Source organism: Manihot esculenta, chromosome 15 (assembly GCF_001659605.2).
Source record: "Manihot esculenta cultivar AM560-2 chromosome 15, M.esculenta_v8, whole genome shotgun sequence".
Classification (NCBI taxonomy): Eukaryota; Viridiplantae; Streptophyta; class Magnoliopsida; order Malpighiales; family Euphorbiaceae; genus Manihot; species Manihot esculenta.
Genome location: NC_035175.2, coordinates 10,023,869 through 10,129,710, shown reverse-complemented (window position 1 = coordinate 10,129,710; position 105,842 = coordinate 10,023,869). Strand labels below are relative to the sequence as shown.

The 105,842-nt window shown below is 33.7% G+C and overlaps 15 protein-coding genes across 21 annotated transcripts; 4 read left to right on the top strand and 11 right to left on the bottom strand.

Moving 5' to 3' along the window:
- Positions 1-4,355: 4,355 nt before the first annotated feature.
- On the top strand, positions 4,356-13,564 carry LOC110600739 (putative 1-phosphatidylinositol-3-phosphate 5-kinase FAB1C). The gene is made up of 11 exons (XM_021737600.2): positions 4,356-5,850; positions 6,016-6,813; positions 6,923-7,076; positions 7,163-7,507; positions 8,888-9,637; positions 9,723-10,054; positions 10,140-10,266; positions 10,396-10,560; positions 10,708-12,234; positions 12,356-12,622; positions 13,035-13,564. The coding sequence occupies exons 1-11, from the start codon at positions 5,333-5,335 to the stop codon at positions 13,287-13,289; spliced, it is 5,238 nt and encodes a 1,745-aa protein (XP_021593292.1). The 5' UTR covers positions 4,356-5,332; the 3' UTR covers positions 13,290-13,564.
- An 808-nt stretch (positions 13,565-14,372) lies between these two features.
- Positions 14,373-16,132, bottom strand: LOC110600741 (uncharacterized protein At1g66480). The gene is made up of 2 exons (XM_021737602.2): positions 15,419-16,132; positions 14,373-14,698 (listed from the first exon to the last, which is right to left on the bottom strand). Exons 1-2 carry the CDS (start codon positions 16,010-16,012, stop codon positions 14,636-14,638), a joined length of 657 nt encoding a protein of 218 aa, XP_021593294.1. The 5' UTR covers positions 16,013-16,132; the 3' UTR covers positions 14,373-14,635.
- A 2,448-nt stretch (positions 16,133-18,580) lies between these two features.
- LOC110600740 (U-box domain-containing protein 11) lies at positions 18,581-21,980 on the bottom strand. 2 transcript variants are annotated; one of them, XM_021737601.2, is made up of 4 exons: positions 21,384-21,980; positions 20,532-20,648; positions 20,056-20,460; positions 18,581-19,924 (listed from the first exon to the last, which is right to left on the bottom strand). In XM_021737601.2, exons 1-4 carry the CDS (start codon positions 21,717-21,719, stop codon positions 18,854-18,856), a joined length of 1,929 nt encoding a protein of 642 aa, XP_021593293.1. In that variant the 5' UTR covers positions 21,720-21,980; the 3' UTR covers positions 18,581-18,853. The 2 variants fall into 2 exon arrangements, with proteins under 2 accessions (XP_021593293.1, XP_043807089.1); XM_043951154.1 differs by having other exon boundaries at positions 20,532-20,683; positions 21,384-21,520.
- Positions 21,981-31,036: 9,056 nt separating this feature from the next.
- On the bottom strand, positions 31,037-34,250 carry LOC110600809 (multicopper oxidase LPR1). The gene is made up of 4 exons (XM_021737695.2): positions 33,968-34,250; positions 31,569-33,026; positions 31,324-31,421; positions 31,037-31,216 (listed from the first exon to the last, which is right to left on the bottom strand). Exons 1-3 carry the CDS (start codon positions 34,166-34,168, stop codon positions 31,368-31,370), a joined length of 1,713 nt encoding a protein of 570 aa, XP_021593387.1. The 5' UTR covers positions 34,169-34,250; the 3' UTR covers positions 31,037-31,216; positions 31,324-31,367.
- Positions 34,251-36,674: 2,424 nt separating this feature from the next.
- LOC110601293 (actin-interacting protein 1-2) lies at positions 36,675-40,923 on the top strand. Its single transcript, XM_021738376.2, has 6 exons — positions 36,675-37,155; positions 37,516-37,677; positions 37,862-38,048; positions 38,613-39,035; positions 39,435-39,842; positions 40,576-40,923. Exons 1-6 carry the CDS (start codon positions 36,764-36,766, stop codon positions 40,831-40,833), a joined length of 1,830 nt encoding a protein of 609 aa, XP_021594068.1. The 5' UTR covers positions 36,675-36,763; the 3' UTR covers positions 40,834-40,923.
- A 28-nt stretch (positions 40,924-40,951) lies between these two features.
- Positions 40,952-43,329, bottom strand: LOC110601294 (heavy metal-associated isoprenylated plant protein 37). The gene is made up of 3 exons (XM_021738377.2): positions 43,045-43,329; positions 42,792-42,867; positions 40,952-42,274 (listed from the first exon to the last, which is right to left on the bottom strand). The coding sequence occupies exons 1-3, from the start codon at positions 43,081-43,083 to the stop codon at positions 41,202-41,204; spliced, it is 1,188 nt and encodes a 395-aa protein (XP_021594069.1). The 5' UTR covers positions 43,084-43,329; the 3' UTR covers positions 40,952-41,201.
- Positions 43,330-47,380: 4,051 nt separating this feature from the next.
- Positions 47,381-49,060, bottom strand: LOC110601268 (heavy metal-associated isoprenylated plant protein 20). The gene is made up of 3 exons (XM_021738342.2): positions 48,888-49,060; positions 48,742-48,817; positions 47,381-47,865 (listed from the first exon to the last, which is right to left on the bottom strand). The coding sequence occupies exons 1-3, from the start codon at positions 48,969-48,971 to the stop codon at positions 47,573-47,575; spliced, it is 453 nt and encodes a 150-aa protein (XP_021594034.1). The 5' UTR covers positions 48,972-49,060; the 3' UTR covers positions 47,381-47,572.
- A 3,040-nt stretch (positions 49,061-52,100) lies between these two features.
- On the bottom strand, positions 52,101-54,332 carry LOC110601199 (pentatricopeptide repeat-containing protein At1g71060, mitochondrial). Its single transcript, XM_021738249.2, has one exon. The coding sequence runs from the start codon at positions 54,142-54,144 to the stop codon at positions 52,525-52,527; it is 1,620 nt and encodes a 539-aa protein (XP_021593941.1). The 5' UTR covers positions 54,145-54,332; the 3' UTR covers positions 52,101-52,524.
- Positions 54,333-61,987: 7,655 nt separating this feature from the next.
- LOC122721946 (uncharacterized protein K02A2.6-like) lies at positions 61,988-64,730 on the bottom strand. Its single transcript, XM_043951360.1, has one exon. The coding sequence runs from the start codon at positions 64,373-64,375 to the stop codon at positions 61,988-61,990; it is 2,388 nt and encodes a 795-aa protein (XP_043807295.1). The 5' UTR covers positions 64,376-64,730.
- Positions 64,731-64,954: 224 nt separating this feature from the next.
- Positions 64,955-69,975, bottom strand: LOC110602319 (beta-glucuronosyltransferase GlcAT14A). Its single transcript, XM_021739808.2, has 4 exons — positions 68,949-69,975; positions 66,197-66,272; positions 65,991-66,106; positions 64,955-65,877 (listed from the first exon to the last, which is right to left on the bottom strand). The coding sequence occupies exons 1-4, from the start codon at positions 69,475-69,477 to the stop codon at positions 65,375-65,377; spliced, it is 1,224 nt and encodes a 407-aa protein (XP_021595500.1). The 5' UTR covers positions 69,478-69,975; the 3' UTR covers positions 64,955-65,374.
- Positions 69,976-71,326: 1,351 nt separating this feature from the next.
- LOC110601963 (ELL-associated factor 1) lies at positions 71,327-75,811 on the bottom strand. The gene is made up of 4 exons (XM_021739380.2): positions 75,453-75,811; positions 75,006-75,355; positions 73,881-73,923; positions 71,327-72,287 (listed from the first exon to the last, which is right to left on the bottom strand). The coding sequence occupies exons 1-4, from the start codon at positions 75,571-75,573 to the stop codon at positions 71,854-71,856; spliced, it is 948 nt and encodes a 315-aa protein (XP_021595072.1). The 5' UTR covers positions 75,574-75,811; the 3' UTR covers positions 71,327-71,853.
- A 2,759-nt stretch (positions 75,812-78,570) lies between these two features.
- LOC110600827 lies at positions 78,571-80,210 on the top strand. Its single transcript, XM_021737719.2, has 2 exons — positions 78,571-78,912; positions 79,058-80,210. The coding sequence occupies exons 1-2, from the start codon at positions 78,816-78,818 to the stop codon at positions 79,900-79,902; spliced, it is 942 nt and encodes a 313-aa protein (XP_021593411.1). The 5' UTR covers positions 78,571-78,815; the 3' UTR covers positions 79,903-80,210.
- Positions 80,211-80,627: 417 nt separating this feature from the next.
- On the bottom strand, positions 80,628-83,034 carry LOC110600826 (pentatricopeptide repeat-containing protein At4g21065). Its single transcript, XM_021737717.2, has one exon. It carries the CDS (start codon positions 82,940-82,942, stop codon positions 81,083-81,085), a length of 1,860 nt encoding a protein of 619 aa, XP_021593409.1. The 5' UTR covers positions 82,943-83,034; the 3' UTR covers positions 80,628-81,082.
- A 2,728-nt stretch (positions 83,035-85,762) lies between these two features.
- LOC110601126 (probable mediator of RNA polymerase II transcription subunit 19b) lies at positions 85,763-92,058 on the top strand. 5 transcript variants are annotated; one of them, XM_021738143.2, is made up of 7 exons: positions 85,763-85,918; positions 86,038-86,201; positions 86,544-86,604; positions 87,646-87,935; positions 89,059-89,250; positions 91,239-91,297; positions 91,443-92,058. In XM_021738143.2, the coding sequence occupies exons 3-6, from the start codon at positions 86,544-86,546 to the stop codon at positions 91,260-91,262; spliced, it is 567 nt and encodes a 188-aa protein (XP_021593835.1). In that variant the 5' UTR covers positions 85,763-85,918; positions 86,038-86,201; the 3' UTR covers positions 91,263-91,297; positions 91,443-92,058. The 5 variants fall into 5 exon arrangements, with proteins under 5 accessions (XP_021593835.1, XP_021593837.1, XP_021593836.1 ...); XM_043950847.1 differs by having other exon boundaries at positions 85,839-85,918; positions 86,048-86,201; XM_021738145.2 differs by lacking the exon at positions 86,544-86,604 and having other exon boundaries at positions 87,626-87,935.
- A 5,189-nt stretch (positions 92,059-97,247) lies between these two features.
- Positions 97,248-103,225, bottom strand: LOC110601787 (hydroxyproline O-galactosyltransferase GALT2). 2 transcript variants are annotated; one of them, XM_021739098.2, is made up of 7 exons: positions 101,646-103,219; positions 100,903-101,135; positions 100,114-100,404; positions 99,355-99,483; positions 99,065-99,238; positions 97,945-98,052; positions 97,248-97,820 (listed from the first exon to the last, which is right to left on the bottom strand). In XM_021739098.2, the coding sequence occupies exons 1-7, from the start codon at positions 102,550-102,552 to the stop codon at positions 97,614-97,616; spliced, it is 2,049 nt and encodes a 682-aa protein (XP_021594790.1). In that variant the 5' UTR covers positions 102,553-103,219; the 3' UTR covers positions 97,248-97,613. The 2 variants fall into 2 exon arrangements, with proteins under 2 accessions (XP_021594790.1, XP_043807219.1); XM_043951284.1 differs by lacking the exon at positions 100,114-100,404 and having other exon boundaries at positions 101,646-103,225.
- Positions 103,226-105,842: the final 2,617 nt, after the last annotated feature.

Sequence of the window (105,842 nt, the reverse complement as noted above, 5' to 3'; positions counted from 1 at the left end):
TTTCAACGAAAATGAAAAAAAAATAGTGGTGTTAATCAAACCTTAATTATTGTTATTTTAACCTTATAGTAACTATTAATCCCATAATTAATATTCCTTCTCTGTTGTGATGTGTCATTAGGAAGTAAAAGCCTACAAAACACAAGGCCTTATCTAATAACTTTTGCTTTAGCAAAATTCATCAACTTGATGGAGATATTTACCAACTGATTAGTGCTAAAATCAACAAGATGATTAGACAATTAAGCTAAGTGGGAGGAGAGAGTTTATCCCCTGTCACCATCATCATCAAGAATAATACAGCAGAGAAGTACTTGCACAAATATGCTATATACATGAAATTAAAACTCCTTTGTTCCTTGATTTTCTTGTGAAAGAATGATTAAGATAAGAACTCAGCGACCATTTCTTCAACTTTAGCATTCATCAATACCATTAATTAAGAGATAACTTCAAAGGAACCAATCAGTGACAAAATTCTATTCTATTGTAAGTTGGCTTAATGGGTTTTTTTAATTTATAATTTAAAAAATTGAGATGATGACACTATAACATCATGTTCAAGCAATTTTGCACTTCATTATGATCAAGAATCCCAATTGGGTCATGGTGTACATGCCCTACTTGAGTGAATTTTTCAACATTACCCTAAATCATGACAAATTGACTATGGGAATTACTAAGATTCTCAAGGGAAAATTTTGGGGTTTTTAACGGAATTTATAAAAAATATTAAATGGGTTTTGTGGAGATGGTGGTAATATAGTAATAGAAATGGGGCCTGTACCCTAAATTTGACAATAATTAATTAATTTTAGAAAATTATTATTTATTAATGAAAAAATTTGTTAGTAAATCTCTTAATTTTAAAAAATATATTAATATTTTTAAAAATTTTTTATAAATTTATTAATTAATCTTAAATTTTATAAAAAAAATTTAAAATACTTTTGATATAGAAAAATTAAATAGTATATTTTTTATAAAATTGAGAGATTAATAATAAATTTTTTTAATAAAATAATTAATAGTTAAAATTAATTAATAATTTTTTTAAAATATTAGAGATATTTTAATATATTTTTTAAAATTAAAAAATTAACTAATAATATTTTTTTTATAATTTAATTATATTATTAAGAAGAAAAGAAAAAGAGAAAGAGAGGCAATGGCCATGGATTCTTGGAAAAAAAAAAAAATCTAAAAAGTAATTGAACAAAAAAACACCTCATCACATCACATGGAGATGAGTCATGGATGATAATGTTGATGATGGAAATTTTTGTATAGGGCGGCTCACTCTACTTCTCTTATCCCCTTTGTGACTATGCTTTGGTAGCAATGATGTTACCTTTTTCAGCAATATTTGGTGTCTTCCTCTCTCTTATGCTCCATAATATCACAAATTCTTAGATTTCAACCGGCTCACCAATCTAATTTTTTTTTATTTAAACAATACACAAATATTGTATATAATTTTTTTTCACTATAAATATAAATATTTTAAAATAAATAAATAAATAATTTCGAATTAAATATCTTATCAAAGAAAAATTAACTAAACTGTGTGATTAAAAAAATAGTTAGTAGCAAGAAATAATGATTTTTATGCAGCTCCAAGAAAACGTCAATGAGAAAAAGGATGTAAAAGAGAAGAAAAATGAGGAAAAATACCCCACTTAGTGGTCCTTCATTGGCCGCACAGACACTTTGCCTTGTAGATGTTGTCTTCTCACCACACCAAATTCCTAACAAATGCTACCAAACCTCCTTTCTTGTTATTTCTATGCTTCATCATACTTTTTTTTAAAATCTTTTTTCTAAAAGCTTAATTATTTGGATATTATATTTAATATATATCACTCCAATTATTAATTCAACTTTTTTAGAATGATATATGGGAACCAAATCTCATTATTCAATAATTAATTCAATTAATAACTTAATTTATCTAATTATATTTTAGTCTTTTAATTAATTACATTCAAAACTAAATTAAAATAAAAAAAATTTAATATCGAATGAGAAATTATAATATTATATTAAATTTGAATTAATTTAATTCATTTTAAAATTATTTTAAAAAAATATATCGATATAAAATTTAATATTATTAAATTAAAATTAAAATTATGATATCATTACATTATACTATATATTCATACATTTATGAAATTGTTTAATTAGAAAAAAAAAATGTGAGGGTCGAAATTGTGCTGCTCTTGAATATTTAATTTCGAGGGAAGATGACCTAAATAGACATTGTTTTATGTGTGTTTATTTTGTATGGACATGATGTACATGAGATCCATTGATATGTATATTATATAAATTGCCATGCATGTCTCTTGACATTAAAATAAATTTATCATACTTGTCATTTTGTTTATCAGTTAAATTACTAAAAAATAATATTAATTTTATTTATTAAATATTTTAAATTAATAATTAAATAAAAATAAAAGTTAAAATTTATTTTAATTAATTCAATTAACTGAATATTTTAATGCAACAACTAAATGACTTTTAAAAGGTAATTAATATCAAACAGCAGAGGATTTAAAAGATAACTCGGAAAATCGAGTTTGAGATACTCATATTAAAGAGGACAATAATATTATCATTTATTTTAATTTTAATAATTTATTCCTTTCGCTAAAAAAATATTTTTTTCCCTGTAAGTATATTCTGCAGAGGGGAAAAAAAAAAAAAGGTGAAGAGCATGGAATGCTGATTTTGACTAAAAGCCCGGGTCACCAGACCCACTAATTGGTGGAAAATTTTAGACGTTGTCAACTGTGCGTGAATTACACGCTCGTGAGAATAATGCTTGCTAATGGTAATTAATAATTATTAATTAAGGTAATCATATTTATTAACAATTAGGATCTAATTAACACATTTTAATTCAATAGTATTATAATATTTTTCTTAAAAAACGGATTTTTTTCCTGACAACATGAAAGCCAAGTGATATCTTAATTCGATCATTAATTACTGTAATTATAAGTTTTTTTAATTTATTTTTCGTTTTTAATTTATAAATTGATTTTTTAAGCAAAATTGAGGTTATTTCCCAGTGGATAAAAGAAACTTTATATTTTCATTAAATGTATTTTTATTATTTTATTAAATCATTTATTTAAAATATAAAAAATATTAATAACAAAACCCATTCGAAAATTACATAATAGATTTTCAATTATATCAAAATAAAACTAGAAAAATAATAAAAACGTGTTATAAAATGTATGATAAAACATGGCTAACATTTTCTGAAAAGCTAAATTTAAAATCATAGCTTTTAAGAAAAGATAATATTTTATTAAATTTAAAAATTAGAAGATTGAAATTCAGTTCATAATTTATAAAATTAAAATAATAAATATAAGTTTTAATTTTATTACTATTATTTTATTTAATTTTAAGTGCATGAAAATTTAAGATTTCATAATTATATATTAAATTAAAATGTATTAATATTTAATTTTCATACAAATTAGATAATTCATAAACTTCTTTAAACAAGATAATTACTAAACTTATTCTTGGGTTTAATTGTGATCAAGAGATTTCTAAAAATCAATACAAGAGGGCAAGGGCATGTTTGCTTATCCATTTTTCATAAGAAAAGTATAAATGTTGATTCTCATAAAAAATAAAGAAAAAAGAATATTATATAAAGAAATTCTAAATTGAAAATTCTAAAGTTAAATTTTTGTAATTAAAAAATTAAAATTATTTTTCTAAAATACGCTTAATAATATTACTTAATTATTTTAACTAGATAATAATGTATGTAAAATTTTATGATATAATTTTATTTAAGTTATATATTTATTCAAATAAAAAAATTAATTAAATTAAATATAAATATTTTTTATATTTTATGAAATTAATATTTTTGAAAAAATTAACTTCCTAAAAAAATAGATAATTTTAAACTAATTGAGGCCTTAATTCCGATTCTCATTTAAAAAAAAAAATTACTTATTACTAATCAATTCAGTTGACAAAATATATTTAAAATATATTATTGATTTTTCATCTCTATTTCTCTAAATATATATCTATAAAAAATACAAATTTCATTTTTTTCCCAAAATTAAAATTTAAAATTTATCAGCCTACAGGTTGAAAACAAAATCAGTCTACTTTAAAAAATTAAGCCTGCGATTTATTTTATGATTATTATTTTTTAGTCGATGATAATTGATTAATTGCCTAATCCAAAAAAAAAAAAAGAAAATAAGCATTTACTACTCATATGGCTGAGTAATGAACAGTGGAAGCTTACACAACTAACATAATTAAAGAAAGAAAAATAAAAAACTTATAATTAATAAAGCAGCCAAAGCAAATGAATGAAGAGAGAGAACATATAATAAAACCCTAATCCAAATGGGAAGGTGAGAACAACTGAGAGAAGAAGAGGGAAATTGAAGGGAAGAGAATCTTGAAATATTAATATAAAAACACAGAAAGAGAAAGAGAGTGTGTGCTTCCTTTGCTTTCATTTGAGGAAAGAAAAAAGAAATTGGAAAAAAAAAAAAAGGAAGGAAGATTGAGAAATCAGTAATTAAAATGAAAGTAGGCAACCGGGGAAAGATGGTTGCAATAGTAGAAGAAGATGAAGTGCAGAAGAAGAACAGAAGAGACTTAGAGATGCGTGCAAAGTCCGGAAGAAAGGGAACCTTCTCCGTACTCCTCCTTTTCCTCCTTTTGATCCTCATTTTGCCCCGTATTTAATCCCCTTTTAACTCTTTTCTTCACTTCTTTACTATTTTCTTTCTGCGTGGTATGCTTCAATCGATCTGCGGATGCATTCTTGATGAATCTGGGATTGGCTAGATTTTAGGGGTTTCTTGTAATTTTCTTTTGTTTTTCAACTCCGTTTCTGTGTTGACTGTTGTTGTTCTTGTCATTGGATAATCTTGTTGTTTTATTGTTATAGATTTTGGTGTATATAGTGCTAGATTTGTGTTGTCATTTGAATCTATTTTTAGTTGTGGGGGTTTCTTCCTTGAATATATTTTGCGATTCTTGGAGGATTTTCTTTCCCTTTCTTACATCAAATCTCATCGATACACTAAACCCAAAAAGAAAAAAAAAAATACAGCACAGCCTCTGATCGCCCACCACCATTTTTATTGTGGTTTCCCATTTTACCAATCTTTTTTTCCCTTTTCGCTATACCGGATTATCTGATCATTTTGTCAACTCTTGTTGTTGGATTTTGCTGTTTCTATTCTGTCCTTCTGTACTCAATTTACAAGAAGAAGAAGTTGGTGCTTATATTGGGTTCCAATTCTTGTTGGGCTTTTTGCATTATATGGGAATACCTGATACTTCACTAACAGATCTACTACACAAGGTTAAGTCTTGGATTTCGTGGGGGGCAAGTGATCTATCATCATCTTCTTTATCTGGTAAATTTCAGATGCACAATAATAACAGTCTCAATATGTGTTGCGAGTGTAATACAAACTTCACTGGGCTTTACAATGGATACCAGTGTCAAAGTTGCGGTAGGTGGTTGTGTGTTAAATGTGCTGGGGGATATGGCGATTACAAGGACAGTATCAAGTCCTGCAAGCTATGTGTTGGGTTTCGGGTGAAACCTCAAGGTGGGAGGAAGAAAAGTGAAAAAGTGCATCCATCAGAGTTTTCCCAAGGGAGCCCCGAGCAGTCATCTCCTTCTTCTACTGGTGAATCGATCCGACGTGATCACCTTGCCCACTATCTAGAATCCCGGGATTGTGGATATTCTCCCCTTGCAGTAACCAGCAGGGGTATGATCTCATTTAGTGTTCAATCATCTCTGATGTCTGATCGTCACTCTCCAAGCAGGTGAACATTTTTATCTAGGTTGAGTGCCAGTAGCTAAACATAACTGTTGATATAACTTGTCATATCTTTTCCAGATATCCTGTATGTTCCATTAGCTTTTGCATAATTTGTTTTCCCTTTTATGTTGTCTATTTATGCCTTTTCTGTGTACATTTACTAATGTAGGAGTGATGAAGAAGAGGCAGAGGATTCAGGGAAGGACTTTTACATCCCATCAAGTGAATATTATCATTATGTTTCGGATAATGATTCAAGTAGTGTTAGTGCTAGACTTGAGTTTTACAATTGTAAATCAGTGGGATCAAGCCCTTTAGACAGCCCTTCTAGGATTGATTTTACTTCCTGTAGAGTCGGGCAACCTGTACAGCGGGAACAAGAGGGAAGCTCATTATCTCAAGGTGATGGTCCCTTTGATCAAGAATCTGTGGCTATTTTAAGCAGGCCTGACAAAGGGACTGGGGATCCAGAAAATAATGATGATTGCTCAGATGATGTGTCAGTGTTGCAGAAATTGGACAAGTCTCAAAAACCATTGGATTTTGAAAGTAATGGTGGTTGTATCTGGTTTCCTCCACCTCCCGAAAATGAAGATGAAGAGGCAGATAGTAATTTCTTTACATATGATGATGATGATGATGATATTGGGGACTCAGGTGCATTGTTCTCATCTACTGGTAGTCTCTCAAGTATGTTTCCATCAAAGGAGAAACAGAATGAGGGTAACAAGGAGCCTCTCAGAGCTGTGATACAGGGGCATTTTCGGGCTCTTGTATCCCAGCTTCTACATGGGGGGGGTATCAAAGTCAGCAAAGAAGATGGTAGTAAAGACTGGCTTGACATAGTTACAACAATAGCATGGCAAGCCGCAAGTTTTGTGAAACCAGATACTAGCAGAGGAGGCAGTATGGATCCTGTTAATTATGTAAAGATTAAATGTATAGCTTCAGGAAGTCCAAGTGATAGGTATAATTTGCACAACCTCTGGCATGTGCCCCAGCCTTTGTGTTCTAAATGTTTTTCCTTTTCATTTTTTTGTTATATCTTTACGTTTGAATTTCTTTTGCACTTGCAGCACCCTTGTGAAGGGAGTAGTTTGTACAAAAAATATAAAGCATAAGCGCATGACTACACAATACAAAAATCCCAGATTACTTCTTTTAGGAGGAGCACTCGAATATCAGAGTGTTGTGAATCAATTGGCATCCTTTAATACATTAGTGCAACAGGTACCTTCATTAATGCACTGCTGAGCTCATTCTTGGGTAGATGAAAGTGTTATATAAATGAATTTCTGGACTTGTCTTTTGCATAGGAAAATGATCATCTTAAGATGATTATGTCAAAGATAGAGGCTCTTCGCCCAAATGTTCTGCTAGTAGAGAAGAGTGTATCTCCATATGCCCAAGAATACCTACTGGCAAAGGAAATTTCTTTGGTGCTCAATGTGAAAAGGCCACTACTGGAGAGGATAGCTCGGTGCACAGGTGCTTTTATTAATCTGTCAATTGACAATATTTCTACAGCACGATTGGGGCACTGCGAACTGTTCCGACTAGAGAGGGTATCTGAAGAACATGAGACTGCAAATCAGTTCAACAAAAAGCCTTCTAAAACATTGATGTTTTTTGAAGGATGTCCAAGGCGTCTAGGATGCACGGTAGTGTATAATACTCTAGTTATTATTGGTTCTGTCTCAACTTGAATTTAGAGGGATGAGGTTTTAAAACATAATTACGGCATAGCTTTCATTTATGTTCTTATAGTGATAAAAACATTGTTTGTTAGAGTTTTACTCCTTCACTCTGTAATGCATCCATTTGCATAGTCAATATTATCCATGATGTTAATTTTATTTTATCTCAGTGCTCATTGATTATTTTTGTGGCTGTGTTTCAAATAGCAAGTGGATTGAAATGTATTTTTAAAAATAAATCTCAGTTCTTTTTTGTTGAAGATATTCTGATATGCACTCTTAATTAAGCCATTTACATGTAATTAGAAGGAACTTGTTTCTTTTGGTTTTATTTCATTTAGGTGCCAGTCTACTTGCATGTATGGTGGTCTTATGAACCATAGTTATGCTAAAAAGGTGTCAACAGCATCATTGTGCTGTCCTACTATTGATGGAAGTCTTTTAGCATTTTTCTTCCTGGGATATGTTTTAGTATTTAACTAATAGAATACAATAGGATAGGAAGTACTTGCAGTCCTTCAGTTGTTTATAATCTGGTTAATCTTGAATGGTTTGATTATAGTTAGCTAACTTGTCTCCAGTGTCATACTAACACTTTACTTCGATCATACTTCCATTAGTAATTTGCTTAAAAGGTGTTTTTTAAGACTATGGCAACTTTGTGGTGTGGGTTAATTGGGTAGTAGATTGTAAATATAGTATTATAGTTGTCTGTTAGATCATATTGTGTATTAGTAGGTGGAAATATTTACTGTTAACATGATATACAACTTGATGATTTTGCATATGTCAAAGATAAATGGAGGGGATCTTGAATGATGCATTAGGACCTTTTTTTCCATGAAGCGTTACATGTCAGTATGTTGTAAAATTTTGCTTGTTGATTCTCTCAATTATCATCCTGCTGTAGGGTGTTAATCTCACGAGCATTTCTATATATGAATTTGTGTATGATGTGATGTAGATCCAGAACATTCAAAAAATGAAAAGAATAAAATTCCTTTAACTGTTATTAACTCTCAATTATCAAAAATAAGCCGCATAAGCTGTCTACCAAAATATCTAGATGACATGGATAGCATATATACTAACTATTCCTAATAGTACTGGGATTAGGCATCCCAAAATAAGAAAATACTAAAGCAATCTAACCAGGAAAATACTAAGCCTAATAACTCTTTTCCAATAACCCCTATATAATAGAAAATACTACTCTTTGTTTTTAAATTTTCACCCCTAAAATTCTTATTATACAATCATAACTCCTAAATATAATTTCCCTTTATTTCAACTGCATCATCAGGATTTGGTTCTCTCTGTGCTCAAGTCATTGTCTATTTGTAGGTCCTGCTGAGAGGTGCATGTCGTGAAGAACTAAAGAAGGTTAAGGATGTTGTTCAATTTGCAGTTTTTGCAGCCTATCATTTGTCCCTTGAGACTTCCTTCCTTGCTGACGAGGGTGCATCTCTTCCTAAGATGACACTTAAACACTCGGTTGCTATACCAGAGAGGACAGCAGCTGATAATGCCATTTCACTTATCCCTCTGACTGATTGCCATGCCAGTGCTGGTACCTCTGCCCAAGATGAGGGACCTCTGGGTCTCATGCCAGAACGTGTAGAATCAGAATCATTAATACACCTTGATAGTAGCAATATTCCTTCTTTGTTTCTTGGTTCTGAGGATTGTAGGTTTGAGAATGCACTCTCTGGTGCATGCAATGATAATCCAGAGTCTAATGTGGGATTGGACTCATTTGCCATAAGTGAATTTGAGGATCAGAAGACACTTATGGTGCCTTCTTCAGGTATTAAAAACCTTTCTCAGCCAGAGTTGAAAGATATCATTGCTCAAGAGGAAGTGCAGCCTATGGAGACTCATGAATCAGCAAAACCCGAGAAGATTGATGAAGGTGGAGTCTCCAGTGAATACTTCTCAGCCACTGACACAAACCAGAGCATACTAGTGTCTTTTTCAAGCCGCTGTGTACTGAAAGGAACTGTATGTGAGCGTTCTCGACTCTTGCGCATAAAGTTCTATGGTTCTTTTGATAAGCCACTTGGAAGATATCTGCGTGATGACCTGTTTGATCAGGTGATTCATTATGAGTTTCTTTTGCCACTTGTGTGCTGTTCCTTGCTATGCATTTGAAGTTTAATATTAATAGACTTGTTATCAGACATCCTACTGTAGATCTTGTAAGGAGCTAGCTGAAGCCCATGTGCTATGCTACACGCACCAGCAGGGAAATCTTACAATCAATGTTAGATCCCTTTCCTCTGTCAAGCTACCTGGGGAAAGGGATGGTAAGATATGGATGTGGCACCGGTGCCTAAAATGTGCTCATATAGATGGAGTCCCACCAGCAACTCGTAGGGTGGTTATGTCAGATGCTGCTTGGGGACTTTCTTTTGGGAAGTTTCTGGAATTGAGCTTTTCAAACCATGCAACTGCTAATCGTGTGGCTCCCTGTGGTCATTCATTGCAGAGAGACTGCCTTCGGTTCTATGGGTATTTTCTACTGGTTTGGAATTATTTGAACTTTTTAGCTATTGAGTGTAATTATCAGTAATCAATGGAAAGTCTCATCTGGCAGGTTTGGAAGCATGGTTGCATTCTTCCGCTATTCCCCCATTGATATTCTTAATGTTCATTTGCCCCCATCAGTGCTTGAATTCAGTGGCCATGTTCAGCAAGAGTGGATAAGAAAAGAGGCAGCTGAGGTGCTTTTAAGAATATCTGTTTGCTATTTCATCCCATTTGGCAGATTCTTGAAATGGCAGAAATTCTGTAGTTTTTGTGTGTCTTCAACTTGATTGTCACAGTTTTCTGAAACTTTTTGTCTTATGCAGCTTTTGGGTGTCGTGGAGGCCTTCTATGCAGAGATATCTGATGCACTTGACACAATGGAAAATAAGAGTAAGAATTTTGGGAGTAAGCTGTCAGATACAAATGAGTTAAGGAATCACATCATGGAGCTGAAAGATCAACTCAGAAAGGAAAGAAATGATTACACTGTAAGTGCACGTCTTGATTTTATGTACCCTTGGTATAAAATATTTCTTGCATGATATCTCGTAAAGTGCCTATGGTGTAGATCTATTTTATCCTTGGTAAATATGTTTTAATTTATAAATATTCTAATTAAAATTCTCTGTGAATAGGCGATGCTACAAGTGATTGTCATGGAGGACTCACAACTGGGTCAGACAAGTTTAGACATTCTAGAACTTAATCGCTTGAGACGTGCTCTTCTAATTGGTTCACATGTTTGGGATCGTCAGCTTTATTCACTAGATTCTCTCCTAAAGACAAATTCTGTTGTCAAGGCTATACATGGGGAAAAATCCAATACACAGCTGAAAGAATCAAGGGATGATATATCTTGCGAGGATTGTAACGATGGTCATCTAGAAAATGTCTCCAGCTATTCAAAACCACTAGATTCTGTTGGGAATGACCTACTGTCCGAGCAGAATAAGAATACACTATCCTTTCAATCTTCTCTTGATGAAGATTCTATGTTGCCTTTATATCATCATAATAACAGAGAGGAGGAAGTACATTCAGATGGGGAAATTAACACATTCTTTCATGATGACCCATCTGACGCTTCCAATCTGTCTGACAGAATTGATTCTGCATGGACAGGTACTGATCAACTCCTGACAAAAGTTCAAGCTCCGCATGTGCCTCAGACAGATGGATTTCAAGTTGGGTCTGTTAAACAGATAACTATTTGTGATAAACCTCCTTTCAGAAGGATGCTGGCACCAGTAAGATTTAATTCTTTTGACTCTGCATTAAGAGTCCAAGAAAGAATCCGGAAAGGATTGCCTCCTTCTTCATTGTATTTGTCAACTCTTAAATCATTCCATGCATCTGGAGATTACAGGAGTATGGTGAGAGATCCCGTTTCAAATGCAATGAGGACTTGCTCCCAAACATTGCCATTGGAGGCACAGAAATTGAATTTAATGCCCAGTTCTGCACCCACATTTATCTCCACTGCATCTCATATGGCTGCAGGAGCTCGGTTGTTGCTTCCTCAGCGGAGCCACAATGACATTGTTATAGGTGTCTATGATGACGATCCTGCCAGCATAGTGTCACATGCCCTTATTTCCAAAGAATATGAGGATTGGGTTGCTGATAAGTCAAATGAAAATGAAAGAAGCTGGAGTATGAATGATCATTGCAAGGAAGATTCTGCGACTTCCACATTTTCAGCCTGGCAGTCTTTTGGCTCTGTGGACTTGGATTATATGCGTCGTGGAAGTTACGGGTCTGAAGATCCTTCATCATCTATTGGCACACTCTTTGCGGATTCCAAAAAATCTCCACATTTAACAATATCTTATGGTGATGATTCTTCAACTGCTGGAGGGAAAGTTAAATTTTCTGTGACTTGTTATTTTGCTAAGCAGTTTGACTCTCTCCGGAAGAAATGCTGCCCTAGTGAAGTTGATTTTGTACGTTCCTTGAGTCGCTGCCAGAGATGGAGCGCTCAAGGTGGAAAAAGCAATGTATATTTTGCCAAGTCGCTGGATGAGAGATTCATTATAAAACAGGTTAAAAAGACTGAGCTGGACTCTTTTGAGGAATTTGCATCAGAATACTTCAAATACTTGACTGATTCTCTGACCTCAGGAAGTCCAACTTGCCTTGCAAAAATTCTTGGTATTTATCAGGTTAGGCTTCATTAGTTGCTCATATGTCCACACTCGAGATGCATGGGTTGGTGAAGGGGAATGGGTCTGAACAGTTAACTTTTCTTGTTATTCTTATTGGTTTTTTTTTTTATTTGGGCAGGTTACTGTAAGGCACTTGAAAGGTGGCAAGGAAATGAAAATGGATCTAATGGTGATGGAAAATCTATTTTTCAGGAGAAGTATTTCAAGGGTCTATGATCTTAAGGGTTCTGCTCGATCACGCTATATTCCAGATACCTCTGGGAAGAACAAAGTATTGTTAGACATGAATCTGGTAGAAAAACTGCATACGGAACCTATATTTCTTGGAAGCAAGGCGAAGAGAAGCCTGGAGAGAGCAATATGGAATGATACATCTTTTTTGGCAGTAAGTTTTCTGGAGAGAGCCTTTATTTTTTGGAACAATACCATCTTATGAATTTTAGACATCAGGATTGCATCCTTGATTTTGGTTTAGTTTTTCTTTTCTTCACTGCATAAAGAGAACAGATTTTTAGCATTTGGTAATTGCAAAATGCTATGAACGTCTCTCAGTTTCTGAAATTAAACTCTTAAAATGTTCTCCCTTGCACTTCTAAGAATACTCATAATTAACTAAATTATGATATAACAAGAAACCGAAATGAATGTTTGGGGTTATGCGCTGTACATGTGTTTTTGGTTGAACCAGGGGATGCTGTACAAATTACTTTGGTTCACTTTCTTGCTATTTGGTGCTTTTATCATAAAAGAATGTTTTCTGTTTGTTGTTCACATTTTGGTTTGTTGTTGTCCTCCAGTCTGTTGATGTTATGGATTACTCTTTGCTGGTTGGAGTGGACAATGAGAGAAAGGAGCTGGTTTTAGGTATCATTGATTTCATGAGACAATATACTTGGGACAAGCACTTAGAGACATGGGTTAAGGCCTCTGGAATTCTTGGTGGTCCAAAAAATGCTTCCCCAACGGTTATTTCTCCAAAACAATACAAGAAAAGATTCCGAAAAGCAATGACTTCGTATTTTCTCACAGTTCCTGATCAATGGTCTTCATGAACCAAATCATTGTAATTCTTTCCATTCAAAAATGATTTGATCATTAATAAGGCAATAGTGTTGATAGCTATAGAGATAAAAGTGGGAAGGAATGCCAGTCCATCTCTGTAAAAATTCCCTCCATTTTGGTGAAATATGGTGTGTGGGCAAAATAGCCTGAACAGGAAGGGATTATGGAGGAGGGAATGGAAAAATTCCTTGTTGAGGCCTTTGTACATCTTTTTTGATGCATGTGCAAGAGTCACCTCAATGAAAGCTTCTTTAATTTTATGTTATTTGCAATGCATTCTATTGTGGGTGAAAACTAGAGTGTGCATCAAGAAAGAGAAGAGGAATATCTCTTAGTTCTCATCCTTCAACTCTTGATCCTTAGAATGTTGATTTCAAATACTGTTAATATGAACATGATGCTGCATTTTAACATTTTTAGATGTTAATTGCATATATTAAAGACTTACAATGATAATTTTATAACCATGTGATGAAAATAAATCCTTAAATTTTTTAATAGATTAGTTATAGAAGAGATCACAACAATGACATTGAAAGAACTATGTTGAACTAGATGTTCCCTTTTATAATCTTGTAATATAAAAATTTTTCTAAAAGAGTGAAAGGGAAAATTTTATGAATATAAGAGGCCAATAATCAATGGTTTTTTTTTGTTTTTTTATTTTACATAAATAATTTTATAAAAATAAATTTAAATAAATTTTTGTAAAATTATTGATGCTTTTTTTGTATAAAAATAATTTTAATTTTTTTATTATAATTAAAAATTTTATAAGAATAAAAATTTAATTAAATTGAATTTTTATAAGATTTTTTATTCTAAACAGATGAGATGTTTATATTTTATTGTTAAAATAATTTTTTTAAGAGGTTGGTAAAAGAATTTGGAATATTTCTATAAAATTATTAATAAATTCCAAAACATTTTAAAAATACTTAAGGGTTCAATGTCTATTTAATAGGATTAATTAAAATATTAATTTTCATAAAATTACGTTTTTTTTTTAATATCTACTTTTATAACCTTAGAAATTTTAAAATTTTCATAGCAACCCATTGCCCCCGCGACCCTAACCAAGGTAACCTTTCAAAAAGGGGAGAGCTTTTTAATATAATAAAAAGCCATTAACAATGGATAATAAACAATAATAAAGTAATAATAAAAAGAAATGATAAGAGTCATTGTGAAAGGTCAAATAAAGGTTACTTCTCTCACTTCAAAGCTCTTTCATAATCCTTAATCAGAGTCTCAAAGTCCTTTGTTCTATGTACAATGGTGGAGACATGGTATTTGAGAATTTGAAGGCAGAAGCTTAGAGAAATTATTTCTTTTTTCAATAAGAAGCCACCGCTATTTGCATCTCTCCTTCACTGATTGGATGGAAGCTCACTCTTTTCTGCAATAAATAAGTAAATAAAAGAAGTAATTATTTAATGAAATTAATTGGTTCAATAATGGATCATTCAATTAATTAAAAGATTAGGGGAAATCGATTATTTAAAAGGGTGTTGGAATTTTAAATGTATACTTAAAGTTGATTATATCATTAATCTATGGTTTAATCACATTGTTAAGTAAAAGGACAAGCAGAAGCTTGTTAGGCTCTAACCACATGGGAAAGGTCTCCAAGTGTGACTATGATTCACTTTTAATGAATATAACTTTGCCTTATAATTAATATTAAGGTCAAATAACACCAACTAAAGCTTTGTTGAATTGGCCTCTTCTTAAGGAAGAGAAACTCTACTCCCACATGCTTTCCTTTCTCATCCTCACCTTCTTTAACTGAAGCTTTCGTTGAATTTTATTCATTTCTAGCACAGTCAAACCTTTACTACTTTTAATGGTGTCATTAATTATTATTAATTTCAAGTTCAAACTCACATGTGATTTTTAATGAGCTACTAGTATATATATAAAACTTATTAATATTTTATTTTTAAAAAAAATTAATAAAAATAGCATGTGATATAATAAGTTAATAGGGCATGAGAAGAAGAATAATCCTCCATGGATCTATATTTCAGAGCTCATAACAAATAAATAAATTAATTGAAATGAAATGAAACCCAGTAAACATGGCATGAGAAGAGGGTTAATGTTCAGAAAAACTTACACGAGCCTTGACACTTTCGCTTTCTGCGCTGCCATGGCCACTCTTCCAATGCATTTGCTGCTGTGAAGCAATTTCATTTGACCTTTTGCCTTGTTTGTTACCCATGCAAAGTTCCATAATCTTAGCAGCTGCTTCTGCCTCGTCCTTGCTTTCTTGCATCAATTTCTCTACTTCTGCCTTGGGTAATCTCATCTTCACCCTCATTGCACCGTTCTCCTCGGGCACAATGCTACTGCTTGAAGAACTAGGGTTTATTATCGAAAGATCGGACGCCGATCTTCGAGCCAGCATTAAGCTTTCAAGCCTGTCTTTAGCGCTCATGTTAATCCCCGACCGAACCCTTCTCGTAGCTTTCTCTGTTGAAGCTTTTGGCAGCTCTACTAGAAAATAGAGCCTCTTTGGAACCAAGTCCTGGTGTGGTTCCAGAGGCTTTGCTCTAGTCCCATAATGCTTCACTGCCTCTGATTCCAACAGAACAAGACCAGGATAATCTTTAATCACATCTCCGGCCTTCACCGGCGTCTTTAACTTGAACGTTTCGCCGGTTATCTTCATGATCTTGACAGTCTTCTTTCCTCCTAAACTGTTACCCATGGTTGGCTGTTGTTGTTTTAGTTTTCAAGTACGAGGCTTTGCTGCTCTTGTGGGCATTCTTAATAAAGGGCATGGAGTCTTGGATTCATATGGGTAGTTGTTGTGTTGAGAGTCATTAGTCAATAATGAAGGCAAAGTACTTGAAAATTGGAGAATATTTGAAAATTTTGAATTAGTTACGTACCCTTTCGCTTTCAGTATAAATTTAATTATCTAAAATAAAACAGCTTTGATTATATTAATTCTCAAAGTGGGGACTATGGAGGAAAAGTTCTAAGTCTTAAGAGGCTCCCAGAAACCCGTGATGGGTGGAGAAATATATATTAAATTAATTAATTAATTTATTAAAATATATAACTGATTAACAAATATAAAAGATTAATTAACGGTAATCACGGCGCTGTTGATTCAAACCTTTCGTTGAGTTTCAACTCATTTACATGTGATATTTGACTCAATTTCATCATCGTGGAAAAAGTTTTTTTTTTTTTTTTTTTTTTTCATGAAAAGTAGCTATCTCTTGCTGCATGGAGACGAAACTTTATTATTTCTTTGTTGTTTATGTATACTCTTCAAAAAAATAAATAATAATATGTTCACATTAATGGGTTCTGATAATTGAGATCTAAAGACTTTATATGAAAGGAAGGTAAATTATTTTATAATTTCCATAAGTATATCAGTTTTACATATATTTCCAGAAATTCAATTTTTTTTTATTAATAATATATTTGGAGAAGTTGTCGTCGTGCCTAAATTAATTTTGAATGGTAATTAACGTGCATGCGTTTACTAATCAATAATCAAATTCAAAGCATGCATCCTTATCACATAGGAAAATGTAAAAACATGGGCTAAGTCAGACACGGTCTGCTCGTCGACGTCGAGCAAGTCGCTAATTCTGCCTAGGTTTTCTTTCTTCTTTTATTTTTAAAACTTCAACAAGAATTGATCATCTATGACAAGGAAATTAAGATATTTACGTAGATGGGTTTTTTTTTTTTGTTAATTAATTTAACGAGAACCCAAATTTGAACGTCCCAGAAATTGTTGAATTACACGATCAAATGCAAATATATATATGAATATAATTATTTAATCATTAAAAATATTAGAATGGTCTAAAAAATACAAATACCAATCTAAAATCCCAGTTAAAATGTAGTTAATTTTGCTCACTTATAAAATAGGAATTAGGAAGAGCAATTATTATGAAAAATAAGTACAAACTTGTTGGTTGGTTCTCACTAGACTCTTATCATTTACAAATTTCGTTAATATTTATCCAATCGATCATAAGATTAGCACGCAAATTATAATTTTATGAAGAAAGAATAACTATAATTGCAATATATAAAGAGAGAAACGAGAGTGTGAACCATCGGAAAACTATGAGAAAATGACAAAATAAGCAATTATTTTCTAAACAAACCGAAAGAAAGGGAAAATGTAAACAGTCGGACAGCACTTGTACTAATCCATCCAACAACTGTGATCAAATTCCTATCTCAACAATTATTGTCGTGGGACTCGTGCCTTATTTTTTGTCAATAAATACCTAATAAGAATAATTTATTTATTTATTTTTTTTTTTAAAAAAGCTCCGTATTCCTTTCCTTCAACATCTGGATGGCTCTTATCCTGTTTTTATTCAAATATTAATTTAATGCACGTTTCCAAACCCCTTCATGGATCTTATTCTTGTCTGTTTCTTTTATCCCACTTGCTATTCGTAATTGAACCGCTGTTGTTAAAGAAGATTTTGCAGGCTATTTAGACAGGGGAAGGAACAGAGAAATAGTCTCATCATCTCTCGTGAGTTTTTTAAGCGGCAGCAAAACGTAAGGTGCTATGTTAGGCCTTAAAAGTTTTGTTGGACAACTTGGACTGCTATGTACCCTATGGCTAACGTTCAGTGTCTACAATTTAAGACACTTTTCATGGTCAATCCACGTGCTGGATGCATGTCTGCTTTGCTAAAAAGACGGCCCTGTTTGTGTGCGACTTTTTGGTATGAGAAACATAGAAAGCCAGTTTGAATACTGTAGTAAAACTGGTTGCGGCTCTGCCACTTCTTTTCAAGTTGTTTTAATATAATCGTCGGGTTAGGCCCTTGAATTGGTATTCTAAAAGATCAGCAATTATAACCAAAGTAGCTCTTTCTTGATATCAAACTTTTGTGTGCATGAACTTGTGTTTTTGTTTAGTTTTATCACTTCTTTCAATTACGCAGAGCTCATATATGATATACCCACATGAAATTTTCAACTATCGATAAAAGGAAATGAGTTCATTTATCTGTTTATGAAGTTCTTTGGTTCATCAACCACTGATCAAAGTTAGATCCTCATCCTACTGATTAGGAGAATTAACGCTTCTAATATTTGCAGCTAAGCCATCTTCAATCTGTATGATGCTTGCAATTTAGTGTAAATCATTGGATATTTACCTCTGTATGGGATTTTATCACTTAGGAGAACCTTATTGTATACAGTTTCAATCCCCGTTCTGTAATGATTCACTCACTGGCAGTATGAAAAGCTATAAGCATATCAGGAGCTTCCGTTCTTCATAAAATCAAAGATCAGATGGGAAAGTGAATTTCAATGAAAATGATCGTGACAAACAGAATATCAATTGTTTTTTTCTTTTAACACACTCGTAAAAAGAAGAAAATACATACAAAGAGAGCAACAAGAAAGACTTTGTCTCCCTTGCTTATGTTCTCAGTTTTCACACTGTAATAGAATGGTGAGGCAATCATTGTCAAATAATTGGAATGAAAGAAACAAAAAATTTTAAAAAATGAAAAATAAAGGTATTTTGGTACAACTACCTTGGCTACAATTGCTGTAGCTTTCGAAACTGCTCCAACAATGAAGTAGCCTTCCGCTTGGCCCTTTCAGTACCACTTTTAGCAAGCTCCATCAGAGGTATGACAGCGCCAAGCCTACTCATGCAGGCAAGATTCTCAGGATCTCTTTTGCACAAAGAAAGCAAAATGGCCACTGCATTCTCTTTGTTGCGGGGCTGACCTGTTCTCAACAGATCAATGAGAACCGGTATGGTGCTAGCCTTTACTATAGCGACCTTAGCGTCCTGGTTACTAGCTAAAACTGAAAGAATGGTTAGGGCCTCATCAGCCATAGAATTTCTTGAATCTGTGAGCATCTTTAATAATGCTGGTACAATTCCAGCCCTCACTGCCCTGCCCTTGTTCCCTTGATAAATGCACAGATTGAACAAGGCTGTTGCAGCATCTTTCTTCCCCCTAGGGCTTCCATTTTCCAGCAATTCTACCAAAGCAGGTATTGCCCCTGAAGCACCAATTATTATTTTGTTCTCATCCCCAAGTGACAAGCTAAAAAGTGTTGCCGCCGCATTCTCTCTTGCTTCAACACTCCCAGCTCTGAGAATTTGCACAATAGAAGGAATAGCACCAGCAAGCATTATCAGTCCCTTGTTATTTTCATATATAGAGAGGTTAAGAATGGCAGTCACTGCATTTTCTTGTATTGACACATCTTCAGCAGCTAAAAGGTTCACCAGAACAGGAATTGCTCCTGCTTCTGCTATTAGTATCCTGTTATCTGTGCTTCTTTTGGATAATGATCGGATTTCAGATACAGCAGTTCTGCGTTCCTCAAGAGATCGGCTAGAGAGTTTGCGGACAAGTGCCTGGATGGCTGCTATATCACCACTTACATCACGAAAAGATCCATCACTCTTTTTGATCCTCCCATTTGCTAATCCTGTCGGTTGCTCAATATTGTGCTTTGCACACCACTGACTTATTAGACTTCTCAAAACATAATTTGGAGTCAGAGTCAAATGTTCAAGCTTCTGCTGAGTTTTAGGACATGTTACATTTCCCGTGTCAATCCATCTTTGGATATAAGACCTCTCATAAGTCTGCAAAATATGGGAGATAAATCAGAACACAAGCAGAATTAGGAGGAATGAGTTTTGAGATGTTAAAGAAAATTTTACTGAAAGCATATAGATCCACATTAAAAAGTGGGGGTTGCGACTGCAAATTTTACCTGTCCTGTGGCCACAATAACAGGATCCCTCATTAGTTCTAAGGATATAGGGCACAGAAAATCGTCAGGAATTGTGGGTGCATCAGGCTTTTTCATGTCTTCAGATTTCTTGCTAGCCAAAATATTCTTCTTGCTACCATCAACTTCATTTGGTTCGCTTGTGACCTGATCTGTAGAATGGCTTTTTGACCCATTACTTCCTGAAACTGTTTCAAGCCCTTCTGTAACCTCATGGTTGATAATGGCACTTTTCTCAGTATGTCCCATTTTAGTTAACCTGTTCCCTCTCTGTACGTGATCAACTTCTTTGTCCACTGACTCAGCTAAGGAAAAAGAAATCATTCTTGAATTCATTGACCCGTATCTTTCTGTGGCTCTTCGCAATTGTGATCTCACCAATGCAACCTGGGAAAAGAAAGAATGTTAAGGTTGAACTTCATCAATACCGCAGATCTACAAAATTTTTCAACATTTACCTGTTCATGTACTTCCTCTGAGATGTCAAACTGATCATACGGTATGCTAGCCAAAGCCTTTTCCAGTTTCCATGTCACACAATGGAATTGGAAGGCGATTTTCTTGGTGGCTTCATCCTTAAATCAATAGATAGCAAAATTCAGAGAGGTACCTATACATTTTTAAGAGAATGTGCATGATCACAACAGTACTTTAGCCATAGAAGGAAAGGCAGCCCCAATGAATAGAACATTCCTCTCCAAATGATCACCATCAACAAATGAAAGATGATTTGTTATGTCCACAGCAGTGACATCAAATTAACAAATATAAAACAACATTTTCCTCATTTCTATAATCCCGTTCAAAGAAAATAGCAAATTTAGTATCTCATCAATATAAATGAGAAGACCTGTAGATCAAATAATGATAGATTGTGCTTCGAAAAAACTGATCCAGTCATTTGATTGTCAAAGTAGTTTGATATGATATGCATAAGCAAAAATTCAATAAAAATTCCTTTACCCCCACCAACAGTTGATATTGAACAATGTCAATTAATATTCTTTGATTGAATCAGCTAGATAGTTGGATCAAACTTAAAAATTTTAGGTTTACTACATGATCGCATAACAAGATAAGTTTACAAAAGAATAACAATAAACAGACAAATGTACATTGAACATCAGAGAGTAAACAGCAAGAAAACACATCAGAAAACTAAAATCCAAGTTAAGCAAAAACTAGAAAATTGAAACTAAAGCAACTCCTATAACACCAAATTATAATTTCATACGCAAAAAAGCAGCTAAATTTCTAGAATTGCAACTTAATTTCCAACAAAATTCACAAGATTGCTACACTACACTTACAGAATCATTAATTGGTTTAAAAGTGGCAGCAGCCAACAGCAGGCGCTTAGCAGCCTGGAGAGCCCCCACAAGATCGGAGCACCAATCTCCAGAAGACGAAGAAGAATAATTAGAAGCTTCCAAATGTCCAGAATGAGATTCTCCTTTATAATCCCTAATCTCCTCGAGGAAATGGGTCAAAAGCGAAATCCTCCGCAGCAGATCCGTGCAATCCTTTCTAACCACGAAATTACGGTCGTTGATAGTGGTGGCGGTGGACATTCCGACAATTTCCCCTACGAGATTGAGGAGAAATGCGGCGGGAGAAAGGTCACCCAGAGCGGGACGGCCTTCCATCGGGAGGTGAAGGGCCGGCGATGGCGGTTGACAGGGAGGAGTATTAACGCTGTGTGAATGATCCTCCTGAGAGTTTCTCTGTGTGTGGTTAGTACAAAGATCGGCGTTGGGGGTTTTAACCCTCTCTCTCCTAGAAGGGTGACATGTCCGAAGCTGGACAGAGAAGCCAGATGGGAGAGAGAGGGGCCGAGATTCGCGGGATGAAGTTGTGTTGTGTAAGAGAGAGATAGAGAGATACAGTTGTCATTGGAATATTGTGAATTGTAAATGAGCTGAAAGAAAGAACCGACTAAAGTTGGAGATTTCATGTAGAACTTGCCGCGGTCCGGTCGGACCGTGAACCGGACTGAGAACGATTCGAATCCACAATTCAATTCAATTTTTAATTTTTAAAATAAAATTTTATTTTATATCATTTAAGATTAATATATAAATAAAATAAATTATCAAATAATTAAATTCAACTTTTTTACTTATAAAAAAATTATTTATACTTATATGTAATATTATTTTGTTTTTATATTATATATGATATTATTTTATTTCTTATATTATGTAAATGATGCAATTTATACCTTTCATTTATATATATATATATATATATATATATATATATTCAATAAATATTTAAGATTTTTATTTATTTTTTTGCATTTTATTTAATTTTATTATTTATTATTTTTAATTTTTTTAAATCAAAAATAAATTTATAATTTATAATTTAAATTTAATTTAAATTAAAATGTAATCACTATAAACTAGACCAAAATCATTAAAAAATGAAATTATTTTTAAGTGGTTATAAATCAAATCGATTTTGATTTGATTCATAAATTAAATTGAATAGCCTGTTTCGAACTAGAAACCGTTACAACCGGCCCTCGGTCACGTCTAATTTCATATAGAATAAATCACATAAAAAATAATCTATTTAATTTAATTGTTATGTAATTAATGAAGGATAGTTAATTATAATTTATAGTTGATAATTGAATTCACTGATATATATTTTTGTAAAATATGCTTAATTATTAATGTTAGTAATTAAAGTGACTAGTCAGATATATAATAATTTATTATGTATAAATTTATTATATAAGGAAAAAATATATAAAAATATTAATTTATTATATAATATATATAATAATTAAAAATATTTATTTTTATTTTTAAACGAAAATTAGAGATCGAAAAATAAAATATGAAATCTCTTAAATTTATTTAAATGCATTTATTATCAAATTAAGTCTATGAATATAATAATTAAAAATATATTTAAAAGCATTTTTTTCATGAAAGTACATAATTTTATAACATAATAACGATACTTCTAAATTTAAAAAATATTATAATTAATTTAATTATCATTTATACTATTTTTTTACACACTTTAAATAATTATTTTGTTTTTCACAATTCAAATGCAGTTAATTAAATATAATATTTAAAACTTGAAAATTTTTAAAGAAATCATGATGAAAACCGAAAACTTACATTAATTTACAAAATAAAGTATCAACATATTTAACATGCAATTAATAAAAAGATGCACTAAAATAATATAAAATTATTTATTTATTATTAAGATAATTGAAAATATAGACGTAATTAAATATTATTTTAAAGAAATTCAATCATATTTTTATTATTGATATTATGGGAATAAAATTAAAAAGTAATCCACGCATAACTCATATTGAAGCCAAGTTCCTTAATACGAAAAATTCTATAATAACTTTATTCTTTTTATAAAGTAAATTCTATTTTTTAAATATAGATGAATGGTTAAAATTTCATATAATAGTGAAATGTAAAAAAGTAAAAGCTAAGTGTCTTAAAATCAAAGTAAATATGTGATATAAAACAATATTCGCTAAGTGTCTTAAAATCAAAGTATCCATCAGATTTTATAAAGAGTTATTTACAATATCTTATAAAAATAAAATATACACAGAATTAAAAGTATTTTTACATACTTTTTTTAAACTCAATTAATCTTTATATTTATGATTCTTATAAATTTATTGATTTTTATAAGCACAATCAACTCATATTTTCATTTTTATAAATTGATAAATTATATTTAATTTTTTTTAATTATATCATTAAATATTTTTTATAAATTGAGAAATTATTCAATTATTTTTAATTATATCATTAAATATGAAAAACACTTAAGTTAATTATGCAATATATCAAACTATTTTAAATTAATAAAATCAATCAATTTCTGTTCTTATTAGATTTCTGCAGTTTTTAACAATCAACATATTATTATTATTTTTTAAATTTATGAAGCTCATCCCTTGTTGAAGACAATGAAGCAAAGAACGCGTTGAATAAACAATTTCAAAGAAACATCTGTACAGGTATTTGATTACTCGTAATTATAAATGTCCTAGAAATTTAGATTAATTGTAGCTTTGACCCAGCAACACGAAAAAAGAAAAAAAAAGGATCAAAGTGCAAAATGTCAATTGTATGTGTCGTTTCCAACTTTGCAGGTAGAAAAATAGATTGGAAATTTTTTTCTTCAGGACTTTAAAACATGAATGGATTTATTTTTTTAGTAATGCTTTGACAATTTATGCTTAATCATTCGGTGGTAATTAGGAAGAGAAAGAAATGCTGACATAATTTATAATTAATTAATCTACTTTTTTTTTTAAGCTCTAAAATAATGAAAGTATCCTCTTTTTGAGGACACCAAATCATTAAAGTTTCCACTGCATGTAGAATTCCTTCACTGATGAGCTAGCTACCACCCATTGATATATATATATATATATATTTTCTCTGTATTACTAATCCTGTTTATATTGGTTGAGTTGATCTGATAAATTTATAATTTAATTAATAACTGAATCATTTTTTAATTAAATAAAATAATACTGCATTTTTCAACTTGGTTTTGTAATAAAATGAAAATAAAAAAAAGAAGTGTGGTTTTCTTTACAAAATATAAAGGATGTGATAAAATTAAAAAATATGTATATATATATTAAAACATAAAAAAAGAGTAAAATATGGGACCCAGCCCAGGGGATTTCTTGGAAGGTTGTGGGATCCACGTCCACCCTTAACTGAAAAGGAAATGGAAAGTAGTAGACGTGGGGAGCGTAGGGTAGGGTGAAGCAGAGAGCGGCATTTGTGATCGTTACAGATAATTATTATTATAGGTTTGATAATTAAGTTGTTGGTATGGTTATTAAAAAAAGAGTTGTTTGTTTGGTACGCTGGACGACAATTGCAAATTTTATGCATTAAAGACTAAAATGCAAAGATTGCACACGGAGACTTGAGGTCTGCAAACTAAGGATATTCTTAAAGCAACTATAGGCCCAAGGAAAAGCCCACATTTCTAAGGATCTCTTCAAAGCAACAAGTAGGCCCAAGTAAAAGCCCATCTTCCAAATTGCGGCAAACGTCGGAGCTCCTTATTGTAGACGCAGAGACAGATTGATCGGAGTTTAGTTGGGCAATGTATCTAAAGTTTTTTCCTGATATATTATTAAGTAGACTCATTTGTATGTTCCTTATGATTCCAGGGCAATTACTGAAAGAGAAGCAGCAACAACTTCTGTTTCCTTTGATGAATTAGGCTCGGTATTCTCTTCAGGAGTGGTAGCGGAAGCTGTTGAAGAAGAAACGCTTATCGTGAGATCAAGGTTAAGGTCAGCCAAAGCAATTGGGACATCCTTCAAACAACTAGCTGCATCGGATGCTTCCTGATTATTACCATTTTAAGATTTGGTGTCACATTTCGACCCGCCAGAGGATGTTCACTTGCAGAGTCTTGTGGGTTTTGAAGGCGAGGGAGGTTATGGGTCAAACGATGATTAAAATATACAAACCTGCAGCTTGAGGGAGGGTTCTCCAGCAACCTTCCCCGTGTTTACGTATGTTATCAATGAACTTCTGGTCTTCTTGCTTAGACCAAGCACCTCTGTTGGTGTCTTCCTTATCACACCAAGGCTTTCTCAATAGGTTGCACAACTTGAGTACAAACTAAAAGATAGGGGATTGAAATTACACACGGAGAGATAGAGAAGAAGAAGAAGAAAGATGAGGCATTGAGAGTGAGCAGAGTGTGACGTGGCTTTTTAATTTAATAAATATGTTGAAAAAGTCAAGTTATAATCTCTGTTTAGTTGTAATTCTCTGACTTCACAAGTGCTTCAAACTCTGATGATTAGTTCTAACAACAAATGATCGACCCAAAAGATATGGTCTTCATTTCTGTACAGAAAGAACAAGTGCCAACATTTCCTTCTCATAAGTAGATAAGAGAAGGTGTTTACCCTGAAGTGCATGACTAAAGAAAGCAATTGGACGCTCCTGCTGCAATACAGCTCCTACTCCTGACCCGGAAGCGTCACATTTAATGATAAATTGTTTGGAGAAATTCGGCAGAGCCATAACTGGTGCTTTAGTCATCACCTCCTTTAATTGGTGAAACGCTGCTTCCGCCATTGGTGACCATTTGAACCCATCTTTCTTCAGCAACTTGGTTAAAGGACTTGCAATTTTGCCAAAGTGCTGTATAAATTTCTTGTAATAACCACAAAGACCCAGAAATCCATGTAGAGCCTTTGGAGAAGTGGGTTGCGGCCAACTTTGAATGATCTCAATTTTTGTTGGGTCTATAGTAACTCCATCATTAGAAATTATATGACCAAGGTACTTAACTTCCCGTTGGCCAAATTGACATTTTTCAATTCTTACAAACAATTGATAAGCTTGTAAAATGGAAAATACAATTTCTAAGTGTTGAACATGTTCTTTCCAGGTTTTACTGTAGATGAGGATATCATAAAAAAATACAAGAACAAATTTCCGCAAGTAATTTTTGAATACCTCATTCATCAGAGATTGAAATGTTGATGGAGCGTTTGTGAGTCCGAACGGCATCACCAGAAATTCATAATGGCTTTCGTGAGTCCGGAATACTGTTTTTTCAATATCTGATGGGTGAACTCGGACTTGGTAATAACTCGATCGGAGATCCAGTTTAGTAAAGTACCGGGCACCATCTACCTCATCAAGCAGTTCTTCAATTACGGGTATTGAAAATTTATCCTTCACTGTGTTTTTGTTCAATTCCAGGTAATCGATGCACATCCGCCACGATCCGTTAGATTTTTTTACCAATAGGACAGGTGCCGAATACGGACTTTGACTTGGCCGAATTATACCCGCAGTAAGCATCTCTATGACAATCCTCTCAATTTTTGACTTCTGGAAGTGAGGGTAGTGATATGGTCGAACCGAAATAGGCTCCGGGTCTTTCAGAGGTATTTTATGGTCATGGAACCAAGGGAGTGGCAGTCCCACTGGTTCGACTAGAAGTATGCTGAATTTCTCCAAAAGATCTTGTATTTGAGGGTGCAGCTCCGGAATTGGATGAAGTAGTGATTTCCCAATAATTTGCAGCAGAAATATGCTCTCTGGGTCAGTTTAACCATTTGCTCCATCTGATATGCTGAAATAAGTTGATTTTCCGGAATTGAAGAACCCTGAAAAATTACTTGCTTTCCATCCAGATGAAATGCCATGAAAAGTTTTTCAAAATCCCAAAGAATCGGGCCCAATGTTCACAACCATTGAGTGCCCAAGACCACATCATAACCCTCCAGTGGAATGATATACAAATCAACAGTTATAGGGAACCCTTGAATGAGAATTTGAGTTTGAGCACATTTACCAGTACATGTCAATTCTTCTCCTGACGCTACCTGTACTCTCAAGTTCTGGCGTTTCGTTGGTGCAATTCCAGCTTTCCTTGCAAATTTCTCACTAACAAAGTTGTGGGTGCTGCCTGAATCCACCAAGATTGTTCCAATTAGTTTCGCCAGTTTCCCACGGAGTCGCATTGTCTCTGGTCCTTCAAAACCAGAAAGGGCATGCAAGGATATGGCTGGAACCTCCTCTGTTTCCATCTCTGCATCGTCATCACTATCCTTCAAGACAGCTTGAATAAGAAAAAGCTTTTTACATCTGTGTCCGGGCCCAAATTTCTCATTGCATTTAAAATACAGTCCCAGTTTTTTCCTCGCATTGAGCTCATCCCAAGTCAGCTTCTTAACAGGATTTGTTGCTGGTTGACTGGCAGCAGGATCTGATCTTGCTGATTGAGGCATTGGGCGAGTGGCCGTTGTAGAGCTCCTCACCTGGGCTGAGTTTCGTGCCTCATACAGCCTAGCCAACGCGATTGCTTCAGTCAAGGTTTTTGGCCGATTGGCCTATACATCTGTTCGGATGGAGGGTGACAACCCGCTAACAAAGCAGCTCACCTGGCGTGCTTGAGACAATTGTCCCACCTTGGCTAGTAACTTCTCAAAGTGAGTCTGATATGTCTTAGCCGCGCCCAGCTGCTGGAGTTTTGACAATTCGCCAAAGAAATCTGTGAGCTGGTTAGGACCGTATCGAGTGTGGAGCGCCTCTTTGAACTCTGGCCATGTGACAGCCGGATTTTCTTGTATTAAAACTTGGTACCACATCTGCGCATCTCCCACCAAATGGAAAGAAGCAATTTCAACTCTTTCGTCATCTGGGGTGCGATGGAATTGAAAAAACCGCTCTGCCCGACATATCCAACTTGTAGGATCTTCTTGCTCATCAAATCGAGGGAAGTCTAGCTTAATTAGTTTTGGAGCATAAGAGGAAGTTGTACCAGAACCAATAGACCGCACTCGAGACTCAGGAGTTTGTGCATCAGGATCAATTCCCTTCCCGTGAGAAGATGGGGAAGCCAATTGTTCCATCCGCAAATTCAATTGGGAGAAGAGCTCCTCTAGGCGTTTTGCGATTCCTTCTTGACCGCCTGAAAGAGACTGAACTGTTTGTTCCAATTATTCCACTCTCTTGTCCATCTCAGTGCTCTGATACCACTTTGGTACGTACTGCTACTTGTTCTTTTGAAGACCTATTATGAGAGCTAAATAAGAACGAATAAAGGAAGAAAATAATCTGATTTAATGGAGGAAACCAAGACCTCAGCTTTGGTACGTACTGCTGCTTCTTTTGAGGACCTATTATGAGAGCTAAATAAGAACGAACAAAGGAAGAAAAGAATCTGGTTTAATGGAGGAAACCAAGACCTCAAACGTTTTCACGTTTCTGAGTTGTTTTTAGTCCCCCTTGGTCTGTTTTATTCATTCACTTAAATAGCAAAATAGCTAACCGATTAGCTACTTACAAGGAAATAAATCTGTTAGCAATAAGTAGTTACAACTAAAAAGGGATTATAACTTGACTTTTTCAACATATTTATTAAATTAAAAAGCCACGTGACATTCTTCCCCCCTTAAACAATCCGCTTGTTCTCAAGTGGAGCTTCTGGAAACTGAATTTCAATCTTGGCCAATTCTTCCCAAGTAGCCTCAGCTGGAGACAACCCACGCTAATGAACCAAAACTTCTTTCTTCTTCCTTCTAATTTTGCTATCCAAAATAGCTTATGGCTGAGAAATTAGCTCACCTTCCTCATCCAAGAGTGATAATTCTGGTTGCACGTTACATTTGGTTCCAATATGCTTTTTGAGGAGAGACACATGGAACACAAGATGGATTTTAGCATTCTGAGGTAAATCTAATTTATATGCAGCCGCTCCAATCTTCTGCAACACCTTGAAAGGCCCATAATACCTTGCTGCAAGTTTAAAGCTTTTTCTCAAAGTAAGAGACTTTTGCCTGTAAGGATGTAACTTGAAGAAAACCATGTCTCCAACAACAAACTAGTTACAACTAAACAGGGATTATAACTTGACTTTTTCAACATATTTATTAAATTAAAAAGCCACGTGACACAGAGCAGACATTATATTTATTTTTCCAACAGTAAGGGTGCTAAATTTGCCTTACTAAATTTAATGTAAGAAAGACAGCAATTGACTTGGACCGGTGGTTCCATGCATGTGAGTGCTAGGTTACTCTCATTTCCATGCTTTTTTTATTTTTTAATCACCCTAATATGATCTATCTTATATTATGAGAAAATTTCACTCACATGAATAGAATTATTCAAATTCTAATTTAGAAAGATAAAATCTGACCATCATGTGCTCTACTTACCATCGTATGGATGGAGATAAAACTTTAATTATCTGCCATCCCAATCACTGTTGCTGGGTTTCATAGTTCATGGCTAGCCTTCTGAGATTTGAATGAGAGTTTCTTTCTCTCATTCTGTGAAGAAAAAGCTCCTGAAAGTATGTGTAGATTTTCTATGTGAAAAGAGGTGTCTTTTTTTTTTTTTTAATTGCTGGGTTATGCTTCTATTCGCCTACTAGTGGAGGATGGCTTCTGATGCTACATTGTCCTTCTCCTTTTTATTGCCGAGTTCTACTTTATGTCCAGTTTGATCAGGTAGTTTTAGGGTCGGGTATGAAGAGACTTTCTTTTGCCCTTTTGGTGTTGAGTCTATGTTTAGTCTCTTTTGAACGCTTTATTTAGATCTCTTTTGGACTAGATTAAATTTATATCATTTATCCTTCCGAAAAAGAGAAAGAAAAAACAAAATTTGACACTTAGCTTTCAAAATTCTTATCCTGTGAAAAACTTAACATAATTCAACTACAGGCTATAGCTTTTAACTACACCCAATTCTATCCATAAATCAAACTTAATTTTATTAAATTCCAAGTAATCCAAATCAATAAAATCTATCTATATTTATCTCCATAAATATAGATGTGAAAGCTAAAACTTTAAAAAAAAAAAATTTGTTGAATTGAATTACATATGGTGAAAATTAGCCATTTCCAACTATAGGAAACGAAATAGATCGATTTGTCACATCTGAACTTGAAAGCAACTGCAGCAGTCGTCGTTTCGTGGTCCATCCTACTGAGAAACACTGCTGATTTAATTTAAGTCTGTATTGTTGGATTTGTTTTTGCATTATTTTGAGCATAACTGTGTGATTTTTTTTCTGCATTATTTTGTAAAAATTACTGAGATTTTGTTAATTTTGTCATCGTAGGATTGATTAGTTTTGAATAATCTGATTGATGTTATCGCTTGTGGGCTTCAATTTATTGGGATTGGTATTTAGACAAGCTAGGCACTGACTTGGTACAGGCTTAGAAACAAGATTGTTTGTGTTTGCTTGTCCTTTTGTTCCAAACTGACAAACTGTATTGAAAATTTCCAGTTGGGTTTGATTCGGCTTTTGTCGTTTTGATTGGATTCATTTCCATTTTATTGGTCTTTAATTTTCAAGTTCTTACAATTAATTAGAACTAAATCAGTCAATTGCATCCTAAAAGCACAGAATATAAAAATTCCACTACACTAACGTTTCATCAACTGAAGGCATAATTTAACTGCTTTCAATTTAATATTATTTAAAGTTAATAATAAAAAAGAGTTGCACACCGAATGTTTGTAGACACAGATTTAAAGTGAACATGAGATTTAACACTATTCTTGTATTGCTGTATCATATCACTGATTAAGCTTTTGGATTTCTCCATTATCAAGTATCAAATTCCAATCCTGCAAAAAAACAAATTAAAAAAAAAAGCAGCATATAATGAAAACACTTCATAAATTAATTAACCATGCTGAAAAGAAAAAATAAATAAATTAAAATAATCAATCACCTTAATTTTTATTGAAGAGATTAAAATGTTCCCAGTTCGCCTCCTTAATGGATTATCTTCAAGGGTCGCATCATGACATTGTCTTCATGATCCAATATCTGCATATCAAAACCAAGCCATTTTAAAAAAAAAATTCAAGAATTAAAATGGTTAAAAAAATCGATTTCTGATAGGTCAAAATTTCTATTCATAATGAATAGATAATACATCTAATTATAACAAAAAAAAAATACTTCTAAACTTACATGGCAATGGTAGACATAACCAGGCTCTGCGGTTGCATCAAACGCGTAAGATGCATTCGTGTGTATATAAGCAAATCTCACGACAATCTTTGTCAGATATCCGGGTGTCATCTTGTATACGTTCTTCCACCCTTTCTCTTGGGGCTGCACCTTTAACTTCTTGCCACGTGCATACTTGTCTATTTGGCATTTAATCGCATCATTCAGTTTCATCATACAAGCTTTAAACTGTTCTATATTGATCAATTTCGTTTGATCCATCACCACAAACAATCCCAAATGAATATGCAACGGATGATTATCTTCCGTTAGATTGATTACATTCCATATCTCTGTGGTCCCCTCTTTTGGTGTCTCAGTCACCGGTTCTTCATAAGATTTAGCGTTGATAAAAAGATGGATTGGCTCATCAGTATCGCTCACATATTCATACAAAGCAATGTATCGCGTCTGCGATACACTGGATAAATCAGGAGAAGGGTATGCTATCAACTTTTTGGGCACTCTCCCCGTGTCTACCTCTTGATTCTGTTTGATTATGAACTTCATCACCTTTCCATTCGCTTCATTGACTGGGTCCCCATCTGGGAAGGGATAATTAGCATTATTGGCTAGAACAACAGTGTTAGACTTTGACTTTGAAAAGTCAACAACCACGTCAGCAACTTCAGATGGAGCTAAGAGGGTTTCATTTGTTGCCACAGGTTCTTCAAGGTACACAGAGTCAGCTGCCACGTGGATGAATTGAAGCCCATTGGTGAAAAAGAATCTAAAAAATCTAGCATTGCTGGCATTTATAATGCGAAATCGATATTTACGACGTCGCACAGTAAGACGCGGCCATGCTTTCCCATTAACGATAATTGCATCGCCGAAGTACTCAGGCTGCCATTGTGGATGTATTGAGGGATTATTTCCGGTAGAGTTCATGTATATGGAACCATCAGTACGAAAGCTTCGATCAAACACCATCAAAATCCGATCAAGCTCATCACCGAAAGGTAGACCGAGTGGGGCCTCAACTTCAGGATGGCGAATGATGTAGGCTCCAACCAAGCCAGCCAATAAGTTGACTCTGGTTAATCCCATAGCATGGTCGTGGTACCATAAGTTTCCTGGCTGCTGAAAGTTGTGGTAATGATAAGTTTTCTTGGACCAAGTGGGTCCCTTCTCTGCAAATCTATTAGTGAACCATGATTCTGCATGTCCATCGCTCTCGGGTTCACCAATGCTACCATGGAGGTGCACTACAGTAGGAATGCCCTTCTTCGTTGTGGGTATGGCAGTTGGGATGGTTGGATCCCATGGAAGTATGTGCTTTGAAGGGAGGTGATTTTTCCACGTCACATAGGTGTCAACGTTGTGCATGGCCTCAATTGTTGGACCAGGAACAGTTGCATTTTGCTTTGAAACACCATAGGCAAACACCGGCGTCGGAGGTAGATCCCGATGAAATTTCTATAGAAATCAAGCACATCAAAAGTTAATCGTCAAGGTTATCATCAAGTTTTAAAAGAATGATTAGATGTAATCCCATTCAAATTGGCAGAGAGAAGAAAAGAAAATGGAACCCTTATAATTAGAAAAAGGGTCAATTAATATGGTTGAATTTGGAAAAAATTTGCACATTCACTGGAAAAGTGACAACTGAGCCCATCACTAATAATAAACAAGTACTTTTCTTCGAAACCACTTCTCCAAACTGGAATCCACATAAACGTTATCTTGAAATTTTTAAAAAGCTTTATCTTAATTTCTTTTCATTCAGCTGAGGACTGGGCGAGTTGCGCAGACAATGCCAAAGAGTTGGCAAACAATAGCCAAAACACTCTATTAAATATGTTGTGGGATTACAACCTCAAGCTATGTACAAGTGCTCTCAAACTCTTACTATTATTATTATCATCATTCGGACAACACGAACAAATCTTAATTTTCAAGCAAGTAAAAGAACAGGTAAAATTATGAAAAGTTAAAATCTTAAGGCACACCGTGAGTAATGACCTTGACTGTTGACTGTTGTGATGACAAAGTTGTTTCGATGGATATAGTTAATGCAAAAAGTACTGAAAAAAGGTAGCCAGTGAGCCACCGATGTAAAGGAATAAATGGAACTATGCAAAGCGAAAAGGGCATCTTTCCAACCATCACTTTACAAGAAGAAGGAAACAAACTGCTTCCATCTTGTGATTTCAGAACAGGGGAGGTTTTATACGACAGATTATAAAGGAAACTAAGCATAACAAAGGGTGTTTTTTTTTCCCCAGTGTTTTCATTTTTCTAAATTCATATCCCATGATATCAAATAAACCCAATAAAGAAAGGGAAAAAGAAAATCGATTAAGTTGCAATGAAATTGTACTTGTATCTGAAGACAGGAAAAATAGAAAAACACATACCCATTCCTTCTTGAACATGCCAATCCGAAGTCGCTTAGGTTTAGGAACACCATTGACAACATCGAAACCATGGATTCTGGGCATATCTGGAAGCTCGTCAACAAACATTTCCAAACGGGATGGACTTATTAGGCTGTCTTCTGCCCATGATGCAGTAAGCATCAGAAGCAGAGCTAAACATGGCACGTGAACTCTACCCATGGAAACAAGATGAGTAGCAGAGGGAGAGAAAGAGAGAGAGGGAGAGAGAGAGGGAGCTTTGGAGAGAATGAGAGGTCAATAAATAAATATCTATATGGGAATAAAAGGTGAGTGTGAAACAGAGCATAGTTTTTTCCTTGGTGGGTCTGATGTGTCCTTCGAGGAAAAAGATAGATTGAAACGAGGACTAGTCTGGTCCTTCTCCTTAAGAATCTGCTTTGTTTCAAATGACAACTTTTAATGGAATCTTTTGTCTGCTGTTTTACTTGTTACTGTTAATGCCAGTTTCTATACATTTTCACCCTGCGATCGATTTCCATACATCGGAAAATGTTTCAGAGTATCCGGACACTCAATTTTGAATTTCTTACCAAAAAAAAGAATGATCAAGTTATTATGTTAAGTTATCAATGCCTGAAAATTCATAGATAAGTTTTTATGTTTATAAAAAATCCTTTTTAATCCCAAAAATGAGTTTACTTTGATTTTTTACATTAATTAAAAATAATAAATATCGTTTCCTCTCACACTCTCACTGTTTATATTACTATAATTAAATTAAATAACTTGTGTTACTAAATTATTCTTAAACGATAAATTTTATCTTTTTATTCATAATATAATATATTACTAAATTAATAAATTTAACTATATTTTTTATAAAAAATAATTTATAATTTAAATTGGACAGAAAAATTATATTCACATAATAAAGAGGGTATTAAATTTATATCCCTTAAATTAAAATCTCCTTCCTATTCCTATACCTTCCTTATATAAAGAGACAATCTTAGAAGGAAAGGAATACTAACCGAAAATCTTCCCATTTACTTACTTTTGAAATATGTAATTTAGTTGTATTTATGAAATTTCATATTTGAATTTCAATTGAAATCGAAAAAAAAAAGAAGAAATTCTTAGTAAAATAAATAAAAATTCGCAGGAGATGTGTGTGATCTCTATAGCTCTTCACATTTTTTTTTTTTTTTTTTTTTTTTTTTTTTTTTTTTTTTTTTCTTGGGAAGAGCCTGAAGCACATATATATATATATATAATAAATAAAAATAGTACAAAATATTAAGGAAGAAGTTGCATTTATTACTTGGTCAAGTATTGTGTTTTTTGAGTTGGACAAAGAGATTAAGATAGAATGTATTAGAATAAGATTAATATATTGTTTCTTTTTAACTTGGACAATAGAGTAGTAGAATATGGTATAATGAAATAATGTGTAAAATATTCATCGATGTAAGCTTTTCATTTACTCGGTCATTTAATGTGTTTTTTTAACTTGGACAATGAGATAAAAATATAAAATATTGGAATAAGATTAACTTGGTCAATTATTTTTTTTTTTTACTTGGACAAGGGAATTATAAATGTGTAATTTTATACACATTAATTACTATTTTAAACAAATTAATTATAATTCAAATTCATTCGTTTTCACGATGAAGTGTAAGTTTATTTCAAATAAAACACTATTTAAAACAAATTTAAGTTGATTTAGATTCTATATAAATAAAACAATTATCTAATTTATATTCTATTACTAATTAATATTTATTAAATTAAATACACTTTACTTACATGGAATCAAAAGACAATTATAGCTGAGATAAGAAAGAGTAAGACCATAAAATAAATATATTAATAATTACTAATTATCTTCATATATATTTTATTTTATAATTGATTCGTTATATATAAAGAAAATATTTGCATTTATCAGTGTATTATAATTTATGGGAATGAAAATATATGACCAAGTCCATATGCACATTTTTTTTAGAACATCAATTCCACATATAAGAGAAAATTGTAGGCTGTTCTAAAGTGTGGTTGCAGAAACTATACAGGGCATGAAGGAAAAAGAGGTCACGTCGTCGCCGTCACAATAACAATATGTCAAACTTTTGAGAATTGCTTAATTGCCATTTATTTTTTGTCAAAGCTTTTCCATAGAAATTAAAATTCACAGCTAAAGTGGTAGGACCATAAACCACCACATCACCTCCCAAGTCTTCCACTAATAATGAGTTGGAGAATTGAGGCCACTTCTTCTGTAAAGCATTTGAAAGAGGTTATCATCACAATACAAATTAAAGAATGCAACATGCCAGAAGCAATATAAATGAATAAATGGTTATTTCTGTGCCAAAATGTGCTGTTAGTTTCCTTAACTTATTAGTATATCTTTCTCAATCAGTTACCATAGTTAAAAAAAGAAAAAAAATTGGCTAACAATATTATTTTCATTTTATTTTATTTTATGTATTATTTAAATAATTTAGATTTCTATTAGATAAAACCATTAAGGGGCACTTTCTTCTAAGTTTTATACTCCAATTCAAGAAAAAAAAGAAAAAGTTGGGCCTCTAGGACTGCAACGATGTCGTTGTGTTTTGGGCTTAAAGCCCACATAATACCGGATGAGAGACAACTCGACCCGAATCCATATCTTCTCCTTTCCACCTCCAACTCGTTCAAAAATGCTCACCTCAAATCCCGCACTTTTTCTCTCTCTACTCCCTTCACAATATAACTGCCAAAACAGAAACCCAAAACACTCCTCACTTCTCTCTCTCTCACACAATGGCAGATCTCTTAGAAACCTTTGCATGCGCCCCCTCCACAGAGCGTGGCCGGGGAATTCTAATCTCCGGCGACCCCAAGACCAATTCCATTCTCTACACCAACGGGAGGTCCGTTATAATTCGGTACCTCGACAACCCTCTGAAAGTCCACGTCTATGGCGAGCATGGATACCCTGCCACCGTTGCCCGCTACTCCCCGAACGGTGAGTGGATCGCATCCGCCGACGCTTCCGGTACTATTAGGATATGGGGTACACATAATGATTTTGTGCTGCATAACGAATTTCGCGTCCTATCGGGTCGGATCGATGATTTGCAGTGGTCTCCTGATATGTTGAGGATTGTTGCGTCCGGTGACGGCAAGGGAAAGTCCCTCGTCCGTGCTTTCATGTAAGTTGTCGTTTCTTTTGTAACTTTGTCTCCAAATATTTAAAGAGGTTAGTGAGTGCTCAGGCTACACTGGTCCAGTAATTCTCACATCCAAATTGATTGGTTTAAACTTAAATATCCATAATTTGACAAATTAATGCTAAAAATTAGAAAGGATTTTTCGTTACAGCTAACATTAGTTGATCTATCAAGCGGATGGATTCAGTCCGTTTATTATAGTTGAAGCTAATTTCAAGTGGGGCTTTTGGATATGAGACCAATATCCGAAGAAATGTTAATTTCAGGTGGAGCTTTGTGCAGAACTCTCTTAGCGAACAACGAGTTTTCAATCTATAAATGATTTTGCTAATGTGGTTGCAGGTGGGATACGGGCAGTACTGTAGGAGATTTTGATGGGCACTCAAAGCGGGTTTTAAGTTGTGCATTTAAACCTACAAGGCCATTCCGAATTGTCAGTTGTGGAGAGGATTTCATAGTGAACTTTTATGAAGGTCCACCCTTTAAGTTCATGCTGTCCCACAGGTTGTTTAAAGTACTCGCATGCCTTTTTTTTTTGTTCTTTTTCATTACTACTAGACTTTCGTCTGAAAAAATCTGTTTGGATAAGAGCTTTTTCATGGTCCCTATTACAATAGGAGAAAATTGCTCTGTGCTGACCAAAAATTGGCTATAGAATCACTGACGAGGATTTTGCTTGCAACTACAGAGAGCATTCCAATTTTGTCAATTGTGTTAGATTTTCACCGGATGGCAGTAAATGCATTAGTGTAGGCTCAGATAAGAAGGGCATAATATATGACGGGAAGACTGGGGAAATAATTGGACATTTTTCCCAAGAAGACGGTCATACATCCAGCATCTATGCTGTTAGTTGGAGTCCTGATAGTAAACGGGTAAGCTTCATATTTAGTATTGATATATACCTGCTTCAAGTCCATCACAAGTTGAAAGCAATGTTACTAAAATCAACTATAAATTTAATTGTTACTTTTTGTATTACCCGTTTCTGTTCTATTTACATTCCCAGGATAAGGTGTCTTAACTTGTTTATATCAATATTTACTTCGTTTTGTAGCTTGTGCATGTATACAATGTTTAAAGCATAAATAAGCATACTTGATTGACAAAATCAGCTATGTAAGTCTAATCTATTAGAAAGTATTTATGAAACTTTTGCATGTTAGGTGGACTAAAACCATTGGAGAACCATAAAATTCTTGTTCTTGGATTTGATAGTTAGGCTAAAGCACTGCCAATCATTATTTACATTTTAAGCTTAACTGTATGAATACATTTACCTATTAGTTGCGAATGTCATTACTACTGATAATGTGTTTAAATATCTTTTGTAGTTTACTAACGTACATATCAATACTCTATGATCTAATGCTTGTGTCAGAAAACATTTGTTTCAGCTTGTTCCTCACCAAATGGATTCCATGTTTCATAAAATTCAGGTACTTACTGTCTCAGCTGACAAGTCGGCAAAGATATGGGAAATTTCTGAGAATGGAAGTGGGAATGTGACAAAAACATTGGAATGTCCTGCTTCTGGTGGAGTGGAAGATATGCTGGTTGGATGTCTTTGGCAAAATGATTATCTTGTTATTGTTTCCCTTGGTGGCACAATTCACTTATTTTCTGCTAGTGATCTTGATAAAGCTCCAGTATCCTTTTCTGGACACCTGAAAAATGTCAATGCATTAGCAGAGATCAAGGGTGATCCAAAGTTGATCCTGACGAGCAGTTATGATGGACACATTTTTAAGTGGATTCAAGGTCATGGGTACAAGGGTAGAGTAGAGCGGAAAGATAATGCTCAAATTAAATGTTTAGTAGCTGTCGAACAAGAGATAATTGCATCTGGATTTGACAATAAGGTAGGTTATAGTAGATTATCTGTTATTACTTAATGAAAGGATGTTGGTTTTTCAAATGCTTCCAGGTGACAGCTAAGACACATTTCACTGCAAAACATCATGTTTATATTTTCCTTTTTTCTTTTTTTTTTTTTTTCCTTTTTAAACTAATTTGTTAACTCTAAAAATTAAATATAATCAAAGAAATATATCTGTTCTTAAGGTTGTCTAACTAGCATCATACTACACACCCCATGACCTCATAGAGGAAAAAGGGAAAATAATCAAGCTTAAGTTCATCTGCACTTGAGTAACTAAAGTTTATAGCTAACATTAGACAACTTCTTCGTATTCTACAATTCGGCGATCATCATCAAACTATAGCAAATAGCATATTAATTTTTGTTTCATTCATCTCAGGTACGCAGAATTCCTCTAAATGGGGATGAATGTGGACCAACAGAGCAGATTGACATTGGCAGTCAGCCTAAGGATTTGAGCCTTGCGACTGACTCCCCTGGAGTAGCTTTGGTTTCAATTGATTCGGGAGTTGTCTTGCTTAAAGATCTGAAAGTGGTGTCAAACATCAAGCTCGGATTTACTGTGACTGCATCTGTTATTGCACCCGATGGAAGTGAAGCAATTGTGGGTGGCCAAGATGGTAAATTGCACATATTCTCGATTTCTGGTGATAATCTTACTGAAGAAGCAGTTCTTGAGAAGCACAGAGGTGCCATCAGTGTAATACGGTATTCTCCAGATTTCTCCATGTTTGCCTCAGGTGACCTGAACCGAGAAGCTGTTGTTTGGGATCGTGTCTCCAAGGAGGTAAGCTGGCCTCAGAACTGGATATCACTTGCACTTACAGTTTTCACGCACCCTTTTTGTATATACAAGTGAAAATTCTACTAAAAAGGTAAAGACCATAAATTTCCTCCCAGGAATATAGAATTAAATGTGTGCTCTTGCTAATCATGCTGTCTTTGAAGCAAGTATATATGCTCCCACAGGATATAGGAATTTTGGGCCATGCTTGTGTAAATGAATATTTACATTGCTTCATACTCCAATGTTATGGGCCTTGATTTGAGGCACTAGTTTTTTGCCCTTTAAGAGTTGCAATGTGACTCTAGCTGATGATTGTGAGTGTGTAAACCACCATCTTTTTGCACAAAAAGTAACAAAAATAATTAATGAGACTCATCTTGCTTATGTGATCCGTGATTGGATCATCAAAACGTACAGAATGTGCAAACCAAAGTATCACGTTTTTGAAACGTTAGCTTGCCCATGTTAATATTGCCAAAAGAAACAGAGGGAATTCTGCAGTCTTCTAATCATGTTTATTATTGTTGTTATTCTCCTTATATAATTATTAGTCTGAACCTACTGAGCTATAGCATGGAAATAAAGTGAATCCAGTTCTAAACTTGCTCAACTCCAACTTTACTTATAAATGTTTATGAAGGCTAGCATAGAATTTTTTTTTACTTTAAAAATTGTTTTTGCCATTCTCATAATTTGTTGAGCTATCCTATAAAATTAAATGCAATTTTTGCAGGTTAAACTTAATAACATGTTGTACAACACTGCTCGTATAAACTGCCTCGCATGGTCTCCTAATAGCTCTATGGTGGCTACTGGATCACTAGATACATGTGTCATAGTATATGAAGTTGGGAAGCCTGCTTCAAGCCGCATAACCATAAAACGGGCCAACTTGGGTGGAGTTTATGGCGTTGCATTTACTGATGATTCCACTTTGGTGAGCTCAGGGGAGGATGCCTTTATTCGTGTTTGGAGGTTAAAACCACAGTAAGACGGTATTAGTATTACCACAGTAAAAATACCCAGAAACCACTGTCACCTTGTCTCTTGTTTTGAATAAATTAATTAAAAGTCTCCAAAATACCAAATTCACATATACACACCAAATATAATGCACCATATTTTTTTATATATACACTAATCATTTCTTTTTCATTATTTACTAGTAGCATGTGGTTTGCAAACCAAGTCAGTCTTGAAACAAAAAAAAAAGAGGAGAGATTAAAAACAAACATCACCCAAGAACTACACAATATAATCATAAAATTCACCAAGATATCCCATCCCTGCCTCCCTTTTTTGGGGGTGTGGGGGTTGGGGGAGGGGCAGGAGTTGGGATGAATTTCTACATTCTTTCTGTTACATAATTGAACAGCTGCTAGTGGTTTCATCGTTGAACGTGTGGGTTGCTGCAGAATTGCTCACATTGTAATTGGGTTGCTCAATGTAAGGATATGCAGCAGGGCTGTAGTTATAGTAATAGCCGGTGTTAGATGGGACAAAAGTAGACCTGTGATACATCATCTGAGGTTGAGGTTGTTGCTGCTGCTGCAGTATATGCCTGTTTTGCATGTTCATCATCGCGGATGCTGCTGCTGCTGTATGGTTGTATCCATTCATGCTCATCAGCATAGATGATGGATGTTGCCCTGCGGCATATCCACCACCAGGGAGGCCTCCTGCAAGTGATCCTTGATACCCTATATTGGATTGAACTTGTTGAAACCCTCCTAAACCGTTGGGATTGCATCCTAAAGCAGCAGCTGAATTAGCAAAATTAGCACCATTTCCATGAAAACCAGCAAGGTTCATCATGGTTGCAATGTCATTTGCCCTTTTTCCTTCCCCAGAACTTATGTTTCCACCTCCTAATTGGGCATTGTTCACTTTCAAAGCTGCCATGGCTTTTTGATCTATCCCACCTGGATTAACCTTCAGTACCATGTTCTGATTTGGATTTGGGTTCCCTTTCTTTTGGGCATTTCCATTCCCAACATTGTTGTTCATCTTATTACCATTGTTGGGAGCTGCTGCCATGGCTCTAATATTTTTCTTTCCATTGCTTGCTTCAATTTGCTGCCTGAGTAGACCAAGATGACTTGGGCTGAGAAATCTGAGCTCATCCTCCTCATCGTTTTCATCATCACCATCAAAATAGTCATCATCTTCTTCAGAGCTAAATGCAGGAAACTTTCGCTGGTTCTTTAAGCCTTCTAGGCCTTTGATGATGCCTTGCTTTTGGGTTTTGTTGTTCTTGTCATCTTTGATGCAGTAGTCGTTTTGTTTTTGGTTTTGGTTTTGGTTGGACTTTTGGGACCAAACCTCAGCATGTTTACCGGCTCTGACTAGTTTCTTAATCAATGTCGCAGAGTCTACACTTCCTGATACTGTGACCTTCTGTTGATCTGCATCTATGTTTACTTGGTAAACACCTGCAGCAAAAGGTTTCACAAATTATAGAGGAGATTTTGTTAGGCAGGCCCAAGATATGAACTTGGAAGAGTAATGGGCTGAGACGTTTCCCCAAATTTAAGTTATCACCTTAATCCTGGTAATGGTAATATATGGCCAAACTACCAGAGCGATCATTTCTCATCAGAAGGCATCAATCCAGAGAATAGGACTTTCTTTTTTCTTTTGGTTACTAATATATTGGCTAATTTTATTCCTTTCAACCAAACAGGTAGTTAAGAAGATCACAAGGATAACAAATGTATTAAAAAATATAGTAGTTATGTTTCTGATTTAAGTGCAATCATAACTTTATCCCTGACAAGGATAAGAAATTAAAGCCCTGACACCCACATTGAGCGTTCTGGTTTACAAGAGCATGGGAATATCACGCAATACAAAACATTATTCTTTTTTTATTAGTGAAAAAGAAATTTGTATTTGTGTAGAGAGAGAGAGAGAGAGAGAGAGAGAGAGATGAGAAGAAGTTGTAGGCACCTTCAATCCTCTGAAGGAGTTTCTTCACTTTCTGCTTACAACCTTCACAATGTATGTTCACTTTGAGAACAAACGTCTGTAGAAAAAAAAAATAAAAAGAAAGAAAGTAAGCAAACAGCAAAAACAAAAAGGAAGATTCTTAACTTTGCTATGGATACAAGAGGGAAAGAAAAAATCATAAAGAAAAAGAAAGAGTGAGCTTAAAGAGAAGACAGAAAGAATGTGGTTGAGAAAGAGAGAGAGAGAGAAAGACCTGGATCTTGAGAAGCTTAAAGTCATCTTGTTTAGTCATTTCTTCAGCTGGGGTGGGGAATGAAGAAGTTCTCTCAGCTAGAAAAAAGGAAAAAGTTAAGAAGAAGAGAGTGAGTAATAATAATAAGCTAGTTATAAAGGGGAAGAGGATTGCATGTGGATGTGGTGACAGCGGAGAGTTCCTTTAATTTCCATTCCTCTTCTTGCACTTCTCAAAAAAGAAAAAGATAGAGGCAACGCCAAGCCAAGATAAAGAAAGAGAGAGAGGGGAGAAGGAAATGGCTTTTTTTTAATCTCTGAAATTCTGAAATGATGTGATTTAACGTTAAATACTGAGCAGAGAGAAACAATGAAAGAACAACAGCGACTTGACAGGCCCACTTCTATCCCCCCCCCCCCCCCTGTCTTCTCTTCTCTTTCTCTCGTTATTTTCTTTTTATTTTATTTTTCTTAGGTTCATCTGTATCTTATCATAAATTAAAAAATTTTAAATAATTTATGATGACATTAATTACTATAATTAATACAAAAAGTTAATAAATTTTTGCAATAAATATAGATTAACTTCATCCTTATAATTGCTATTAATTTTATTATCCATTGGTTCTTAATTAAAAAACGAATTATGTCTTATACAAGTCTTGAGGTCTTGATACTATGTTTATGCAAAATAAATAATATTTTGATTACTAATTATAGTACAATTTATATCCATTTTATCATAATTAATAATAATAAGAAAATTATTACGTGTACAACAATTAAGTTCTAAAATTTTCAGCCTCTTAAGTAGGTTACGAACAAATTAGCTTGCCAGCTTTTAAATCAATAGTTCTTTTATTATTAACAATTTGTCACATCTACGTATCGAAATTTTGAAATTGATCGAATTTATGCAAAAAATAATTTAAAAAAAAAGGCTAAAATTGGGTCTATAGGCTTCAGCTTAAAAAGGGTGGGTTATGTTTAAAAGGCTAAATTAAAATTTCCAAGATTAAAGGAGCCCAATTGAAAGCCCATAAGAAGGAGAAATACAAAGAAAAAAAGAGAAGAACGAGAAATTGAGAAAGAAACGATATAGCGAAGAAGAAGTGATAATTAATGAAGACGACATATATCCCCGTGACTGGTGGGGCCTACCCTCACTCCACTCCACTCCACTGTGCTGTGTGCATGACAAATGGGGTTTCAGTTACGAGGACAATTTCTGTCTTTCGTATCACCCCCTCTTCTTTCTTTATTTGCACAACTTCCCCCCTTTTTTCTCCTACTGTATGATTCGACCTAGGAAGTAGTTACGCACTACACACACAAGACAACAAAGGCAAAGGGAACAAACAATAAATTGTGGGAAATAAAAGGTCACAATTAAAATTAACCCAAAGCTGAAAATTGACAAAAGAGGTTATGCTTATGCTGCAAAGAAAGTGAGCTTTTTGGACTTGACCATAAGGAAGTGGGGAAAGCACCAAAAGCAAAGTTGAAAAGGGCCACTTTTTAAGTGCACAATTTCCAAACATGAACACCCTTCCTTTAACAATTTTGTTTAGAATTTGAAGTCACCGTTACGAGTAGGGGGTGCTTGTGAGTTTGATTAGTTTATTATGAGAGTGGCTGTGGATGTGCACGCAATCACACGAAGGTTAAAAGGCTAAAACAGAAATGGGTAGCAAATTTTATAGGGAGTGTGTTAGGTCCATCATTACTTGCTCCCCACCTCCTGCAACTTCTGTCTCTAACCAAACCCAACTCCCCAGCTTTCCTTTTCCTTTTCCTTTTTTGTTTCTCTTTGTTAACTTTGCTTCTGCAGCAAGTCTCTGGTGTCTAACTTTACATCATAATTACTTTTAACTGCCGCTGATTTATCGGGTTCAGATATTCTATTATAGTGGGTTGATCCGGATAGAATGACTTCAAGCTTTCTTTCTTTTTTTCTCATCGAAGAAATTTTCAAGCGCTTTTTTTTTTTTTTTTTTTAATAAAAAAGGTCATAGAATCATTTCATAGAATAATCAAGGATATGGAGACCCAATACAAACTCAACAACAGAATGAAGGCTTTTAAGTCTAAAGTACAAACCCACTGAAAAAAAATTCAGATTCAAGGCCCAAGGCCTATTTAAGAAGGAGCCCAAAGTCCAAGAAAAGTAAAACCTAACTGTTAGGAGACTTTTGTAAACGCCATCGCTACTTGTGAAAGGATACCGAAAAGGGTTCATTGATCACTACAAAAGAAAATGAGACAATTTGCAGTGCAAGCAATCAAGAATGGAAGAATACTCGAACACCATGACTTTATATATAGAAGCCGGTCAAAATCAAAGAAGTATTGTCGGGCCTTCGTCTAGAAGATACCAAGAGATCTCATCACTTATCTTTGTGCCTTGACAATTTACGGCTCATGACAAGGGCAATCGATAACAACCATCCAGAGTTCTTGTTATTAGAAAAATATACAACACTTTCACAATAATAATAATAATAAAAAAAATAATTTGGGAATATACTTCCAAATTTGAGCTTTGCAATGGGCCTGAATTGGTCCAACAATGCAAAACAAATTGGTCTCCAGGAGGTATTTGTTCTATGAAAATCCTTTAAATTCTTGTTGATGGATATGAATAGCTTATTGAAAAATATATATGAGCAAAGCTCCTTTTGGAATAGTCCTAATTACACTTTGTGAAAGACACTATGGCTTATCAAATTAAAAAAAAATAAACATATAAATCTTTGACATTATGGAAAAGTTGATGCATAATCAAGCCGCCGACGTCGATCGGCCTCGCCAACTTTCGAGATTTTGGAGAATTTTGAATATTGTATGATTCGCACAAGCTAAGCTTTAACATGCATGGAATATTTTTATTTCATATCTATTTTTGGATAGGCAATTATATATCCACAGAGAGTTCGACACGTACAATATTCAAAGTTGGTGGTACTTCTTGGATACTTTTTTTTTTTTTTAAATGATAAAAAACAATACTAGAAAACATTTCTTAATTTAGACTAAGAAAAGAAAAACAAAAGAATAAAAGAGATGTAAAAAAAAAAGCAGGCATCGAAATCCAATTTGTCAATATCAAGCTCCTCCCTTTAATTTGGAGAATATAATTGTGTTAATGAGTTGGAGCATCTCTTGCCTCCTTTTTCCTTTTCAAATTTCCAAATAAGATGGAAGCGTAAGCCCTGTTTGCAACTACTAGATCTGCTCCTTTTGCTTTCTTTTTCTCTTTATATATTCCAATATTTATTCTGCCTTCATCCATAATTAAACGTTTTATTTGTGATGCCCATTTCATATTTCATCCCACTCCTATAGGACCTATGCAAAAGATAAATATAATAATTTTTAAATTATTATTATTGATTTATAATTATAAATTAGTAATTTACAGTCTTAGATCTATTTTGATAATAGTGTTTTTATAAGCCATGCATCCATAGTTTTTGTGGGTTGAAAGTTGAAACCATATCATGAAATGTAAACAATCGTTTATGACATAAGATGAGGTGAACACGTGCCTCAATTTCAATGATGATTCACTTTCTTCAAGCAAAAAGCTCTGAATAATTAAAATTTTATTTTATTAGTTAATTCAATAAATTAGGTAAATCGTTTCTATCTAGTCTTAGAGATGTTATGCCCATAGTTAACAAAAATTATCGATTGATAAGTCAAATTAATTTAATTCAATATTTCTATTTGATTATTTAATCAATGTACGAGTTTCATAGACTGATTTATTTTAAAATCACATCTTACACCTTATTTTCCGATTAGACCCAAAGAAATGATTTGGGATGGAAAATTTTCAAAAAACTTATTTCCAAAACCTTCATCTTTCAGTTTCCTGCTAGCAAATAACCTCTTAATTCTCCAGTTTTTTTCGCTAGGATTGGTGTTTGAGAAAGGTAAGGCCCTATTACCGCATGATTGTGTCTCAAAGACGTGCCAAAATTCCAGATACCATGAACTCTTGTCTTTGTTAATGTCAATACCAATCCTACTCAATCATATTCTAGGCTGCGTTGGGCAATCGTTTTAAATATATATTAATTAAAATTTAGAATATTATGAGTGGATTTTATATTTTTTTTAATGAGATTTTCTTTAACATGTTTTCCATTAATTATATAATGATGTAATAATAATTAATGCATTACAATTAGATAACAGAATTCAAACTTCATAACTCGTGTACGTTTTATTTTATATTTTAAAAGATTTCCTCCTCTACCAATTAACAAAAAAAAAACCATTTTGTCCGTAGAAGCCAAGTACCTTGATTTGGTGGATGTATAATATTTATATTTAATTCTGAAAATCAATTACGGCTAATACCACCTTTATGTCAACAAGTTTCATTTCATTAACTAAAACAAAAGCCAAAAGGTAATTAAACATACAAAACCAAAACTCCTCTAATTAACTCAAAAACCAAATTTTTCTAAATACCTCAACTGACCCTAATCTGCATCTATGTGATTTTCCATTTTCAGCTCAGAAATTCATTAAATTAACTCCTACATAATGGAACATGCATTTGGGTTTTCGTCGCTAAACATGGTTATGAATTTCTCGTCTGCTGCGTTGGGGCTAGGAATGGCTTGAACCACATTCTTAACATAGCCAGAAGGTGCCTTCTTGTCGTAGGCTTGAGCAACGTAAGGATATGCCACCAAGTTGTAGGGTACATATGGCCAAAACTCAGCTCTTTTTCCTGTGCTTCTCACTTTCTTTAAGACCTTGTTTGGCTCAACGTATCCACTTACTGTTACCCGGCTTTGCTTTCTGTTTACCTCCACCGACTTCACACCTACATATTCAAAACAAACAAAGTTAGCACATAATAAACACAAGAATTGAACTTGAGTTAGCTCATGAATTTATGATTTGAAATGACTAGAGGGCAGTTTAGCTGGTTGGTTCATTCACAACCTTATGTTAGAGGTGGTGTTTGGTTTGGTTTATTTATTATGGAAAATGATGTCCTTTTGCTGTCAACAGCAGCTGTAATAGTGCTCCCAGAAAATCTTGCTGTTTCATATTGTACTTTTTGCCTATTTGAAAGAGAAACGATTTGGCCTAAATTGTTGAATTTTGCCTCACTTGCATAAGAAAAATCACTTTGGTAAGCACAAGTAGCAAAAGGGTGGCTGGAAATAGCAACCCTCTCTGCAGAAAATTTTAATGCTGTCTGCAGACTGATTTTGTAAGGAGGACTTCAAGGAGAGAAAAGAGTCAACGCTTGTTAGGTCTCTTCTTCCCCACTTCCCCATGCAAGAAATCTCAGAAATTTCTGTCTTCTTCTACTTTTTTTTTTTTTTAATGAGTTTCTTTCCTTGGGGACTCCATAGAGCAGCCTATATATTTTGGCCACGAAGAATTCCCAACAAAGGTAAAGAAAGTTGAAGGGAAAAGGGAACAATAAAGAAGCAGATTCTTCTAAAAAGATAGAGGGACTAATTTGAATTGTCTAAAAAGCTTTTGATGGGTAATTTTTAGGCTTCATAGTTCATTCGCTGATTTGTGCAACGGGTAAAACCACGCACATGCTTGAAGCTTTGCATGCTTCAAAAATCTTACTTCATTTTTGGATATCGTAATATATTCATGAAGAAGAAAGGTAAAAATTCATGTAAGAAAACGAGAGAGAAAGAGAGAGTGAGAGCTTGAGCTTAAAGACTTAAACCTTTCATGTTGGAAACAGAATTCTTAACTCTCCTTTCACAGCCATCACAGTCCATTTTCACTTTGATATCAACCGTCTGAAATAATAATGAAATCAAAAATGTTAGCAAGCAATCAAATAGAGAAAGATATATATACATAAGGTACCTGCATTGGCTTGCGCTTCCTCCTTTTTCTGGCGTCGGTAAATAAGTCAGAGAGGTAATCTGAAAGAGAATCAAGAACTCCCATTTTGTTTTTCCAAAACTAAAGCAGAGAGTTTCAGAGAGAAAGAGGGGGTTGTGTATGGAGAGTTAATTAAGGGTGGGTGGAAATAAATATAGCGTAAAGGGCGTGCATATATAAGAAGGTAACAAACAATTATTGGTTTGATGAGGAACCGAACCGTGTTGGTGCGAGTCGTACTTTTAAATTAAATATAAATTAAATAATAAAGACAGTGACTTGTGTTCCTCAATCATGCAATCTACGGCTTTATTTAATTTCAAAATTAAAATTGAAATTATATAATTAAGATATTTACTCATTCCTGCATAATAAGATTTAAGTATCTTTGATGAATTATATATGAGTAGACAGGGATAGATATGGATTTCACGTAATATTATTATAATAATAATAATACAGATTTCACTGGAGCCCATCTGTCAATCATCATTGCAAGGGTTTCGTCCAGCCAGCCAGGTTCTTTTTTCAACCTTTTCACGTTTATACGCCGCGTTTAGTTGTATCCTTATTATAAAACTCAAATCGTTTATATGAAACTAACTTTACAGAGAAAATCCAGTGGGCTTTCAAATGGTATCTCACCTCCATTATTCATCTGCTTGTCATTTTCTCTATTTTCTTTTCTGTCATTTGGTTTTCACTATGCCTTCAAAAGCCAGTGGGTTTTGCTTGACTATCTTGATTAATCCAATCATGCAAGTTTTGTTGTTAGCTATTTTCCATTTTTGGGGACCATCAATTGATGCCAACTTAATCCCTAACACCCAAAATGATTGCATAGAAATTTCACAAGGGATATTATTTGAACATTTCTGGCTCCCATTTAAAATAGCCTCAATTTTTAAATATATTCATAAAATATTTTTGCCATTTATTTATATTTTATAAAAATTATATTAACTAGCTCTTAACTTTTAATTTTATCAATTAATATTCACTTTTATTCCTTATTGTAAACTGTTATTTAATTTTCAAATACATAAACTATTCACTATCGAATAAGTTTATATATCTTGAAAATGATAATATTAGCTTTAAACTAAATAGTTTCTTTATCTAATTTTAATAATCACATATTTTGTTTGTTTGTAAAAAAAATAATATTTAGAAAATATTTTTAAAAAATATAATATTCAAAATTAATTTATAATTGTCATTATGGACATATTTATTATTATTATTATTTATATAAAAATATTTGTATATACATAAAATTTAAACTTAATATGCATTATATATTATTTTAATAACTAATAAATCAATTTTTTTTTTTTTTTGAGAAAATCAAATACTTAGAAAATAACAAAATCGTTATTATCCTAGTCGAGGCTGGCTATAGCTAGGCAAATCGGAGTAGTTGGAGTTTTGGTAAATGTCTTTGTTGAATTTGTCCTTATTTTTCTCCCCTTTTTCTTTTTTTCCTCTCCAATCTACAAAAGCTACCAATTATGCTTAGGGAATTCAACATGTAAAATTTGTTGTAAGTTCTACATTATAAAAACACTATGTTGGTGAGTTTGCGTTCAGCGATTTTAAAATTTAATAATTTTTTTTAAAAAAAAAATCAAATTATATATGTATAAAATAATTGATGCATCTTAATATAAGTAAAGCAGTTTTCAGCAGGTATTAGATTGTGCCACGTAAGGCAAACTTGACCAACACGTAGTATCTGTTAAACTGGGAAATTATTAAATTAAATAGACAAATATAATTTTTATATATCTTGTCTTTACTTTCTTGTCCCATACTTTAACAATACCTTATTATTTAAGTATGCTATATATAGAATTCACTTGAAAATAGTTTGTTTAAACAACTGTGTAAATGATAATTTGTGATAAAAAATTTACTTCAAAATTATTATTATTTTATTTTTATTTTTTTTTTAAAGAAAATAATGTAGCTAATTATTGACGGATCAAAGTGGGCCTGGGCTCAATAATACCAACAACATTGGGCTCACACATGAATATGTGACTTAACAGGCCCAGTTAATTAGGTGGTGGTCCAAGGCTTCAACAAAAGAAATGAGGGACCAATAATCAAGGCATTTGAAAAATGTTGTTTTAATAAATTATCTTAATATCCAATTATCTTAATTGTTTTTATAATACTTTTGGCAGATAAAGGACTGCACGTATGGCTATACATGCATGGAAGTTATGGCATGTCAGGAATGAAAGATTGTGGGTCAATAATGTTTTGTCACCCGGTGAGGTTCATCATGCTGCTAGTTCCTATTTTAATGATTATGTGGCTTCACTTGTGTCTCGACCAAGGACGTTATCCCACCCATCTGTTCCTCGTGTGCTCCCATTGGTTGAGGCTACCACTCTTGAAGTTGATTGGATTACATTCATTGACTGTGCAGTCTTTGCTAGTGCTAATTTGTTCGGTTTTGCAGCAGTATTTGAGGACTTGGAAGGCTTCTTTTCCATTGCAATTTCGGGTTTCTATGAGGGGTGGGCAACCTGTTATTGCTGAAGTTTTGGCCTTGCGTCAATGTTTATCCTATGCTAGAGATTGTTTTCTTCAGGCGGGTTGTATTTTTACGGATAACCAATCCTTAGCCTTGGCTATTCGCTCTCCTCTGGATGACTTTTCAAAGTTTGGATTAGTTGTTTCTGATTGCAAAGATGTTATGCGGTCTCAGGGTAACATTCATGTTTGTTGGGTACGGCGTTCAGAAAATAGAGCCGCCCTTATTCTATAAGATAAATAAAGTCTTTTTTGATTCAAAAAAAAAATGTATGATTTTTTAATAATTAATAAAAAAGATTTTGAATAACATATAATTGAATTTGAAATCGAATTCATGTTTTATATCTTGAGTATTTATTATTTGAATTCGCTTTGTATAATAATTAATTAATATAAAAAAATATTTTTAAAATAATATTTATAACTTTTTATATATTTTTCATTTAAAAATGAGAATTTAAATATTCATAGAAGTATTAATTTTAAAATGAAAATTATTAATTAAAAAAATACATTTTATGTAAATTATTAATTAAAATATATAATATTAAATAAATTCATGTATTATTTGAGTAATAATAATCCAGTCAGTATGAATTTAGAATAAAACTATTGCAGGAGCTGAGCTTGTTAAAGACAACACTGGTAGATCCTCCATTGATAACCATCGTTAAGCACTAGAAAGGGACAGCAAGCTCAGTAAACAAGACAATAGTGAGAAATTGCGCAGCAAAGAGTCTGCGTCCTGTCCCTTGTGTTTCTTTTCTCTCCTAAAAATGCCTGTATAGTTAACAAAATGAGAACTTCTGTAAACAAAGCACATGATATGGCCGGCCCAACACAATATGTAGAGCACTGCGCAAGCAACCTTTGATGGGCAGTAGGAACCCATTAATATGATCAATCATATAGGAAAACTAAAATCGCCAACCAAAGTATGTTCAATGCTAGAGAAATCAGATTAAGGCAATTTCATAAATTAAGCCATAGCATGCTTCAAGCAATTACAACGTCCCACTCTGTTATCATCTTAGTCCTCCGAAGATCCAAATCCACTGGATGAGCTCTTTTCTCAAACAACAAATGGAGTTTTCCTTAGTTTATCGATTTTCTTCGCCAAAAGAACAGCAGTATCCTTTTTGCCCTTATCAAGAAGGGCTTGTTTCAGATTACTAAACAAAGCTGCTGGAGGCCGGATACCCACATCCAACATCTCCTCAAAGTATTTACACGCCATATCTAGTTTATCTTCATGGCACAAGCTGTTAACTAATGTAGAGAACATATGCATTCCAGGAAGGATCCCCTTGGCCTTCATCTGATCCCAAATATTTATTGCTCTATCCACTCTCCCCATGTTGCAGAACATCCTAATTATGATCTCATAGGTGCTTACAGTTGGCTCAAATCCCTCCTTGCTGCTCATTTTCTCAAAAACTGAAAAAGCCTCAGTTGTCTTCTTAGCCTTTATCAGATGATGGAGAATTATATCATAAGTTCTTGCATTGGGACCAATCCCACATTTCCTCATCTCATCAACTATCTTATAAGCGTCATCCATCCTCATCGACCAACAATAAGCTCCCACAATGGCATTGTAAGTTGGTGCCTCCGGAACAAAACCTCTAGCCTTTGAAAGCTCAAAAAACTCAAGAGCTTCACTCAACCTCTTCTCAGAACCCAATCCATTAATCAGAGTACAAAAAATGTGAGGATTAGGCGGGCACTTCTTTGCTTCCATCTCGTTGAACAACTCAATTGCAATATCATACTTCTTAGCCTTACAATACGCATTGATAAGAATACCGTAAGTTATAACGTCAGGTTCAAAACCATCATCCTTCATTTCCCTATAAACCTCATCTAACTTCAACAGGTTTTTTTCTTGACCCCACCCTTCTAGCAATATCGTGTAGGACTTGATATCAGGCTCGAACCTTCTCTTTTTCATTTTATCAAACACGTCTTGTGCGCTCTGCACCTGCCTCGACTTGCTCAGAGTATCAATCAATCTATTAAAATCTGACGGTTCAATTTTCAATCCAAACTTCTCCATTTTCTCAAACGCATCTATTGCTTCTTTGACTTTCCTTGCTCTCGCGTATCTCCTTGAAATCAATGCGAAAGTCTCTTTACATAACAATTTTTTTCGCTTCATGTCACTGACTAAATTCCACATCATATTAAATTGCTTGATCTTGCCCAAAGATTCAATCAATGCATTGTAGCTCTCTGTGCTATACACAAACCCCTTTTGCTTCTCTGCCCATCTGAAGAACGATAATGCAAGAACACCAGCATTGCTTAACCTCTTCAATACCTCAAGAACCAAAGCAGGTGATACCTCAATCGAAGCCTTATCGAGTAAACTCTGAATACCAGGAGTGGGGTTTTTGGACAGCAACCTGCAGATTTTTTCAGTGTCTTCAATGATTTTACAGGTTAAAATTTCTGGGTTTTGGTCATCATTGTTGATTAGGACTTGCGATTGCTCCAAATTAGCATGGATTGATCTGTGAAAGATAAAATAAGGGTTTAACAAAGGGGTAGACAGGTTGTGAGAGTTGGTGGTCGAATTAAAAGTGAAAAATTTCTCCTTGAAGCACTCTTGTGAACAAGGAAGTGATCGGATCAAACAACTTTCAGCACATAGACTTCTTGAGAGAAGACACAAGAATCGAAAGCGAGTCATTAAATCTTGGATTGGTCAAACCCTAAGACAAGCTGAAACAGAAATATTGTCAGCTCGGGCGGGAAGAGTCGCAGTAATGTTGCTAAATCTTAATGTGGGTAACATCCACGGAGAACCGACAATAGTAGGTTATGAAGTATTATTTTTTTTAATTTTTTATATTTTATGTATATAGTAGAAGTTGTCAAATTTTAAAATTTAAAAATTAGATCAAATTTAAAGAGTTATTCTGAAACCATTAAATCGTGTCTCTTCCAAATAAATGGAAGGATCAATCTTCTTACGAAATTTTCTCTTAGTAGAATACAAACTTAAATTTTTTTAAAAAATTAAAAATTTGGGGGCCATGGCCCACCCTCACGTCCTCTGTGGGTCTGCCCCTAAGGTGGAATCAACCTTGGGTTACTATTATCGAACATGAATGGAGCCCCCATAAAAAATAATAATAATAATAATAATAATAATAATAAAAAGCAGATCCTTTAAAGTTTTTATACGAAATCTAATAGAAAATCTCTATCTCTTTCGGCCCAGATATAGAAAACAAACAAAAGAAAAAAAAACAAAAACACAACAAACCACAAAACATCCACACCAAGGTAGAGAGGAGAAGCCACCGTCGAAGGATCAGACCAAAGCAAATCAAACCCATGCAAGTTTTTCTCCCAGAAAACCTAACTAGGGAGAAGATTTTCTCTCTCTAGATTTCTAGAGAAAGTTTTAAGTAAAATTAAAATTTCACCAATTATAAGAGTCGTTTACCTTTCAAAAAATATATTAAATGTTTATTGAACTAAAAATATCTCAATTTTATAAATTTTTATATTTATAACCTAAAATTTTAATTTTAAATAAATAACTTCTATTTTTAAATTTATTATAATTATAGTAATTCTTTAAATAAATTTTAATAAGACAATATATTATATATTATTATTTTTATTACATAAATAATTTAATTAATTAAAATTAAATTTTAATTAAAATCTTAAACTACTTTTTAATTTAAAAATTTTCTATACTCTCGCATTTTTCTCTTTCTTAAATCTAACTTCTTATTTTTCATTTTCCGTGAAAGACGATCTGCATCAATTGACTATCAATAAAGAGAAGTTATTGTTATCCCTATTAAGAGTTCCAGAGATATTTCGATCGTTACTTACGAGGGAATATGTAATACCCGGCTAGAATCCGGCATCGGAATTCCTGTCGTCCGGTGGAATCCGGGGTGTCGGACTTCTAGAGGAGGGTAGGATTTATGTTTTACTATGTGTTATGATGTGTGTTAATATGGTAAAGTCAATTGGAATTAAGTTTTGAGTTGAAATGAACAAAGGCAGATGAGCCAAGTTCGGCCGCCGAAGGTAAGTTCGGCCGCCGAAAGTGCTCAAGGTTCGGTTTTCGAAGTTTAAGTTCGGCCCCCGAATGTTGCATGCGTTTGCATGCGATTGGGCAGCCGACGCTGAGGTGGCCAGCCAGCTGAGTCATGGATTTTGACAGATGTTGGCCTCAGATTCTTGCCATGGACTAGGCCACGTCTCTCATGACTCATCTGCACATGTTTTGGTTGTTTATACAGAAGGTTGAGGTGTTTGCAAAGGTGTTGAAAGTTGAGAGAACTCAAGCTACGTTTTTGAGGTTTTGAGAGTTTGCAGAGAAGTTGATCTGTTTCCCTTGTTCAGTACGTGTATCTTCCTGTTTACAGAGGTAAGGGAAGATCTAGAACCTGTTTATATGTTTTCTGAAGGTTTTATGGGGTTAAAGGAAAGAGATGCATGCTTAGGTTATTAATGGTAGTTTTGATGATTTATGCATGTATACATGTTTATGTGTTATGTTTGTTTTGTTGTTTGGGGTTATTAGATAGTTTTGGACCCCTGAGAACATATACTTGAGTATTTGTGTGTGGAATAGTTGAAGTATGCATGTTTGGAGATGTTGAAGGGAAGGAGGAGCTTGGTTTGCCGTCGGGGCTGAGTTCTGGATGAACTCAGGTTCGGCAGCCGAAGGATCATTCGGCCGCCGAACCTCTTGCATGGTGGCTTTGGCTACCACAGCTTGCCCCTGAGTGTTTTTGCATGTTCGGCTCTGTTTGGGGGATTCGGCCGCCGAAGGTTCCGCCGAAAGTTAGAGACTTTCGTCTCTGGAGTGTGTTTTGGCCCCCGAAACTTGTCCCCGAAAGTGTTCGGCCGCCGAAGAATGAGTTTCGGCCGCCGAAGGTGCTTGAGTTTCGTCTATGGAGAGGACATTCGGCCGCCGAACCTGCCGCCGAAAGTGTTCTGTCCAGTTTTTCTTTTGTATGTTTTGCATGAGCTTTAGAGTAAGATTAAAGGGATTCTTGGGTAGGTCAATAGCGTTAGTTTAAGATAGTTTGGTCCCTCATTTACGTCTTTATCTGTACCTATACAGACCAGAGGAACCAGAGAGAGCAGCAGTGAGTACTGCTCCAGAGTTTTCAGAGCCTGCTCAGTCAGTCAGTCCAGTTAGCCAGAGGTGAGTGGAACTAACCTTAATCTTTTAATTGGAATATGAAATGCTTTTAGCATCAGTCATGCATCATGAGTATATTGTAGGTTATGTGCATTAGTATCCACGAATATGTTGCATTGCAGAATTATCTGTTGATGTGAGTAAATGCTGAATGATCCAATAGTCACAGACAGGAAGTCCAGGAGCCTTTGACTACGCCCTGGCAGGTATAGAGAAGTCCAGGAGCCTTTGACTACGCCCTGGCAGGTTTATAGTAAAGACCAGGAGCCTTTGACTACGCCCTGGCAATGGTAAGTACAGAGGTGTTATATACACATATACATATATGACAGGAAGACCAGGTGCTCGATTCTACGCCCTGGCACAGAGTTACTGGGACTATGTGGTGACAGGTTTACTCTTGATGTGAAATGTTTGTGTTATGACGCATTTCATGAGATCATGTTTTACTGAGAGATTTTACTGTTCTACTCACTGGGCTATAGAGCTCATCCCACTCCCTTAATCCCAGTTTTGCAAGTTCAGTGGTCAGTGTACAGGGACAGTTCGGCAGAGTACAGAAAGAGTAAAAGAGCTTGTAATAGTATAGAGTGGACATGTAAATTGTAAAGAGATGTTATAGTTGTGTATAATGTTAGAGTTGTGCTTGACTTAGTTATATTGTGTTGTAAAGCTTTTGTTACATACATGATCTGTATATGTATATATGTTTTATAACCAGGCTTAACAGGTATGAGTTAACCCATCTAGAGCAAGCTCTAGTCAGGGGTAAAGAGTACAGAGTACAGAGTACAGAGTACAGAGAGAGTGCATGCACAGGTTAAGCCTTGGTTCAGCAAAGAGTTTTTATTTTCACAGAAAATGTATCATGTATGAGGTTTACAGGTACACAGAGAGTATTGCAGGCTTGCTACGGGTTCTGGCGGCCTTAAGCCGACCTGAATCCTAGCGCCGGTGACGGTCCATTTTGGGGTCGTTACAGAATATTTCTTACATATAATCCAATCAATTTTCAGAATATGTGCAGATTTATGACGGCAATTCTCGAACAGTTATTGTATTGAAAGATTTGGTTCCTAGTTATAAACCAGACATTTTGTTTTTTATGGAAACAAAAACTCTTAGTTCTCGTATGATATTTTTTCATAATTTTTTATATTTTGATGGTTGCTTCTTAATCAATAGATAAGAATTGAGATGAGATCTTTCATTAATGTGGAAGAGTCATAAGTCTGTGTTTCTGTGATTGACTTTTTTTCAAATTTTATTAATTCGATTGTGATTGTTTCGGAATGTAATGTTTAATGGAGATTTATTAGTTATTATGGGTTTCCGGAATTGCAACGACGACGTCAGTCTTGAAACTTTATTTGAGATTTATCTCATAGAAGTTCTCTTCTATACCTTTATTCGGAAGATTTTAATGATTTATACTCGAGAGATGAAAATAAAGGAAGAGTATGTTTGCCAAATTATCTTATACAGGGATTTAGACAAATACTTGAGGAGATTTTTACTAAATTATCTTATGCAGAAATTTAATTTTGAATGATTGTACTAGAACTGATATTTTTGTTAGATGGGTTCGTCGTAATGTTACTCTAATTACTGATACTTTGGTTAGAGAATCTATCCAGTATAATCGTAACTTTATTTGGAATGATATTTCTTTTTTTTTATTAAATTTTATTGATTGTAGTTTTATTTTGAAAAAAAAATTAAAATGTTAAACTATTAATTAAATAAAAATTTTAAATTATATAATTAAAATATTTAATTTTCTTATACTTAAATAAAAATTTTAATTAAGAATTTTAGATAATTAGGAGGTTTAAGATTTTAATTCAAATTAATTAAATTATTTATATGGTAAAACTAATGATAAATGAGTTATACTCATAGATTTAGTATGGTGATAAATACATTTAAATAGATTTAATAGATCTCATGTTCTACTCTCTCAATTTCCGATTTCTATTTCAAAAAGAAAATGACACATGAGTTACTTTAAATATGTTGAAAATTAATTTAAAAAATTATTGTAATCAGCATAAATTTAAAAGTTAAAATTTTTTATTTAAAATTAAAAATTTACATCATAAACATGAAAATCCATAAAATTTAAATATTTTTAGTGTAATAGAACTTATTTTAAATACAAATGACAAAATATAATTGACGAGTACAAGAAAATTATATGTTGCTTTCGAAATACTAGGGGACAAGATTGAGTTGGTTTTCCGAGTTTATTCAATAATTTGCACACCTAAAGTCATCAAGATAGATTTGACTATGTTTTCTCTTATTCTTCAATAATTTTTATTTCGAAAAACAAGAATATTATATGAATTCAAGAGAGACAGAATTCATCCTCTCTAATTGTCTAAGCAGGGGGAGGTTTCAATCTCTATTTGTCTAATTATAGGTTTCACTCTCCACACCAGATAGCTAGCCTGTAGTTTCTTTTTATGATTGTTTTGGTTATCAAATCCTGCTCTTCATGATGAGAGAGTTTTTGGGAGATCTGTCGAAGGACTCTAATCTAGATGATGTTGTGTTATTGGCTCCATGAATTTAGCGTCTGCGTTGATCAAAGGAAGGGATTTATGCATGTCCAACATCAGCAACTCCAAGGTATCCTCAGCCATTTCTTGAAAGGCCAGTGAGCTCTGCAACGTCACCCTCCTAGACCCAGTGCTTCTTGTTTTTTCTGAACCCTAGATATCTAGGTGCCATTTGAGTTTTTGCTAACTCGTGCAAGTTTTGCTACAGAATAAAAGTAGACTACATATGATGGATTGGCTTGTTTCAGAGAAAATGAAGAAGCTGGATGTCGGTGAAGATTCCCTGCAGCCGCGTAATGTTAGGGTCCCTATTGTAAGATCGTGTTATGGGTCTGTGGGTTGAGGGAAAGTTAGGATTTGGAGTGTTTAGGCTGGGTGTTTGGGAATCAGATGCGGTTTTTTTCTTCTTTTGACCACGGGTCATTAACAGACTTGGTTCAAAGAGGGAGCCTTACCTCTGAGTTAAAGTACTCAAGACTTTGTTTGATTTTGGACGTATCCATTCATTGATGATTATTCGTTTAAATACAGGAAGTGTAACTGCTACTTCCTACATCAAAGGTAACTACTTCTAAGTGGAGAAATACTCTCCCCAACTAAGCATGAAAAGGGAAATGGAGGATCAACCTCCTACAAAGCAGGAAATATGGGAAATAACTGAAACAGAAATTAATAAATTAAATATGACTAATTCAACAGCTCAATCCGTGGTTGACTGGGCCGTTTAGCCTTGGATCCGTGACCATAACGTGTGTAGACCTGAATTGGCTTGGTAACATTACTACCCGTCCCACAAGGAAGCTTGTCCGCAAGCTTAAATTCTGGAAATCTTGCTGTAAGAAGGTCAATCTGTTCCCAAGAAGCATCGGCTGGAGAAGAATGACTCCAATGGACTAGAACTTCAGGCACCCCTCCTTTGTGGCGATAATCTAAAATAGCAGATGGTTGAGTAGGTTCCAAAGGAGGAATGGATGGAAGAACTGGTAAAGGAGGCGTTAAGCCCTCATGATATGGCTTGAGGCAGGAAACATGAAAAACGGGGTGGAGCCGTGAATCCGAGGGAAGATCCAATCGGTAGGCCGTAGAACCAATTCGTTCCAAAACGGCAAAAGGACCAAAGAACTTGGGGGAAAGTTTTTGGTTTTGCCGATTTGCTACAGAAGTTTGGCGGTAAGGCTGTAAACGCAACAAAACTTTATCACCCACCTGGAATTCCACCAAACGATGAGACTTGTCATAAGTTGTTTTCATTTTCTGTTGAGCCTGAATGAGGTTTTGTCGGAGATGTTGCAGCATCTCATCTCTAGTTAGGAGGGCGGCATCAACAGCTTCGAATTTCGAACTACCCGGAAGGTAGGATAGTAATCGTGGAGGAGGCCGACCATAAACTGCTTCGAAAGGTGTGGCTTTGAGGGATGAGTGGTAGCTGGTATTGTAACAAAATTCTGCCCAAGAAAGCCAATCGATCCATCTCTTAGGATTTGCGCTGGTGAAACAACGGAGATACATTTCAAGAGTGCGGTTAACCACTTCTGTTTGACCATCTGATTGGGGGTGATAGGAGGAACTGAAGCAGAGAGTTGTACCACTCAACCGAAACAACTCCTTCCAAAAAGAACTTGTGAAAGTTGCATCCCTGTCACTGACTATAGTCTCCGGCAACCCATGCAGCTTAAATATATGATCAAAGAAAAGTCTAGCAACACTCACAGCAGTATAGGGATGTGACAATGCCAAAAAATGACTGTATTTAGAGAAACGATCAACCACCACTAAAAGAACATTTTTACCTCGTGAAGTCGGAATGCCTTCAACAAAGTCAAGAGATATGTCTGCCCAAATCTGCGTAGGAACGGACAGAGGATTGAGCAATCCCGCAGGTTGGAGCGTTTCAGTTTTATGGCGCTGGCATGTATCACAAGCACGCACAAAGTTTTGCACGTCATGCTTCATTCCGAACCAGAAAAAATCCCGACTGATTCTGTGAAGAGATTTCTGATACCCCTCATGTGTCTGATTATGTAATGCACTGACCACCAGGTGGATAGAAGGAGAGTTTCGCGGAAGGTAGACCCTATTGTTGTAAAGGAGAAAACCTTTCGAAAAACTCCACTTGGAAGTGGCGGCACCTTTTGAAATAGCTGTTACTTGTTGCTGCACTTCTTCGGATGCATTCTGCTCCTTCTGGATTTCATCAAATAAACTCAATTGCGGCATAGAGACGGCGAAGAGAATAGATTGATCTGCGTCACGTCTGGAAAGGGCATCAGCAACAGTATTGGCCTTGCCTGATTTAAATTCCACTGTAAAACAAAAACCCAACAGTTTGCTCACCCAATGTTGCTGTGTTGAAGAAAGGTGGCGTTGCTCTAGCAAGTACTTCAGTGTAAAATGATCGGTGCGAACTACAAACTCGCGTCCCCACAGGTAAGAGTGCCAATGTTTTATTGCCTTCACAAGCCCAATTAACTCCCGTTCATATGCAGGGAGAGAATGATGTCGAGCTGCTAAGGAGCGACTGAAAAAAGCAACTGGCATGTTTTGTTGGAGTAGAACTGCACCTATTCCAGAACCGGAGGCGTCACATTCAATGACAAACTGAAGCTCGAAATCCGGAAGCACCAGAATTGGAGTAGAGGTCAGAACGGATTTCAATTTCTCAAAAGCGACGACAGCCTCGTCAGACCACTGGAAATTATTCTTTCGAAGCATAGCTGTGAGAGGAGCGGCTATGATTCCATAATCTTTGACAAATTTGCGGTAGTAGCCGGTGAGCCCTAGGAATCCCCTTAACCAGTCACTGTGGTGGGCTTGGGCCAGTCAAGAACTGCTGAAATTTTGGACTGATCCACCTGGACTCCTTTGTGAGAAATTATATGGCCCAAGTATGAAATTTGACCCTGTCCGAAGACACATTTGCTGCGTTTGAGAAACAGCTTATGCTCCACCAGCAAATTAAAGATTAAACGTAGGTGATGAAGGTGCTCAGCCCATGAATTACTGAAGATGAGAATGTCATCAAAGAACACAAGAACAAATTTGCGTAAAAAAGGCTGGAATACCTCATTCATCAAGGCTTGAAAGGTGGAGGGTGCATTTGATAAACCGAATGGCATCACCAGAAATTCAAAATGGCCATGATGTGTTCGGAACGCAGTTTTCTCAATGTCTGGAGGGTGCATGGCGACTTGGAAATATCCTGATAATAAGTCAAGTTTAGTAAAGAAGCGAGCGCCACCCAGCTCCTCCAATAACTCTTCAATCACCGGAATAGGGAACTTGTCTTTGATGGTTTTGGCATTTAATTCCCGATAATCGACGCATAAACGCCAAGACCCATCTGCTTTGGGAACTAAAATTACCGGAGAGGAAAAAGGAGAGCGGCTGGGTCTAATAATACCTTGTTGTAGCATGGCCGAACACTGTCTCTCAATTTCATCCTTCTGCCCATGTGGATACCTGTATGGACGGACTACCACCGGTTTGGTTCCTGGCTCCAGTGGAATTCTATGATCACAAGCTCTGCTGGGAGGTAATCCAGTAGGTGGGTCGAACACAGAGTTAAATTCGGTCAGTAATTTATGCAGCTGGTCGTCTGAAGAAGAACACAATAGGTTGTAAAGATCCGAATGGCTGGAAGAACAAGTGGAACCCAGCCCCTTTAATTCGACTAAGGACCCCTGCTGAATAAAACACATTTTCATGACCCCAAAATCCCATAGGATAGGACCTAGAGTGCGTAGCCAGTTTACTCCCAATACGACATCAAATCCAGTCAGTGGAAGGACAAATAAGTCAACCGAAAAAGAGTGGGACTCTAATAGAATAGGAGTTCCCTTACAAATACCTGGACTACACAATCGATCCCCATTAGCCACATTAACTTTCAACCCATCTTGTTTATTTACCTCCGCTCCCAATTCGGCCACCTTAGCAGCAGAAACAAAGCTGTGCGTGCTACCGGAATCGACTAAGATCAGGATGTGTCCCCCCTGCCAATTTCCCATCAACCGCATGGATTGAGGGTTCGGGGTACCTGTGATGGCATTCAAAGAAATCTCCGGCTGATCAAGATCGGAGGTAGAACCATCAACCCCGCTCTCTGCTGGTTCTTCTAAGTCAATCCAGAACAGCTTCTTACATTGGTGACCCCGCACGAATTGCTCATCACAGTTGAAACACAAGCCCTTTTGCCGTCGCTCCTCCATCTCATCGCGGGTTAGTTTTTTTACCACACGATTGCCACGGACATCAGAGGGAAAAAAATTGCGACGAGTTTCGCGCATATTTGAAGTACGTGAAAAGAGTTTCCGTTCGTACAGCCTTGACATGCTCATCGCTGTCGCTAAATCAGGTGGGTGGTGGAGTTCAACTTCGACACCAATAGCTTCTTGCAAGCCGCTGATATAAATATCAACCTTCTGTTTTTGCGTGAGGGCACCAGCTCTTGAAACCAAAGCCTCAAAACGATTTTGGTAGTCAGTGACAGAACCCAACTGCCGAAGCTTTGATAACTCGCCCAACTTGTTGCTTCGAACCGAAGGCCCAAATCGCAGATGACACTGTTCCTCGAATTTGGCCCAAGTAGGATCAGGGAATTCATCAGTGAATTGTAAGAGCCAGACTTGAGCAATTCCATCTAAATGGTAAGACGCCATATCTACTTTCTCTTCTTCAGGCGTATGTTGATGACGAAAGAAATGCCTGCAACGACTAATCCACCCCAAGGGGTCTTCTGTACCATCATAGCGAGGGAAATTGAGTTTAGTAAATTTCGGAACCATCGAACTTCCATCGGATGTGTCAGAATTCGAAGTTCCAGAAGTCTGCTTATCGTTTCGTGATTTGGCCTGACTTTCGATACTGCTTGATTGTCGAGCCTGCTTGGCCGCTTCAAGTTCGGTGGATATAGAATCCATCTTGGAATGCATTTGTGCCATTTGTGCAGCACGTTCTTTGTTAGCTTGTTGCTCAGCCAACACGATGTCAAAAAGTTTAGAGAGTTGTTCTTGAACAGAGTCACCCATAACGTTAGGCTCTGATACCAGTATGTTAGGGTCCCTATTGTAAGATCGTGTTATGGGTCTGTGGGTTGAGGGAAAGTTAGGATTTGGAGTGTTTAGGCTGGGTGTTTGGGAATCAGATGCGGTTTTTTTCTTCTTTTGACCACGGGTCATTAACAGACTTGGCTCAAAGAGGGAGCCTTACCTCTGAGTTAAAGTACTCAAGACTTTGTTTGATTTTGGACGTATCCATTCATTGATGATTATTCGTTTAAATACAGGAAGTGTAACTGCTACTTCCTACATCAAAGGTAACTACTTCTAAGTGGAGAAATACTCTCCCCAACTAAGCATGAAAAGGGAAATGGAGGATCAACCTCCTACAAAGCAGGAAATATGGGAAATAACTGAAACAGAAATTAATAAATTAAATATGACTAATTCAACAGCTCAATCCGTGGTTGACTGGGCCGTTTAGCCTTGGATCCGTGACCATAACGTGTGTAGACCTGAATTGGCTTGGTAACACGTAACAATGGCTGGACATCGATTACCAGTTTATTCTGGATTGATTTGGGTGGTTTGATTCTACAAAGGTCTAACCCTGAAATAGACTAATTGTTTTATGTCTCTAGGCTCTTGTGCTCTGATAAGTATAACATAGTCATCTCTCCTACAACGGAATCAGAATATGAGAAGTGAGATTTTGAGTAAATGTTTATATTTTTTTTTTCTATTCAAAGAAATAATTAATTGAAATAATAAGTCACCGTTGATATTGATACATCTGACATCGCAAAATGTTTGAGAGTTTCTCTATTCAATCACATCTGAGCACAAAATTAGAATTAAATGAATAATAAAGTTAAATGAGTGAAACACAACTTTTAACATACAACAGAATTCCATGGCAGCACAAACAAGTAGATCCTCTCGTTTGACTGAAACTATCCGCGGCACAAGATACAATCTAAAACCCCCCGAGAGAACTAATTCGGTTCCTTCAACTCTGCCAATCCTGAAACATCTATCCTCTCCCTCCCAAAAAGTGGACCTAAACGACCCAAAATAATCATTTCTCTGGCAATGGTCATCCTTTGAACTCGTCATCAAATTTCAGATGCAAAAAATTTTTGCATCTTGCCGCAGACAATGGGCCTCTATCATGCACTTTCATTTGCACTGATTCATCTGATCCAGAAGGTTTTTGATACTCTCTTCAATTTTTTTCGCCTGAGGCCCAGGGTTAACAACATTGACATCACCCCACTGGGAGCAAGGATCAATCCACCAGCTCCTCCGGCCAGTGCACCAGGCACCTGGAGCAGCTTGGTTATGACCACGCTTTAGGATTTTCTCATCAACCATTTCTAGTACTGGATCATTCCTCTTGAATTGTCTTGCAAAAGCGGCTCCACTTTGAACCATTTGATCATAATCCGAAACATTCAAAAACTGAGGTTCCATCTTTGGAGGATTGTCCCAGACCATATATCTTAGATCGCTGTTCACAGTAGTGTTCTTAAACTCCGGTGCATTGCAAATGACAGAGTGGAAATAGCCCTCTTCAGGTAATATCACATTATTGAAGTACATGAGAACAGTTCTTGGAAGGTTATCCCAACCAAGAATGCAAAATTCAAGGAACGATCTGCTCAAGATTACCCATGGGGAGCCTGCAATTGGAGAAATAACTGTTATCACACAGAATTTTACAAGTAATGAAACCGACAGCTATTTTCAGTTTTTAACATTGCATAAACCGCATACTATTAAGAATAGACTTTGCCTGTGAATACTTTGAAAGCATCAGGCGTTGGCCGCTTCTCTGTAGCCCTAAAAATCTGCGTCCTCCTTGCTAGGTAAATTGCAGGGTCAACAACAATAGGCTGGAACCTCTGAGATCTGCATTAAGTTAGGCCAATAAAGTTCAGAATTACTTTTACTTCACACAACTTTAAGTACAACAAAGTTTACCAAGAAGGGGTTGCCTACTCTTTCCACCCCAGATCACTGGTGTGATCTATAAAATTCAGGTCTCTGCCAAAAGAGGAAAATACGTGGGACAAGTCTGGAAGCCAATAACAGGAACAAATACAGAGTTAAAACAATCTCATAAAGGAAAATGACATGTTGGAATGAAATCACATATAAAGATGCGAGTTATAAATCTTGAAAAAGCATAACAAATTGACAGCCACCAGGGCATAGGACCATAAAAGCTTCTTGGCAAAATAAGGAGAACACGGAAGAAAATAAGACTCAAAAGCCAAATCATTCAAATGTGAAGCAAGAACTCAGATGCTGATTATATCAGTAGAAGGTTGAAGTGATGACCTATATTAAGCCATGACATCCTTAAATGAAATCTGGAGAAATAAACCGGTCTCAATCTTCAGGACTCGGTTGGGTATTATTTATATCTCATTGGTGAGAGAACGATGAACACTTGTAGTTGTCATTGAACTCCTGCATTTGTAAGCCTTGCCAAGGAGGTAACTTCACTTGTTCAATGATCTAGAAGACAACGCATTTGTCTCAATTGACATCTTGAATATGAGTAGTTAGCTCATTCATAACTAAGTTAAACATGTATGGACTCAAAACTTATCCCTCGTGTAAACCCAATTATATAATAAACTTGTCTGCATCCCTTTCACTGTTCATACACTGATAACCCCCATCCTCAGCACCCAAACATGTCTTTAATGATATTTATATATTTGAGATTGACTTATTTCTTCTCTAGCAACCACTAAGGAACTTTTATTGGTTTCCTATCATGTGTCTTAATCAATGAGACCAGATGAAGATCCTGCTTCCTCTCCCTATAAATTTCCATTGCTCTTCTTCATAGGAAGATAGACTCTATTGTAGATCCACTAGGCATAAATAATTAAATATTGAAATATCCACAACAATTTAACATCCATTTTTACATCCACAAAAAGCATACAAGCAGCCACTAGAAAGAAGACCAAATACATTCAACCTCACACAAATCACTACACAAACCCTGGTTTTCCTCATGGTGGGTAAAAAATATATGTGAGAATGCATATCCTATTATGAATCCAGATCAAGATCAAGGAAAGACTATATATTGATACACCAAGAGCTAGTAGAGGTGAGGCCATATAACAAATTTATAAAGCCTATATGTCCTGCATAAAGCACGCAACTAACTATAATACAGTTGTAAATTTGTACTTATTATGCAAAACTCTACACACTTATTGGACAATGCTTGCCTCTACTCTGATGAGATTATAACACAACCTCTGCATAGAACAAACAACCAAACCTTCTCTAGGTGAAATCTGTAAAGGTGATATTCTCCCCTTTTTTTCTTGAAAAATAAATTGATCGAGCATTACATCTCCACACCACTAATAATTATGAATTCAGTATGATATTCTGTATGTATTCATAACACTCTAAATGAGTTGAGCAAAGATAAGTTGGATTTGAGGGATCCCAACTGAAGAGGGGGGGTAAATCAATTCAACATCAACAAATTCATTTATGTTATAGAGAGAACATGATTGCCTTTTTTTTTCTCCAGCTAAATTGAGGTTTTAGATAATACTTTTTACCTATTACACAAAAAGCAGGCTGGGTTGACAATTTAGTTCTCTATCAACCAATATCAGGTACTTAACCCTGTACCCTTTTATGGTTGAAATCTATGAGAAAAAAATATAACTGTGCAGACTATAATAATGGGAAAGGAGCAAGTTATTATTTAAGGTAATTACAATTTAGTTTCTGCAGTTTAGTGAAACCTACACATTAGTCCCCCTAAATAAGTCACTGCCGTGAGAAATACAATTAGGATTCTTTTATTTCATTCACAATGTACTCCATATAGTTTAAATACACACAATCATGAGTTAGTTCGATAATCTCTACCTAAAACTACCCATGTCAATTATAAAACTCTTCTTTCGGATACTCATACCTGTCAGCAGCATAGGCACAGATTAGATGGCATCACCCATGGTGGTCCAGAATAACAGCATAGACTACAGCGCATCTTCTAATATAGTCGGGGTACTGTGTTGATTCTGAAACTAGTCTAAAAGTATATATGGAGCAACAAACTAGCCTAGTAAACTTTTCCAAGCATTTTTTACTCTAGCAAAGTCATCCAAGATGAAACAGAAACAGGCACAATGACTAGTCTAATTAGTACCTAAGGCTTTCAATGCCCAAATTTCCAAACCACAATAACAAATTTAAGAAACCAGGAAAACCTAAAATAGAATATTTCCAAATGCCGAATCAGCTAAGAAGATGCAAAATGTGAAACATAATTTCAAGAAGAAATTATTAAAGAAGCCATTATATATGGTTTCCATCGCAATTGCAAAGGATATCAGCCTCGAATCAACACCAAGCAGAGCAAAAATGGAACAGATAACACATCTAGGCTAATATATTTGGTTATTGAAAATTGAGAAGAAATAGGGACCCATTTCTTTTTTTTTTCCCCAGCATATGTTTATAAAATAACAGAGGAAGAAGAAAGAAAAACGTATTACCATAAAAACGTATTACCATTTTAGGGTCGGTTGACAACTCTGCACTTAACAAATGCAATTTTCTCCAAATAAATAAATAGACAAACTCCAACAAAAAAGAACAAACTATCAACTATTGCTAATAATTAACTTCCCCATATCAAACGAATTAAATGTGAAAACCACAGGAAAATCAGAAATATAGAAATCCCAAATCAACATACCATCCTGAGTCAACAAGGGATAATCCGATGCACTCAATGCAACAAACCAGTTCCACCCTGAGTGCATCCTCAACAAAATGGCGGCAGCACGCAACGTGGCCGCCGCATAAGAGGAACCCAAATTCGACAGCCGATTAGGCTTCCCTACAACGTCGACATTTGCGAAAGACCTGATTGCTGGCACTGCATTTATTGCCCCGAGAAGCCTAACTCTCTCCTTATCAGATGCATCAGCATTTAAATGCAACAAATAATGGTTCCTTGGGTGATAGACCGCCAGCAATAGCCGGAAGATTCGATTACCATCACCTCGACCACCCGATATATAGTAAGCGAAAGCGGGAGGGTAATGGGTGCCATAATGTACTGCAGAAGGGAAGGGTTTTGTGGAGCTGAAAGCAGAAATTGAGTAGAATAAGAGAAACAAGAGAGAGAGAAATGCTGCAGAGAAGAGTGTGAAAAGCCATCTTTTCTCTGCTCCCATAATACCAACACTAGTGTCTAATCGGCCTCTCGTTTTTGTTCCCATTGTTGGCGATCAACTTGATAATGGAGCATACGTCGGTATGAAATCAGATCAAGTTCAAAAATTTCAGCTAAACTTGATATTTCGCGAAGAAATCAGGATACATGTAATGACGACTTCTTTTGAATTCCGACGGGAAATGGGGAAGAAATGGATCATCAATTTGAAGTTTTTTGGGGTAAATTTCAGATTTTTAAGGTTAAACGAAGAAATGGAAATCTGTAAAATGAAGATTTTCGCGTTAAATTTGGGGTTAGGGAAGGAAAAGAGAAAATGGTGCACCGGGATCTTGAGGTTTGCGAGTCCGGTGTGGAGCTTGGGTTGTTAGCTAGAACAGCAGGAACTGGATCAGAAACGGTCAAATTTTGCTTCTTCTCTTTTTCAATTTTATATCTCTGTGTCGCTCTCACTGTACTTTGCTCAAGAATATCTAAATCAGTCCCTCCTTTTCTCTACAGATGCTAAAGTTTACCACCCTAGGGTTAGGGTTTTCCGGTTAAGATTTGTTATATTGCGAGATGTAGATGGGTATTTTACACATGGGGCGTGCACACACGCCACATGGAGGAAACATTCGCCCAATCATATGGGCACACGACTGTCCATTTGATTGTAGAGGTAGAGGATACGCGCCAGTTGAGAAAGTGGGAGAAGGGGTGATCCTATTTCCATATTGGCGGTGGTTTGGGTTTATCCGAGTGGTCCTGATGGTCGATGGGCATCTGGTGGAACCGGGGGTAATGCTCCTCTCATTTAAACCTTTATTCGGCAATGTAATTTTAGTGTTTGTAACAGTTATCCCTCCTAAAATAATAGTAAAATTCACCGTTTGATCTCTAGTTTTAAAAATTATTAAATTATTTATTTTTTTTAAAAAAATTAAATATTTAAACCAATCCTTAATTATTTAATTTTTATATCTATTTAAGTTGATAAATATAAAATAATTAAAATGTCTTTATTATCAATTTTTATGATTTTAAAATATAATTATTTCATCCCTTTAATTTTAAAAATATAATTATTTAATTTTTATAATTTTAAAATAATAACCATTTGATTTTCATAATTTTAATATAGTAACTATTTAATTTTTATAATTAATAATATTTAATTTATTAAATTATAGATACTAAATAATAATTCTCATTATTAGATTCATAGCATCAACTGGCTTGGCAAATGAAAAAGATACTATACTATAACTTACTTCAAATTCACTTCCAACTAAAGCTATAAACAAAAATCTTGTGGTACATGAAATTTTCATAAGCTATTTGATGCATTTTAAAGCAAATGAATTAGTTATTTTTTTCGTTTAATATTTCAAAATGCTTCTCGATAAATTCATTATATTATTAATATTCTTATAATCTAAAGACATGATATTAATTATTTTATTTAGAGGTGAGTAGACAATAAATAATAAGGTATTTCTATAAAATATTACATATAAAATAATGATTTAGAATATATACATATGAATTAAAAGTAAAAGTTTATTTGATTTCCTTTTAAAATTTGAATGGGTTTATTTAACCTATTTTTAAATCGGAGATTTATGTATTTAATAGTTGAAATATTTGTTAAGATTTTTTTAAAAAATAAAATAAAAAATTAAATGAATATTAACATATATTTTAAGCATCAAAATAGATATGTTAGTAATTTTCAAATATGTCAAGTAAATAGAGCTTAGTTTGTTCCTTTCTTCTTTTTTTTTTTTTTCACCAGAATAGAGCCCAGTTAAAACAATAAATTTTGTGTTCCATTTATAATATACTCTGTACTATTTAGCCAAAATAAGCTTGTATTCAGAAAAAGAACACACAGCCCAAATACATCTGAAAAGTGTCCAAGCAAAATATCAAATCCGATATGGCTTTTATTTACTTATTTAAGAAAGATCCCACATGGCTGTTGATAAGCTGGATGAGCATATATATATTCAACTGAATACAGACAGTTTGCCAATATAGCAGTTGATGAGAGCTGAATAAAAAATAAAAGACCAAACACTTTCTTGAGCCAAGAAAATAAATTTTCAAACACAAAATTATAACCAATATTGTCCATATACCTCTCCCCCATTCCATACCATTTGGCACACAACCCTTCCATCTTCTACCAGAAAACACCAAAATCACTCTGGAAAATTTCTTTTCTCATCCAGAGGCAGTCTCATACTGTGCTCTTCGTATTAAAACAATACAAGACATCTTCTGATGTTTGACATCCAACATGGCTAAATTATTTGCAAACGATAATGTGTTTATAGGCAAAAAGCCCTCCCCCTAAAAAAAGGATGGCTTCTTCTGTAAGAGAGGAAAATCTTCTAGATACCAATTTTGTTACTCTTTCTCAGAGTTGTTCAAACACTCAAATAGAGTTAACGGAATCTTCATCACTGCCTTCACTGTCACTGCTACTGCTGCTCCCACTACCACTTCCACTTCCACTGCTTCCACTACCACTGCTGCTGCTAGAACTTGAAGTCTGCTCACCCCGCTCCTCTGCATTGACCTGGGCTCTAAGGGCTTCTGCAGCATTGCGCCCCTTATCTACCTCATCACCACTATCATCCACATCAGCAATCTCATCATCAGTATCATTTTGATGTCGTGCATTGATATCACATCCAGCATCGCCTTTTTGTTCGGCTGCATTATCAAAAGGTGAACTAGAGCCAAATATGTCTTCAATATCTATATCTTGATGATCTTCAGCTTCATCATTCTTGGGACTCGGAGACAAAGTGGATATATTTGGTGGATCAAATTGCCCAGGAATCCCCTTGCTTGCAACTTTTGTACCTATTATTCAACAGGAGTATTATCGCACATGAAAATGTACTGCAACATGGAAGTTTTAACATATTACACCAAGCTACAATCTTAATTATTACCCATGCATTTGACAATTAGCAGTAAATATAAAAATAATCAGAAGATATCCTCACTAGACGCCATATCTCTGCTTGTCAGATTAAGTTATTGGGACATTGAAGAGGGGAGCAGTGCAGGACAATGTAATGCAGAAAGTCTGACCTTGAAAAGCAGACTACACGTAGAAGGGTCATAGATATCCTACATAGCTTAAAATTAAGCATCCAAATATGTTACAGATATCAATGAGAGAGAGAGAGAGAGAGAGGGAGAGAGAGAGAGAGAGAGAGAGAGAGAGAGAGAGAGCAAATATTGCTCAAGTAAGGTATATAATTATGAGCAGAAACCGAGATGGCTAGCAAGGGAAAACCATACCAAAGCTCACCATTTGTGTTTTGAATATCTCTACTACACAAACAGTTTTATATACAAAGTGGATCAATCAAGTCCCCAGTTGCAACACTCCTCTCAGAATCTCACTCTCTCACTTTCCTTTCTTCTCATCTCCTCTTGGCAGCTTCTCAAGCCACCACCAGCCCACCAACGCAGCTGCTGAACAGCGTCACCACCTAGCTGCTGCCCGCTGTCAGCTCTCACACTTGACACTTCCCCATTCAACATCTCTTGTATCTTCCCAAAGAATAAAGCTGTTTTGGTTCTCATGTAGCTTCTCCAATAAGTGATGCCTGTTTGGTTCTCCATCTCATGTATCATATCCCCATCCCCCACCCAGCTGCCGATGTTGTCACACATGCACACCCAGAAGCCATTGCACATCAATTGTTTGGTTTTCATTGAACTTCTTATGAGTATACCACCAATTGGTTTCAATTTCTTTGTGTGCTGCTGCCATTAGTGTTAATTGAAGGGTGAACAGTAGATTTAACCTAATCCAAATCCAAAAATCCCAAAGTTCTTGAATTAGTTCTTTGCGAGATTGACTTATTGTTGATGAGCTTCCTGCAAATTTTGCATTTTGGTCGAGCAAATTGAGATCTTCATTTTTTTTTTGTTGCAATATTTGTGATTGACGTCTATTTGATTTGAATATTTTTATGTTACTCTGGGTTTTCATGTTGCTAAGCTTTTGACTTGATAAGCTCACTTGAACCAACTGATTCAATGCGAACCGAAACAGTACAGTTCGGTTTCCTATTCAAAGTCAGCTTTGGTTCAGTCTGTAGAATCAACAAATTTTGGTTATTTTGATTCTAGATGGCTGCATACCAATTTTACAATGCAGACAAGACTGCATATAGTTATTAATGCAACAAATTAAGAATTTTGACATTAATTCAAAGCACACAACAATTATACATAAGAAGCCACAATTAGCATGTAAGATAATTCAGAAGAAATTTAGGAATGTTCCATGGCCGGCAGGAATAGAACTCTTACTTCTGAAATCACTTAAACCATTCCATTTGTAACAGGAAGTTTAATTTTGTTGTTTTCAAGTGAAAACTTAATTGATGACAAATTGGGGAATAAATATATTTAAGCCCCAACACATGGGCATACCTGGAAATTGTGGTTCACCAACATCAATACGTTCCACCTCAACCTGAAACAGTAGCAAACAAAATCATAAAACTTGAAGAAGGATAGAACATAATTCAGAGATTCAGATAATCACTTCAGAACATCTGAGCAAAAAATAAAAGCAAGGACATAAAAGGCTTGCTTGATTTGGAGAAGAAACTAACACTTGTGGTGAAGTACTGACAATTGATAAATCAATCAGTTGAGGTGATTATAAATCATTGAACAACTTAGGACTTTTATTTATTCAAGGAAACTATTAATACCCAAAATTAACATAAAATCCACAAGCACCTACAGATTGGTGCTTAAGTATAGCATGACGGTTCAATGCAGAATGGGGAAACCATTGCCCCACTGAAATACAGATACAAATATATCATTGTATCAGTCTCGTGGCTATCAGATACACCATATTTAATATTTCCAATAGGTGGCAACAATTTTGAGTTTTATTGATCGGATGACCTCATTTTATTCTAAACCGCGATGCCTCAATTGCAAACAGTGTAGTATTTAGCTGAGGAGTTTAATGCTGTTTCTTGCTCCTTCTGTCCTTTGGTTCACTAAATAAAAATTTTATGGAAATGTAAGCTTCATTCTGGATGCCTCAGGCCTCAGAGTGATTAAGGTTTCTACATGTTTGATGCAAAAGCCTAAAGAAAGGCCAAATGGTGGACATGCTGAATAAGAAAAATCTGAAACCACAATTTCTATACAGCTGCATTTTGATGTCAAAGACCTAAGCTTAAGGGAACATAAAGTTACTACATTTTCTCCATTTTGCAAGCAACCCAAGTAACCTTGTTGATTTCTTGCAATATTGCAAAAGAACCTTGTTGATTCTTGCAATCTATCATGTCAGATATGAATGACCCAAACTACAAAAACATATTGTTTTCTCCGTTTTCAAACTTTTTTCCCCACCTCTTCAAAAAGGCATCCAAAGGTTAATCTCATGCCACCGTGAGACCATAAATATTTGATTACCAATTTTCTGTTTCTTAGACATGGGTATCAGCCAAATCCAATGAACTACCTGTAACTTGTTCAATTGTATACCAACACCAAAATACAACAAATAAGTAGAAATCCAGAACTTACCGGCACAGGAGGAAAAGCTGTGGTTTTCCCCACATTCATTGGTTTCACACCCTTCCCAACTGGAGATAACCGAGGCTCAATGACGGGTCCCGATTGAGCAGCAGCAGATTCACCGGGTTGTCGAAGGAGGCGGAGCTGCTTCACGGCCCGATGAAGCCGCTCCAACCGGAACGTCTCGCCGTCAAAAAACAAAACTGCATCGTTTTCTTTGTAATCCTCGCTGCTACCTTCAAATGCGACTTTAGGCTTTCCCTGTTGAATGTTCTGAAACTCCACAGATACCCTATTCTCCTTATTCTTATGCAGTGATCCAGGCTTAGTCTTATCAATAGAAGCCGGCTTAAATTCATCTGTAATAAAAAAAGGCCGATATCACACACCACAATCAAAATCTTTTTCCTGCATTTTCTCAAGAACCAAACAGAGAAAGACAAGACAAACACTTACATCGCAGAGTGCAGTACTTATTATTGGAGGCGTCTTCTTTAAAGGAAGGACCTAGGGTTAGATTGTACCATCGATCAGATTGAGGGGCGGTCTTGGGCTCTTCCTTGGAGTTGTGGGCCATGTTTTTGCTGGTGTTCGGCGATCAAGACACTAGAGGATCGGATTTGGAAGGAAGGTATAAGAGCCCAGATGGGACCCACCGCGCGATGACATGGCCAGATCAGAGGCGGCGCGTAAGAGACAGTCCAGTTCACTGCTGCTCTTAGGTGCAGTTGCAGAACAGATTCCCTGAAGTAGGGTTCTGTTTTGTTGGGGTGAAGAAGGCGGAGGACGCAATAGACAGTGGAGCATATAATTCACTGCGTGTGTGTTCATGGAGTATATCATAAAGGGAAAATATCATTGTGCCACGTAGATAAATTGTGGAGTTGCGATGTGACGTGGGATTAAACTGTGGTCGTGAACTCTAGTATGACATGGAACTTTTCACAGTAAATTGCATATTGGACGCATGTGTGCTGTTGGAAGGAGGAGTAGGACCACTCGCGTATTTGCACGTGCCTTAGTCGTGCGTAGGACGAGCATCATTTCATAAAATTTTAATTATTTTTCAAAATATAAATCTGAAAAATAAGTTGAGCTGTACATGATAAATAACTGTCAAGCTTTTAACTTTTATGAAGTTAATTACTTTACTTCTACTTAAAAAATTATTAAATTAAAACGTTTCTACATTTTATAAAATTTAATTATTTAATTATTTATTAAAAAATTATTAATTATTTTTAATTATTTATATTATTTATTTTTTATATTTTAATTCTTTTAATTTTAAATATTTATACTATTAATTATTTTAACCAAATTTAAATATGTTTTGACAGAAAAATTATAAGAATTTAATTTTATAATATATTAAAATAATTTAATTAAGTGATTTTGAAATAATAATAAATTAGTAAATTTTTTAAAAATTTAGTAATTAATTCTTTTTATTATATTATATTAAAAATAAAAGAAGATTTATATATTTAAAAAAATAAAAGAAAGGTTTTTACTAATAATATTAAATATTTTTTAAATTTAGATAAAATTTAAATTCAAGATATTAATAAAACTTCGCCACATAAAGATAAGCTTAACTCTTTTTTTTTTTTCTATTTGACTCAAATTATAAATCATTCTTATTTTTTATTAACTAATTTATATACTTTTAATTAATATATAAAATAAAAAAATGATTTTTAATTTTAAAAATAATTCAGTAATATAAGTTATACAAAATAAAAATTATTATTTTAATTATATTTTTAATTATTATATTATATTAAATAAGGGCGCATTTTTAGTGTTAAAATTATTATTGCTTTTACATATATATATATACACACTAAATGAGGATTCATTGTATTTTTCAAGATTCAACCGGACTAAACTAAAATACAAACAAGACATGAACCCATTTATAAGAGATACAAACTCATTTAGAAAGTTTAGCTCAAAAAGAAAAAGCCAACCTAACCCACCTAGCTCAAAAAGAGTAACAAGAGATATCCATCCACCAATCACATCCATCTTCCATGTCTCTGCAAGGATCAGCGAAGTCATCGTTCCTTGCATTCGTTCATCCATCTGACACGACGAAACAAACTCTGCCCCTGGATAAAAAATTCAGAGAGAAAGCACCAAATTAAATAAAAATTATAAATAATAATTCAACCGAAACGAGAAGAGAATCATTAAAAATAACCATGCAACAAGGAATAGAATTTTTTTGAACCGTTGCATGTCTAGCCAATCAGAATTTTTAAATAATAGAATAGCTCTTAATATTTTCAGTCTTATATAGCTAGAGAGTTATTTAAGAATCAAACATAAAAAATTTTAATGTTAATTATCACCGATCCCTATCTAGTCCCATGAACGTCGATCAAATAAATAAAAATAACATATAAATTTCATCATTTAATTATCAAAAAATAATTCCTCTCAAAAAGATCATCGATCGGAAAAAAAATAAAATAAAAAATAAAAATAAAAGTTTTAAGGCCAGAACAACGTTGAGAAACGATACAGTACCGAAGTCATAACAATAAAATCAGAAAAACCTTTCCCTACCTAAATAAGTTGAGAAAGGTTTGAAAAATAAACCTAAACAAAAACCAACAAAATAACACAGAATAAAATACTCGCCGAAAAAATCTTCCTCTTCGAACGTTTGCTAATGCCGCTTTCCCTTCTTTCGCCCTCGCATTTCTTCTTCTCTCTCGGGGCACTTCTTCCTTCTCCTCTGCTTTTCTTATTAATATATATATATTAGATTTGTGTGCATTGCTAATTTAATTAAATTATTGGATCTTTTGATAACTTGCAAATTAACTTTGCAGTCTCGCGGAGAGATGCAGTGAAGGAAGTGTACATGAAAAATTAAATTTTCGATTAAATTTATTATTTTGTTTATAATAAAAAATAGTTATTTTCTAGTGTAATCCAGCTTCCAGTTCCAAGTTGCAGCTGAGCTACTAATACTACTTCCGCCGATGAACCAACATATGGTAATGGAGTGCCCCCTCTTTCAGGGCCGTTTATACCGCCGGATTCATATCCTCATGTGCCATGCCATTCATTTGATGCTTAAGATGCTCTTCTATTTTTTTTTCACTAAATACATATTCACACCTCACAATTGTGACGCTTTATAATTTCTGTAATTAAAATAATCTTATAATTTTAATACAATAAAATAAACTACAAATACACTAGTATATATCAGCAAAACTAAAATCATTGAATAATTTCAACATTAATAATCAATAACTTAATAATAAAAATTATATAATAAAATTTAGAGGCACGTACCGCCACTCCTTTTTACTTTAACCTCTTATATATTAAATAGAGGATAGAATTATTGGAGAAATAATTGGGCAGATATTATGCCCATTTTAGCGAAAGAAAGTCAAAGCAACAGATTGCCAAGGAAAAAGTCAAACTCCATGAGCAATAATTACGCCTAGTTTTGAAGCAAAAGAAAGCCAAGAACCGTAACATTTTTCTCAAAATCACTTGACACCATTAAAACCATACACTATTACAAACAGAAGAAGCGTAACCAATCCAATCCAATCCAATCCCAATTATCCAAACTAATTAGAGAGATAAAAAGGAGGGAGAGTCTGAAAGCCATCTCCCTTTTTCCCTCCGATCTCTCTACACACCCACGAAAAATTCAATTTTTTATTATCTTTCTAATGGTATTTTAATAAGTATCAATTAAATCCCACCATTTTCCAAGTAAATTTACTGGTTGATGCGTACCTATAACTTAGACCAACACCAGTTTGTTCTTCAACATTTTTCCTCATGGAGAAAAAAGGCTGTCTTCGGGCATTCTCATCTCCTGAATTAGTACCTTCTTCTCCTGTCAAAACTATACAGCCAGAAGATTATAGTTTAGAAGGTATCTCTTTCTTTCTTTCTTTCTTTCTTTCTCATTCTTGAACAAGAAAAGTAAAATGTTCATGGCCAAGAAATAATGAGATATATATATATATATTTAGATAGATAGAGTTTCATGAAATTGATTCTTTCCTTGACTTGTGTAGGCATAGCCACAAACGTAAAGCTGCTGCTAAAAATAATTCAAGAGCATAACGGAGCCAGCACTAACGATGACCGGAAAGCGCAACGGATTGCTGGAATGATCACCATCCTAGATGATGTTAAATCGAGGATTCAAAAGTCTCAAACTGCCAAGAAAAGATTAGCTGAGCTCAGGCGGTGCAACACAGAACTTAGGCCTAGTGGCACTCCTAGAGACAGGAAATCACAAGAACCGGTGACGGGCGATGATAATCAGAAGTTGAGAAAACAGCTCACTGCAAGCTTATCCGCAAGAAAGAGCCTAGAAGTTATGTGCTCCAGCTTGGGAAAGGAAAAGGAAATTATGGCCGGTGAGCTTGCCAGAAAAGTTCATGAGTTGGACGGAATGGAGGAACTTGTCGGCGATCTGAAGGCACAAAACGGTACATTGTTAACAAAACTACGATCCAATTTCGCAGAGAAGAAAAGCAGCGTAGGGGATGTTCAAGTGAATGCAGCTCTTCAGGATCGTAACAAGACACTTTCGGAGCAACTCTTAAAGTCCCTTGATAGTTATCGATATTTAAAGAGGAAATACAAGAACGCAAAAGAGGAGAACTCAGAAATTCGAAAGACAATCGAAGAAATTGGGGTTGACGTATGTGCAGGACTTGAACGGATCCGCAGCTTCAGGCAAAGAAAGGCGTCGAGCAAGGATCAAATAGCAAATATGGAAGAGGAGATTTCAGCGGTAGAGCAAATGTTCGAGAGATTTAACATGAAAATCTCCAAGCACGAGGAGAAGAATATTGAATGTTCTAAGCCAAAAGCTGAGATCAATGCCAGTAAGCCTCCTGTTCTCGCATGAGAAAGAATGGGTGACTGAAATCATAAGCTGTGATCAATTCTGGAATTTTCGTTGCATTTATATTCTGCATCAGAAGATTATGCAAATGGATAGTTAAGAGGCAAGCAGTTGTAATGCATCCAAGTAGAAAGAATTTCAGTTCATTGACTAGTTAGTTACATAGGATACTGCTTCAAGATGAATTGCATCATTCTCAAAATACAGATTAGGTGCTTTGTACATATATGCAAATTTGAAAATTCATACCTATATAAACATTACATTGTGGATAGACCAGGATTTCAAACAATAGATTTTATTATTAACAGTACTTTACCGGACATGTGAAAGTTCATGATCTTTTCAGCCAGAAAGTTCATCATAACAATGATATCTACCAGAATTTCCCCATTGATTATATTGTCCACAAAGCAGTTGAACGGCGAATGCACATTGGCTGCCTGGGTTGTTTCACCAATTTCTTCCACAACATGACTGCAAAAGAAAAGAAATTTCCTGGCTATTTCTATACAAATTAATAAAATCTGTTTTAGCTTTGTATGATACAATGAGGTAAACATCTATATGACCTTACACAAGAAGTGTTTATGCAATCTTTTATATTTTATTTTACCATCACATACTTTCCATCCAACTTATACAAGATTATTAAATCATCATTTAACATATATTTCACTCAAACAAATGAAAGCAAGTATTTTAATTCACCCCTCCCAGACACAAAGTAAATAAGAAAAGTTGTATATATCAGTTGTTCAAAACCATATCACATTTTATCTAAAACAACATTTACAAGATCCAAAGTATCTCATTTCATCTAAAAAAAGAACAGTCAAATTTAGAACAGAAATATATATCCTTAAATGGCATAAAAAAAAGGGTTGAGCAACCAAAAACTCGAGCTCATAAAAGCACGACTTTGCAATGCATAATGCATCAATAATTCAGTACCAGCGAAAAGTGTAACTGTAAACTAATGACAGGAATTACTACGTCACCGCCTGAACACTGCAATTATCCTGCAGAATGCAACAGAATCCAAGGCCATTAAAAATGGTGTCTGATAGGCAGCAAGTGCATGAAAATTTTGCATTTTGGATTCTATCTTCAAAATAAATGCTTATCCTTTGATCCATTGTTCATAAAATTATGCACCAGTCCAGAAAAAGAAAAATCAGGGTTACCAATAATCCTTACAAGAACAAGCACCATCTCTAAAATGGTGAAATCGACTACGATCCCTCACAACAATTTCTCTGTTGAAGACCTTTGATATGAGTTTTATTGCCAAATGACAATCAGCACATACTCTCAAATTCTTGACAACCCTAATTGGGGTTCCTGAAGGGGTATTAATGAGCATAAAAGCAATTGCAATCTTCTCACTGTGATAAAACAAAGCATTTGCCTTTTCTTCCTCCTCTATATCTGCAAGCACATTTGAGGTATGAGGCACATAACCTTCCAACTTCAGCTTCTTTGAGATCTCTACCAACATAGCATATATTGCCTCACTTTGAGGATGAGTTCTATCACCCATAACAAATTCATGGACACAATTTCCTAGCTCCACAAGGCTATGCCCTGGAGCTTTTCTTACTCCTTGAGTAAGCATGGTCTTTCTCACATTATGAACATCTGACCAACGTTGCTCAGATGCATAAAGGTTAGAGATTAGCACATAATCCCCACAATGTTTAGGCTCTAACTGTAAGAGCTGCACTCTTGCAACCTCTCCCAAAGCCAAATGTCCATGAATTGTGCATGCCCCAAGCAATGTCCTCCAGACAACAGCATTAGGCTGCAAAGGCATATTCTGAATATATTCATAAGCTTCTTTCACCAAGCCTGCTCTACCTAACAAATCAACCATACATCCATAGTGTTCCATTCTAGGCACAATGCCATATTTCTCTTTCATCCTTTTGAAGTAATTGAACCCCTCATTCACCATGCCACAATGACTGCAAGCATATAAGACTCCAACATAAGTGATCTCGCTGGGAACAAATTGTTGTTTCTCCATCTCCCCAAAATGCTCAAGTGCTTCCGTACCAAAACCATTAACAGCCAATCCAACAATCAAAGAAGTCCAAGAAACCACATTCCTCTCCTCCATCTCACCAAAAACTTTTTGTGCCTCCATAATGTTTCCACACTTTGCATAAAGGTCCAAAAGGGCATTATTAACATGCATATTCTCATTCAAGCCAACTTTGACTATATACGTATGAACCCTCCTACCCAAGGCCAAAGCGTCAAGCTCAGCACAAGCAGACAGCAAGCTAACTACAGTGAAACCATCTGGTTCAACGCCCTCCAAACCCATTTCTTTATAAAGTGTTAAAGCCTCAATAGGTTTCCCATTCAGAGCAAACCCATTAATCACAGTATTCCATGCGATAATATCCCTTTCAGGCATTAATTCAAACAGCTTGTATGCATTCTCGTAATGACCGCAGGCCGCATACATATGAACCAAACTGTTTTGAACAAATACCAATGACTCGAACCCATTTCTTACAACAATTGAATGTATACCTTCACCTACTCTAACGTTCACCACCTTAGACACAGCCTTTAAAAGGAACGGGTATGTGTGCGTATCCGGTTCAGTGGCATTCACATGCATACGGTTATACAGTTCAATCGCTGGTTCAGGATTTTCACTCTCAGCATAGCCTCTAATCATAGTATTCCAGGTAAAAACATTTGGGTTTTGGATTTGGGCAAAGATACTATGAGCATATGTCATGGGGGCTGAAAGAGACACAATAGAGTATATAAGGTGCTTGCCCATGTCTGGGTTGATGGGTGCAACACCATGCCTGATGGAGAAGGCATGAATCTGTTTCAGCTTGAATTTGGACGAGGCACAAATTTGCAAAAGGGCAATGCATTTTTTGACAATGAAAGGTATTGGGGTTTCTGGACAGGCTGATCTTGGGGTTATATGACTTGCAGGGATCTGAGATGAGGATGGTGAGAGATAATGAGAGCGCAGAACCACCGGTTGGCTACTCCGAGAATTTGAGAGCATGAGACCATCTGATTGCGACTGAGATATGGCTTGAAATTATCTGAAGTCTCGCGCAAATAGCAATGGCTATAGCAAAAATTTTTTTGATATTTATATTGTTTAGTAAATCTATTTATCCTTGCTAACGTTTTAATCTTTATATTAATTGATAATTAGGTCTTCAAATTTTATTTCATCGCATAAATTTTAAGTAAATTACTGTTTAATTGATAAAAGTATTTATTTATAATCTCTCGTTATTTCTCTTTTCTCGCCATAATTTTTTTTCACGATAATTTTTGTCTATATTGTATTTAGAAAAAAAATTATTACTTAATTTTTATAATAGGATAAAATTTATTTATTTATTTATACAAAGTTTAAAAATTTAATTAATTAATTTTTTATTAAATAATTAATAAATATTTTATTATTTAATTTTTATAATTTTAAAAAAATATTAATTAATTTTTTATAATTTTAAAAATTTATTAATTAATTTTTTTATATTAAAAATATTTTAAATTTTTTTATAATATTTAATAAGTAAAATTAACATAATAACTAATTCATAAGCCTTTTACTATGTAATAAAAGTTTTAAAAAGTTAATTAATGAATTTTATCATATTATAAAAATAAAATAGTTAATTTTTCTTATATTTATAATGAATACAAAATAAAATTATATAAATGTCATTTATTTTATATGAATCTAAAATATTAATTGTATTTTGCATTTATATATTTTGAGTTTATACAAGTTTATTCTTTTCTCACTTTTTGTTGGTTGAGGTTTAGGATAGAATCGGGTTTTATCTTGTTAGAAAATTCAGATTTGGCCGTCGAACCTGTCTGTAGAGGCAGCCTTTAGGCCACTAAATCTGCCCCCGAATGATTGACCTTCGGATCTGTAAAAGGACCTTTGGCTACCAAACCTGCCATTAAAAGTCTCTTATTCACCCTTTTCCAACTTGTTTCCTACGTGTATTCTTATATGTTTATAGAGGTTTCTTGAGATAGTTTTAAGTGTTATAAAAGTTATGTTTGGTCCCCTATTTAAGTCCATCTATATAGGATTGGACTTATAAAACCGTAGAGGCTTGCAGTGAGATAACTATTTCAGAATTAGGGTTACGTTGACCAGACGGAAGCAGAATTAAATTGAGTTATTATTTTAAAGAAATTAAAAAATTTAAGAATGCTCATATATCATGAATGCTATGTATGTATATGACTATGGTGTTTTGTATTAAAAATCACGAATATAATGCATTGCATAATTTATTGTTGTGGATGGACCCACTAGCTCTTGAATATGCTATGATATGCTACGATGGATATGGAAAGACCATGACTAACCATTTTACGCCATTAGTACTATTAAATATATTTTTTATGTTTTTAAAATCGTTATATATATTATATATAATAATTTTATATTATCACTTTTAAATTTTTTTAATATTTTTAAAATCGTTATATATATTATATATAATAATTTTATATTATCACTTTTAAATTTTTTTAATATATTTAATATTTAAATGTAGTATTTCAGTAATATTATACTATAAATCTAATTTTATGATAATTATCAATTAGTAGTGGCATTATTTTAACTTTTATTAGTAAAATTATTAACAATTCCAATAAAATTATTAACAATTATTTCAATTATCAAAAACATTTAACATCATACTTTTGTAAATATTCAAAAATTTATTTTTATATTTATTTTATTATATGATATAATTTTATAATAATTATATTATTATATCAAAGTTGCATCAAGCTAAAAAAAACTTTATAACAAAGGAAACTAGATCACATATTACGCAAATCTCTACGCTGGGGAAGGAGGAAGAAGAATATATCTAAAAATAACCTCCCATAAACTCCATCAGCAAGCATGAAACAGTACAGACCAGAGATACAAAAGAGGGAGAGTTTTGATGGGTAGAGCTCACCAACGGTAAGTCGTATGGATCGGCTACAGAACGCAAAGAAAAAAAGAAGAAAAACTTCCAAGTAAGGTGAATAAAGACTCAGAGATACCCATTAAAAGATTTTAAAGGAACCTCTGCAACTTGAAGGAGTCTTTTCATCTCTATCTTTGTTTATATCTCTTAATTTCCTAATTTCCATGTCTCCATGATAGGACGTAAGAGGTTAGAATAAAGAGAGACAGTGAATCAACTTACAATAATAGTGTTTGGGTTCGTTGATCTCCTAGCTGACTGGGTCTGAGGTTTTGGGCCAAGGGCCTCTTTAATTCTTTTTCCTTTTGGGTATCCAGATTTGCAGTCTTGTGAAATGGGCCTCAGCCCAATAACTTTTATGCATTGTTCTATTCTTACCTTTAATTATCAATGATGAACTTTTATGTTTCTTAGAATTTTTTAGTGTTTTTTCTAAAAATCTTTGATTGGTATGGCTTAATACAAATTTTATGGCTCAATACAAGGAGGAAGATTTAGAAGGAAATTTTTTTTTCTCTCATTGTATTTGGATTACAAGAAAATAGGGGAGAAAAAAAATAAATGAATAAAATAAAAAAATTAAAATTACTATTCATGTTCTCTTTAATATAGAAAGAAAGAAAAATAAAGATAATTATATTTTTTATTTTTAAAATTATTTATTTTAATTATAAATAAAAAAGACAAAATAATTATTTTACTTTTTAAAAAAATTATTTTCCCTCTTATTTTCTTTCCTGTCAGCCAAACAATGAGGGAAATATTTTTATTTTTGATTTCTTATTTTTCACTCTTTATTACTAAAGGGCTAGGAAAATGAGTTCAAAAATTAAATCAAACCAGTTAGAAATCCAACCCATACAAAATCAGACCACCAAAAATCGCAAAGACCGCTCATAGATTTTTCTCACTTTTCCCAAACCGTGGTAACTCAAAAACAAAACAAACAAAACAATATAAAAGCAGCACCGTTCGGTTCTCACACCAACGATCACAGTCTTCTGTTTCCTTTATAGGTAAGTCTCTTTCTCTCCCTGTCCCCTCCCTCTTGGATTTATTTATACATTAACTCAGGACTGGGGTTCTCGGATTTGGGGTATATTGATTTTTTCTATTGTTTGCGTGAATTTTAAAGCAACGCGCAGTTTTACGAGCTTGGGAAAAGGGATACATGCTTGACCTTGTAGCCTGAAATTTTGAGGGTTGATGTTTTATGTGAGTAGAGAGTTGCTGAAAGGTGGAACACTGGCTTTCAAATGGGACGGCATTTGTGTGTGTTAGGAGCAGTAGCAGTATGAGGTATTCAATTGCTTGATAGAGACTATTTACTGGAGGAAACATATTCATAGTATTGCATTAGAAGCTTTTTATTGAATGTTGATTGGGTTTGGGTTGGGCTGTGGGCAATGTCTGCTTTTTTTTTGCGGGGGTGGGGGTGGGGGGAGATAGTGGGAGGGTGGGTTGAGTTGTGTGGGATTCTCAAATGACAATATAATATGCATATATATCACATATCACATATGGATGTCTGGTTTATGATGTTTAAGTAATTTGCATGAATAGGAAGGTATGTCTAAACTGGCAAACAATGGTAGCTGCTGAAGTATATACCTTTTTATGTTGTTTCTGTCTTAATGGTAGATGACGACTTCCAGTTTTTTCCTTGTTAAACTGATGGATGAAGGCAAGGCATTTGGTGGGGGTAAGATATTTTAGTTATTAAGTGTTTTGTTTATCATTTGTCCCATTTGCGTAGTTGAATTCTTTTCACTATTATTAATATAATGGAAAGTGTAATTTAGATTCTTTACTTTTTGTAAAGATATCTTGCTTGACATAATGTAAACTTTCTCTTTATGAGAGATTAAATGAGTGTTAAGGCTATGCTCAGCTGTTGTCCTATACTTGCTTTAGAAAGGGTAAAGAAACTTTTCTGCTTTTATACTTTTATACATCAGCAAATGCAATTTGTATGTCCTTTTGTAAGTTTATTGGAAGTTCAAACAATTTCTGAATAATTTTCTCTATTTATCTATTTCTCAGTCTGATAGTCTCTGAAATACATTCATTCTTTTTTTAACTCTCAAATTAATACTGTTACAAAATAGTTCCTATTTGGTTGCTAAACTTTGAGTTTAGATACTTAGATTGGGGAGGGGCTGAATAGTGAATTTGGATCCTCTTTGGATATTTTCTCATTCCCATTTCAAAACTTCAATCTTTCTGTTTGTTCTTAACATCTAGAAATCAAGATGTAAATGAAACTCATAAAATTTGTCCTTTTTATTTTTTCTTATAATCTTTATGGGTGTTTTCGGTATAATCTATGTTTGATATTGCTTAGTGTTTACAGGAGGATCTAACAATTGATCTCTTTTTTCTTTTTTTTCCACCACAAGGCTTCTTTAGTTTTTCATCTTGTTTTTTGATTCACTGCCTATAGGAGCTGCACGTTGGCAAGTGATCTGTGTGGTTTAGACACAGTGATATAGGAATGAGAGCTTTATTGAACCTACAATCTTGAGATGGTTGCTTGGAAGAGCCTTAAGCAGGCAATAGCTCAAACATTGCAGCATGCTTTTGCTAGACACATAGGCACTCATTATGACCTCATATATTTGACGTGACACTTGCTCTTGCAAAATTTATTATCATTTTTTTTTCTTTAAATTCTGCCTCTTTCCATTTTTAAAGAAAGAAATTGCTGTTCATTTTTTTACAAGGCTCTCTCTGGAACAATCAGGGCCAAGGGAGCTTGGTGGTGCTGTCGATCTCATAAATCAGTATAAGCTTTGGCCTCACCATGAATTATTCTGCAAGAGGTCACTACCTTTGTCAATATCTGAGACTCACTATTTTCGGAATGTTGTGGGTGACACACAAATTAGGAAAGGAGAAGGGATGGAATTGGATCAGCTCTTTCATAACGCCTCCTATTTGAGAGAGAAAAATTCTTGTATACATCCTTTTGATATAGGTGAACTTGTGGAAGCCTTTCATATAAGAGAAACTACTCCCCTTGACCTGCCTTCTGTAAGAAATTTGCTCTAGTTTGTTTTTAAAAGATTTTTTTAGTTTTTATTATTTTTTTAAAATCTCTTTAAGCATTACAATAGCAATATTTGATTTTTGTTTGTGGGAAGTTGGGAATAAGGCTCTACTTGGAAACAGTATGCTTTTAAGTAGGCATATGTTTAACATGATAAAGAAACTGTTACTAATATCTGTAATTTCACTCTTTCTTTCTAAACTAGATTAATTTAACCTGAATAAAAAAAAAATCTTTCCATTCCCCCACATAAAATAACCCATCTCCTTCAATACTCTGATAGCAATTGCCAACTTCACAGCATTGCCTCTTGCCTGTGACAGTAAAAGTGGGACCTATTTTCTGATGTCACCACTTGCTTCCCATCTGTTCCTTTCTATGACAATCAACAATTTCAAAGTTGTTGCTTTCTTGACAATGAAAACCCATCACTAGCTTGATTCTCTCTTTTAAGTTCTCAAGAGGTCGCAGTGGCTGCCGCTTTTGCCATTACTTCTTTTTTTTCTTATATTTATTTATTTTAGATGAATTATGTACAAGTTACGGCAATAGTGTCTTTACATGAAATAAAGGCTTTTCTTCTGCCTCCTTTTATTTTTTATTTTTTATTTTTTATATTTTTATTTTAATAGAATTAGAATTTTATATGCTCTCTAAGTAGGATGTCATTTCAAATTAGAAGTTTTTATTTGTGCAATAAAATTTTGGGATAGAACATGACCGTCGAATAGGCATCCAAATAAGAATTTACACTTTTATTCTTTTTGCGCATTTCAATCTGGCCTGAAATGGAAGATGAACAGGATGGTGGAGGACTGAACTATTAGGGTTTCTGTTTTTTTGTTCCGTTAACATTAGATACTCATTTCTTGTTTTATGATTGCTGAGACTTTAGCTACTGCAGTGGAAATTTATTTAATATAACATTACTTCCTAGTGCTTAAATTTGATACAAAGTTTTTTGTTGACATAAATTTGTGTGATGCATGCTATGCATCATGATTTAGTATTGGTTTACAAGTATATGATTGGGAGGGTCCTAACAATAATTTTTTTTGGTGTTGACTATGGACAATTCTGGTTGGTCCTGTGGTCTTGTCTTAACAGGCTGAGAGAGGGGTTCCCACAGCAACAATGAAGTCAACTACCAAGTCCACAAGAGATGAGGAAATGAAGCACAAAAAGCGCGGGGACAAGGAGAAGAAGCATAAACATCACAAGAAGGATGGAAGTCACAAGGATAGGAAAAGAAGTGGAATAGAACCTGGTATTGATAGCTTGAAGAAACAGCCTGACAAGGTCTTTACATGAATTCTCTTTCATTTTGATCTGAGCATTGCATTTTTAGGCATTGTCTATGTCTCATTTTTGTCAAAGCCACTTGCCTTCTCTTTGCGTGGTTTATATTGATTATTTATTTCTTGTTTTTTGGTATTTCATTTATTCATGTTTGGTACTGGATGACATTAGCTGGCAGTTGCTATTTTACCACTTTCTCTATCCACATCAACTTAAATTAATCTGCTACAAGATAAAAGACTTGGTGTATATTCACAATGTTAGAGTTGGTCTCTGTTATAGTATCACATCCTTTTTATGTTTCAAGTTCTTTCCTTATTTAGAAATTAAATTGTAAATTTAAGATCTCCAATTCAGTTTCTAGTACAATTAGGACGTACAGGTTTCTATTGTTTAGACAATTTAATTAGGGAGTAGTATTTTAATTAATTAGGAATTCTATTGTCTTGAATTTCCTACTTAGTGTTTTATCTGATATTTCTAGTTAGTTTGGTTTAGTATTTTCTTATTTTGGATTCATAACCTGGTAGTAGTAAGATTAGTTATTGGCCTATGCTTACCTATGTAATTCAGGTACTTTTCTAGGGAGCTTATTATTATTGATATTCACAATTAAGAATTGATATAGGTTTGAGAGTTTATTTCTGTTTCCCCTAGTGTTCTTTGTGGTTCTACTGAGATTTCTTAAGGTTATAGCTGTTCTCATCCACCAAACAATGGTTACATTTTGTTGATTTCTTGGAGTACAACAAGGCATTTTATAGCCAAGAATTAACAATATTTGCAATTTTGCAAAGGAATAAATTTCCTATTGAAATGCAGTCACTTTGCTGCTAAAACACTTAGCGGTGGAGTTTCTTGGTGGGATACTAACAGCAACACTCAAGACAACCCCGCAACCAACTTAACATGAATCTTAGGAGGTCATACCTTTTGTTGAAAAAGAAACAGAAAAGGTAGCAACATTATATGAGGTATAGTTGTATATTCGATGAATAAATTGGCAATATGTGCACGAAGACAACATCAAGACAACTAATCCAGCAATTTCCTCAAGTGAGCACTGGTTTGGACAACCGCTTGCTTTCCTTGTGCATTTGAAGCATCCTTAACAATTTGCAACTTGGGTTGAAATTCAAAAATTACAAGCTGAAATGAGCCCTTACAAAATACAATTAGATTAGATATATTGTTGGAGGGATGCTTATGGCAACGCTGAATTTGTCTTCCTGGCGTTTTTTTCAGTGAATTTGGAATCTTGGGGAAAGAGAAAACAAAACATTAACAGGCTCTAAGATTTTCAATTCAGATTTTTTAGTACAATTATGAATAGGAGTATGATTTTCTATTATTTAGGAAATATAATTTGGAACCAGCAAATTGTTTAAGAATTTTATCATCTGGAATTTCCTAGCTACACTTTGTTTGGAAGGTCTTTAGAGGTAAGGTATGGGTTTTTAAAGTAGTAAATTAGTTTGCGAGTTAAAGTTTCTGGAGGGTTTAGAACCTTCGGTACTCCTACTTTTTCAGCATACAAAATTGGTGGATTTGGTAGAATTTCATACCTTACCTTCCATTACCTTTTCTCATCATATATATGTATTAAAAAAAATCCCTTCAGTCCATCCAAGCACACTGTTGGTGTTGGTTTATATATATAGATAATTTAGATTGATTGGACGATTTCTTATTTTGCAATTCTTATTCCTTCTTGTAGTAGAATTAGCTATTAGTCTCTGTACGCCTCTGTTATTTATCTATTTTGCTGGAAAGTTGTCTTAAAGATGTATGAATTTGTAAAACAATTAATATTTTCGGCAAGGTTATTCCAACACTAGCCACATCCTCAAAGCATTGGACCTCACATGTATTGTGTTCTGACTTCTTTCAAATTAGTTTAATTGTGGGAGTTGTAGTCTCTTACCTGATTTAACCCTTGATTGAAATCGGCCTAAATAGCTGTGTCTTTTTTTCGTTTTTCCATTTAGATGAGACGATACAAGGGATTTTAGATGACTTTCTGGTGACCTCAACATGAGAAAACCTGGTAAGCCAAAGTTGGACTCTAAAACATCTTTCCAAGTGCTAAATGTTTTGTCATATAAATTCATGTCTATGGTATACTAAGCTCATCACATTTATCTTCAGTATGTGGCTGATTGATTTTTCTTTCCAAATTATGTCAACATCAGAAATCAAGAATATTGGAGTTGGCTGGCGGCAGGCTGAAAACATCTGGGTCACATTGCTGATTTTATGCTCTCCACTAGGTGTAAAATTTTCATGGTTTATTCAAGTGTAAACCTCTTGATAGCGTAGATGGAGATGCAGGCAGCTTCAAGGTCTTCTATGATGATGGCTGGTAAGGAAAAACCATGAAAAGAACAAAACTATATTATAGTGGGTTTTGACTGGAACTTGGACTTCTTTTTATGTTTCATAAAAATTGATCATGTACTCATCTCTTCAGGATGGCCATTGATGGTGTCTAGCCAACAAAGAATTCTCTTGAATTAGTAACTTTTTAAAGTTTTTTGATAAATTTTATACCTTTCGTAAATAAGTATGACCTAACATCATGAATCATATGATACTTGGTCAAAAATCAAATGGTGATTATCTGAATATGAGGGGAACACTGACGTTTGAAGCCCCGACGTTGTGCTATCTGAAAGCGCAAGCGGAAGGTAATGAAATTTTAACATATAAATGGGTCAATAGTATGATGAATATATGTATTCAAGATTTGTTAAACATTGTTCTTAAATTTAATGTTAAAAGAAGTACATTTTGAAATTTTTTGATGAATTGAAAAGTTAAATTTTGAAATTTTTAAAACCTTTAAAAATATGTTGCATATCTTAAATAGCCTTCCTTCTAAATACAATGATTAGTTTATAAAATAATATCCTACTTCTAGAAACGTTTCAATTTCTCCCCATAACCCATGTCTACAAGAAAAATAAAATAAAAAATATTAATATCATGATATTTTTTTAAAAAACATGAGTGGCTAATGGACTAATTTTTATCTTCATTTATTAGAACGGTCTATTTGTGATAAATTTTTAGAGTAGGATCAACGATATTAATTAAGAAAAGTTATTACTCAGTTATTTGATATAATAAAATTTATTAGTTAATTATTTAATTTTAAAAATAATATTAAAATTTTAAAAATTCTATTAATGAATTTATCTATTAATTTTAACCATTAATAAAATAATTAATAGACATTTTGAAAAATTTAAGAGATTAACTATTAAATTTTTTATATCATAAAAATTAAATAATAGAATATTTAACTATTAAAAATTAATAAAATATATTTTTTAAAATTTAAAAAAAAATAATTTATTTTTTAAATTTTAAAAATTAATCTACATATTGAGTTTTTTTATATCTCTTTATTAATTATTGAGTGTGTTTGACAGATATAATGTGAAAGGGTTTTGATAGTGTAATAATTATACTTTTTTTTTACCATACAATATTAAATGATTATTGGGTTAAAGGAGAAATAAGCCTAAAATTAGCTAACTCAGTCCACAGACCAACAGTAGAAGCCCAGCCCAACCCAACCCAACCCAAAATTCTAACCTTGTACCTTGAAAAACAGCCTTAGCTTGAATCGCCTGCAAGTTGCTGGCACCATTGACGCCACTTACGCTATCAAGAAGAAGATGACTACGGGCAAAACAACTTACAGCAAACAAAAATAAATTAAAACAGAAAAATACAAAAACAAAAGATGATAATAAAGAAATCAAAATACACAAAATGATTCCAGAAGAGTTTCAAATAAACAAATCAACACGAAAAGATTTTATTGAGATTTAATAGTCAATAAAATAAATCTCACACTATCGAAAGTAATATGATAAAATCCACGTCGGATGTAATGACACAATTCGAAATTATTGTCAAGTAGGAGGGAATTGATATAACAGCAAGTATATTGATTATTAAAATAAGAGTGATATAACAATTTATTTTAAGCATATTTATTATTAAAATAAAGGTAATAAAACAATTTATTTGATTAAACTAATTTTTAAATTTAATACTTATAAATATCAAAATGAGTAATTAGCACTTCAATTAAATTAAATTTATAAAAAATGTTTTAATTTATTTAGAGCTCAGATGTTATAAATTAATACAAAGGGTCTCTAATTATTAAAGTATCGCAATTAGAAAATTGCGCTTAAATTGACAAAAATTAATGAGGTCGACAATCTCTTTGGACAACTCAGATAACATCATAAATAATTGTGATTAGTTGTTAGATTGCTGTACCATTAATTGGACCTTCATATGTAAACCTAAAATCTCTCTTTCTCTACGCTGTTTGCTTTTAATTCGCTTAATTTTTTCCTTTTTAAAATGGAGAAATGAAAAATAAAATTAAAAATTAAAATAAAAAACTTTCATATTCATTCACATATATTTATTATCAGATTAAATTTTTAAAAATTAATTCATTTAATTTATAAACACTTTTTTTTAAATATTAATATATTTATTGACTTTTTACATATCTCTATGTAATATATATTAAAAAATATTTTTAAATAATAAAACAATATAATATAATTAAAGGATATATTAAAATACAATATAAAAATTATTTATAAAAGTCATGATCAAAATTGATAATTGTAATTGCTAGAACTGTGACAACAATAGAAATATAATTTAAAAAATAATTAATTAAAATAAAAACTTATGATAAAACTATAGGTCAGAAATATTAAAGTAAATGAAAATAATATTTTCTTACTCCTTTATATGCATTTGTAAAATAAAGTATAAGGATTCTAATTGTTATACTAGAAATAATTATAATATAATACATATTATTACATATAACGTTTTAATTTTCATCCTTATTATTAAGGAAAAAAAATTTTCTTCTTTCTTTATACATTTTCAAATAAGATTTTACACTGTAATAAAAATAATATATCGTTAATAAAATAAGATTTTTTTTTTTTACACTATCAAAGTAAATTATAATTTATTTATGATATTTAGTGATATTATATGTTAATCTCTATATTTTTAAATATATAATCTTTTAAATTTTATTTAATTAATAAAATAATTTTTTAATTTAAACTTTATACTTTTAATTAAAATTATTTCCTATATTTTTATAAATAAATCTCAAAAACTTGTAATTAATAATAAATTTTGTATTTACAAATCAATCTCTCTATTTATTAAATTTTAATATGTTATATATTAAAAATAAAATAGAAATTAACTAGAAATTATGACATCTCTTTTTTATTCTAATTAAATAAAAAATTATTAAAAGGAAAAAAGTTAAATGAGAAATAATTTTTAGATTTGAATTTAAATATATATTGTTTTAAAATTTTTATTTTATTGATTTATTTTTAAATATAAAATATTAAATTTAATAAATATGTGAAATTAATTCATAAAAAAATATAAATAATTATCTATAAAAATATAAGAACAAATTATAATTAAATAGATTATTTTATTATAAAATAAATTTTTATAACTAAATTTATAAATATATGAGCTAAATTATATATTTTATAAAATTTTAAGAATTAAAATGTAATTAATTTTAATTAAAAATTATTTTAATTAATTTTTAAATATCAAAAATTATATTTTATTAATGAAATGAAATCGTATGATTTTTTTATTATAAATTAAATTATAAAATTTATATTAAAAAAATCACATATAGTTTTTTTTTTTATCCCTTTCCGCGAATTATAAATTCTCAAATTTTCATTCAATTAATAAAAATTAATATAAAAAATATCAATAAAAATCCAATAATCTTATTTAAATATCAATACCCAATTAAATTTCATAATGCATGAATCAAATACAACCTAATATATTTAAAAAAAAAAAAAACATTTTCAACTAAACATGTGAATTTCTGAATCTAAAAACTTGACAATTAGAGCAGACAGAGCTGATAATTTAAAAAAAATACAATTTTTAAAAGTTAATTGATAGTGATTTTTTTTTTTAAATTGTTCTCATTGATATTTTTACAAGTTAATATTATTTTAAATTCATTATAAATTTAGTAAAAAAATTTTTAAAAATATTATTTTAATAATTAATCATCTTTTAAAGCCCGAAAAACATTTTGCATATGCAACAAAATTGAAGCTGATTTGGCAAATAATTTTGCTCCCATCATCTTTTAATGCAACCACGTCTGATTCTCCACAACTGTCCTTCACCCTGGGAAATTATTAGATGAGTCTAGTCTATTATGGACCCATAAAATAATAAAACAAATCTTATTTACTTTTTCATAATAAAATATATTTATTTATGCATTTAAAATCTCTTAATTTATGATAATAATTTTTTATTTTAAACAACTATATTTTATTATTTTACCCTGTTGCAATCCCTTATTTTTGGTATTTTTTTTTCAAAAAAAAAGTGCTAAAAGTGAAAATGATATATATTGAAATCCCAAGTACCCAGCTACATTAGAATTTCATTTGATTCAACCCACATTAATATATAGCCCTCCACGCAGAGGCCGCCCCAATTAATGGTCGTCCGATTGGTAACCTTGGATTGGTTGCCTATATAACAAACTCTCGTATTTGTCGTCTTTAAATAAATTACAAAAAAGCTTTGAAAAGGATGTCTACGTACGCAAATGGCTTCTCAACCCTGCCTTCAGATTTTTCTTTTTTATATATATTATAGGAAAAGTTTTACCTTGGAAAATAATAACTTTATTATAATTATTTATTATGTACTTTTTTTTTATATATCATAACAAACCGTTTTTAGCATTTAAAATTCTATAATAGGATATACCATGCAAAAAGGACATCACAGGCTTGACCAATGCAATTCCTGCAGACTAGGGATTAGTGCATTATTTTAAAACATGTTTTGCTTTGTATAAAATTAAAGCTTAATATAATTAATAAAAATTAATGTTTTTTTGAACTGCAAAAAAATTAATAATTAAATTATTTCTTAGAAGTGGTCGAGCCCTGCTGCTGTGGTGTATCGGGTTAGGACAATCCTCTACGATTGGTGTAATGCGCGACACGTTGATGACAGTTCTTCTGATACTGTGCCAGCTCCTCCACCGTTACATTTCTGGGTTCCACCGCTTCAAGGATTCTTGAAAGCTAATGTAGATGCAGCAGTCTTCCCTGATGACTTCATTGGAGTTGGTGGAGTGCTTCGCTCATATGATGGCTCTTTTGTTGGCGCTTGTCAACATAGACTCCTTGGTTACTTCTCTCCTAAAACAGTTGAGCTAATTGCCATTAGAGAAGTTCTGAGTTGGATTAAGAGGCTGGGTTATGATCAGATAGTGTTGGAATCAGATGCTCTTACGGTAGTGAAGGCTTTGCTTTCTTCTTCAACTTCTGATTTTTCTAGTTTTGGATCCCTTGTTGATGATTGTAAATCTCTAATAGCAGAGATGAATTCAGTATCTGTGAGTTTTGTTCCTCGATCTGTCAATAGTGTGGCACATCTTATAGCTAGAGCTGCCTCTACTATTTCAGACAGGATGGAGTGGCTGAGTACCCCTCCACAATTGATTGTTCATGCTTTGATGTTGGACTTCCAAATTTGAATGCAATTACATGTTTTAGTTAAAAAATAAAATTATTAAATTATTTTTGAACAAATAATAAAAATAATTATTTATTTGTATGAATTGCTCAAATCTTAATGTTTTCTTTTATTTTTCAGATAAAAAGGTTAGTTAAATTCACTCAATCTTATTCTATCAAATTTTGATATCTTCATCTCTTATACGTGTTAGGAAAAATAATTTGTATTTAAAAAATACTTTAAATCTTTGCCCTAGTTGTTTCTGTTGTAATTGCATAACGTGCAGAAACATCCACCATGGACACTGCATGCATGATAATTTACCAAAGCTTGCAAGAACATGGTGAAGAATGTTTTGGTGAATTGCTTCATAGGCCATCAAAAGAGGACAATCATTTGAAAGAAACCCACAAAAAAAAGGTGATTTCATTAAAGTTGGATTGATTTTAAGGCTTCTTGCCCACTTACCAACCAACTAAATCAGAACGTACATCATGCAAGGTATACAAATATACGCTTTGAGTTCAAGCCAAAATGTGTTTAGCTAACTATGATCCATTTCCAATTACAACATCAAACAGTCCGCCTTCTTCCAGAAAACTCGATACACAGCCATATCTAGAACTCACTCAAATGCACAAGAATCAGCAACACGTGGAGAGACGAGAACAAGAAGATGAAGTTCTGATCAGCTAATGCAGTAAGAGCTGCTGTTATCTTCTCAAGGACTTTGTGAGAACTCTGTGGTGCGGCAGTAGTCATCATCTAAAGTTGCAGCAATGAGCCCCACCTCTCACCAATTTGTCCCACAGACAGATCATCTGTCTTGGGGATTGATAATGTGCAGTGTAATATTCCTCCATGCATCCGTACTGACAAAATTTCCAATTGTGGGAATACTGTACAGGCGTGGAACTGTTAAATTGTTCAACCCACATTCCCATACTCACATCTTCCATCTTGAACAGCTGCAACCATAATGTAACAGTATACACCTTTAGGAAACAAGCAGATTAAAGAAAAAAAATAAAAGGAAGAAGAAGAGAGACAGGGAGAGGCTACGACATCAGATAAAATTAAAATATAACTAACCCTGAGGCTTCGACTATCATGTTGTGAAACAACAAATTTTGCAATGTCACTGGAAATTACATATCCAGGCCCATTGGCATAAGGAGGATATACTGCTTCTGGCCACTCCTGTCAGATCAGGTGAACATCCAGTCAAATTTAGGAATGCAAGGATAAAGAATTTTGTTCTTTTATATTACATTTTGGGATTAAGGCCTAGTTGAGTGCAGTACCATACTTGAATACTATAAGTTTTAGTGATATGAAAATTTGTAAGCAGGCACAAAGTAGTAATTTCGGTAATTCATTTGTCTTTTTAGTTTATATAATTTTTTAATCAAGCACACACTGGTTTTCTAGGAATCATAGAACAGTTTCCTTGAGTTCCAAGTTAGTTTTGTAAGTGTGAAAACATAAATACATGAACAAAACTCTTTAGTTTGCTAGACAGTTTATGACGAAACACAAGTACTTTAATTTGCAGTTGAAGGCATGCATCCATAACGAGTTCACTCTTGTCTTATTTGCACACTTATTCTTTCTTATTTTTTTCTTTTTTTATATGCATGCTCCTACATCTTGATTGCATTTTCTTTGTAAATAATTGGCAACCAGCTCTTATCTTTCAATTCAATTCTAAACCCTAGACCACTGTCTTCCCAATCCTAGCTTATAAAATGCAAATTCAAGTCTGTCCTATTTCACATCTACCTCTAAGAAGTTTCTAGACCCATGCTCATATTGGCAATTTTGAATTAGGTTTACAATTCTAGGAATAGATGAGAAGGCAACAATTCTAATAATGATAGAAGCCTAAAAAAGGTCAAGTGTCCCCCCCACCCCCCTCTCCTTCCTTTCCCCCAATTATTTAGGTTGCAAGTGAAAGCGACAACCAATCCAAGTAATGCAAAAAGTGTGACAGCTTATACCATAATATTTTTTGTACAGCAGGAGATTTTGCAGACACAAGAATTAAAACTTCTTCTCTCTAATGGAAAGGTTATGTTAACAGAGATACTAAATATATTATTAACTGGACTTGTACTTTATTGATAGTTTCTAGCAAATCTCCCCCATTCACCTTCCCCCCCTTCCCTATATCAAAATTTATCACAAAAGAAAATGGAAAGTAGAAAAAAACCTCAAAAGTGACTGCCCATTTTCCAGTTCTTAGCGGCCGATGTAAGAGGTTGAGATTGCCCATATAAAGAGACTTTTCAGGAGATATATTATTAATTTCTTTCAGGACAGCATCTACCCTAACGAATGTGTCATCATCACATTTCATGATATGTGCAGCAGAAACATTCTGAACCTGTACAGAAGACATTTGTGATTAATTCAGAAAACTGAACATTCAAGAAAGTAATAGATTCATAAAATCCAACTGAAGAGATTCAATGAAAGACACAATGGATAAACAGAACTTACCCCGAATTCACAAATAGCAACAGTTTTAAGAACCACAAGCTCATAGCGATCCATAAATGGCAATATCACAATATCACCAAAATAAGAAGCCTCTTTCTTCAATATTGCATTCGCTTCCTTCCTAGGGCTCTGCAATCATATGTGCATTCGGTTATGCATATGAATATAAATAAAATGGTGGGAAAATGGCAGGAAACGAAATTGAGAATTTAACAAACTCATATTTATTCATATAATGTAGGATACAGTTTTCATTATTGCACACACATGAAAGAAAATTTTGTCACCTCATGTTCATATATCCATGAAACACCTATTTACAAAAATGTAGAACCGTAAGAACAGCAAAAACAACTCATGCGCTAGGTAGGAAGGAATGGATAAATTAAAACTTTTACCCATACAAAAGCTAGGTTTTTGTCAAGGGAATTTAAAGTTGAGTGTTACGATTGCATCTCTAGTGATGCTAACAAGCCATGATTAGAGCACTAAGAATTCAAGAGTGTCTTGGCAAGTGAACTGACCCTTTAAATATTTCCAGAACACAGGTGAATATCGACCCTTACATGTTATACTCTCTTACTGAGAATATAAAAGACCCAGCATATTCTAGGTGTTACTTAATTCAGTAACGACCCCCATTCATGCATTACATGTTCAATGTTCACAAGTCAAAGTGACATAAGAGATAAGTTGATCCTATAATCTGACTACTTTTAACTTCATAACTATATCAAATGAAAAGAAAATAGATCTTACAAGTGCAACAAAGAAACGAACTACTACATCTGAAGACTTGATTGGTGTTGATTGCATCCAAGTTTTTCTCACTGCCATACGTTCTGCAAAGTGATTAGTAGCAGAAAGAATCCCAACAAAAAGTTGAATTGGAGTCTTTGGTAGAGGAAGAGCTTTCCACTTCTCTGACATCTCCAATACCCTTTGAGGAGAGAAACTTGGATGAGAGCTAGGAAGAGAGGTGGCATAAACTGAATGAACGTCTATATCTCCTTTGATTGCTAATCCTGTTGCATCTTGAAGGGTAAAACCCTGAAGGTTACACAAAATTTCATAGATATCATTTTCAAGCTTAATGCACTCAATGTAAAAAAAATCACTCTATTTACAATGCTGAGCAGTTGAACAAAAGATGTATTCATCATGATTTATAACAATTAAAGGTAGTAAGAACATGTATATAGATTACAGAAATTTATAGTTAAACTATATAGAAGAATCCTGGTGGAAGAACCAAAAAGTGGAATAAAAAACTTGAAGAAAGAGCAACAAGCTTATTACATGGAAACTGTACAGAGAATGAAGGAAACCTTAAAGGAAAATAATGCAAAAATGCAGACAATTGAAAATAAACATTTCTCTGCAATAGTTTGAACCATTAGAATATAGAACTAGAATAGAACACTAAATCTAATATGCAGCCATGTTGTAAAGATCTACAGGGTCAACTTTTGTCATATGACTAGGAGAGACATAAAAGAGCAGTCATACAAGATAAAAATCATCTTTTTCTTCATCTTAGCAACATACCGGACGATATGGAAACGAGGTCACATGCCGACCCCCAACATTAATATGGTACCCATCAACACCAGCACGCAATGTCAGGATAAACAATCTCCCCTCCACGAAAGGAAATGGCCAGGTCACTTTTGGCTTTTGTTCACGCCCTATGAATCTCTTGAACCATGATGTTGTCTTGGACTCTTTTGGATCTACAATGTCATGTCGCATCCACTTCTCACATCTCAGAAATCCATCAACTGCCAAATATATGTAGTAGAAATATGTTATGTCTCAGCAGGGTGACCTGAAGTTGACAGGACTGAAGTTCACCAGGAACCTCAGCATGTGTGCAACTCTCAGAAACAATATGAACAAAACAATATCATATAACCTAAGATATCAAAACATTATGTCATGGTGAAGGTGCCTAGCAGGGAAAGATAAAGCAATATAAGTTTGACCTGAATACTTCTTCCAACTCAACTGAGACATTTATAGTGGTAATTTGTGCTAACTGCAAAAATAGATAAGGCCTAAACAGTAGAGACTATAAAACTGGATAAGACATGCGAGTAGCATATCACACATAACTATTATTACGACAGAGTTCATAAGACATCTAAAACTTTGCACTATGAATTCCATGGGGCTCAATATCATGGATATGCCTCAAGTTGTTCCGGAATCCTAATGTATTTGGCACAAATTACAAAAGAAAATAATGGAAAACAAAAAGAACTAAGATATTAAACCATAACAGCTCTTACCCAGCATGTCCTCGTCTTTCTTGGATGGCAAACCATCACACCTCTGAGCTGTCCCCCACTGCATCCTATAGCAGGTGTTATGCTCAATGACTGGTCTCTTACTCCAATCTCCTCTTAATCGTGGATTCAAATGTAAAATTTTTGGTGGATCCTCCCCATCAACTGCCTTTAGCCCTTGCAACTCAACCATAAACTGTGAAACCTTAACAATGCCATCACGGATCCTCAACCTTGCCAGCTGAGGTACATACTCCTCATGAGCAAAATGAGGTGTTCCCACCACAGTTATGGAAGACCCTGCAGCTAAACCACATGGAAGGAACATCATCTTTTCCCCACCAGCCAACTCCGTTCCACTCATTGACACCCACGAGGGGCATGACTCAGGCTTCCCCTCAAATACAGAACTTTGTGCAATCTCTTTTTCATCATACTTTTCCATTTCTCCCCATGCCTTCAATCCCAAAATCCAAGCCTCATCTGCTAGTCTCTCAAGCACAGATAAATCGCTAGTTCGATTCTTTCGTCTCATAATTTCTCCTGTTATTCGACCATATCGGTGCTGAAGTGGCTTTATGGGCTTAGACACTTCTTTTACTTCTTGCAAAGGTTCCTTACTAGGCATTCTTGGTGCATTTTGGTTTTGGTTATCTTCCAATTTCCGGTGAAATGTATCCTTATAAACAGAACTGAAAATCGGTTTGCTCAAATCCGAATCTTCCATATCTCCTGCTGCAGCCACATCCAGTCCAACATAACTATCATCCCCGCTCAACGTTGCTGCAATCTCTAAAAAGTGTGGAAATTTAAATGCTAAAAACACCAAGTATAATGCTCCTATACCCAGCAAGAAATGTGACAATTTGCACCTCCTACCACTAGGAGGTTCACTTTTTAACCTCTTCATTTTATAACACCCAGCAAATACCAAAGAAATAAAACACCCTATAAAGCCCAACAATCTCTGACAACTTGCCAAAAACACCTCAAACGAGCTGAAAGTCAGCAAAACGTGCAAAACACGCAGTGCTCAAATCTTCAAAATAAAACCCTTTTGAGGTATCAATATGAACTTCCACAAATTTCTATAATCCCTCGTGCCTATTGCTCTAAGTGATCCCAAACGACTTTAAACAAGCTCAAAATCCAAGAGAGCATGCAAAGAAAAATGTGCCAAAATCTTCAGAAATGTACCAATGTAGATCAAAAAACGGAAAAAGAACTCAAACCTTGATGGGTCCAAAGAGATCGAGTTAACGATTAACCAAATATCACGAAATGAACAGGACATTGCGCAAAATCCATCAAATTTTGGGACCCAAAAGCCCAAATTTATCAATATTAACCAACATTTCCTCGAATGATGCACAAAGAAAGAATGATTGATCGATCAGAGCAACAGAGACCCAGAAAAAAAATACGGTTTTGATTTCAATAGTAAATACTACTTTTTTTTCTTTTGTTTTTTTTTGCTTTGGAGGAAAGAAAACGGGAAAACCAGAGAAGGTTAGAGAGGAAAAGACAGGCCGAGAAAACACAGTACCTAATCTACAACGTGTATATGTGTATGTGGATGTGGGTACTACGGAGGTTAGAGCGTAGAGCAGAGGATCATTACAAAGGAAATGACAAGAAATTGAAGGACTGGATTGTAAAATGGTTCCCCAAAATAAAATTAACCTTGCTTTTTTTGTGTGGAATTAGTTGTTTTTATTAAAGGAACTCCTCTTTTATTTTTCATATTTAAATTATTAATAAAATTTAAAAAGAAAATTATTCTGTCTTCTAGCGCTTTCTCCAAATAAAATCTTTTCATTTAATTTATAAATTAAAATATTATATATTTTCACTCAATTAATAAAATAATCTTCCTTATTAATATGGCTAAATATTACTAACAAATTATGACTTAACTTTTATATTTTTTAATTTGATCACTTTATATTTTTTTACTATAATTTTATATTTTTAAATTAATCACTATATACTATAAATATTTACAAAAAAAATATTACTTTTTTATAAATTAATCTTTCATATTTATTAAATTTGAATATTTTATGTTTTAAAAAAATAAAATAAAATCAATAATCTAATAATTATTTTTTGCCCTAACAAAATAAAAAAAAAACAATATGAATAAGATACGTGAATTTATTTTATATGTATTAACATATTGTTAACCAAATGGTATATTTATTTATTGTTTTATAAATTTGTATTTATAAGACTTTTTTATTATATTAGCTAATTATATTTTTTTTAAATTACCTTTATGGATAATTAAAAAAAGAGACAATAAATTTAAATTATGAACTTAAAATAATTATATAAAAATTAATTGAATTTTATATTTATAGTATATTAAATTTATTTAAATAAATTCTATTTAAATTCAATTAAATTTCAGAAGTGAAAATTTTGAAAATTGCATTTAGGATAAGTTTGAACATTGTACATCATGCTATTTGAATCTGGTATATCAATGTATTTGATGGAGTAAATAAAGATTTATAAAATAAATAAAGTAATATAGAGTAAAATATTGAAATAATTCAACTCTCCAATTTAATTATTAAAAAAATAATTATGTTTTTTAAAAATTTTGAAATATCCAAAAAAACAAAATTTTTCTAAAAACAATTTCCAAACAGAATTAATTTAATAAAAAATTATTATTTAATTTATGTAATATAGTAAAATTTAATAAATACATAAAAATTATTATTAATATTTAAAAAATATATATTAATTAATTAATTCAGTAATTTTAATTATTAATTTTTTATTATTTAATTTATATAATATAAAAAAATTATTACTTTAATTTTTAATTTTATAAAAAATATTTATTAATTAATTATTTTATAATAAAAGTATTTAAATTTTTAATACTTAATAGTTGAAATTAAATAATACATTAATTAATAAATTTTTTATCAATTTACTATCATTTTAATATATTTTTTAAAATTGAGGTTATTAATTACCGTAATTTGAAAAGAGAAATTTATTATTTAATTTTTATATTTTAAAAAATTTATTAATTAATATTTAATTCAAAAACATATATATTAAAATACCTATAAAATATTAAAAATTTTATTAATTAATTATTTCATTAATTTTAAATATTAAATATTTTAATATTTAATTTTTATAATATAAAAAATTACTAATTAATTCATAAATTTTATAAAAATATTTATTAATTATTCATTTGATATTGAGGTTATTTTAATTTTTATATTATATTTAATCATTAAAATTAATGAATAAATTAATTACTGAATTTTAAAATATAAGAAATGTTTAAATATTTTTTTTATAAAAAATTTACCATTAATTTTGTGATATAAAAAAACTCACTAATTTTTATTTTGATTTTGAAAAATATATTAAAATGTTGATGGAGTATTTTTTTTTAAAACAACGTTTACAAAATATTAAAAAATTTATTAATCGGCTATTTATTAATTTTAAGTATCAAATATACTACTATTTAGTCTATATAATATAAAAAAATTATTAATTGGTCTATCGATTTTATAAAAGTAAAGACTAAATACTTCATTCAATTAAGAATTTTTTAAATTTTTTATATTTAATAACTAACGTTAAGTAATAAAACTAATTAGTAAAATTTTTAAAAAATTAAATATATATTTAAATACCTAAATTATAATATTTTTGCCTATAACACATCTGTATAAATTTTGTGAACTATTAAATATTTGAAATCCTAAGATTCATTAGGTTTAACGTACAAATTACAATGCAAGTGAAAAGTGAATTACTAATGCCAAGCATACAAAATTTAATATTATGCGGCATTTGTACTTAAGGAATTATAAAAATCTCATGTTCTTCTCTCTTTTTCCCTCTTGTAATAGTTTTCTGTCCCAGGATTCATTCACATTGCAATTGCAGAAAGAAAAACAAAAGCCTCTGCATGGATAAACGGTGCTCACATCTTTATTTATTTATAAGAAAATATCACTATTATGAAATCCATGAAAATAAACAGTGGCTTTTATCAAAGTGTTATGAATATGGAGACGTGTGTGAAAGAGGGGAGAGAATTGTCTATCTTAAGGGTTGAGCCCACATATCAAACTCTATGCTCCTCTCTTTTTTCGGCTTCTACACTCCACACACCTCACTAGTTCATTTCAAAGATATAGGGAGATTAAGAGG

Bases quoted from the DNA above. Each gene is read 5' to 3' on its own strand.
- LOC110600739 (XM_021737600.2), top strand. From the start codon at position 5,333: ATGGGAATACCTGATACTTCACTAACAGATCTACTACACAAGGTTAAG. The intron at 10,055-10,139 runs GTATTTTCTACT...CTCATCTGGCAG, and splicing joins GACTGCCTTCGGTTCTATGG to GTTTGGAAGCATGGTTGCAT. The intron at 10,561-10,707 runs GTAAGTGCACGT...CTCTGTGAATAG, and splicing joins AGGAAAGAAATGATTACACT to GCGATGCTACAAGTGATTGT.
- LOC110600741 (XM_021737602.2), bottom strand. From the start codon at position 16,012: ATGGGTAACAGTTTAGGAGGAAAGAAGACTGTCAAGATCATGAAGATA. The intron at 14,699-15,418 runs GTAAGTTTTTCT...TATTTATTGCAG, and splicing joins GCGAAAGTGTCAAGGCTCGT to AAAAGAGTGAGCTTCCATCC.
- LOC110600740 (XM_021737601.2), bottom strand. From the start codon at position 21,719: ATGGAAGGCCGTCCCGCTCTGGGTGACCTTTCTCCCGCCGCATTTCTC. The intron at 20,649-21,383 runs GTAAGTGTAGTG...TATTGATTTAAG, and splicing joins TTAAACCAATTAATGATTCT to GATGAAGCCACCAAGAAAAT. The intron at 20,461-20,531 runs GTAAATGTTGAA...TTCTTTTCCCAG, and splicing joins CAGAGGAAGTACATGAACAG to GTTGCATTGGTGAGATCACA.
- LOC110600809 (XM_021737695.2), bottom strand. From the start codon at position 34,168: ATGGGTAGAGTTCACGTGCCATGTTTAGCTCTGCTTCTGATGCTTACT. The intron at 33,027-33,967 runs GTATGTGTTTTT...TGATTTCTATAG, and splicing joins GCATGTTCAAGAAGGAATGG to AAATTTCATCGGGATCTACC. The intron at 31,422-31,568 runs GTAAGTTTAGAA...TTTGATATGCAG, and splicing joins GTTATGTCTACCATTGCCAT to ATATTGGATCATGAAGACAA.
- LOC110601293 (XM_021738376.2), top strand. From the start codon at position 36,764: ATGGCAGATCTCTTAGAAACCTTTGCATGCGCCCCCTCCACAGAGCGT. The intron at 37,678-37,861 runs GTTGTTTAAAGT...TTGCAACTACAG, and splicing joins AAGTTCATGCTGTCCCACAG to AGAGCATTCCAATTTTGTCA. The intron at 39,843-40,575 runs GTAAGCTGGCCT...CAATTTTTGCAG, and splicing joins GGGATCGTGTCTCCAAGGAG to GTTAAACTTAATAACATGTT.
- LOC110601294 (XM_021738377.2), bottom strand. From the start codon at position 43,083: ATGACTAAACAAGATGACTTTAAGCTTCTCAAGATCCAG. The intron at 42,868-43,044 runs GTCTTTCTCTCT...TTTTTTCTACAG, and splicing joins TTAAGCTTCTCAAGATCCAG to ACGTTTGTTCTCAAAGTGAA. The intron at 42,275-42,791 runs GTGCCTACAACT...CTTTTGCTGCAG, and splicing joins ACTCCTTCAGAGGATTGAAG to GTGTTTACCAAGTAAACATA.
- LOC110601268 (XM_021738342.2), bottom strand. From the start codon at position 48,971: ATGGGAGTTCTTGATTCTCTTTCAGATTACCTCTCTGACTTATTTACC. The intron at 48,818-48,887 runs GTACCTTATGTA...TTATTATTTCAG, and splicing joins GGAAGCGCAAGCCAATGCAG to ACGGTTGATATCAAAGTGAA. The intron at 47,866-48,741 runs GTTTAAGTCTTT...TTGAATATGTAG, and splicing joins TTCTGTTTCCAACATGAAAG to GTGTGAAGTCGGTGGAGGTA.
- LOC110601199 (XM_021738249.2), bottom strand. From the start codon at position 54,144: ATGACTCGCTTTCGATTCTTGTGTCTTCTCTCAAGAAGTCTATGTGCT.
- LOC122721946 (XM_043951360.1), bottom strand. From the start codon at position 64,375: ATGACCCGTGGTCAAAAGAAGAAAAAAACCGCATCTGATTCCCAAACA.
- LOC110602319 (XM_021739808.2), bottom strand. From the start codon at position 69,477: ATGGGAACAAAAACGAGAGGCCGATTAGACACTAGTGTTGGTATTATG. The intron at 66,107-66,196 runs GTAGGCAACCCC...AACTTAATGCAG, and splicing joins AGTGATCTGGGGTGGAAAGA to ATCTCAGAGGTTCCAGCCTA. The intron at 65,878-65,990 runs GCAAAGTCTATT...CTCCAATTGCAG, and splicing joins TGCTTTCAAAGTATTCACAG to GCTCCCCATGGGTAATCTTG.
- LOC110601963 (XM_021739380.2), bottom strand. From the start codon at position 75,573: ATGGCCCACAACTCCAAGGAAGAGCCCAAGACCGCCCCTCAATCTGAT. The intron at 75,356-75,452 runs GTAAGTGTTTGT...TTTTTATTACAG, and splicing joins TAAGTACTGCACTCTGCGAT to ATGAATTTAAGCCGGCTTCT. The intron at 73,924-75,005 runs GTAAGTTCTGGA...CTACTGTTTCAG, and splicing joins CAGCTTTTCCTCCTGTGCCG to GTTGAGGTGGAACGTATTGA.
- LOC110600827 (XM_021737719.2), top strand. From the start codon at position 78,816: ATGGAGAAAAAAGGCTGTCTTCGGGCATTCTCATCTCCTGAATTAGTA. The intron at 78,913-79,057 runs GTATCTCTTTCT...TGACTTGTGTAG, and splicing joins AGAAGATTATAGTTTAGAAG to GCATAGCCACAAACGTAAAG.
- LOC110600826 (XM_021737717.2), bottom strand. From the start codon at position 82,942: ATGCTCTCAAATTCTCGGAGTAGCCAACCGGTGGTTCTGCGCTCTCAT.
- LOC110601126 (XM_021738143.2), top strand. From the start codon at position 86,544: ATGACGACTTCCAGTTTTTTCCTTGTTAAACTGATGGATGAAGGCAAG. The intron at 86,605-87,645 runs GTAAGATATTTT...TGGAACAATCAG, and splicing joins AGGCAAGGCATTTGGTGGGG to GGCCAAGGGAGCTTGGTGGT. The intron at 89,251-91,238 runs GTCTTTACATGA...TTTTCCATTTAG, and splicing joins TGAAGAAACAGCCTGACAAG to ATGAGACGATACAAGGGATT.
- LOC110601787 (XM_021739098.2), bottom strand. From the start codon at position 102,552: ATGAAGAGGTTAAAAAGTGAACCTCCTAGTGGTAGGAGGTGCAAATTG. The intron at 101,136-101,645 runs GTAAGAGCTGTT...TATATTTGGCAG, and splicing joins GAAAGACGAGGACATGCTGG to TTGATGGATTTCTGAGATGT. The intron at 99,239-99,354 runs GTAAGTTCTGTT...TCTTCTGTACAG, and splicing joins TTGCTATTTGTGAATTCGGG to GTTCAGAATGTTTCTGCTGC.